Raw genomic sequence first — 144,179 nt, 5'->3', positions numbered from 1 at the left:
TCCTTTTCTATATTGGTATGGTGGCAACTGCATCCCACATGGAAATGCTTACATTGGTTTTCTTCATTTGTTCTACCACACTCAAGGGTGCATTAGGAATTTTAGCAAAAACTTTAGGAGCTGTACCCATGAGAGGCTGAGATGGAGCAACATAGGGATCACTTGCATCCTCCTTTCTTGGACCTTGCCTTTGCTATTGTGAAGTGTTTGTCTACTCATTTTCTTTTTGTGTATGAGGTATAACACTCGAAGTTGAGGCCTGCTCAGGAGAAAGGGGGGCAGTATGTTCCATAGCTCTCTTCTTGCTTCTTGTGTTATGAGCAACAGAATCTTGGTTTACATTACAATGCTCCTCCATCTGGTGATTCATAAATGAGCAATCACCCTACCTTTGAACATATGAGGCCTCCTTGGGATGATCTTCCTTGTGTGATTTCTTTACTGCAGACTCTTGTACAGTTAGGGCCAAATAAGATTCTACTTTCTGACATAGGCAGTAGGTATAAGAATAGTTACATGAAGGACAGAAGTCTTGATCTTGGGATAAGTTGTTTTGAGGAACTAAAGCTCTATTCTGATTTGAGCTTGAAGCAGCAGCATGACTATTTTGCCTATTCTGATCAAAAGAACTATTCCAATGATTAGGAGGCCTACCACCACTTGGAGCCTGATGTTGTAATTGGGGAGGCTTGCCACTTTGGGCTTGCTACCTTTCTAAGGCCACCACCTTGTTACTCATTTTTTGTATTAGAGAAAAACTATCCTCTAATCTCTTCCCTTGGTCCTTCAACTCCTTCCCCTACTCTTGCAATTTTTTATCCAGATTCCTCTCTCTTTTATCTGTATTCAGCACTAGACCTTGGAGCATTTCCTTGAGTTCATCTATTCCGTTTGAGGATGTGGAAGCTTGGGGAACTGGAGTAAGGGCTTGTGATGTAGAAATTGTAGGAAGGGGGGCTATCGTTGGTTGGTGGTTGGGAACATTAGGAAAGAAAGGCATAGGAGGCCTTGGAGCCAACTTTCCTCCTTGTATTAGGATGTTCTCGGCTTTTATAGCTGTCTCATAAGCATTTGGTAATGTATCTCCTCCCATAGTTTGGATTGTAGTGGGAATGTCACTGTTGAAAGCTCTAAGGTAATGCAAGAAGGCATTACCAGGGGTAGGTTTCACTATAGTAGGTATTCTATTCCATGTTTTTTGGAATCTATAATTAAAATCAGTCATACATTCATGGGGGGCTCTTTTTATTGTAGTCAGCTGCTCTAGTAGTGACAAATGGTCACTCTTATCCTTAAAATGTTTGCATAATCCTGCTCCTAGTCCATCCCAATTAGTTATGGAACCATGAGCTAAGCCTCTGTACCACTGTAATGCTTTTCCTTTTAAAGATGAGGCTAGAAGTCTGACAGCAACATCATCTTCTATAATACCATGAATATTGCAGACATTCGCTACCTCTTGGATATGCTCTAAAGGGGAAATAGTAGTTTCACCAGTAAAATCAGGTATACTTTTTAGTGCAGATACTGGTATATCATGTCTTTGGGCTAACAATAGAGGACTTCCACCATTAAAGGTGGCAAAAGCATGAACTCTTGGCTATGCCATATAAGCAAGTGTTCTATTGATGAGTGTTGATGGCAATCTAGGCTGAGTTCGAACAGTAGGGGGAGTAGAGACAGATCTTACAGGTATATCAACTATTATTCTACCCCTAACTAGTGATAATGAAGTTCTAGTCCTTCTTCTCCTAGGATTTAAAAGAGACAGCTCTTGATATTGAAATTTACCTCTAGAAGACGCCCTTGTTTCAGTCCTGGGCATGAATTACTGCAAACTTGGTCTAGAACTAGACTTTTGATGTTCAGAGTCACCAAGTACTTGAAGAATCAGCCTCTTAAAGGCTCGAAAATTGAAGCCAGCACTACTTCTTCAACATTTATCTCTAGAATTCTTTCTTCATGACACCAGTAGACCTGAAATCTTCTGATATGAGTCCCACTAGGCGTGCCAAAAATTGTTGTCACCTAGGTTTGTACCCTTTTCCAAGGCCTATGCGCGAGGACAACCTAGTGAAACATGGAAACAACCTCCAAGCTGTGGGACTTGAACTGCAAGGTTGAGTCTCCGGAGAAGGCCGGCTTCCTCTTACTGGCAGGGCACACCTATCTATTCTCAGAAGGGAAAGAGAGAAAGAGAGCATTAAAGCAAGTCTACCTAGTCTAATCTAAGGCGGTGATGCACCAAAACAGAGTGTTCAGACTCATTACTACCCATATATGCACTATGAAACTAGGGTAACATTCGAGGTCATACATTCATTTAGGCTTATATCGACCAACAGCCACATATAGATCCGGGGACCAATTGAATAGCACTAAGATCAGAAGATTTCACTTGTATATTATTCAATAGGCCAAAGATGGATACAGTATGCAGATCACTGATCTCAACAATACATCAATGAGAGGAAAAATGCTACACATACACGTTGATGGCTGAAAGAGATGATACAGGATGTTTTATCTAGCTCTGAGACAAAGGGATTTTACACTGCAAGTCTGCAAGCAGCAGCCGAGAAAATCAGGAAGAGTCCACCCTTACAAAATGTACAAAATTTTCCTTTATAAGTCTGGCATAACTAAGATCTTTTACTGCTGAAATGACCCTGCAACTACCTTCCATTAAGTCCTGTGGAAGACAATCATGGAAAAAATCTCAAGAAAATCTGATCTCTTTTGCCAATAATGTCCTGAGAAGACTGAAAACGGCACCATAACTGCACTCTAACCTGGTAGATGGATCAACGGATGGATGGAGTGTCATTCTGTGTTTTACATTTACTCTGGTAGGTCGAGATTAATCATGGAGATTAGATCACATGACAAAATTGATTATCTTTGCTTCCTGGTTCATGAATCCATCAAAGTTAAAAAGGTCAACAGGCTCCCTATGCGTCAACTAGGCCACGTGGGCCAATTGCATTTCTTTATTTTGCCACCTGGAGGTCCTCCCGCGGTTGACCACCCTTTCTTGGACTAACTGCGCCACCTTGAATACTATCATGACTGTGACGGTTACACTAACCGCCAACTGCCATCCTCGACTGCGTCGATAGGATACATGTCGACAAGGCGTTGTGTCGCCAACATAACCCTCGCACATCCTCGCCATAGTGCGATGGTTCCTACTGTCGATCGGCCTCGATCCAACGATCATGGAGACTCATCATTCTGCAAAACCTTTCCCTTGTGAAACACTGGGCCCACGACACATCTGGCATTTCCCTATTGGCCCGACAATCGCTTAATCCTTACTGCGCCAGCTGTATGAAACATGGTTCCACCAGGACACGTTGCGCATGGGTGCTAACTCGCTATCATAAAATTCATGCAATTTCTCCATGGCGAGATAGCACTCACCGCTAATCCCTGTAGATCTGATGGTGTAGAACCCACCTCTGCAACATGCTGGTTGCATCAAGAAACTGGTCCCACGACATGTCCGTGCCCTACCTGGCATATGTGGTGATTCCTGATTCACCGTGGACCCTCCAATCTGTGATTGGGCCCATCTTATTTGGCACCACCTCAGTGACGCATCCTGGCACGACTTGACCCCACCGACATGTGGCAAAAGGGCACCAAGTCGCTATGCTAAAAACCCTGCAGCTTCGCCATGGCGAGATGGCGCCTGTCGTCGATCCTTTCCAATCCGATAGTCACAAAACTCTCCCTCCTGCGGCCCTCCTTTTCTCGTGATTCGCCGGGCCCGTTGATATGTGGCATCTCCTTGTTGGTCTGTTGGTCACTTAAATATAACTACACTGGCAGCATGGAATGTGGCCCCGCCAGGACACGTGGTGCATGGGCGCTATGTCGCCGATGTTAGCTCCCGAGCAGTTCTCGACAACGAGACAACACCAGTCATAGATCCCTATGGATTCGACGATCGTGAAGACTCGCCATTCCTTCTAGAACTACTGGGTCCACTATACGTTGTGCACTAACTCATACACATGGCACTTCCCTATTTGGTTCGACGAAACACTAGCTTGCAACCTAAGACCTGATCCATAGAGCGACCACGTGTCAGCTAGGTGCTATGTCGCTATGCGAAAATCGAGACCAAATTCCCATAACGCCATAGCGCCCACTGACAGCATGCCCTGACCTTTACACATGTCCCCATCTGATTCACCATGTCGACTGTGCTTGCAAGGTACCTATTGGGACCCACCGTCCGATCATTCTTTGCCACAGTGGACTTTTCTGTTTGGGCGGTATGTCGCCATCGGAAAATGCATGAACTTTCCATTAGCGCCATAGCACCAGGCCGTCTTTTGGAATTTCTGGCCCATTGTATCCTTTTTCCCGCCACCGCGAATATTTTTGCCGGGTGCTTTGTCGCGATCAAGAATTTTTGGCTAGAATGCAATAGCGACATAGCGGACAAGGCACCGTGGAACTTTTCTGACCCGCCGAATGCTGGACCCACCTCTGCAATGTGTCCTCAGGGCATCATCGCGCTATCATAAATATCATGCATTTTCTTTATAGCGCAATGGTGCCAACCGTCGATACCGCTTAGATCTGTTGGCCAAAAAACTCACAGGTCGTAGCATTAAAATACCAACTTTGAGACTAACCGTTGAATAAGCCGTGCATTTGAATCTAAATCCTTGGTGGTAAAACTAGAGGTAACAGCTTCCAGGATCAAAATAATAAATTTCCACTCAACCTTGTCAGAGGCCTTCTCAAAATCAAGGAGAAGCATGGTAGAATTTTGATGGGAGCATTTAGACCACTACATGGCTTCCCAACTAGTGAGAAGATTCTCAAGAATATATCTACCTTTAATGAAACCTATTTGGGTAGCATTAACAAACTTAGGTAGAACATTAACCAATCTGAGTACCATAATTTTAGGAAAAATCTTATAGGAAACATTAAGAAGCATAATTGGTCTCCAATTTTTGATGAGAGCCTTGTCACCATCCTTAGGAAGGAGCTTAATGATTCCCCTGTTGATGTCATGACCAAAGATGCCATTAGACAAGGCCTTAGAAAATAACTCATGAAGGTCCTTACATATCCAATTAATGTTAGCTTTATAGAATTCAACAAGAAAGCCATTCGGGCCAAGGGCCTTGTCATTATTAAGGACCTTAATAGCTTTCTCAATCTCATCAATAGAGATGTCTTTAGAAAGGTCAGCAATGTCCATTAAGTCCAACTTGTTAGGAATCAGAGTAGAACAATTGTTCCTAAGAATTTCGGCATTAGAGGAGTCCTCAAAAGAAAAAAGATTCTTGTAATAATCAACAAAAGCCTAGACAATAATATCAGGGTCCGAGATATCCTAGTTCTCGATAGAAAGTTTGTCAATGGAATCTTTACTATGTTTATGCTTAAGGAGATTAAAAAAGAATTTGGAGCCCCTATCCCCATATTGGAGCCAATGAGCCCATGATCTAATCTTAGCACATGAATCTTAACCTGCTTGTGTCTCCTAAGAGCATCCTTGGCATCCATAACCCAAGAAAGGAGATCTATGTTAGAAGAATTTTTTTGGATGTTATTTTCGGCAATTTGAAGGTCAGAGGAAAAATGCTTCTCAACAAATCTATAATATTTAGCCTTCTTTTCACCAATGGTTTACATAAATATTCTCCAAGCTAAGAGATTAGTTTTCCATCTTTCCCGATGAGATAGATGTTGAAGGTTGACCTTATTGATACCCCTAATAATTTGGATGGTAGCAAGGACATCCTCATCCAAGAGGAGACTGGAGTTCAAAATGAACTTACTGCCACCGGACTTGGGCTTATAGGGACCAATGCTGAAATTAACTTTAGTGAAAATGGGATGATGATTAGACAATGTGGTAGTAATAGTCTGAACAATATTACTAGAATTGTTAGGAGGAAAAGAAAAAAAGTGTTTGTTCCCATAGAACAGGTCAAGCCTAGAATAAATTTGAGATTTTCCCTACTGGAAATTGCACCGGGTGTGCCATATACCAGGGTTAATATTTGTATTGCCAGCAATAGGATCAAAGATATTTTTAGAGTTTAAAAGTCTATTCCAAAAGAATTTTTCATTATCCTTCCAGTGAAAGGGGTTTCCTCCAAGTTTATCATCTTGAGATTCAACCATGTTGAAATCTCCATCGAAAGGCCACGATATATCAGGAAGATTTATTAACCAGTTCCATAGCTCAATTCTTTCCTTAGGATTGTTAGGAGCACAAATAACACAAATACCAAAGATCTTATTATCATATTGCATAGTAACCCAAATAGCTCTTTGGCAGGGGGAACACCTATTATCACATATGTATTTTTACCATTTATGATTAATGAGGAGGGCTATTCCAACTCTTCCTCTAGTGTGGTTAGTAAAGAATTTAATCGCATATTTCCATATAAAATTTAAATTGGATTCAAGAGTGAAACCAATATGCTTGATTTATTGCATCATAAATGCATTGATAGAATGAACAGAGTTAAGAAAACCTTTGATGATGGACTTCCTATTATGGGATTCTAAGCCCCTCACATTCTAGGATAGGCAGTTCATTGAGATACATTTTGAAGGGTGGAGTATGCATTCCCAGCTTGATTAGCCAGGGGCATAGATTTATTTGGGGTCTCACATGTCTTTAGCCCCGAGGAATTGTTTTTAGAGCCAGGGGGCCTGCCTCTACATTTAATGGTTGAAGGATCAGTATTAGGATTGTCTTCAAACTCAAACTGGGCATCAACATCCATGGAGGGGATGCTTGATGATTTAATAGTATTGGGAATGGCTGGGATGATTTCCAGAGTGTAATCCTCCCCAATCTCTTGGAAAATTTTCAGAGGAAGCTTCTAAATGCCTACCCTAGCATGAGAGTTAGTAATAATATTTCCAATTTGAGGCTTATCAGAGTAATTGTGCTTAACAAGGGCAGCTGAAAAGGAGTTATGATGGTTAGCAGTGATAATGGGAACAAGGGCAACAAATTTCGGTTGGGACAAATTATTACCCTTCTTTTTCTTATTATGAACAACAAAAAAGCTATTGTCTATGTTATTATCAGTAGCCATATCAGGATTAGGGAGCGGTTTGGAGCCAGAGGTGGAAGGTGACTATGATGAGGCAAGAGGCAGTTCACTAGTGGTGCCCTCAAGTGGAGGGCAACTGGCAGCGAGAGGGTTAGAAGTGGTTTTGTTTGAAGCTTGAGAATGGTTAAGGTTTTTCTCAACCTTCTTCTTAATGATAGGACAGTCTTTACAGAGATGTCCCTCCTTTCGGCACAAAAAAAACACATTTAAACCCCCCAGAACTTCAATAGGACAAATGAAAGTTTCTCCTAAGATAATAACAGAGATATCAGTAGGTATATCCTTACCAGGAAGGAGCGATACTAAAACTCTGGCATCCATATGTAAGACAATTCTTACTGTATCATCCATCCTGATAATCTTGCCTACAGGTTCAAGAAGTTGTGGTAGAAAATGCCATAAAAATGGCAAAATATTTTTAACAAGAATCCACCTAGGTGCTGATAGGGAAAGGATCTCTTCATGGACGGCATCTAATGACCACACGAGAGCCCTAAATGAATTATTTCCCACATTCCAATATTGTATTTTAAGAACCTCTTTCTGGGCATCATGATTAAAAAAGAAGATCACATACAAACCCTTATGGATTTATCTATAGAATGATATGTGAAACCCTAACTTTAAATTCCAGTAATTATGGAACTAGTCATCCATAATTTCCTTGGTGGACACTTATCAAGTTGAATAGTGGAAAAAAAAATAGTAGTGCTTCTTAATCTATCTTTTTCCTTCACAATCTCTTCTAGCATTTTAGATTTAGGAACAATTGAATAGGGAGAAAGGGAAACTGAGGAATCCTTACCGCATTTGGGGGCTTCATCAACACCAGAGCATATGCATTCAAACTTGGCTTTAACATTAATGGAGGTGGATCAAGCCACAACCTTAGAAAAGGATTTAGGTTGGTCACAGATGGGAGGATTGGAGGTGACATTGTCATTTAAAATAGTAGATTTGGGGATTGTAGAAGACACCTTACCTGGTATAGGTTCGACAGACTTGTTTACATCAGCCATGTGAATGTCATTAAGAGTAGCAGAGGGAAGTGGATTGCGTAGTTTGAGGGGAAGCATAGAGGCATCTAGCTATCCTCCAACACCCTCATTGACGTCACTGGAAGTAGCCACTAGGACGAAACCCTTGTGCCGCTGATCAATCAAATGGCAAAACACAGGAAAAGATTGCAGCACTTTGCAAAAATGCAGAGGCTTCTTATTTCCCAAAAAAATTTATTCTGAGTTATGTATTAGAGTATAATGTATTATTATATTATATTATTATTAAATATACGAAAATATATTATTAGTATTATAATCTATAAATATATAATATATATTAATTATATATATATATATGAAATTATTATTATTAAATATAATAATGTAATATTTATATGTTATTATTATTCTTATGACCTATGTTAACAATTAATATATATTAATATATATATATATATGATTATTATATTATATTATTATTATTTTAAATATATTATTATTTAATATGATAACGCAATATATTATAAATATGTTATTAATATATAATGAGTTATGAGTTATGTATTAGATTATAATGTATTATTATATTTTATTATTATTAAATATAATAATATATGTTATTACTATTATAATATATAAATATTATATATATATATATATGAAATTATTATAGTTTATAGGTTAATATATATCTAGGGACATAAGTTGTCATTAAATGCATCAAGAGGGGTCATATGTTAACCTATGACCCCTCTTGACGCATTTCATGACAACGTATGTCCCTAGGGGCCCTAGGACCCCTAGGGACGCATGTGGCTAGTTTTAATGACTCGAGAGGGGTTATAGGTTAATGTATCACCCCTGTTGATGCATTTCATGACAACCTATGTCCCTAGGGGCCCTAGCGCCCCTAGGGACGCATGTGGTTGGTTCTAATGCATCAAGTGGCGTCATAGACTAACCTATGACCCCTCTTAATGCGTTTCATGACAACCTATGTCCCTAAGGGCCCTAGGACCCCTAGGGAGGAATTTGGTTAGTTCCAATGCATGTAGAGGGGTCATAGGTTAATCTATGACCCCTCTCAATGCAATTCATGACAACCTATGTCCCTAGGGGCTCTAGGACCCATAGGGAAGCATGTGGTTGGTTCTAATCCATTGAGAGGGGTCATAGGTTGACCTATGACCCCTCTCAATGAATTTCATGAAAACCTATATCCCTAGGGGCCCTAGGACCCCTAGGGACTCATGTGGTTGGTTCCAATGCATTGAGAGGCATCATAGGTTAACCTATCAACTCTTTCGATGCATTTCATGACAACATATGTCCCTAAGTGCCCTAAGACCCCCAGTGATGCATGTGGTTGGTTCTAATATATCGAGATCTATCATAGCTTAACCTATGACCCCTCTTGATGTGTTCCATAATAACCTATGTCCCTATGGGCCCTAGGACCCCTAGGGAAGCATTTAGTTGGTTCCAATGTGTGTAGAGGGGTACCTCTTGATGCATTTCATTACAAATTATGTCCCTAGGGGACCTAGGACCCCTAGGGATGCAAGTTGTTGGTTCTAATGCATCGAGAGGCATTATAGGTTAACCTATTAACGCTCTCAATGCATTTCATGATAAAATATGTCCCTGGAGGCCCTAGGACCCTTAGGGACTCATTTTGTTGGTTCCAATGCATCAATAGGGGTCATAGGTCCTCTCAATGGATTTGATGACAACATATGTCCCTAGGCTCCCTAGAATCCCTAGGGATGCATATGGTTGGTTCTAATCCATCAAGAGGCATTATAGGTTAACTTATGACACCTCTTGATGCATTTCAGGAAAACCTATGTCCCTAGTGGCCCTACGACCGCTAGGGACGCATGTGGCTAGTTTCAATGCATCGAGACATGTCATAGGTTAACCTATGACTCCTCTCGATGCATTTCATGACAACCTATGTCCCTAGGGGGTCCTAGGAAACCAAGGGATGCATTTGGTTGGTTCTAATGCAGCAAGAGGAATCATAAGTTAACTTATGATCCCTCTTGATGCATTTCATGACAACCTATGTCCCTAGGGGTCGTAGGACCCCTAAGGACTCATGTAGTTGCTTCCAATGCATCGAGAGGCATCATAGGTTAACCTATAACCCCTCTCGATGTATTTCATGACAACCTACATCCCTAGGGGTCCTAGGTCCCCTAGGGATGCCTTTGGTTTGTTCCAATTTGTCCATAGGGGTCATAGGTTAACCTATGGTCCTAATCAATGCATTTCATGACAATGTATGTCCCTAGGGGCCCTAGGACCCCTAGGGACAATTTTGGTTGGTTCTATGTGTTGAGAGGACTCTTGATGCATTTCATGACAACCTATGTCCCTCGATGTCCTAGGTACCCTAGGGACACATTTGGTTTGTTCCAAATGCATTAGAGGGGTCATAGGTTAACTTATAACCCCAATCAACACATTTCATTACAATGTATGTCCCTAGGGGCCCTAGGACCCCTAGTGATGCTTTTGGTTTATTATAATGCATCAAGAGGCTTCATCGGTTAACCTATGACCCCTTTCAATGCATTTCATCATAGCCTATGTCACTAGGCATCCTAGGACCCCAAGGGATTAGCATTTGGTTGGCTCCAATGTGTGTAGAGCGGTTGTAGGTTAACCTATGAAACCTCTCAACATATTTCATGACAACCTATGTGCCTAGGGGCCCTAGGACCCCTAGGGACACATATGGTTTGTTCCAATGCATTGAGATGCATTTCATGACAACTTATGTCCCTAGGGGCACTAGGACCCCTATGGACACATTTGGTTAGTTTTAATGCATCGAGTGATGTCATAGGTTAACCTATGACCCCTCTTAATGCATTTTATGACAATGTATGTCCCTAAGGGCCTTAAGACCCCTAGGGATGCATGCGGTTGGTTATAATGCATTGAGAGTCATCAGAGGTTAACCTATGAACCCTCTCAACATGTTTCATGAAAACCTATGTACCTAGGCACCCTAGGACCCTAGGGAGGCATTTGGTTGGTTGGAATGCATGTAGAGGGGTCATAGGTTAACCTATGATGGCTCTTGAAGCATTTCATGACAACCTATGTCCCTAAGGGCCCTAGGATCCCTACGGACACATGTTGTTGGTTCTAATGTATTTAGAGGTCTCATAGTTTGACCTATGACCTCTCTTGATAAATTTAATTATAACATATGTCTCTAGGGGCCCTAGGAACCCTAAGGAATCATGTGATTGGTTCCAATGTGTCAAGAGGGGTCATAGGTTAACCGAAGACCCCTCTCAATGCATTTCATGACAACATATGCCACTACGGGCCCTATGACCTCTAGGGATGCATGTGGTTGGTTCTAATGCATCAAGAGGTGTCATAGGTTAACCTATGACCCCTCTCAATGTCATTCATGACAACCTATGTCCCTAGGGTCCCAAGGACCCCTAGGGAGGCATTTGGTTGGTTCCAATTCATGTAGAGGGTCATGGGTTAACCTATGACCCTTCTCAATGAATTTTATTACAACATAGGTCCCTAGGGGCCCTAGGACCCCTAGGGACACATGTGGTTGTTTATATGTCATGTCCCCTTTTCAAATAATTAAAAATAATAATCTTTGCTAAGGTAGGCAAGCCCAAAAAGGTGAAGATTTGGAAAAAGGGGATAATCTTTGGAAGGTAATGGACTAATAAATGAAGATTATTATTAAAATATGTTTTATTAACCCCTCTTGGATGTGAGTTAGGGTTATTCCCTCTTTTAAGGAGTTTGGAAGCATTTTGGGCTGATTCTAGAACTGGATTTTTGCTCATTCTTTGTTATTTTTTAGAGGCTGCCAAACCTGTGGAGAAGGAGACCCAAGAACGGGAGTTTGTAGGTTTCCAGGGAGACCAAAGAATGAGAGTTTTTAGGTTTTCAATAAGGCTAAGGATGGGAGTTTGAAGCCATTCCATGTGCATGCTCATACAAAGTTTGCCTTTGTGTTGAATAGTGCAGATTTGTGGATTTTCGAGTGTATTTTTTGTAAGAGTTTGGTGTTTCGGGTTGAGTATTTCATATCAGTTTGGGTTGCTTCTGTATATCAGACTTTTAAATATTAAAATAGAGCTTAAATTATGTATTTGGATATGATTATACTTCTGTGATAGATTATTAAGTTTTTGTGGTGATTCCGGGCTATTTTGTGCTATTTTCGGGAGCCCGATGAGCATTGTTTTCGTCCTTCATTTGGGAGCTATTGTGTGCATGTTATACAGATCTAGAAGTGTCATTTTATAGGCTGTTATTCTGCTCAAATTTTTGTAAAAATTTCCACTTTCAGATTTATTAGTAATAGGTGAAGCTGTGAAGCTTTTGACACTATTTCTGGCATACTCGATTTGGGGTTTCTTGAGAAATTTGGTGGATCTTTGTGATATTAGTTGTTTGATCTTGAAAATCTGATTAGAGGAATGAAATATAATTTAAAATCAGTAAAGTTAAATTTTAGTGGTATTAGAGCCATGATCTTTCCAGCCTGAGGGTTTGTAGAAGTTTGCATGTTAGTTTTGACAACTACCCAGATCTTGCATGTCAGTTTTGACAACTACCCAGATCTTGCATGTCATAATTTATGGTTGCATGTTGCTTATAATTAGATGCATGTCAAAATCTATGGCTTCATGCTACTTCTAATCATTTGCATGTTAGTTCTTTGTGAATTTGGTGGTTGCATGTTGCTTCTAATTAGTTGCCTATCAAAATCTATGGTTTCATGCTACTTCTAATCAATTGCATGTTAGTTCTTGGAGTTTGAAGAAGTTATAACCTATTGGGGTTACACTCTACTTTATTTAGAATGGACAGGTATAGTACAGAGTCTCAGAGGACACGATCTTGGACAATTGATATCCAGAGTAAGAACAGTAGAAAGGATGGTTATTTAGACATTCGAGATAAACTCGGGAAAATAAGCCATGACATGTCTAAATAGTTGGTTGAGCACCACCATATAATGAATGGCATGTTGTCTGACCTAGCTAAGGTGGATAAGTTGACTAGATTTCTATTTGGCAGATTTTTTCACAGGGCAAATGACACAATTACCAAGAACTTGCATGAGGAGTTTGAGAAACTAGCTTATAGCCAGGCTGAGGTCTTAGATTCTACTCTGCCATAGGAGGTAGTGAGAAAGGATATTATGCAGATTGATAGTAATGGTCAACTTGATACTCAAATTGAGACAATTATATACAGCTCATCAAAGGGTGATGTCACAAGTATTCAGGATGGTATAGTTACAATAGGTAGTGACTACAACTTAGTGGGTTCAAATGATGATTATGAGGATGTTGTTGTGCATGATGGTGAGATACCTGGTAGAGATGAGAAGACATTAAGCATTCATGACTTTGCTGAGAAAGAGTACCAGGCATAGTTAGATGCTTCGTCACATGAGGTTGAGGCAGGTAGTACTTCACATGATTTGTCTAGCTACCTAAAGATGAACAAAGATAGTATTGTGACTTCATTATCTCATAATGATAGGATGTGAGATATTATAGAGGATCGCATTCAGATGATTTAGTTACAGGGTAGACATAAGGGAGTTTAGGAAAAGTCTTCTTGTGTTGACTTACAAGTGATTAGGGAAGGAATGGGAACGATGAAGTTGAGTTATTTACATCTTCTATCAGATCGTGACCATCTTCTTAGCCTTGTCGGAGACTACTCAGATGCCTTGAGGAGGAATAAGGAGGAAGCTGACAGGCTTTCTCATAGGCTTGAGGACACTCGAGCTTCTTTGGTGAATACTCCATTGGCATTACAAGACTGGGAGAGACATGGGGATAAGCATGGCATGGAGTTGAGTTTAGTTTCATCTTGCACTCCTGATACTTAGATTTCTGCGAATGGTAGATCATATGTGGTCATTGATAATGTTGCTAGTTCATCTTGCATTCACATCCAGGATACAGGGACAATGTCAGACAGGTATGCAAAGTTAGTTGGTATTGGTCATATTACTCAAGTGAGGATTTTGCTTGAGTTACCAGCTGATTCTAGTTTACAGATATGGACCCGAGATTGTTATATTGGCATTTGGGATTCAGTTGACTAGAGATCTTTAACACTTTTTGGTAGTAGTGTTTGTTTGGATGCTATCATGGATTTGATTAGCAGATTGCATGGTGTTGTCTTTTCTTGTGCTAGTAGCTTGTTCGATGTTGCTATTAGTTTTTATACACTGGTGTTGGGCTTTGTTCATATATCTAGTTGACCATACTTGCTAGAATGTGTTGATGATCTTTCATATTTGGCAGTGTGTATAGATGAGTCCCAGGATCATATTGGCATTGATGACATCTAGGAGGATGCAGTGGGCAATTTTGAAGACTTAGTTTCCTTGGGTACAGAGGAGTTGGACAGCAGTGCTACAGTTTTTGATACTCCATATGTTGATATGAGCTTTAGAGTTGATTCACATGATATGGATGGTAATACTCTAGAGACTAGTAACTCTGAGGATACTCCTTTAGATAGTGCATCAGAGGAGGTTTGTAGGAGACAGTCAAGCCAGTGCCATCATGTGTCTAATTAGTTGAGAGTTAGTGAGCGAGACATTGCTATCGCTTGCCAGCATTTTGATGATGCTCGTCAGTTGTTAGTCGTTTATGGATGGGGTTCTCCTACTAGTGATGAGCAGGGAAGCAGTTATCTTTCCTTGATAGAGTTCCACTCTTTATGGGAGGCTATCCGGATTCTGAGACAGGATTATATGCAGTTGGTAGCCGATAGAGATTATCTTATGGAGTGGGGCAGTACAGCATATGATGCATTGTTGGCCAAGGAAGATGAGGTGAGTGAGCTTAGTTAGCAGCTTGACTTCAAAGATTCTTGAGAGTACATAGTTGGCTTTCAAGGAGTCATAGTTTCATTTGGCTAAGGTGACCATGGAGTTAGAGTAACTACAGTCTTTACTAGATTCTGTACAGTCACAAGTTGTGGTGTCTGATGATTCGAGGATGTCCATGGTCGAGATTGTCAAAGATAATGGAGATGGGGATGCATCCATCCTTGATACTAACATTGGCATATCGGGTTCATCCCCACTAGAGTCAGATTTAGTTGAGTTGGGTGCTGCAGTAGATTGTTGTGGTATGCTTGACATGGTGGTGACCTCTAGTACTAATGGCATGAAGACTAGAGATGCTGTATCAAAGACCATGTGTGATGTTGGTGAGCCGATAGTTGGCATGGTTCCTGCTAGTAATACTCTTTGGAGGTAGTAGTCAGTTCCAACTTCGTTAGTGATTGATTGCAATTAGTTACATCTGGATTGTAGTCTAAGCCACTGACTGAGATTGGAACATTCTATCAGCATTACATTGTAAGGTATGCTCATCAATTTACCTTTGATGACCATGTTGATGAGATGATGATACAAAGATGTACTTTGGTTCCTAGTGCTTATCATCAGTTCTGGGATATTTTAACACCTCAGGATGAGAGTTGTGATGGGCATGACATGGTGATAGGTTCTACAGTTGATAGCTTGATAATACATTACTTAGAGCAGGAGTTTCAGAGTGATGCTTCAACGGGTGTTGTTATTGATTCTACTCCTTTGGCTATGACATCTCCTGACTTAGCTAGTGATTAGTCACAATGGGTTGTATCACTTGTTCATGGTGAGCTGTTGACTAAGGTTGGTTTTTTTTTATCAACATTATATTGCAAGGTATGTACATCAATTAGCATTTGATCCTTGTGTTGAGGAGTTGATGGCAGGAAAATTTGGCTTGAGTTCCAATTCTTGCTATTTATCTTGTGATGGCTTTTCACCATCAGGGGAGCATGGTAGTTATGGTTATGAGATAGTGTTCGGTGATCTATAGAGTTTTGTTGACTACAGGCATTGTATAGTGTGTGGATTCTCCATACTTGGTATAGTTTCATTCGGGAGCATTCACCATTTTCGTAGAGTTGGATTGTACATTTCTTATAGGCCAGTGGAATGCATTGATGGTATTTACTGTATTGGTAGTCCAATCTACTTGGGTTTTGATGTTCTAAGAGTTTGTGTCTTGTGGGTTTCTAACTATGGAAGTTGTGATTTTGGAGTTTGGTTGAGCTATAATTAAGTTTTTGTGGTGATTCCGGGCTATTTTGTGCTATTTTCGGGAGCCCGATGAGCATTTTTTTTTGTCCTTCATTTGGGAGCTATTGTGTGCATGTTATACAGATCTGGAAATGTCATTTTATAGGCTATTATGCTGCTCAAATTTCTGTAAAAATGTCCACTTTCAGATTTATTAATAATAGGTGAAGGTGTGAAGCTTTTGGCACTATTTTTGGCATACCCGATTTGGGGTTTCTTGAGAAATTTGGTGGATCTTTGTGATATTAGTTGTTTGATCTTGAAAATATGATTAGAGGCATGAAATATCATTTAAAATCAGTAAAGGGACATTTCATTCTAATGTGTCGAGAGGTATTATAGGCTAACCTATGTCCCTAGGGGCCCTAGGGCCAAGGGTCCCTAGGAACGCATGTGGTTGGTTCTAATGTGTCAAGAGGCATCATAGGTTAACCTATGACCCCTCTTCACATTTTTCATAACAACCTATGTCCCTAGGGGCTCTAGGACCCCTACAAAGGCATTTGGTTGGTTTCAATGCATGTAGAGGGGTCATAGGTTAACCTATGACCCCTCTTGACACATTTCATGACAACATATGTCCCTAGGGGCTCTAGGACCCCTAAAGACTCATAGGTTTCAATGAATCAATAGGGGCCATAGGTTAACCTATAATCCCTCTTGATGCATTTCATGAGAATCTATGTCCCTAGGGGCCCTAGGACTCCTTGGCACTCATGTGGTTTGTTCCAATGCATCGAGATTCATCATAGGTTAACCTATCATAACTTTCGATGCATTTCATGACAATTTATATGTCCGTAGGTGCCCTAGGTCCTCTAGGGATGCATGTGATTGGTTTTAATATGTTGAGGTGCCCCATAGGTTAACCTATGACACCTCTCAATATATTTCATGACAACCTATGGCCCTAGGGGCTCTAGGACTCTTAGGGAGGCATTTGGTTGGTTCCAATGTGTTCAGAGAGGTCATAGGTTAACCTATGATCCCACTCAATGCATTTCATGACAACCTATGTCCCTAAGGGACCTAGGACCCCTTGGGATGCATGTGGTTGGTTCTAATCCATCGAGAGGCATTATAGGTTATCCTATGACCCCTCTCAATGCATTTCATGGTAACATATGTCCCTAGGGTCCCTAGGACCTCTAAGGACTCATGTGGTTGGTCCCAATGCATAAAGAGGGGTCATATGTTAACCTATGACCCCTTACGACATATTTCATGAAAACATATGTCCCTAGGGGCCCTAATACCCCTAAGAATGCATGTCGTTGGTTCTAATACGTCGAGGGGCATAATAGGTTAATCTATGACCCCTCTCAGTGCATTTCATGAAAACCTATGTCCCTAGTGGTCCATGGACACCTAAGGATGCATGTGGTTGGTTCCAATGCATCAAGAGGGGTCCTAGGTTAACCTATGACATCTCTCAATGCATTTCATGACAACCTATGTCCCTAGGGGTCCTAGAACCTTTAGGGATGCATGTGGTTGGTTCTAATGCATGAAGAGGCATCATAGGTTAAACTATGACCCGTCTTGATGCATTTCATGACAACCTATGTCCCTAGGGGTGCTAGGACTCCTAGGGACTCATGTGGTTTCCTTTAATACATTGAGAGGGGTCATAGGTTTCGATGCATTTCATGACAACCTACACCCCTAGGGGTCCTAGGGACCCTAGGGACACATTTAGTTGGTTCCAATGTATCCAGAGGGATCATAGGTTAACCTATAAGCCCAATCGACGCATTTCATGACAATGTATGTCCCTAGGGGCCCTAGGACCCCTAGGGACACTTTTGGTTGTTTTTAATGCATTGAGATGGGTCATAGGTTAACCTATGATCCCTCTTGACACATTTCATCACAAACTATGTCCCTAGGTGTCCTAGGGTCCCTAGGGACACATTTGGTTGGTTCCAATCCATCTAGAGGGGTCATAGCTTAACCTATGACCCCGATCAACACATATCAGGAGAATGTATGTTCCTAGGGGCCCTAGGACCCATAGGAACACTTTTGGTTGATTATAATGGATCAAGAAGAATCATAGGTTAACCTATGATCTCTCATGATGAATTTCATGATAGCCTTTGTTGCTAGGGGTCGTAGGACTCCAAAGAAGGCATTTGGTTTCTTGACACATTTCATGACAACCTATGTCACTAGGGTACCTAAGAACCCTAAGGACGTATGTGGTTTTTGCCAATGCATCTGAAGGGGTCATAGGTTAACCTATGACACCTATGAATGCATTTGATGACAACCTATGTCCCTAGGGGCCCTAAGACCCCTAGTGAAGCATGTGGTTGGTTCTAATGCATTGAGAGGCATCATAGGTTAACCTATGACCCCTCTTGATGCATTTCATGACAACATATTTCACCAGGGGTCGTAGGACTCGTAGGGATGCATGTGGTTCGTTCTAATGCATTAAGAGGTATCATAGGTTAACCTATGACCTCTCTGGATGTGTTTCATTACCACCTATTTCCCTAAGGGCCCTTGGACCCCTAGGGAGGCATTTCATTGGTTCCAATGTGTGTAGAGGGGTCATAAGTTAACCTATGACCCCTCTCAATGCATTTCATGAGAACCCATGTCCCTAGGGGCCCTAAGACCCCTAGGGATGCATGTGGTTGGTTCTAATGCATTGAGAGGCACCATAGGTTATTCTATAACCCCTCTTGATGCATTTCATGATAACTTATGTCCCTAGGGGCTCTAGGACCCATAAAGACTCATATGGTTGATTCCAATGCATCAAAATGGGTCATATGTTAACCTATGACCCCACATAACACATTTCATGACAACATATGTTCCTAGGGACACTTTGACCCTAAGGATGCATACTGGTTGGTTCTAATGCATCGAGAGGCATCACAGGTCAACCTATGAGCCCTCTCAAAGTATTTCATGACAACCTATGTCCCTAGGGGCCCTAAGACCCCTAGGGAGGCATTTGATTGGTTATAATACATGTAGAGAGATCATAGGCTAATCTATGACCCCTCTCAATGCAATTCATGACATCCTATCTCCCTAGAGGCCCTACGACCCCTAGGAATGCATTTGGTTGGTTCTAATGCATCGAGAGGCATCATAGGTTAACCTATGACACCTGTTGACAAATCACATGATAACATATGTCCCTAGGGGTCCTAGGGCCCCTAGAGACTCATGTGGTTGGTTCTAATGCATCAAGAATGGTCATAGGCTAACCTTAACCTATGACACCTCTCAACACATTTCATGACAACCTATGTCCTTAAGGGCCCTAGGACCCCTAGGGAGGCATTTGTTTAGTTCCAATGCATTTAGAGGGGACATAGGTCAACCTATGATCCCTTTCAATGCATTTCATAATAACCTATGTCCCTAGAGACCGTAGGACCATTTGGCTAGTTCCAATGCATCGAGAGGGCTCATAGATTAACCTATGATCCCTCTACATGGATTTCATGACAATGTATGTCCCTAGGGGCCCTAGGACCCCTAGGAACCCTAGGGATGTATGTGTTTGATTCTAATGCATTGAGAGGCATCATAGGTTAACCTATGACTGCACTCGAAGAATTCTATGACAACCTATGTCCCTAGGGGCCGTAGGACCCCTAGGGACACATGTGGTTAGTTCTAATGCATGGAGAGGTGTCATAGGTTAACCTATGACCCCTGTCGATGCATTTCATGACAATCTATAAACCTAGGGGGCCTAGGACCCCTAGGGGGACATTTGGTTGGTTCTAATGCGTGTACAGGGGTCATAGGTTAGCTTATGACCCCTCTCAACACATTTCATGATGACCTATGTCCCTAGGGGCCCTTGGACCCCTAGGGACACATGTGGTTGGTTCCAATCATGAAAACCTATTTTCATATGGGCCTAGGTCCCTTAGGGATGCATTTTATTTGTTCCAATGCATCTAGATGGGTCATACATTAACCTATGATCCCAATCGACACATTTCATGATGATATATGTCCCTAGGGGCCCTAGGACCCCTAGGGATGCTTTTGATTGGTTACAATGGATCGAGAGGGGTCATAGGTTAACCTATGACCCTGATCGATGCATTTCATGATATCATATGTCCCTAGGGGCCCTAGGATCCCTAGGGATGCATTTGGTTGGTTATAATGTGTTGAGACAGCTCATAGGTTAAGCTATGACCCCTCTCAATGCATTTCATGATAATGTATGTCCATAGGGGCCCTTGGACCCCTTGGGATGCATGTATTTGGTTCCAATGCATTGAGAGGTGTCATAGGTTAACCTATGACCCCTCTTGATGCATTTCATAAGAGAGTATGTCCCTAGGGGCCCTAAGACCCCTAGGGATGCATGTTGTTGGTTCTAATGCATCAAGAGGCATCATAGGTTAACCTATGATCCCTATCGATGCATTTCATGACAACCTATTTCCCTAGGGGCCCTAAGACCCCTAAGAACACATGTGGTTTGTTCCTATGCATTGAAAGGGGTCATAGCTCTTGAAGCATTTCATGACAACCTATGTCCCTAAGCATCCTAGGGCCCCTAGGGATGCATTTGATTGGTTCTAATGTGTCTAGAGATGTCATAGGTTAACATATGACCCCTCTTGGTGCATTTCTTTACAATGTATGTCCCTAGGAGCCCTAGAACCCCCAAGGCCCCATTTGGAATGCATTGAAAGGGTTCACTAGGGGCCCTACGAACATATGTTGTAATGAAATGCGTCGAAAGGGATCATAGGTTACCTATGATCCCTTTTGACACATTTTATGATAATATTATATTTAATAATAATATAATATTATATATTTTAATATAATAATAATATATTATTAGATTATATAACAATAATAATCATATATGTTACTAGATTATAGATTTAATAATAATAATATTTATCATATATATTACTATATTATATTTAGTTATAATTATTATTGTTATATTTATAACTTTATTGTATTTAATAATAATAATCATACATATTACTATAATATAATAATAATTATAATCATATATAATAATAATAATATCAATATCCACACTTCCCCCAAATAAATTTGCCTTTAAAACACTCTAAAGTTTCCCTCTGAAATTTATTTCCTCTCAAACTTCCCTCCCTCCAAAATTGCAATTGGAAAATCTTTCCTCTCAAATTTCCCTCCAAATTTTTAATTGAAAAATGACATAATTGATCGGATAGCTGATTTCAAATCGGATACCCAATTTGATTTTGGGTACTTGATTAGGCTCGATATTTACCAAGCCTATTTGGTCAACCCAAAAAACATGATTGAGAAGGGTTTCACTGACACTCAAACTTTGGGTACCCATCTGACAATGTCATTTTCATTGAAATTGAATGAAACACAAAGATTTTTTTTTAACACTCTTGAGATTCCATCGATATAATTGCTATCAAATTCTGAGTTTGATAAGTATTTCTTAGTTAATTTGTAGTGAAGATGATTGTAAAGTGTTGATTGAAAAATAGCTATAAGTTTCAAACGGTATAACATTTTTTAAATCCAAAAGTTGTGTTGCATTCTATGCTTTGCCTGGTATAAGAAGAATAAAATAAAATAAAATTTGGTTAAATTTTCTATTAGTTGAGGTGGTCAGACACGAGATTTTTTTTCTAAAAAAGTTTTAGTAGAAAATTCATATTTAATTATTTATTTGAAATAAAAATACCCAAAAATATGTGTCACATCTGGGCATGAGTATAATTTTTATATTTGTAATTATATTAAAAATATTATCATTTAATTTTGATTAAGGTGGTCTGACATACACCTACTTTTCATTTTTGCCTTGAAATTTTTCTAGTACTACATTAAAATCCAAACTTTTGACCAATCAACTTTTTTTTCTCAAGATAAGGCCCAATAGTTTAGAAATTACATTCAATTTCCTATAGAATATTTTCTTACAACTTTTTGATATAAAGTCCAAAACCACTTTAAAATTATGTTTCACGTTGACATAACTCTAATTTGTTGATTTTTCACTACCACTTAAGGCCATAGTTTGGTTGCCCATGATCCCGCACATACCCACCAACTTTCTAATCACTCTTGTCCTCCACCTTGGTAGACATTGGGACCGCACAATGTGATATTGCTTGAGAGTTTGGTCCTTGTTTCTATCTAGGGGAATCCTTTGTACATATTTATTGATCCTAAAAAAATACAAAAAAATCATATATTTCAAAAATTAAGGAAAAAAAGATATATTGTGACTAAAAATTAGGAAATGTCCTAAAAAAAATGATTATCTTAGTGAAAACCTAGCAATAGGAACTTTGATTCATCTCCAAAAAAAAATTATATATTCCAAAAATACAAAAAATACAAAAATTCAAAAAAAATAGGAAAAATGCCTTGGTGAAAACCTAGAAATGGGCGCCTTGGTAGAAAAAATACAAAAAACATGTAAAAAGTCTTGAATTTTTTTTCCAAACAATCCAAGTGGTGAAAACCTTGAAATGGGTGCTACTTGAGGCCTTTGCACCCTTGTTTCTTAGCGCATATCCTCAGCACTTGGCCTTTCTCCATCATGCCTTGTCCTTATTGCCTTGGTTTAGAATTGGTCTTTGTCTAGGGGGCATAACTGTTTTAGCTTCAGTCTCTTGGATGCGTTAGTCTTTAGGACACCTCCAAAATAGTGTTTTTCAACACTGTCCCAATTGTATTTTTCAATAGAACCCTTGACATTGAATGTTTTTCAGCACTTATTGGTTTAGTCTTCCCCAATTTTGTCATGTGATCTTCCTTGTTTGCAAGCATTTGATCTTTATCCTTGGAACTTGATATCAGTTAACACATGCATTTTTTCAATTCAAACACTTAATGTTTGAGCTATGTCATGATCTTTTCTTTGTGCACTGACTATTATTGATTTTCATTGAGTATCATTGTTCCTAACTCTCTCTAAGATGCATAGCTCGAGGGCTTGGGGCATGAGGAATATATTTTATTTGCTACATTAAATTGGGTAAGCTAAAATTGAAGTCATCTTGACCTTTATGTCTTTGATGCTTATGTTAGGATCTTTCCACATTTCAATCTGATATAAATCACATTCATATCTTCATAGTTGCCCTTGTGACTAGTGATGATTGTGTAATTTTTTTATGTCCATTAATAATGGCCCATGATGAAAATAAGTTCTTTTACATTCTCTAATTAATGATGAACACAAAATCCTATGTTACAGTTGCTCTTTTGCAAGTACACATTTGCATTTTCATATAGCTTGCATTATTAGACTTCATGTTAATTTTCATTTTTAGGCTATATTATGAGTTTAAGAGGGTTCTCCCTTCATCTTTATTGTGGACTTTTAATCAACTATGGTCATGTTTTGATCTTCATTTCCTTATCTTCTTTCGTGATCTCAATCAAAGTTTCTATCTTAAACAGTTGATTGATTTTGGGGCATTTTATATTCTTCTTTTTCTTTCTTTCCATATCTTCCAAATTTCTATCTACCATTTGCTTTTACCCCACTTCTTTTCTTCTAAATCACCTTTGGGGCATAATATTTCATGCTTGATGATCCACCTTTGTTCTGTGATTCTTATCTCTTTCATCTTACATCAAGAACTTTATCTTTTGTTTGATTTGATCAAATTTATCAATTTTTCATTTCTCCTCTAACTCATTTTGATTTCGATCATGAGGGGGTAGTACCTATCAACCTCAATCCTTGATTCAATTTGATCAATTTTATACTTATTTTTTAAGTCAAAATTTATTTGTATTCTTTGTCTTGATGTTTTCTCAAATTGACCACCCATTTGGATTGTTTTGTGATCCCAAATTGATCTCACACTTCAATTTCTTTCTTTGACTACATGTATTCCCAAATCAATCACACATTAGTCAAAGAGGGGAAAATGTATGCACCCTAAAATGGTGGCCTAGACAATGGGCCCCCATTATTCAATTTATCAATTTCCTAAATCAATTGTTTACAATATTTTATTAAATCAATTGAAATCAATTTCCTTGATCTAATTAAATTATTTCATTTCTAAGGTTGATCATTTTATCCTATGTCTTATTTAATTAAAAGAAAATCCCCATTTTAATTAAATAAAATAAGTCCCTATTTAAATAAATAAAAACCTCTCTTTTAATTTAAAAATTCATCCACATTTAATTAATTAAGAAAAAAAAATTTAGAAAAAAATAAAATAAAATCTTTTATTTATTTATTTTGTCTGCACTTAAATGCACATATCTCTAAGTGGGAGTCATCTTTATCCCTCTTTCCACTTTCTTCTCAAACACTCCTCTTTCTTCATTGGAGAAATTTTGTCTCACATAGATCAAACTCTATCATCCCATATTGGTTGTGAGAAGCCTCTCACCTCTACATTTTCCTTTATAAGGAGCCCTCTCCTTCTCATTTAGAGATAGAGCAACATAGAGAAATATATAGAGCAATATAGAGCTATAGAGAAATAGAGAGAGATATAGAGAAAATAGCTCTTTGCTATAGTATTGTTATGTTACAAGTTTGGAGAGAAATTTTTGGAGGAGTTTGAGTATTAAAGCTTTTTGTGGAGAACTTCTATTGTCTTGTCTTATTCTCTCTTACATCCATGGCTTCCATCATGACGTTCCATCCTTGAATTTTCATATTATCTTAGAGTCATATTTGTTTTCAGAGATTAATATTGCATCATTATTTCCTTTCATAGATTAAATTTTCTTTCTTGCATTGCTTTGCATTGTTATCATTTAGATTATTTTGCATCTTCATTTGCATCCATATTTTATTTTTGAATCTCTTGTTTCATGGTGTATTTTCATTGGCACAAACTAGGTCAAACTGAGGGCTTCCATTACAAACCCTTGCACTCCATGAATAGAGAGCTATGAGAAGCCATTTGAGACCTCATCTTTTAGCAATCTTTGATATTATGACTCATAGAAATGTGCCCATATTTTAGGCATACAATGTTAAATTTGAAAATTAAAGGTGTAAAACTTAGAATAAAGATTACACTTTACAATAATTGCAACATTTAAGTATGATACATTGACATTAATAGTATGCAATAACTCTTAGCATTATTTTGAATACAATCATATCAATAGTTTTATCTACTTATAGAATTCAAATAACAAAAGAATTTGTTTTCTAGTTCATAATATCATAAGATATAGTGTATATGTCCTATGGTCAAAATCTCTTCAAATATATTTAATCCCCTTTAAGTGATAAGAAAAGAAATATATAATGATGATATACACAAACTAGAATAAAATGAATCTCATTCCAAATATGGATGATTGAAACCTAAATAATATAGTCCAGTTACATACATTGAGTAACTTTAATCTAACATAAAAAGATCCAACATTTACTTAGACTATGAAAAACATAAAATATCATAAGGATTGCAACTAAAAGTCCACACAAAAAATAGAAGTATTTTTTGATATCAAATACAAGAATATTTTGTGAACAAATGCAAGAAAAAATACAATGACAATAGTCCATCAAAACTCTTATGTAACTCAAGTCATATACAAAAGTTGGCAAAGATATAAAACTAAGCCCACATCAAGGATAGATGAAATACTTGAAGAGATTCATCAAGAATCTTATGCATTTATCAAGCATATTATTTAGTGGAATAAATACATAGGTCATTTTAGGAAATCCTGAAGCTAAAATGAGAGAATATCATAAATAGACTTCTAGTATATAATCAATCTCACAGGAAACTTGGCATAAACCATAGGCATGAATCATTAAATACCAATTCAATACATGATTGAGTATAAAATACATCAATTTTTTATTACATAATTCACATCTTGGGCATTAATGACTCAAAACAACGAGAATAAAATAGACTAATAAAATTAGGTATAAATAGTTTTAGTTTACTAATAATGTTCTTTACTATTCATCAATGTTATCCATTCTACTTGTAAAATATTTTAGGTTTCCTTTTAAAACCTTATGGTTTTTTATGGATCGAAACACTCTTTGATTTCTTTTTTTGCAATTATAAGTGTTCTTGAGATTTTTTGGTTACTAAATGCCTTCAAAAGTCAGTTTCTTGTAAGGTATTTATGATCTATTTCCTTGTTTTTTATAGGTAGTCCTCCTAGTAAAAGGTTGTGGGAAACTTTTCAAAATCCACTATTAGTTTTTAGTTTCCTTGGTTGTGTTAAGTCTAGCATAAAGGTTTTTGTATAGAAAATGATTTGGTAGGGTTTCTTCCTTTATTTTTATTATGTAAAGGTTTTTGTAGGTCCTTTGATCTTGGTGATTGGATCCTCTCAAAAGCCTCACTTTCTAAATAGAGGTCTTCTTTCTTTTGTGTTTGGTGGTTTCACTACTTGTGAGTTACTTCCCCTCATATGTTTGTTTTAAATTTTGTGAGGGTAATTTATCTAATAATAACACTAGAAATTTCACTTCAATTCAATTTAGGAAATAACATAATCACTCAAGCTACAATTACAATTCATTCATTACGACATGTTAATCATCATTCACATCAAAATTTGAATGGTCATATAATGAAAATAAATCAAGATATCATCCCCCCAATAATCATATACGTTTTATATAAATTCAAGAAATGACACTCAAGGGTTATAGAAATAAATGACCAATGACACATGATTAAAATAGTGATGGCTCCACCAATATCATTAAATACTATGGTGACCTAGAACTTTCATACTACAACCACATAAACATGTTAGGTATGATTACCTAGTACAAATGAAATAACCAAGTTACCCAAATAGTAACAAACATAGGATTCAAAAGAATTAGAAATAACCATATCCATATTAACACATGCTTCTTTCTAAGTACAGCTATCCAACTAGAATTGTTGGGTAATCCCACAATACTCAGTTACACATTTTAACCAACTTTGACATTGAAATCAATCAATTTCGCAAAATTTTCACTTTCAAACAAGTAAAGAAACTAAACCATTACAGTTGTGAAGAACTCAACTTATTATTTATGTTAATTTTTATATATACTCTAAATATTCTTTAAACTAAATAAGAAAAAACTATGGAAATTTTTAAATAAATTTTAATAACTTAATTTCTATAGTAATTAACATTTTTATGAAGTGAAATTCAATATAATTTATTGTACAATAATTATTTATAGAAAGAATAACATTAACATTTTAAAGCATAGATATCTCACATCAATATCTAAGGTATGGAATTTTAATAATTTTCCATTGAAATTTTTTTTTGGTCAATTTTTTTGGATATAGTAACTATAGCCTAGACGTAGGTGCAATTCATCATGCATAACTTTGCTCATTGTATTTCAATTAACTTCATCTTTTTGTATTAAACTGAGAATATGAATACCTATAGAAAAAAATAGTTTTAAGAATACAAAATTCAATTTTTTATGTGTTAAACAACGACTTAAATGTTCGATAAAAAACCTATTTTCATATGAACTAAAATAAATAAATTAATGGAGTTAAATATACTAAAATTTATACTTTTTGGAAAGCTAACAATAAAGACCAAATACTTACAAATAACAACTTGTAAATGAATTCATTACATCCCCATGAAGATAATGTTAAAGTGACTTTTGGTCAGTAGTTTGATAGGTATTTGTTGCAAGTATACTTTAAGTGTATACTGGTTTTATTAAAGAGGGTTTAACATAATGTGATTTTTTGTAACCCTCTTCAATTAATTATTTCAAATGAGACCTATTATGACTTAAATTATTTTTTTTTTTGCAAAATGTCTAATTGTAAGAAAAACAAGAATGCATAAAAAAGTGTAACCTAGTACTGTGGGATCACTCTAATATCAACACTTAGATATTTGGGTGAAGAGGGTGTAAAAATCTCTTTAACAACCCTTGATAACGAAATGTTAAGAAATGATAGGATACCAAAATATAGTTAGACAATATTACATCATTAGGGACAACATCACTAATATTAGATATGGTAGAAAAATCTTTGATCTCACAGTGAACCTTAAATTCAACTATTGTTTTTCCTAAAGTGGAATGAGTTTTTAAAACAATAGCTATAGAAACATCTACAGAAAACTTAATCCTATCATCCACCATATTATTGTCAAAATTACTTTAGACTAAAAAGTAAATTTTTGGTAGAATGAAGAGGGTATAAATAACCAAAAGATAAGGTGGTCCCAAATACATTCACCATGGGTAAGAGAAAAATCAAGAATCAACATTTCAAAATCCTGAAAAGTAGAATCTAAATTACCATCATAAATAGAATTAGTATAAACATTAAGGGGTTATTTCAAGGGGAAAATGAAATCTCCTAAACTATCCTAAAGAAATATTAGAAGATGGTGAGCTAGAAAAGAAATAGTTAAGGGGAAAAATAATTAGGGGTAACATCATTAACAAAAGAATTAGTAGACAATTCCTTAATCTCACTATGATTCTTATAAATCATAATTATTTTTCTAAATAAAATTTAGTTTTACAAACATTAGTTATAGAAACAATTGAAGAAATCATAATACCTAAATTAACCATATTTTGTTAGAAGCAATTTAGACTAGAAAAGAGAAAAAGAAAAATTGTAATAAAATTAAGAGGAATACAAATAACTGGATCATAAGTAAGTCCTAAATCCTTTGAAACTTTAGTTGGTTCATCAAGATAAACTTTAAGAATTGGCCATTTGAGATCCTTAAAAAAACATTGAAATCATCCTTATAAAGAGAATTATGAAAAATAGAAAAGTAGCCATAAATAATTTTCTCCATTGAGCTAGGGGAGATTATCTACAGGCACCGCAAAAGAAAATAGAAAACAAAATTCTCTGTCATAAAACTATACAAACAATGAAAAGGGATCCTCTCACAGGCCACCAACTAATAACAAGGTATGTTGTTACATTGTAGAATGACTTCATTACGAAGAGCCTTTAAAAGAATGACTTCAACTAAAATGCAAGAAAATGAAGTATGCCCAAAGTATTTGGTCATAGATTTCACCCTCAAAAATATTCCTAAACTATTAGAAATAGTGTTGTAAGATTTATTACACTAATAATGAAGGACAAGGCAATATTACCTACACAAGAAAAATATCAATAGAATCTTTCAATAGGATTACCTAGGGGAACATTGAGATGAGATGCAAATCTCACCTTAAAGTAACACCACCAATAATAACCTTTTAATCATGCTTACAATTTAAGCCCACTATAAAAAACCTCTTACAAAAGGATGAATTTATACTTTATAACTGACTACAAAAAACAAACCCTCATGAACTTACTCGTCCAACCTTTACATGTATATTAGATATGAATGTTCTTATAAATTTCTAAGAATAGACCACATTAATGTTAGAAATGCTTTAGAATAACTCGGGGGGGTGGGGGTCGAATTAGTTATTCAAGGTCCAAATGTCCTATTCTTACTTTTCACTAAGTTTAGTAAACCCATTCAACCATTAATTCATCCAAGCTTTAACTTATCTAATCAGCAAGTTACTATAAATCAACATGCAAGCATTAATACATATGAAATCAACACATGACATAGTGATTTACATGGAAACCCAATTTGAGAAAAACCACCAATAACATGCTACTCATTCTCACTCTTCTAAAGTGATGCCCTATTAAAGGCTTACAAAACACTATTAAATGTGACCTTGCTAGAGGATTTAACCACCCTGTTAGAAATGAGCCTGGTTAAAGAACTTTAGAACATTTGCTAGGAATGCCACCCTGTTAAAGGATTTACAAATGGTTGTTAGGCCAACCTAAGTCCATAGGATTTTTAGATCTAATAAAATTGCTAGAGAGTATTAGAAAATCTTGACCTGACTACAACATATGACTTATCTTACAGATCTCAAATCACTTCTCAGCTCATACCCTTGCCTGGCCTTCAATATCTACAACTCTTGATAGTTTGTCCTCCTTTAAAGCTTAGTCTTCTTGAGTCTCCATGCTCAATGTACCAGTGCAATCATCTCTTAATGACCACTCATAGAAGCAGAGCCTTTGTGCTCTTCCTTCTCCTAGATGTCTCCTCCTTGACACCCTTCTAACTACTTCACAGATTTGACTCTTGAATAGCAATAGTATTAGCAGCTTTTTGATTCTTGGTCTATGAATTCTTAAATAGAAGTCTTGGAGTACCTTTTCCCACTCGATTTTTCAATTCTTTAGTTTTAATTTGCATGGATTGGGTAGGATTCATTACATCTAACCCATATTCGATTTCCCCTAGAAATTTCTTAATAATCCTTTAGAATTCACCCAAAAATGGTTTACATAGGATTCTATGCCACCAACTCGTCATCCTTATCTTCCAACTCATTCACAAAATTCAATGTAATTACTATGTCGGCTTAGATTTGGAAAATCTTCATCTTTTGAAATAATGCAGTAGCTCGGCATTATTGAAATACTGGTGCTCAACACATACTATGCTATTTGACACCAACTATGTTTTTCCTGATGCTCAATACCTGATCTTCACTCGATACACACTAGAAATTTCTATTACTCAGCTTCTATTGAGAATTTTCTCGACTTCAACTAACTTGCTTGGCACCCACTAATGATCTTAGTTCAAGCTTTGCAATCAACCTTGTTACAACTTCTTCCTTCAATGTTTCTAAGTGTGACCAACCTTTGTATCCTTGAGTATGTCATCAATACATTACTTAACCATTGTCTTAACTAATCCTTTCCCTTTATTACAACATCATAACTCAACCTTTCCCTTAGGTGCTCTTGTTACATCTTGTTGATCAAATCCTCTTCATTAATCAACTAAGTGATAGTACTTGGATCTTATAAGAAAATATCATCCCTACAAATAGAAAGTTTGACATCAATGACAAAAAAATGATTGAAAACATTCTTTTACAAGAATCTTTCTTCTTTGTAACAATCTCCCTCTTACATCTTCAACAATGAGCCTTTTTAATAAGATTTCCAATAATCTCCCTCTTTGGCATTGATGGCAAACAAAACTGATCAACCATCAAACTAAAGTATTCAACCATAAGCTTACTAGGTTAGAACAATAAATCAAATGCCAGAAAGTAAATTGTAACATCACATCTCCTTCTCCTATTTTGATTGCTTCATTTCAACTTCTCCCTCTTTGCTGTTGTATCCTTGTTCTTTGTCTTTCTCCCTTAGTATTGCTCAACTTTTTCTATTCTGATCAACATTTTACAACTTCTCCTTCTATCTTCTTTGATTACTTTTAAATATATTCTCCTTCTTTTCTAATTCTTTATCTTCAATAGTTGTTGATTAGTTGTCTACTTCTCCCTCTTTGACAACAATGCCAAAGACATATTAGCATCTTTAATATGCAAGTGTAGCTTTTATAGGTTTATTCAATGACTCCCTCTGTCACCTTTCTTGTGACTGATTTGAAATTTCAGCACTTCTACTACTTTAGGCATAGATCCCAAAGTAAATATCCTATGCATTAATGTATAAAATCTTCAACATTTAGCTTATTTGATGCAAGGCATACTTTCTTTTTGGTTCAAGTAGCCTTAGCTAGGGGTATCACCCCTAACTTACCTCTAAGATAGTCAAAAGCATCTTTAGGTAGTGATTTTGTAAAGATATCAACAAACTATTCCTTTGAGCTAACATATTCTATATTCACTTGTTTTTCTTCCACCAACTCTCTTACATAGTGATACTTGATTGCAATATGCTTAATTTTAGCATGCATTACTAGATTTTTTGATATATTGATAACACTTGTATTATCACTGTAAAAATTTTCCTAAGGGAAAAATTCACCCAGGAACTAAGAACTCAAACACAAGCACAACTGTAGACCAAAAATGGATATGATCAATTAATCAAAGTATGTCTAAATACATTGCTCTATTCAAAATGCGATGTTCAACACACTAGGAGTGCCTATATATAAAGGCCTCTCAAGAAGCACCTAGAGTGTCTCTAGAAACAACCAAAAGATAAGACAACTAAGCACCTTATCCAACATTCTAGATGAATGGATATGAATGACAAAGTGTCACATGTGTGTAGAAGATTTTTGTGTTGTAGACACCATGTGCTTAAAAGAGATGCAGACCCCTATGATGTCATCATGACATCTCACAAGAGTGCACAAACTCCTAAGTGTCTCACAAATAAAAATAATAAAATAATGCAAAATAATTAAATAATGCATTAAGCTAAGTAAACTTAAGTAAGTGTAATAAGTAAATACTTATTTACAACATCACCCCGCCTTAAGTGCAACTTAGGGGAATGCCCTTAAGCTTACAAACTAGGATGAAGATGCATAATGGGTCCCAGCTACTAGGCCATGTTAGCCACCCATGTACATAATGATATGCAATCTCCCATAAAGCGAGAAAAGAGGGAAAACCTCATGGGAAAAACCTCCTCCAAAAAGAGAGATAAATATGGATAAATGGATGGATGGAGTAATCAAGACCCCCCCCATTATGACATACATCCATGTATATACAAGAAAGAATGAAGAAGGACAAAACCTCCGATGAGGAAAAAGTCCCCCCCAAAAAAGAGAAGGAGACAAGGTAGTCTCCCCCCCCCCCCCTTAAAAGTAGTGTGCTGATCAGTGAGAAATGCTCCAATGTAGAAGTTGATCTAGGACCTCTATATGATGTTCCTCCCCTTTGGAAGAAACAAAGGCTAGGGTACCTGTGAGATGCATCCCCTAGATGGAGAAGGAATCTCTATGATGACTAGTATCTCAAAACCCTATTCAAAAATCCCTATGTCGATACTTATGATGGCTTCCTCCAAAACTATTGAAGAGAAGAGCAGATCGAGCAAGGAAGGAGGTAGAACCTGTCTTGGGAAACCAACAGTCTTCTCAAATGTGAAAGAGATCTCCTGTAGATGTTGTACATAAGAATCCACAAGCATGCCAACCTAAAAGCATTGATCATGTAGAGAATGTGCAATAACTGTAGAAGACTCCTCAGCAAAAAGAAGCGAGAAATCATCATAAAAGTCTCCCATATCTACTATGTGTGACTCCAAGAATAGAGCTGAAATGTCTGGCAAGAAATCATCACTTGGAAGACCATGAGTACCTTGCAGTGCTGAAGTACATGAATTTTTCACTATGGAAAAGGATGGAATATCCACCTCAAAAAGAAGATGAATGTCATCAATAATATCTCCCACATCTTCAATGTGAGACTTCACAAACAACTATGCAATGTCTGAAAGGAAGTCTTCGCATGAAGGTAGAGTAGGAAGACATAAGTATCTTGCTACACTGATTCTAACGCATTTGTGGCTGAAATAGGATTAATAGGAGCAACAGGAGCTGGAGGTGTGATCACATCTGAGGTTGAAGAAACCATAGCTGGAGTGACTGGATATAGAAAGTCCACTGGAGATGGAGGATCACATGGATCTCCATATGCTTTCCAAATAGACCACCAAATATCACAAGAAAAATGTGCCAATCTAAGAGGACCAAAAGATTCCCTACTCATACTTTTGCCTAGAAATTGATTAAGCTTGATAATATATGTCCAATCAAAATGTGGTGGCATTGAATAGAGATAAGGAAGCAATCCTAGATGTTCTCTTAGATGGTCAATTATCAAGGTCTTCCATTTGTAATGGTTCCTTGTTGTCAATTGTGGTCTAATACCAAACTAACAAATCTGACAAAACTCCATGAGATCAATCAATGAACCCCCAAAGAATCAAAGAACCCCCCCTAATACATGATTTGAGCACTTGGTAGCCACTTGCCAATTTAGGGCCTACTTCTCAAAGTAGTATTTTTGTCTAAAAAATACCTATAATGTGATTATAGATCTGTAAAGTAGACAAAATAATATGCACTTTAAAAAAAAATGGAACCTGATTTGGAGTTCAAATGAGCCCGTACCAAGCATTTCAAGTGGCAAAATTTGAGATTTTGGAGTTGCAACAAAATTTAGAAATAGAGATCTCAAACCACCTACACCAATGTGTAGATCATGAAATCCTACCCCAAAACAAAAAAAATTGCTCGCAAAAAGGAGTTCGTATGAGGAAGATATCGCTGTTTGAAAATCATTGCTACTGTTATTTTTCCTAAATCGCCGTCGTGCCTCCAAAAAACAAATGGCTCTAGGTTTTGCCTCAAATGTCCAATTTAGATGAAACAAAATCCAATCTGGGGGTTTTCTGACCTTCTAAATGTGATGCAAATATCAGATTTGCACCAGCAAGCTTCAATCTTCACCTGCAAAAAATCTCTCCTATGGCCCTATGGCCAAAACATTTTCAAAAAATAATGCAGATCCAAAAAAAATAGTAGAGATGCAGTTGAAAGAAATCTAGATTTGAAAATTAAATATGTAGATCTGAAATCATCATACCAATTCTGCAAATCGATCCTTCAGGTGCCAGTTTGCAAAAAAAATTTGCCTCACAATCGACTTTGGCCTAGGGTAGGCAGCTTTGTAGCTGATTTTCACCGAATCAACATTTTGGATGCAATGGTGAGGTTAAATCTGATGCTGAACACTCCCAATTTTTGCGATACTCTAGAGTCGAGCTGCGGTGATGAATCAAGATGATGGTCTCGAACGGCTATGTGATGAGAAAATCTCCATGTTGCTCTGATACCATGTAAGAATTTGCCTAAGAGAAAAATTCACCCAGGAACTAAGAACACAAACACAAGCACAACTGTAGACCAAAAATGGATATGATTAATTAATTAGAGTATGTTTGAATATATTGCTTTGTTCAGAATGTGATGTTCAACACACTAGGAGTGCCTGTATATAAAGGCCTCTCAGGAAGCACCTAGAGTGTCTCTAGAAACAACCAAAAGATGAATGGATAAGAATGAAAAAGTGTCACATGTGTGTAGAAGATTCTTGTGTTGTAGACACCATGTGCTTAAAAGAGGTGCAGACCCCTATGATGTCATCATGACATCTCACAAGAGTGCACAAACTCCTAAGTGTCTCACAAATAAAAATAATAAAATAATGCATTAACCTAAGTAAACTTAAGTAAGTGTAATAAGTAAATACTTATTTACACCAACAATGACAATAAAGTATCACAGGCTCAATTACCTCATCTTTCATACCTTGCAGTAAATGTTTGATCCATACAATATTGGTGCAATTTATAGCAGCTACCACATATTCAGCTCCAACAGTGGACTGTGAGGTGTAGCTTTGCTTTTTTCTTGTCCATGTAATCAACCTATTTCCTAGAAAGGTGCTCCTCCACTAGTTCTTTTTCTATCATCAATGTTACTTCCCCAATCTGCATCAGTGGAGGCTTTCAGTTCCTTTCAGGTATCTTAATATTCTCTTTACTACCATTAAATGATTTTCTCTAGGATTGGCAAAAAATCTTGTTACTATTCCAATAGCTAATGCAATGTTTTTTCTACTATGTACAACATATTGTAGCTTTCCAATCATTGACCTATACAATGTCTGATTTACTTCAGTAGATTTGTCATTCTTGGATAGTTTATGGTCTATTGTGATTGGTGTGCTGACTGATTTTGAGTCTTCTAGCCCAAATTTTTTGAGTACTTCCTTAATGTATTTGGATTGAGTTATAAATATGCCATACTTCAACTGATGTACTTTTAATCCAACAAAGAATTTAATTTCTCCAAACATTGACATCTCAAATTCATGCTTCATTTGATCAATAAAATCTTTGCATAAAACATCTTTTCCTCCAAATATTATATCATCAAGAAAGATTTTTAATATCAAAATGTCTTTACCTTCCTCAGCTTTGATGTACAAGTGGTTGTTGTCATCTATTCTTTCAAATCCTATCTTCACAAGATATTTGTGCAACCTCTTATACCATGCTCTAGGTGCTTGTTTTAATCCATAAAGTGCTTTGTGTAGCTTGCAGACCATGTCCTTGTTCTTCTCGTCAACAAGTTCCTCTAGTTGTTCTATGTAAAATTCCTCTTCCAGTATACCATTCAGAAAAATAGACTTCACATCTATCTAGTAGACTTTGAGACCTTTATGTGCAGCATATGCAATTAATGTTCTTACTCCTATTCTTGCAATAGGGGCAAATGTCTCTCCATAATCTAGTCCTTCTTCTTGTGCATAGCCTTTGAAAACTAGTCTGGCTTTGTTTCTTGTTATCTCACCATTCTCATCAAGTTTGTTTCTAAACACCCATTTTGTACCAATCACATTCTTATTAGCTGGTCTAGGAACTAGAGACCATGTTTTGTTTTTCTCAATCTGATCTATCTCTTCTTCCATGGCTTTATACCAATCATCATCTTGTAGTGCATTTTTCACCATTTTGAGTTCAACCTTGCTCAACAGACATGATTCACTTCTGAGCCTATTCCTTGTCATTGGTCTGGCATCCTTGTCACCAATGATTTGATCTGTAGGGTGATGTTTTCTCACATACTTGGCTAATCTGGGTTCAGTCCTTCTTTCCATGTTTCATCCTTCAGCTCCAAAGTCATTTCATTCTTCTTCATCTAGGATTTCATCATTCCTTTCTTGCATGCATTTTTGAATGTGCATTTTTTGCATTCTGCAACTCAACTTCTGAATGCAGCTCGACATTCATAGGTTGTGACTAGACAAATACTGAAGTTTGTTGTTGTTTCCCAACTTGACTTGCAGCATCGTCTTCAACTTTCATTCCCTCATAGAAGTATACAAAGGATCTATAATCCTCTATTTTCTTTGACTCATCAACCTGAACTTCTGCATGCTCATCAAAATTTACATTTGCACTCATCACAACTTTGTTAGTGTTAACATTCAAACACTTATATTCCTTACTTCTATTGGAGTATCCAAGAAATATGCCTTCATCACTTTTTGCATTAAACTTGCCATTTCTAGTAGCTTTTAGAATATATCATTTACAACCAAATACCTTGAAATGTTTAACATTAGGTGAATGACCATACCAAAATTCAAAAGATGTTGCATTTGTACCTTTCTTAACTTGAACTCTATTTAGTGTGTAGACTGTGGTACTTACAGCTTCTCTCCAGTACTTTAGTGCAACATTTTTCTCCATCATCAAGGTTCTACTATAGTCAATCACTGACCTATTCCTCCTTTTAGCAATACCATTCTATGGTGGAGTTCTTGATTCTGATGTTTTCCTTTTAATACCTTTGTCATTGTAGAATATTTCAAAATCTCTTGATGTGAACTCACCTCCTTTGTCTGACCTTAGGTATTTCAAGTTCTTTCATGTTTCCTTCTCAACTCTAGCCAAATACCACTTGAACACTTGGAATGTATTAGATTTCTTCTTTAAGAATATAGCAGTCATCATCCTAGAGTAGTCATCTACAAATAGCATTATGTATCTATATCTAGGTAGCTTTGCACTTCTATTGGGCTACATATTTCTGTATGGACTAACTTTAGTACTTCTTTGGAAGTGTATGTTTTTCTTTTGAAACTAGACTTGTTCATCTTTCCTAGTTGACATTGTTTACACATTGTGTTTTTAGATTTCTTCAACTTTGGAAACCCTCTAACCTTATTTTTCTTGCTGATGCTAATCAAATTATCAAAATTCACAAGACATAGCCTTTTGTGCCACAACCACACATCATCAAGTCTAACAACAAGACATGTTGCATCTTCCATATCTAGATAAAATAGATTACTCCTAGTTTGTTCACCTTTTCCTATCAAATTTCTATCAGTATCATAGATCTTGGTAGTTTTGTTCCCAAATTCAACTTTGCAACCTACATTTCCTTATTGTGATACACTCAACAAGTTGTAGTTTAATCTTTCAACATAGTATGCATTATCACATGAAATTTTCTCTATAAGTTTTATAGAGCCTTTTTCTTTGATTTGACATGGGGCATCATTACCAAAACTAATACCATTTCTATCATATTGAGTAAAGGTAATGAATTTACTTTTATCTCCTATCATGTGATGTAAGCATGCACTATCTCTAATCAACTTGTCATTCTTGTTCACATAGGTAACCAATGTTGTTGCTTCATCTTCATATTTTTGTAATTCATCCTTCATGGCTATATAGACTACTTCATTACCATTCTCATCAAAGTCTTCTTCAAAAATGTAGCATCTCTTGTCCTTCTCCTTGTAATCTTTCCTATCACCTTCTCTTTTGTTCCTCTACTTGTTTCCTTCTTTGTAGTTCTTCTTCTATGGACATCTTGTAGCTATATGACCTACTTCATTACAATTGAAACGTATGATAGGGAGCTTACTTTTTAATTTTCCTTTACCTCTATGTAATCTCCTAGCCAGTAGTGCTTCTATCATTAGATGCATGATTTCATTTCCTTCTTTTCTTGCTTGATGTGTTCTCCTTAGTATCTTTTATTATAATCTTGGCCTTGAAAGCAGATTCAAGGTTCTCAGGTCTATAGTTGTCAAAATTGGATAGCTCAAATGCAATAAGTCTTCCAACTATTCCTTCAAAGGTTAGTGTGTTCCCTTGTACACACCTCTGCTCTTGGATGGCTGAAACTCTTATACCATAGATAGGGAGCAAAGTTCTTAACTATTTTCTGATAGATGTTTTTTCTTCTAATTGTCCACCTATCATCAAACATTCCTCTTAGACTTTCTCTCTTTGCTCTCTGAACATTCTGATCTCCTCCATAGATTTTTGATAAGGTTTTTCACATCTTGAATGCAGTGTCACAATTTTTGATGTCATCATATTCTACATAGCTAAGTGCAGAGTCAATCTCCAACATTTCTTGGTTATGCTCATTTTTATTCAAATCATTTGTAGTAAGAGGACCTACTAGAGTTACATGTTCTATTCCAATCAATATTTGTGCATAGCCACCTATTGATCCAAGGTACAATTTCATCAGACTCTGCCATGCAATAAAGTTGTCTTTGTTGAACTTGGGAACTTCTCTCTTAGACATCTTGATCTTTTTGCTTCTAGTACCTTGAAACTAAATTAGCAGATGACTCTGATACCAATTGTTAGAAATGCTTTAGAATAACTAAGACGGGGGGGGAGGGAGTGAATCAATTATTCAAGGTACAAATGTCCTATTCAAACTTTTCACTAAGTGTACTGAACCTATTCAACCATTCATTCATCCAACCTTTAACTTATCTAATTAGCAAGTTACTGTAGATTAACATGCAAGCATTAACACATAAGAAATCAATACATGACACAATGATTTACGTGGAAACCCAATTTGACATAAACCACTAGTAACATGCTACTCAATTCTCACTCTTCTAAAGTGATGCCTTGTGAAAGTCCTACCCCATTAAAGGCATACAACACACTATTAAATGTGACCTTGTTAGAGGATTTAACCACCCTATTAGAAGTCGGACTAGTTAAAGGACTTTAGAACATTCACTAGGAATGCCACCTTGTTAAAGGATTTACAAATGGCTATTAGGCCAACCTAAGTCCATAGGATTTTTAGATCTAATACAATTGCTAGAGAGTATTAGAAAATCTTGACCTGACTACAATGTACAATTTATCTTACAAATCTCAAATCACTTCCCAGCTCATACACTTGCTTGGCCTTCAATCTCTGTAACTCTTGATAGCTTGTCCTCCTTTCAAGCTTAGTCCTCTTCAGTCTCCATGCTTAATTTACTAGTGCAATCATCTCTTCATGACCACTCATAGAACCAGAGCCTCTATGCTCTTCCTTCTCTTAGATGTCTCCTCCTTGACACCCTTCTAACTACTTCACAGATTTCACTCTTTAGTAGCAATAGTATCAGTAGCTCTTTGCTTCTTGGTCTATGACTTCTTAAATAGACGTCTTGGAGTACCTTTTCCCTCTCGATTCTTCAATTATTTAGTTTTAATCTACATGGATTAGGTAGGATTCATTACATCTAACCCATATTCTATTTCCCCTAGAAATTTCTTAATAATCCTTTAGAATTCACCCAAAAATGCTTTACATAGGATTTTGTGCCACCAATTCATCATCCTTATCTTCCAAATCATTCACAAAATTCAATGTAACCAAATATGTTGGCTTAGATTTGGCAAATTTTCATCTTTTGTAATAATGCAATAGCTTGGCATTATTGAAATATTGGTGCTTAGAACATACTTTGTTACTTGGCATCAACTGTGTTTTTCCTGATGCTCGGCACTTAAAGATCACTCAGCACCAATTGAAAATTTTCTAATGCTTGGCACCTAATCTTCACTTAGCACATGAATATCACTCGGCACACACTATAAATTTCTATTACTTGACTTCTACTAAGAATTTTCTTGGCTTCAACAAACTTGCTTGGCACCCACTAATGATCTTAGTTCAAGCTTCGCAATCAACCTTCTTACAACTTCTTCCTCCAATGTTTCTAAGTGTGACCAACCTTTATATCCTTGAGTATGCCATCAATACATTACTTAACCATTGTCTTCACTAATCCTTGCATTTCATTATAACATCATAACTCCACCTTTCCCTTAGGTGCTCTTGTTACATCTTGTTGATCAAATCCTCTTTATCAATCAACTAAGTGATAGTACTTGGATGTTATAAGAGAATATCATCCCTACAAATAGCAGGTTTGACATCAATGATAGAACGATGATTGAAAACATTCTTTACAACAATCTTTCTTCCTTGCAACAATCTCCCTCTTTGACCTTCAACAATGAGCTTTTTCAATCAGATTTCCAACAATTTATTTAATTACCTTTGATAAACCACTAAACCAAAAGAAATAAAAAAAATTAATGTCAACTTAAATGTTCCTATATGGTTATTTTTTCCTTTGTAACACAAACATTTATCATTATTACAACAATGCATCTCTAGAATACAATTGCAAACCTTGTAGAATTTTTTTTGAGCCAAGCTTTCTCACACCTTGAAATTATCATAGCTTTGAAAATACTAGAATTGTTACACATCAATTTTCATGCTCCATGAAACATCTTTCTAAAAATATATTAAAATTACTTATTAGTATTGGTGATCATAGTCTCTATTCCCATTCCATCTTGACATGATTGAGAAATAATCATTCATTTTAAAAAATAAATACTACATGTTTTCTAATTTGAAACAAAAAAGAAATATATAGGAAAATTTACTTCTTTTTTTCTAGGTCGACCAATTTACACCCCTTTTCTATGCTTTCGCATGTTTCTCACATATCTACCAAGGTAATGATAATAACAACATTTGACAAAATTTTGTAATGAATCCAAAATTATGTTTAGAAGTTACAATTTTAAAGCACAGATAAATATGTTGGCAAGAAATTTTTTTAAGTTTTTCTTTGTTCCCACCTATCATATTCAAGTTTAATGTTCTTGAAAAAAATTTAAAAAATCTCTTTTGCATATATCTAAAATTTGTGACATTACATTAGATCATATTTCTTTGAGATATTTGGTTAAGAAATTCATGTTCCTAGTCTATGGTTATACATTTCTCTCCATGTCTATAAGATAATTTTCCTTCTACCCATCGCAATAATAAGTAAGTTATTTCTTTAGATTGATTCAAACTTCCATAGAATGAAAATGGTGATTTAAATTCAATTCCACATAATTGGCTAGTTTACATTTGAGTATTACACTTTATGAGACTAATTAGGAGAACAAAAGATGAAAAATTTTAGTCACGTTGATGGTTAAGGCATAGAGTGTGCTAGCTAAGCCTACCTAAGAAAAATATATAGACCAATGAATTATATTTTCTCAAAAAAATAATTTTAGAAGTTCTAAAAAGTGACTATACTTTTTATTTCATTGTTTGAATCCCTTTGTTTAAATTTATTCCTATAGAGAATGACCATGTCTATATATATAGACACGTTCATTTTCTATTAGAATTAAATTTGGACCAAGGCTAAGGCTTGGATTTTGCTAGGTCATCAATTTTCAAATTTAATGCAGGAGCATCCCAAGTATAAGAGAAATCGTGTGTAGCTCAAAAATATTATATGTTTTATCAATAAGGGTTATCTTAGTGTAGACTGTCTATTTATGGAAACTTACTATATTTGGTAAGGTCATTGTTGAAGCTTAGAATGCTTTAATTTCTTCCCTAGATGTTCAATTTTGATACATGAACATGCTTATAGTAAAGTTTCATTACAAGATCAGGTCTAGTTTTGAAGAAGTATTTTTTTAAATGATAATGGCAATAGGGTAGAGAAACATTGAACTTAGTTTTGAAATATTTAGAGGCTCTAAAAGGGGGTCAACCGAGGTTGATTGGATATTACATGAGTCTATAATTGTAGTTAACTTCACTCCATTTTCTAAAATGGGTTCATAATAGCCAATCGGGTCAACTAGTGATGAGTTATGGTCTCTGAAAGTTGCACTACCTAAAATAGAAAATAGAAAAATCTTTAAAATTCTCATTTGAGTTCCAAATTTTGTGTGTGGCCTATTACAATGTAATCACATATGAACAATAATATATTAAGGATGGTTAGACTCAAATATTATGATTAAAAATTTTACGACCTTCTTGGATGGTTAAAAATAATCCATTAATGAAGGCTCGTAGGGTTATCCAAGATAGTTTTGTAGATTCATATGTTTGCTCAGATTTGAAAAATATTATAATGAAAATGTTCATATTACTTTGTATACATCATATTTCTAAATATTGTAATTATATTTCACTAGAGACAATACTAACCAAGTTTCTTGTTCTTGTAATTTATTGTTACTTCTTTATTTTTCTATGCATGCTTGTGCTAGAGGGGAGTGTCTTTCATCAAAGGATTATGGAACATTGAATCATGCAAAAATGCATATTCATTTAAAAAAGAATAAATATATACAATATAAATAGGAATGTGTCCTCATTCTATATGAGTAATGGTTTAGACTCAAGTGTCTGATCCTAGATAAATACCTTTCTATACAATGTATACTTATCTATAACAAGATTTAATTCAACACATGACCTCCACTATATTGAAATCAATTTTCTATGATTACCTTACAAAATATCCACTTTCTTATTTCATGGGAGTTTCATATTCTATTGAACAAAAAATACAAAAAAACAAATAATGGATTACAAGTATTCAACCTTGTATATATGTGTTCTAATTAGATAAAGGAGGATAGAGACTAAATCCTTATACAAAAATTAATGTCACTTCCATATGGGAAAAAAGATAGGGGTTCATAAGGTGTGAGAACCAAAAAAATAGAGCAAAAGGCTAAACTACTAAACCAGCAACCAAAAAGAACTAGCAAGGATAGAACTAGTAAATAGAATGAACACTAATACCCACAACCATACACCAACATTAACACCTAGGCTGAAAACCATATCCTAGGACCACTACATACTCAATTCACTAACCTCATCCAAGAAGGAGGGTTTCTTGGATGGCCTAGATAAAGGGTTTCTTATATAATTTTCATAGAGTTACTGGATTCCATACATATACTTGTGTGGAATTTAAGCATAAAATTATAGGACCTCATCCTTAATAATGTGAATGATAGAGGAATTTTTTTAAATTTCTTCACTAAATAAAATTGGAAAATTTATGCCAATATTATGTAATCTAGCAATATTGAACATCAATTGCTATTCAAGCACACTACTAATTCTATGTTTTAGTTACATATGAACAGTGAAAATATAGTTATGAAGAAATGACAATGTCAAAGGTTATAATAAAAAAAAAATGGTTCCAAGGATCCATAATCTTGATTGGTGTCCAAGGATTTTATCTTCATTGATTGAAGTAATGAGCTCTCATGAGTTCTCATTATGGAGGCCCTAGTTCAAATTCCAAGAGGAGCATCTCTATGAAATTCTAAATTATAACTCTTGGTATTTTATTTTTCATATTTGTTTTATTGTAAGAGGTATACTCTAATTTAAGGGGATTGAATACACATGTAAGTCTCATGTTGTTTCACAAATGGTGCAAGGTGAAATGTATGAGAAAGGATGAAAAGGAAATTATTGTTGTCCAAGTTCTTGAAGAGAGTTTGGAAAAGGATTTACACAAATATAGGGAAGGGTATTTCGTCTAGACCTAGAAACAAAAAGACAAATTTACTTAGTCAATCTTATATAGTTCTATGGTGTACCCATTGTATACTAAGGTGAGATTGCTAGATATTATATATTAGGGTTGGTTGGTTAGTTTGGTTGCAACTACTTTCTATAGATGTCATTTTTGTGATTGCAGTTAGCTCTTAAATCCAAATTTATGTCTTTCTAAATCCAAGTGCTGACCAAACCAAACATTAGTTATGGTTTCTAGGCTAAACTAACAAGATTGAGATGCAAAAAAATAGGGGTTCATCTACATAAAAAAATTATGTATATTAAATATTTTTCTTGCTATGTGATGATAAATTTAAAATATAAAGGTGTAAAACTTAGACTAAATATTACACTTACAATACTTGCAACATTTAAGTATGATACATTAACATTAATATTATGCAAAAAGTCTTAGAATTATTTTGAATAAAATCATATCAATTATTTTAGCTACTTATAGAATTCAAATAATAAAAGAGCTTGTTTTCTAGTTCATAATATCATAAGATATTGTTTATATGTCCTATGATCAAGATTTCTTCAAATGTATTTAATCTCATCTAACTGATAAGAAAAGAAATATATAATGGTGATGTACAAAAACTAGAATAAAATGAATCTTATAAATATGGATGATTCAAACCTAAATAAAATAGTCCAAATACATTTATTGAATAACTTTAATCTAACATAACAAGATCCCACATTCACTTGTACTATGAAAAGCACAAAATATCATAAGGATTATAACCAAAAGTTTACATTAAAAATAGAATTACTTTTTGATATCATATACAAGATTTTTTTGTGTCAAATGCAATAAAAAATACAATGACAATAGTCCATCAAAACTCTCATGTAACTCAAGTCATAAATAGAAGTTGGTAAACATATAAAAATAAGCCTACATTAAGCATGCATGAAATACTTGAAGAGATTCATTAGGAATCTTATCCATTTATCAAGCATATTATTGAGTGGAATAAATACTTAGGCCACTTTAGGAAACCTTGAAGCTAAAATGAGAGAATGTCATAAATAGACTTCTAGTATAATCAATCTCACACACAACTTGGGTCTCAAGAAAGACACTACTAATCCACATAAGGTTTGTACATTTTTCTAACCTATCAAAAATGCATAAATCATAGGCATGAATAATTCTACACTAATTCAATACATGATTGAGTATAAAATACATCAATTCTTTATTGCATAATTCACATTTTGGGCATTAATGACTCAAAAAAAGGAGAATAAAATAGATTGATAAAATCAAGTATCAATAATTTTAATCTACTAATAATGTTCTTTACTATTCATCAACATTATCCATTCTTCATGCAAAAGGATTTAGGTTTTCTTTTAAAACCTTATGGTTATTTATGGATTAAAACACTCTTTGATTGTTCTTTTAGCAATTATAAGAATTCTTTAGATTTTTGGGTTACTAGATGCCTTCAAAAGTTAGTTTTTTTTAAGGTCTTTATGATCTCTTTCCTTGTTTGTTATAGTTAGTCCTCCTAGTAAAAGGTTGTGGGAAATGTTTCAAAATCCACTATTAGTTTTTACTTTCCTTGGTTGTGTTAAGTCTAGCATAAAGGTTTTTGTCTGAAAGATGATTTCACAACATTTCTTCCTAAACCCCTCTAATTTTTATTTTGTAAAGGTTTTTATAGGTTTATGGTTCTCAGTGATTGGGTCCTCTCAAAAGCCTCACTTTCTAAATAGAGGTTTTCTCTTTTTTGTGTTTGATGGTTTTAGTACTTGTGAGTTACTTCCCCTTGTATGCTTGTTTTAATTTTTGTAAGGTAATTTATTTAATAATAACACTACTCATTTCACTTCAATTCAATTTAGGAAAGAAGGTAACTACTCAACCTACAATTATAATTCATCCATTACAATATGTTTAATCATCATTCACATCAAAATTTGAATGGTCATAGAATGAAAATAAATCAAGATATCATCCCACTATAATCATCTACATTTCACATAAATTTAGGAAATCACCCTCAGGGGTTATAGAAATCAATGACCAATGACACATGATAAAAATAGTGACAACCACCAATACCATTAAATGCTATGGTGACTTAGAACTTTCATACTACAACCACATAAACATGTTTGGTATGAGGACCTAGTACAAATGAAATAACCAAGTTACCCAAACAGTAATAAACTTAGGATTCAAAAGAAATAGAAATAAGCATATCCATATTCACACATTCTTCCTTCAAAGTACTACTATCCAACAAGAGTTTTTGGGTAACACTAGTACATTTGACCCCATTTTTAGACCAAAAATTTTGACCATCTATTAAAATGGGGTAAAATTGGTCAGAATAGGCAAGGAAAAATGTATTTTTAAAAAAATTCATGCTCATGTTGGTCAAAATTTCAACCAACACGGGCTTGTTATGTTAAAATCAAAAAAGTTTTATTTCGTACAGGTTGATTTGTGCAGGTTGCAAGTGGAATTGTAGTTGGTCCATTTGGAGGACAGGCTTGTGGGCTGCAAAGGGTGAGAAGTCCTTCAGTTGGAGTGGTCAAAGGAGGGCAACATTCATTTCCTAGCCATACATTGCAGAGAAACATGGACATGGATGGGCTGGGAAGAAAACTGGACCTTGCAAAAGACAACAATGTTATCGGGAAGGCCAAGGAGCTAAGATGTATTGTGCACTTTAATTCTTCCACTTTTGGTGTGGTATGTTTATCTAAACAATGCATCAAATTTAGTGCAATTTTTTTCATCTGGAATGCAATTTATTGGGAATATTCATCATTGAGTCCTTTTTTAACCCCTTTTCATCCACAGGGCAAGGTTTGCAAATTGGTTCTCTACTTTGAACTCACTAATACAAAGTATTTTTCTTGAACCTTATTCAAATGGGTTCATTTGATTTTACATTGAAAAGGATTGGGTCATTTCTCAAATTTATAGCATAATCCTTACAACAAAGATCATGCCACATGCCGACAGTGAGATAATATAACACTAGGTCGAATCTTATTAATGTCATCTATCCTTGCCATTACATTGCATTCCTCAGGACTGGATCTATGTTGCCCAGGAAGAAATAATTTAACAAGAGGAGAAATTATTCCTTGAACATTAGAGGATTCCCATTGCTTACCCTTCATGAATTTCCAGTTCTCATTCTTTATGATTTTATTAGAAAAATTGCAACAATGACATTTAATTTGCAATGATTGAATGCATTGTTTGTATAGATTACAAGTTCCCTTTGACAGACAGAAGGCCATTAGGCTAAGTGGCATGTTTGAGAAGGCATATACCAGATCCTTGAATGCAATGCAAAATGCACTAGGAGTTAGGTAGGTTAATTATCTAAATTGAATCAGTTGCAATTCTTTGTTTGTTTGCTCTTTTGACATTAATGGATTATATTAAAAAATGATGACAAGTCTACACTTTTAATTTTCCTTGTAGGCCAAAGCTGGACATCTGAGAACTTGGAATCTAGTTTGGATGTCTTAGATTGATTGGGTCTGCCCAAAGAGTCTTGTCTTTGTAAGTTCTATTTTCCTTGACTCAGTTTTCAGCTCTCAAATGGTGTGTTTACTTAAAATTTGGACCTTTTGCAACTTACTGGTCAAATATTTATATAGTGATCTATGGAACTTGAGAAACTAGGTTTCCTTAGTTCAAACTTCAGGACCCAAATGGTTTGTTTTCTTGGATTTCTAATCTTTTGAAATTTATGGCTCAAAGGCTTATAGTATGCTTTGTGCTTGGGGAAATTATTAGGGTGGGTATAATGATTTCATTGGAGTAAGGCCTAAGGGCATACCAAATGAAATCCTATACTCTTATACTTTGACCTTGAGCTCTTTGATAAGTGTGGGGTTAGCATATGATCCCCAAGTCTTTTCAGCCCAAAATCATGATCGAATATGCAATTCTAATATTAACCTTATACAGATACAAAGAAAGATTTATAGCTTCTCTACCAGAGTCCCAGAGATCAAGTGCTGATTTTGGTCATCCAGTGTTCACTGCAGTAGCTTTTTACCTATGTGCAAGAAGAAATAAGGTTTTTTTGTACTTGCATATTTCAAGCTTGTTATTAGGCCAATAATAATCCTTTGATTCTATAGTCAATATGAATGAAGGATATAACCTAGGAGCAATTTTTTTCTCTTTCTTATTTTTCTTTTGGGTGAATAACTTAAACAAAATGAAAACCCTTACTCTTGTGTTGCTTTTTATCATCACACATATGAAAATTCTATAGTAATGGCCTCAAGTTAGTCTTCTCTAAACTTTGGTTTCTTGTTTATCCATATACCCACCCTAAGTTCTGGAACTTGTTGTACAAAAACCTAACTTATTTATCTAGATGCAGTTAAAAGTTGATAGGATAAAATTGATCGAGATATGTGGTACATCGAAATTTGAGTTTTCAAACGTGAGTGTTCTTTTTGGGTGCATAGAAATCTTGAAGATTTTGTAATATTATTCACATTGTCAATTTGCAAATGTTAACTAAATCAAACAAGGAAACCCTCTTGAAGATTTATGTTTGTTCTTAACTATATATATATATATATATATATATATATATATATTTCTAATTGTTTGGGCTAGGTTGCAACATCTATGAATGATTGCTATTTTGATGTTGTGGGAATTGCCAAAGAAAAGAATGATCCAAAATCTATGAAAAATAATAGAGGTGTGTTTTCTTTAGAGACTATTTTGTTTATGTGATGACATTGATTTTTTAATCTTTGCATATTTTTTATATGGCAAGTTCTTTTCATTAATTATGGTCAAGTTTATACTAGGTTCATTCTTGTTACTTAATATATACATTCTTATATTTTTGTGCTTGCTTGGTGCTGAAAAGTTTGAAAGATTATTTTAGGCTTGTTTACATTGTAGTGATTGTGACCTTTACAAATTTCTCCTATATAAAATTCATATGGGCTGGCATATCTCAGATCCTTATTGTTGAAGATTTCAAAGTGCATTGTACTCTTATGTCTTAAATTGGTGTGACAGACCAGCTAAATAATCATTTTTCTATTCTTTACATGGTTGAATTTATTTTCACACCATCTTTAACTATTTCTTAGGTTCACATTGATTTAGTATGGAAAATTGGAACAAAAGCTTGGTCTAAATTTTGGTTATTATGATTGTTGTAAGCAACTAAGCGTATTGGGTGTGTATGGACAAAACTTTTGGATGCATTGCTAAGCAAGAGAATAGGTGAAGACAAGGCAGAATCTAACAATAGCGGCGAATCAATTGATGATGAATATGAACTTGAGGTAACTCGGTTCATATATTATACCTAAAAGTTTACGAAGTTATTTTTATATATTTGATGTTATTCCAATGTGGATAGACATGTAATGCATTTCTCATATAAGAATTAATAACTAAGGATGTAAAATCAACTTAGCTACATTGTTTTATGTGAAAGAATGTGTTTCTTAGTTAAGCATTGGTACTTGAGTGTTTCTTTTATTCATGATTGGAAGCACAAGCTTATATTTCTGCATGGTTGAAGGATGTTGTAGTTAAACATAATAATATTTTATTGTAACTATAGTAACATTCCATTTGCATGGTAGTGAAACGGTGTAGGAAAAGTGTAAGTGGAATAAAAATATTCACATCCAATTAAAACACAAGGAAAAAAATTGGGGGTTAACTAAACAAAACACTAGCTCTTATAAAAAAGCTACATTATGTTCTAAGAGCTTGAGAGAGCTGATCTGACTGCAATGTCTGTATCCCTTTCCTAGTTTCCTAGTTTAAATTGCAATTTGGATTACTATGAGATTTTCATATGTTGCCTTTATTGTGAAAACCTTGCTCTTGGATGGTTTAGCCTTTTCGAAGATGACACCAAAATAGTTTGGTTCAATAGTTGATGCTAAAATAGTTAAACTTAGAGCTCTATACAATGACATTACTACAAAAAACCAAGGAAGTTTGTTTCAAATGTCCTTTGTAAGCTAAAATTTCTAAGCCTCCCTTGGATGTTAACCTTACTCTTGATTTTGATTATCTGAATACAAGAAAAAGAGATGGCTGAATTGTCGAGAATAGGATTGGCTGGATTGGTTGTGATGGGGCAAAATCTAGCTCTCAATATTGTAGAAAAAGGCTTCCCCATATCAATCTACAATCAGAGCCTAGAAAAGGTAGATGAGACGATAGATAGAGCCAAGCTGGAAGGCAATCTAAGAGTAAAAGGGTTCCATGATGCCAAGGAATTTGTGCTCTCAATCTAGAAGCCTAGAGTCATAATCCTTCTAATCAAAGTAGGGTCCCCCATGGCCAAATCAATTGAGACTCTGGCTGCCCACATTGAAGAAGAGGATTGTATTGTGGACAGTGGGAATGAATGGTATGAAAACACGAATAGAAGGCAGGAGGAGGCAAAGAAGAGGGGGCTTTTGTATTTAGGCATGGGGGTTTCAAGGGGTGAAGAGGGTGCCAAGAATGGCCTTCTCTTATTTCTGGAGGCTCATATGAGGCTTACAAGTATATTGAGGATAAAATTGTTAAGATCGATGCACAAGTGGATAGTGGCCCTTTTGTTACCTATATTGGAAAGGGTGGATCTAGAAATTTCATCAAGATGGTGCACAATGGGATCAAGTATGGTGACATACAGCTTATTGCAGAGGCTTATGATGTACTGAAGTCTATAGGTAAGGAAATTCAAGATTCAATTATTTATCGCTTTCTATGAGTGCCTTTTTTTGGTGGGTGATATGATCTGTTGAAGTCTGTAGGTAAAGAAAATTAAGAGTCAATTTGGTTTCAATTTTGAAATCCTCTCATCTGTGGTCATTATTTCTGACAATTTGGAGTTGTAACTTTCCAACCCATCATCCTAGGGTAGAAGATGATTAGGATCATCCTTCATATTTAGATGAATTTATAAAATGTAAATCCCAATTATCAAGGAAATCCTATCTAAACTTTTGTCGAATTGAATTCATGCACGCAATTCCTTACAAACAATAAAAAATAGTTACAAAAGCACCCAAGAATCTAAGTATATCTGGATCAAACTTTGATATAGTTAAATTCAATATTTTTCCTTAACATTCACCACTTTCTTCCCTTATTATAAGATCCAAAAAGGCATCCTTTGTATGGTTGCAAATTTTTTTCATACAAGACAAGTGGAACCTGCTTTATGATAGCAGCTATACAATCTCTATGAAATAAAAATTGTATTGCAATCTTATCAAAATGAAAATATTATTCCAATCTCAATTATCTAGAAGCAGTTTTTACAACTCGAACCCAATTTCTAACTAAATCCATCTTCAAAAACACCATATTAGGATCTTCAAAACTCTGCATTGGATAACTGTTGCCAACCTCAATTATGACAAAAAGGAGATCAATTCTTCTATATCGAATCCTCAAAATCTTGAAGTATTGAACTACTTGGTTTAAGATAAAATTATTTTTTGTTTAAGATGTGCCAACTTGGCAACTTACTATTTCTTGAATCCATGCCAAGATAGCCAAACTTAGACTCTTTTATATTCTAGTATTTTTTCACTTTCTTCATTTTGAATTTTTTTGGACATTTGGGTGGTCCAACTTGAAGGTTGATTAGCTGCCTTGCTACATGATTGTATCATTCTTTTGTCCTCTTTTTATTCATACATATAAATAGTTTTAAGATGTAGAAGATCTTTTGGAAAATCCAGAGGAAATAAGTATCACTGATCGATTTCTATGAAATCTTGTATTGACAAGAATTCTTCATTGTAATTTGTTACATTGGCCTTTTTCAAATCAATGCTTTTGTACATACACTATAGTAGATCACCAACTATGTTCTGCCTTTTTTAGCATCCTCCTATGAGCCTTCTCTTCACAATTTTCAGTATTTGGTCACTTCTAAATATCCTTTTTCATGGTTTCAAAGAAATTCTTCATCCCTTAAAAAATATTTTTGTTGTGTGAACTCTTTACAAGAGTGGGTATACACCATTTCCAAAGGGACATAATTAGTGAAGCAATTAATTTAATTGTTAAAGAAAATTATGCATACAACCATTGCCACAATCTTCATTTGTATCTGAGGAAACAATGCAACAACTTTCCTAACATTCAATGAATTAGTTTTTATTGCTGTTAAGCTTGAGGATAACATCCACAACTGCACTGTGGTCATGCTCATGGCTTCTTCCATAAATTATACCAAGCATGACTCAAAATTTCATTTCTCCTTATAAGATACATCTTTGTGGTATTCACAAGCTACAGTATGAGCAATCTTGGAAAATTGATCCATGGCAATGACCAAAATATACCATCAAAACTTCTATGTATGACTCAATATAAAATCCATGCTAATACATTGCTTATGTTTTTAAATTTTCCAAGATACTAAGTATCAATATTTTGCCTATTTTTAGTTGCCTAAGCTTGGCAAGTTTTCAAATGTAACATCTGTTCACTTAGATCACAATATCTCAAGTCTTAGAAGACAAATATTTACACTCTTCTAGTTTTTGTAGGATTTTATTTCTCCCATATTATTCTGATAGGTAACTAGCATGTGCCTCACATAATATGGTCTTCCTCGTGGAAGCTTGAGGACAGCATAATTTCTTTTCTCTGGAATAAAATTGATCATGCATCATGAAGTCCAAATGGGAACTCATAATGCCTATATTTGATTCTTTACAAGGATTATTAGTGGCTCGAAGGGCTGGATTTTATTGTAATACATCCTTGAGATGCTTCAAATCTGCCACCTCATTAGTCATAGCTGTACATGAAATCCTTTGAGAACCAGAGTACTAGTAACCACATTTATCTTCCCTACCTTGTACTTGATTATAAATGTGAAAGTCCACAAATAACTAGACCATTTAATATGGGGAGCATGTAGTTGTTCTTGAGTTTGCAAGAATTGTAAAGCTTGATTATCCATATTTAATGTGGATATAAATTTATATTGATGCCTGAAAGCTGGATTTGTTGGCCTTGCCTGTAAATGATTGATATAGCTTATGTTCATTGGGTTTTTTGTTAGGAGGACATCACTTGGAAATGTTCAATATTTGGATCTATATTGTGTGGTCCTCTCATGGGATTTAAGTTTAAATGTATTTTTTAGAACATAACAAAAGCTTTATCTTGATCACTTCATAATAGTCAATCGTAGATGTTCTTAGTTATGACCCTTATTATGTCCACAATTTTTTTATTGCTTGGACAAAGGATTTTCTGGTCTCTAATCTGTAAGCATGAAATGCCAATTTTGACTTGAATTTTTACACCAACCACTAGTATATAGGCCATTCCTATCTACAATTCCACCTCTTTTGGTTGTGTGGTGTAGGTCAAAGTAGATAAATTTTAATTAACTTGTTCTTATTGCCAAGTTTGCATGGAGCTTTATATTTCATATGATCTCAAAGGTTTCAGTAATATGTAAATTGATGGTAGATACCATATTAGAGGGCTTTGGATATCCATATTATGTGGAAATGAACTCAAAGCTTAATTGTATATTTTCTCAACTTAAAGTAGTCTCCTTCCACAAGGTTTCACAACTCTCAATGCAAGTTTTTGATCTTTATGTTGCTAAAGAGCTCAAGTCAAAGCCAAACATAATCAGTTGAAGATGGTGGTATAACCTCTGATGAAGTTTTTGAAGCCATGCAAACTTGATGTTTTGTGCAACATCAAGGCAATTTAGGAGTCAAATTTTGAGCATATAGAACTTCTTAGTGTTATGCGTGCTTTTGTGCAACAACATGAAAAAAATGTTTTCAAAATTTAGGGAACCCTATTAGGCTTAGATGTTTCAACGTAAACTAGTATAAGTAATGCATGTCTTAAATTTTCTAAATTGCCAATTCTTAGGTTCCAACATCTCCATGTATTTCTATTCATCTTATTTCACTCATTATTAAATAGATAAAACATGAATTTTTTTGCATCTGTACATGAAAGATTTTTTCATTTGTTGAAAGTCCAATAGTGTGATGGTCCAATGTGCTAGAAAAACAAAATATTGTGAATTTCTATTTTAGGATTCATTGGTTTGTAAATGATAAATTCATAGATTAGCAAAGATTGCTTTGGAGCAAGTGTAAATATAGCCTCAAAATGTTTTCACCAATTTTAGTCAACCAACATGATTTTACATGTGCCCAGTGATTGTAAGTGAAGTCTTTTGAACATTACAATATCAAAATTTTATTGCATATATAAATAAAATATTGAGGCTATAATGTATGTTTGACAAAATGCTTGTTAGTTGGATAGATAGTGGCCTTGGAACCCTTCATGAAGGTTGTAAATAGAAGGAACCTCTATGGATTGTTTTTAAAGTGTCAGGAATGATTAATCTTTTGTCTTATTTGAGAGTTTCCTCATAGAAGACAATTGATGGACGTGTGCATCGAATAAAGTTGGTGGGCAAGGGCTTACAGTTAAAAGAGTGTGAACATATCATTATAAACAATTTAGAATTTGAAGCTGGCCGAGGGCCTGATGTTGATGGAATTCAAATAAAGCCAAATTCATGGCATAGATGGATAGATCGCTACAGCCTTAGTGATTATGATGATGGAATTATTGATATCACACGCCAAAGTACTGATATAACTATCTCAAGGTAAAGTAACATTTTTTTAGTTTAGTTTGATTCAAGTAGTGTTTTAAAGAGCTATCATCTACCATAGGACCTTGAAAATAACATATATATTAATAGTCTTAATTATGTAACAAGCATATATAACTACATTTCTACTATGCCTCTAGTTGATTCATAGATGCTTGTCTTGGACTAGACAAACCTATAACTGGATCTTTAATTGAGAAAATATTTGCTCTTATCATGATCTAGCTTGCTTCCAAAATACCCTAGGATATAATTATCATTCAGTCTTCTTACAATCATAATTGATTCCTACTTTTAGTAGCCTATATGCTATATGTTGATATTATTAGTATAGAAAAAAAAAGGCCTTAGAAAAAAATATTTGCCTACTTGGCTTAGTTGTGGCTTGTGGCTATACACTTATGATACTATTCAATTAAGTTTCATAACTTTCATGGAATCATGTCTTTATAATTGTATTGTTAAAGGAATAGTGGCAGTGGATTTGTGGGGTTGTGATGTAGGTTGGTCAATTACTGAGATTTTTCTTTTAGATTTGAGTGCTACATTATTTTATAGTCAACTCAAAGCTTAACATGCAATTTAATTGATCCCATTTGACATGAATTGTCATGGGAAGGATATATTTTATTGTTATAGCCTACCATATGTTCTATATTTAATCATTACAACCTACAAAATTTCTTGACCTGTTGATACTAGTCATCTACACAGGTATGCTATCAGATAGCAAAGAAACTGAAACATATAAATGCAAGTCTCTGAAATTCATCCCATGCAATGCATTTGAAAGTAGGAAGAATCAAAATAGAGGAATATTGTAACTGTAATATCCCCTTGTAAGGTGTCTTAGAAATTTGAGTCAATAAATACAAATTCTCTACCCTTACTAGTTTATACCCACTTACCTTTATATTCTACTAAATATATATATATCAAATTGGAAATCTGAATTTATATATATAAATATATATATCTCTGTGTGTGTGTGTGTGTGTGTGTGTGTGTGTGTGTGTGTATGTATATATATATATGTATGTATATGTATATATATATATACATACATATATATGTATATATATATGTATATGTATGTATGTATATATGTATGTATATGTATATATATATATATATATACATATACATACATATATACATACATTCATATACATATATATATACATATATATGTATGTATATACACACACATATACATACATATATATGTATGTATATATATATACATATACATATATATGTATATATATGTATATACATATACATATATATGTATATATATGTATATACATATACATATATATGTATATATATGTATATACATATACATATACATATACATATATATATGTATATATATGTATATACATATACATATACATATACATATATATATGTATATATGTATACACACACACACACACACACACATAAACATATATATACATACATATATACATACATATATATATATATATATACATATATATATATATATATATATATATATATATATATATATATATATATATATATATATATTCCTTTATTGCACTCTTACTATTGCAATTGTTGAGCACTAGGCTAAAAAGGAACATTTATACTATATGGCCATTTTATTCAATGGCCTGCTATCTATGTCACATGGGCATAGATATAAGAAGGCCATTGAACATAGATAGAAAAATCTTTTATAAAACCCCAGATACAATACAGTTGACATACAAAATATGCCAAAAAGAAGATGAGTGTAGACCATTTGATGAATTCAAATATAACCACTTCCTCTCCACCCCCCAACACACAAAATACACAAACAAGCATATCAGATATGGATTCATATATAATTTAGCACAGCTATCTACTTACCTGACAATGAGCTCTCATCTGGGCCATATCACAATATCCTGATACAAGAACAAGCTATCCATGTGTCAAAAAAATAAAACATTAAAAAAAATAAAACATTAAAAGAAAGCAATGATGTTGCAAAAAAAATACATATAAAGCTAAAAAACCAAAAAAATAAACAATAAATTATTATATAATATAAGTCTCACTGACAACAAGCCTCACTAGCAATACAAGAGTCTTACTAACTACAATCAGGCCACCAACCCCTGTCCACTACTCAAAGAAGAATGACTAAAACATAGAGGTATACTCTATTTCATTTCAAAACAATAAATTTACTATCTCATATTTGTAACAGTCTATATAATCTTCTTATATGTATTCAAAGATTGCAAAGAATGAAACTCTGTAATTCACCCTGTAATTCACCAGTCTTACACAAAAGCCAACAAAGTCTCTCGATGAAAAATTTACTGTAACCTTCACAAACTTCTTTTTCCTCTAACATCAAACTCATTGCATCATATCTGCAGAGATAAACATTTTAACAAATGCATATACCTTTTTATTCTATCCATAAATTATTATTATTTTATTTGATGCATTCTCTCTCACAGACACACTCAGACCTTCATCATTTTCCATGCATTTCAAAAAATAGTAGGAATAAATTGTTATAGCAATAAATTTAACCAACAACTGAGTTTTCAAATTCTTCTAACAATAGTTGACCATTGGAATCTGAAAAGAATGAACACAATATCCATTCAACTTCTGTCAATAAAAATTAATAGAGCTTTTGTTGAAACCCTACATGACCATGAGACCCTTCAACTACTAATTGTTGGAATTTGAAAATAATCAATGGCTGTCCATTCATCTGTTGTTGAGAACTATTGGTTTTGATTGAAGGAACACTAATTATGAAAGACAAACTGTGCAAGCTGAACATTGTACTTGTTATGATTGAAGGAACACTAATTATGAGGTTTGGTTACAACAGTGAACAATCTGCCTGAACAAAATTATTTTTTTATGATTGGGATGAGTTTATTATGTTAATCTAATGCTGAAACATCTTTCATTTATTTGAAACTTCATTGGAGAGTCATATAATGAGCAATCCCTAGTTAGATGAGGGTTTGTAAGAGCAATTTGGGGCTTTCATAGTTATAGGGTATATGAGACCAAATTGATTGTAATTTGTTTTTATTGGGGTTAAACAACAACATTTTTGAAAGCTTGAGGGTCGGAAGACACATATGTCACACACTTTTTCTATAAAAGTGGGGTCAAATAGGCCAAAAACTAGTGACAGTCACCTATTGGGGATAGTAAATCCAAAACATCATTATCTAATTTTGAGATATGTTGAAATATAGCCAACTGGGTATCAAAATATGTGATTATGAGAATCTTTTGGGACATCTAGGAGGGAAAAAAATTCTCACTGGAGACTTAATTGCAAATTATACCTAGTAGGACAGCAAGTTGGGTTTACCAATGAAATGAACACCTAGAACTTTGAAAATAGAACTTCACTTGAACCACAATGAGTGACAATTCCACTTCCACTAGCCATGTGTTGTACAACTATCTCATGTAAAGAGATTTCTAGCAAATTGTGAAACAATAACATCTATGTCAATACACTCAAAGGTCAGATCCCAATTCCTTGTCACCTCTTCATTATAATCAAGTTTCATACATGATAGGAGATCCTGAAAGTAATGGGGGTCTAATGGGGTTGAGGGGCAGTGCCCTACTGGGTTCTGTGTGTGTGTGTGTGTGTGTGCACGTGCGTGCAGGGGGGGGGGGGGGGGGGGGGGGGGGGGTTCATGATGCAAGATAGGGTTGAGGGCCAAATGCCCTACCATAGAGTCCATATTAAGACTTCTGGAGCAATATTTGATTTTATTGTTGATCTATTATTGTTGTTTATATGTGGAAAGTAGGAGAGAAGGAGAATGGAGTGAGGTAAAGTGGGGATGAGGGAGATGAAGTGAAGACAAGAAATGGAGTTGAGGAGAAGGGAGGGATGGTGAGAGAGGGAGGGAGGGTGTCATAGGGGAAGAAAGGAAGTGGGGAGGGTGAGAGATGAGAGGGGGAGAGGAAGAGTAGGGAAGTGGGGATGAGGGAGCGATGAGGAGATATGCAGAGGGGAGAAGGGTAAGTTACCATGATCTTTACTTTCCATTGCATCAAGCATGGTTTGTTATATGCTCTAATCATTTTATACATTGTTAACTTTCCACTACAAATTTTTAGTTAAGGAATTAAGAGAGATTTGCAATGTGGTAACATAATAATTAGGATTTCAATGTGTAATATGGAAGGTATTGGTGAGAATTATCAATTAGTTATAATTTACATCTTTGGAGGTTCTAACCTTTTGTTAAAAACTAGAGTAGCTAAATTTTGCAGAAAAATCTTGTGCATTCAAATGTAGATTTGGGAGCTCACAAAGATCAAACATGCAAATTATTACCTAGAAAGAAATTAATGAACAAAATTCAAGTTGCATTAAGGTTATAAACTATTAAATAGAGATATTAAATGTACAATCTTCAACTTGCATAGATATCAACCATGAAATGAAGATATTTGCTGCATTAAATTTATTATTGAAGATTTTTCGAATTATAGTTTTATTTCAAATTTCATATTTTGAAGAACTTGTTTGATCTTGAATATTTAGTTGAATTTATGCTGCCTCTAAATACAGATGTATCAATTATCAGTGTTGGATGATAGATTTTGAGTTTTTGATCACTTCATTTATAAATCTTTCAGGTTCGAAAGAAATTTCTGGATGGAGATGCCATATTAACGTTAGATCCAAAAATAAATAGAAACCTTGCTACAAACTTGGTCATAGAGAAAGTGCTATTAAGGAGTGGGTAAAAGGCTTGGTAGTGATTTGGTTTTGATCAATCAGGTACACTTCATGTGTCTAGACTTTGTCTACTTAGAATTTAGCTCTTGTTTATGGCCTATTATTATTATGAACTTTATAAGTTTATATAGTTCATTTCTCTGTTAAAAATTGCTATTACATTTTGGTTTTCTTTGTGTTGTACATAATCAAAATTAAACCCATTTATTTCTTATTATAGGGCCGCATCAGCCTTATGCTCGAGAAAAGAAGAGAAAGCCTCATGTTATAAGATTAGAGCCACAAGATCCATAGGAGAATGTCAAAGATAGTCATGATGTGCCTATTAGCATCATGACTATCTTCGGCATTCTCCTATGGCTCGCAAGGGAGCTCAGCTAGAAAACATGCTCTGTTAGCTTCTAATATGCTTCATAGATGAGATTGCATTATATGAGATGCATTACTACACTTGGGAATGGGCTTATCTTCAATCTTTAGATTGAAGATGAACCCATCCTCGAGTGTAGTAATGAATCTAAAAGCTCCTTCAGCCCGAGCATATCATGTCCTTCGGATGACCTTTCTAAAGCTACATCAACATTGTATCCTTCAAGTGTTTGATTCTTCATCTTTCTTCTTTATTATTCTACAAAACAATTCTTATGGTTTAAGTTTTTCAGCATCAATTTGTAATTTTAGTCGAAAATCTCTATATATCTTTTCTTACCAAATAGGGTTGCTTAGTTTTTATGTAAATGTCTTTGCTTTTGCAGCTTGGACTTGAATTCACCACCAATGCTCTTCATACTACAGTGGGGGTGGCTATATTGGCCTTGTTTGTTCAACTTTTGGGCTCTTCTATTTAGAAGGGGATCTTTGGTGGAGGTTTTTGAATAGTATTGTTGACTCTAGTTGGTCGCAAGGTAATTAATATTACTTTATTCTGCTAGTTTCTTCAAGTGTTTGATGTTTTAATGTGTGCTTTAAGTTTTAGACCTTAGTTTATACCTACCAACAACAAGACTACTTTGCTTCATTAGAATCATGAATAAGCAATGCAGAGGTAAGCTTTTTTGGGTTTTTGCTAAGAAAATGTTGATATTAAAGCAATGGGGTTGCTTGGCATTTTATGCAAATTTGTTTGGTGTAATTTAAGATTTGAAGAAAACTATTGAAATTTTTCCTGTCCTTCCTATTTTATGCAAATTAAATATGAGATTCATTGTTACTTGACTAGTCTATAGTTTTCAATAACCACTAGGATACTAAGAGCATATCTTCTTGGAATGCTGGTATCATGATGCAAACTTTCTATTATGGGTAATGTGCTTTACATGTTTTCATCAAATAAAATATCATGACGCAAACTAGTCTATAGTTTTCAATAACCACTGGGATACTAAGAGAATATCTTCTTGGAATGCTGGTATCATGACGCAAACTTGCTATTATGGGTAATGTGCTTTACATGTTTTCATCAAATAAAATATCACAATAAAAAGTAAATGGTCTCCATCTAGGTTGATGTCTGGTAAAAATCACAGCATTGAGATTGTTATTTTGCATTTGAGGAAACTCAACATTGGTCCACTTATATGTGTCATGAATGATATTTGCAGGAAGGTCTCTTCTTTATTCTAGAGTCCCCCAGGTGGTTATTGAATAGCCTTTTTTCCTAATAATTTCCTCATGGTCAGTGATTTATGTGAATTGTTAGTACTTCTAGGATCAGATTTTTTTTTATATAGCTTATGCTTAGTGCAAGAAACCTGATTTTGGATATGTTACATGCTTATTAGCTGGAAAAACCATACTAAATTTATGTAGGTAGTTAACAAAGTGAGTGAAGCTATGAGAAACTCAATCCATGATTCCAAAACACAATTGTACTTAGTGGTTTTAGTTTAGAGAATCCATTTTATGATATGGATACATATTAGATAACATACCCACACGAGCCCAACAAACCTTAATTTTTAAACTGTGCAGGATACTATGTGAAAATTTGACACAAACCTTCCTAAACTTATTTAACAAAATTGGAACCAAATGAGGATGACAAATGAAATGTTTTTTCTATTTTGGGGACCCATTTTTTGGGTTATCTTCTGATGCAACTCTACAAATTTTTTTGCATAGTGAATTTTTTAATGTAAACTTATAAATATGTATGGAGTAATTATTTGTCTATATTGCTTTAGAAGTAATGCAAATAGGGTGAGATTACATTTGGGTTTACTTTTGGTGATGTCATTAACTGAAGTTCAAGAGACTCATTTTGTATCATTGAGTTCATCATGTAGGAATGACAATGATGCTAAATGAAAATTTTCTAACTTGTAAGTGTTCGTAGAGCCTATGGAAGCATTAATTATGTAGAGAATCTTGAGTTGGATGTTACCTAGGGTGCATTTAGACAGTCGTCATTAGTTGAGAAGCAAGAGACTCATCTTGGACAATTGAGTCCATCACGTGGGATTGACAATCATACTACTGAGCAAAATTGATCTAGCTCTGATGTTCTTGGAGAGCGTAATGCAGAACATAATATTAGAGCTTTAGTTTGGGTGTTTTTTGGATGAGGAGTTCTTGCTGTGAAGTTTTATCTTCTACTCAATGATTATGCTATATGTCTTCAACTACTAAGCTCATGTTTTTGAAGTTTAAACTTTAAAAGTAATTTAGACATTTTATCTCACAACTTCAAATTTTATCATGTTCTGATCTTCTTTGGGTAATAATTTGCACTTTTGGACAATTTCATATTATCTTTTAATATATTTATATTTATTTTTGGACAAATGTATAGACACCACAATGTATATGGGAGGTCCTTTGCTTATGAAAATGCATGCATCCACTATACGTAGATGCTTTTTTAATGTAAAATTGCAAGTGGATCTACATGATAGTGGTTATTGCTTAAACATTTTTAGGTAGAAGGAAATATAGTGCATATAATGAAGGCATTGGCTAGTCACCCCGGAGCAGCACAAAATCTGATTGAAGATGATTCACTTCAACTTTTATTTCAAATGGTTACAAAAGGGGAAAATATTGGTACACTTCCTTTGCACATAATTCAACTTCACTGACATGCTGTGCAGGTTAGATTTAGCCATAATTTACACCAATTCTAGGAATAATATGAGGGTTTCCTTTGAAATTTTGAGCTCTCTTAATTATAAGATTTTAACTGCCATTTCAGTTGTAATGCAGATACTTAGTCTCCTTTTGGTAAATGATAATGGAAGCCTAGCCAAGTACATTCACACTCGACATTTGGTGTGTTTTCTGATGACTAATTAGGCTTATTAATTCAATGTATTGAGCACTCAAATAATCATTCACTGGATGAATGGCCTTGAACTTATTATGGTTTTATAACTTGTTAAATATTTGATTTATATGGATTTAATTTTCTAAACTAAAGTGCATGTTGATCTTTGTTACTATTAGAGTTATTTCTTTATCTAGGGGCAAAGATAAAATGATTTTTTTTATTTCAAGTTTCAAAATTATTTTTATTAGTTGTTTGTTTCCTAGCTAGATTTTTCTTTGTTGTTTCTTGGTAATTATTGTCTTGGAACCATTCCATTAATACTCAAAATACATCTAATCAAATGGCTAATGCAGATAGTGAACGAAGAGGAAGGTCTCTATATTGTTGCAAATATTATAAATTTGAGGTATACTTTGATTGTTATTTAGGAATTTGATGCTAAAGTTGGCTCATTCATAATATTTCTCCATCAGAACTATTCCACTTTTTGCTATGTCATATTTTAGATTCATAAAGATGGATACAGTTTCTAGCTCAAGTGATTTATCTTTAATACACATGTTATTCTTATTCATTACTGGCAGAGTGACATGGATCAAGCATCTAATAGGATGGGGATAGGCCAAGTTAAAAATATTGGTATTGTTGAAAATAAAGGTACAGTCAAAATAAGCTTGCCAGAGAACAAGTCCACCTACAGCAGGGGATACAGATGACTTGGAGAGTTGACCTAGGGGGTAGACTTGGTTAGCAAACTTAAAGAGGTAACTTGGTGAGCGTACTTGAATTTTTAGCTTGGCGAGTTCACTTTGGGAGCTAGCCTAGTGATCTAACATGGTGAGTGGGCTTAAAGTGACGACTTGGTGGGGAAAATTAGCAAGGCGACTTAGCAAGGCCACTTGGAGAGGCAACTTGGTGAGCTAACTTGGTGAGCAGACTCAAAGACTGACCTTGATGAGGCACTTTGGTGGGGTGACTTGATGAGCAAACTCAAAGTCAACTTGGCGAGTGTACTTGAATAGTCGACTTGGTGACATGACTTGGTGGGGTGACTTGGTGAGCCCACCTAGTGAGCATACTTGAACAATCGACTTGGTGAGCCGACCAAGTGAGCTGACATGGTGAGTGGGCTTAGAGAATAAACTTAGTGGGGCAACTTGGCAAGCACACATAATGAGCGAACTTTCCAAGGAAAGGTGGTAAAACCACTGGGTGAGTTGACTTGGTGAGCTAACTTAAAGAGTTGACTCATTGAGGTGACTGGGTGGGGGTGACTTGGTGAGCTGACCTAGGGGGCAGACTTGGTAAGCGAACATAAAGAGTTGACTTGGTGAGTGTACTTGAATTATCAGCTTGGCAAGCTAACTAGGGGAGTCAGCTTGGTGAGCTGACATGGCGAGTCAACTTAAAGTGGCAAGTTGGTGGGGCAAGTGGGGGTGACTTGGTGAGCTGACCTAGAGAGTTGGCCTAGGGGATGAACTTGGCAAGAAAACTTAGAGAGACAACTTGGTGAGCGTACTTCAATTGTTAGCTTGGCGAGCTAACTAGGGGAGCTGACCTGACAATCTAATATGGTGAGTGGGCTTAAAGTGGGAACTTGGTGGGGCAAGTTGGTGAGCTGACTTAGTGAGGCCACTTAGAGACGTGACATGGCGAGCTGACTTGGTGAGAAATCTCGATGAGCGGACCTAAAGATTGACCTTGATGAGGCACTTTGGTGGGGTGACTTGATGACTAAACTCAAAGAGTCAACTTGGCGAGCATACTTGAATAGTCAACTTGGTGGGGCAAGTTGGCAAGCTGACTTAGCAAGTCCACTTAGTGAGGCGAGATGGTGAGTTGACTTGGTGTGGCAACTTGGCAAGATGACTTGGTGACTGGACTTAAAGACTGACCTTGATGAGGTGCTTTGGTGGTGACTTGATGAGAAAACTTAAAGAGTCAACTTTGTGAGTGTACTCAAATAGTCGACTTGGTGAAATGACTTGGTGGGCTGGCTTGGCGATCTGACCTGGCGTGCATACTTGAATAGTAGACTGGGTGAGCTAATTGAAAGAGTCAACTCATTGAGGTGACTAGGTGGGAGTGACTTGGTGAGCTGACCTGGAGAGTTGACCTAGGGGATGGGCTTGGTGAGAAAACTTAAAGAGTCGACTTGGTGAGCACACTTGAATTGTCGACTTGGCAAGTGGACTTGGGGACTTGGTGGGACATGTGGGTGAGCCAACTTGGTGAGGCAACTTGGCAAGCTGACTTGGTGAGCAAATTTAAGGACTGACCTTGATGAGGCACTTTGGTGGGGTGACTTGATGAATGAACTCTGAGTTAACTTGGTGAGCGCACTTGAACAATCGACTTAGTGAGCATACTTCAATTGTCAGCTTGGCAAGCTAACTTGGGGAGTTGACCTGGCGATCTAACATGGTGAGTGGGCTTAAAGTGGAAACTGGGTGGGGAAAGTTGGTGAGCTGACTTAGCGAGGCCACTTAGAGATGTGACATGGCGAGCTGACTTGGTGAGCAAGCTCGATGAGCAGACCTAAAGACTGACCTTGATGAGGCACTTTAGTGGGGTGACTTGATGACCGAACTCAAAGAGTCAACTTGGTGAGCATACTTGCACTAGTACATTTGGGTTCATTTTTTGACCTTTATTGGTCAAATTTTTGACCCAAATTTTGACTAAATTTTGACCAAATTTGACCAACCCATTGGTCAAAATTTTTTTGCTCAAAATTTTGACCAACTCACTGGTACTTGATTTTTTTCAATCATATAACTAATTATATATTCTTCATATTAGTTACTGTCGATGTTTTTCAAGAATTCTATAAAACAGTTCACATGCCTGGCGTATGATATGATATTTTGCATGCATCATGCACTCTCTCTCATCCGAGTAATGATGGATTACGCAGAGTGATCTAAAACCATGATACTAAAAAACACACAATCAAGTCCAAAATGAACTTGCACTAAAAATGGATTATGGAAATACGATATTGGTAAAATTGCATGCATGTCTACTAGGACAATCACAACTTAAACATATATTTGTCCTGGTAGACATGTGTGCAAAATTAACAATATCAGATTTCCAAAATCCATTTGTAGTGCAAGTTCATTTTGAATTTGATTGTGTGTGTTTTTCAGAATCATGGTTTCAGATCACTCTGCGTAATCCATCATCAGCCAGATGAGAGAGTGCAGGATGCATGTAAAATGTCATATCATAGGCAAGACATGTGAACTATTTTATAGAATGCCTAAAAAAAATTTACACCTACCTATTTGTGGAAATTTCCACCTTCATTGGTCAAAATTTCCACCAATGCCTAGGTTTTTTCTACCTTTGTTGGGGGAAATTTCCACCAATGCCTAAATTTTTTTCTACCTTCGTTGGTCAAAATTTCCACCTTCATTGGTCAAAATTTCCACAAACATGGTCAAAATTTCCACCAACACCTAAATCTTTTTCTACCTTTGTTGGTCAAAATTTCCACCTTCATTGGTCGAAATTTCCACCAATGCCTAAATTTATTTTCTACCTTTGTTGGTCGAAATTTCCACCAATGCGTAATTCTTTTTCTACGTTTGTTGGTCAAAATTTCCACCTTCATTGGTCAAAATTTCCACCAACTCCTAATTTTTTTCTACCTTTGCTGGTCAAAATTTCCACCAACGCGTAATTTTTTTCTACCTTTCTTGGTCAAAATTTTGATCAATTCTTGTATGAACCTAGACAATGGCTTTGGTGGGTTGTTGACCAATAGATTGGTCAAAATTTTGACCAATGAGTGAGTTGGTCAAAATTTTGACTAGAAAAATATCGACCAATGGGTTGGTCAAATTTGTTCAAAATTTGGTCAAAAATTGGGTCAAAAATTTGACCAATAAAGGTCAAAAAATGAACCCAAATGTACTAGTGTAATCCCACAATACTCAGTTACACATTATGACCAATTTTGACATTGAAATCAATTAATTTCAATAAAGTTTCACTTTCTAACACATATAGAAACTAAACTATTATAAATTTGAAGAACTAAACTTATAAGTTGTGTCATTTTTTGTATATATTCTAATATTCTTTAAAGTTAAATAAGAAAAAACTATGGAAATTTTTACATAACTTTTAATAACTTAATTTCTATAGTAATTACCATTTTTATGAAGTGACATTCACTATAATTTATTGCACAATAATTCTTTGTAGAAAGAATAAAATTCTTATTTTAAATCATAGATATCTCACATCAATATCTAAGGTGTGCAATTTTTAATAGTTTTTGATTGATTTTTTTTGGGTTAATTTTTAGGCTAGAGTAACTATAACCTAGACATAGGTGCATTTCATCATCCATAACATTGTTCATTGCATTTCAATTAGCTTCATCTTTTTGTATTAAATTGAGAATATGAATTCTTGTAGGAAAAGAAAAATTAAGAATACAAAATTGTATTTTTCATTTGTGTCAAACAAAGACTTAAATGTTTGATGAAAATCCTATATTCATATGAAATAAAAATAATAAATTAATGAAATTAAATATACTAAAAATTATACTTTTTGGAAAGCTGACATTAAAGACCAAATACTTACAAATAGAAACTTGTAAATGAGTTCATTACATCCCCATGAAGGTAATGTCAAAGTGATTTTTGGTCAATATTTTGATAGGTTCTTGTTGCAAGTATACTTTAAGAGTAGAGTGGTTTTATTAAAGGGGATTTAACATAATATGATTTTTTGTAACCCTCTTCAATTAATTATTTCAAATGAGACCTATCATGACTTAATTTATTATATTATCTACAAAATGTCTTATTCAAGAACAAAAATTAAGATACACAAAAAGTGTCACATATTATTGTGTGATCACCCTCATCAACACTTAGATATTTGGGTGAAGAGGGTGGAAAAATCTCTTTAACAACCCTTGATAAGGAAATGTTAAGAGATGATAGGATACCAAAATATAGTTATATAAGATGACATCATTAGGAACAACATCACTACTATTACATATAGTATAAAAAGCTTAGATCTCACAGTGAACCTTAAATTAAACTATTATTTGGTCTAAAGAGAAATGATTTTTTAAAACATTAGCTATAGAAACATCTAAAAGAAAAATCCTATCATCCACCATATTATTTTCAAATGTACTTTTGACTAGAAAAGAGCACTAAAAAGTAAATTTGTGTTAGAATAAAGAGGAGTATAAATAACCACAATATAAGGTGGTCCCAAATACATTCACATGGTAAGAGAAAAATCAAGAATCAACATTTCAAAATCCTCAAAAGTGGAATCTAAATCACCATCATAAATAGAATTAGTAAAAATAGTAAGGGTTTATTAGAAGGAGAAAATGAAATCTCCTTAACTATCCTAAAGAAGGAAATATTAGAAGATGACTAGCTAGAAAAGAAATAGTTAACGGGCAAAATAATTAGTGACAACATCACTAACAAAAGAATTAGCCAAAAATTCCTTAATCTCACTATGAATCTTAGAAATTATTATTATTTTTCTAAAGAAAATTTAGTTTTGAAAGCATTAATTATAGAAATATTTGAAGAAATCATAATTCCTAAATTGACCATATTATGTTAGAGGCAATTCAAACTAGAAAGGAGAAAAAAAAAATTGTAATAAAATTAAGAGGATTCAAATAACTACATCATAAGTAAGTCCTAAATCCTTTGAAATTTTAGTTGGTCCAAGTGGAAAATTTTTAAGAATTAGCCATTTGAAATCCATACAAAAACATCCAAATTATCCTTGTAACTAGAATTAGGAAAAATAGTGAGGTGGCTAGAAAGAATTTTTCTCCATTGAGTTGGAGGAGATTGTCTACAAGAAGTACAAAAAAAGAATAGAAAACAAAATGCTTAGTCATAAAACTATAAAGACAATGAAAAGGGATCCTCTCATAGCCCACCAACTAATAACAAGGTATGTTGTTCAATTGTAGAATGACTTCATTAGGAAGAGCCTTTGAAAGATCAGCTTCAACTAAAATGCAAGAAAATGAAATATGCCCAAAGTATTGGGTCATAGGTTTAACCCTCAAGAATATTCCTAAAGTATTAGATATAGTGTCATAAGATTTATTGCACTAAACATGAAGGTTAAGGCAATATTACCTACATAAGAAAAATATGAATAGAATCTTTCAATACAATTACCTAGAGGAACATTGAGATGGGATGCAAATCTGACCTCAAAGTAACACAACCAATAATAACCTTTTAATCATCTTTACAATTTAGGCCCACCTTAAAAAACCTCTTGCAGAAGGTTGAACTTATGCTTTACAACTGACTACAAAAGACAAAACCTCATGAACTTTGTGGTCCAACCTTTACATATATATTACATATGAATGTTCTTATAAATTTCTAATAATAGACCACATTTGTTTAATTACTTTCTATAAACCACTAAACCAAAAGAAATAAAATTTGTTAATGTCAACTTAAATGTTCCCACATGGTTATTGTTCCTTTGTAACACAAACATTCATCATTATTAGAACAATGCATGTTTGGAATAAAATTGCAAATCTTGTATAGTTTTTTCTAAGCCAAGCTTTATCACACCTTGAAATTATCACAACTTTGAAAATACTAGAATCGGTACACATCAATTTTCATTCTCTATGAAACACTTCTTTCTGAAAATTTATAAAAATTTCTTATCAATATTGGTGATTGTCTAAAGCTGATTTTTATTTTTGATTGTTCTAGATATATATGTTTTCTACAACATAATCTAAGCTCAAAGGAAAATAAGTTTATTTCCATATAGTTTTGAGGTGGGAACTAGACCCTTAATTTTCAATGTTTTATAGTAGCTAAAAAATTATCTATAAAAATTAGGAAAATATATCTATTCTTATTCCAAATAATTATTAAAAAATTTATTCCTAAGCTTCATCCATTTCTACACATTTCATTAGTTAACTTCATTTTCAAATCCAAAAAAATAATACTAATTTTATGTCATTGAAGGTGAATAGTTATACTTTTGTTAGTCTTTTCCTTTTACAAAAGGGTGAGATAGGCTTGTGCTTTTACCCATTCCATCTTGACATGATGGAGAAATAATCATTCATTTTTTTTAAAGAAATACTACATGTTTTCTAATTTGAAACCAAAAAGAAATAAATAGGAAAAATTACTTTTCTTTATTAGGTCAACCAATTTACACCCCTTGTCTACGCTTCCACATGTTTCTCACTTATCGACCAAGGTATTGACAACAAAAATATTTGACAAACTTTCATAATGAATCCAACATTATGTTTAAATATTCCCATTTTAAAGCACAGGTAAAGATGTTGGAGAAAAAAATTTAAAGTTTTCCTTTGTTCCCACCCATCATATTCAAGTTTAAAGTTCTTTAAAAAAAATTCAAAAAATCGATTTTGCATATATCTGAAATTCGTGACATTACATTAGAGTATATTTATTTGAGATATTTGTTAGAAATTTAATGTTCCTAGTCTATAGCTATGTCCATTTCTCACACATGTCTATAATATAATTTCCCTTCTACTTGTCACAATAATAAGATAGTTATTTCTTCTAATCGATTCAAACTTCCATAGAATGAAAATGGCAATTTAAATTTGATTCCACATAATTGGCCAGTTTACAGTTGACTATTACAGATTATGAGACTAATGAGAAAAAAAAATGAGAATTTCTAGCCACCTTAATGGTCAAGGCTTAGAGTGTGCTAGCTAAGCCTAGCTAAGAAAGGTATCTAGACCAACGAATTATTTTGTGTCAAAAAATGACCTTAGAAGTTCTAACAAAGTAATTATGCTTTTTATTTTATTATAGAATTTTTTTATTTGTTTGTTTGTTTGTTTGTTTGTGTGTGTGTGTGTGTGTCTATATATATATATATATATATGGTCATTTTCTATGGGAATAAATTTAGACCAAGGCTAAGGGTTGTATTTTATTAGGTCATCAATTTTCAAATTTAATGCAGAAGCGTCCTAAATGTAAGTGAAATATTACAAAGCCAAGAAATATTATATATTTTGTCAATAAGGGTTATCTTAGTGTAGAGTGTCTATTTCTGAAAAACTTACTATATTTGGTAAGGTCATTGTTGAAGCTTAGAATGCTTTAATTTCTTCCTTAGATGTTCAATTTTGATATATGAGCATGCTTATAGTAAAGTTTCATTACAATATCAAGTCTAGTTTTGAAGATTTTTTTTTAAAATGATATTGGCAATAGTGTAGAGAAACATTGTACTTAGCTTTGAAGGCTTTAGAGGCTTTGAAAGGGGGTCAAACCTAGGTTGATTGGAGCTTACATGAGTTTGGAATGGTAGATAACTTCATGCCATTTTCTAAAATAGGTTCATAGTAGCCAATCATGTCAATTGGCAATAGCTATGCTCTTCGAATGTTGCAATACCTAAAATAGAAAACAAAAAAATCTTTAAAACTTTCATTTGAGTTTCAAATGTTGTGTGGGGCCTACTACAATGTAATAACATATGAATAATAATATATTAGGGATAGTTGGCCTCAAATATTATGATTACAAATTTTAATGACCTTCTTGAATGGGTAAAAATTGTCCATTAATGAAGGCTCATAGGGTTATCTAGGATAGTTTTGGAGATTCATATATTGACTCAGATTTGCAAAATATTATAAGCAATATGTCCATGTCACTTTTTATGTCAAATTTCTAAATATTATAATTATATTTCATTAGAGATAATAGAAAGAAAATTAATTGTTCTTATAATTTATTGTTATTTCTTTTTCATTTTTTTGGGTGCTTGTGCTAAAGGGTAGTGTCCTTCATCAAAGTATTATGAAAGATTGACTTGTGAAAAAATGCATATTCATTTTAAAAAGAATAAATATATACATTATAAACAAGAATGTGTTCTCATTCTATATGAGTAATGGTTTAGAATCAAGTATTCAATCCTAAATAAATACCTTTTTTATGCAATGTATACTTATTCATACCAAGATTTGTTTCAACACATGACTTCCACTATATTGAAATCATTTTTTTGTACTTACCCTACAAACAGTCCACTTGCTCATTTGACGAGAGTCTCATTTTCCGTTTAACAAAAAACACAAAAAAGAATAATGGATTACAAGTCTTCAATCTTGTGTATATGTGTTTTGATTAGATAAAGCAAAGTAAAGACTAAAGCCTTATACAAAAGTAAACATCAATTACAATGAGTAAAAAGATAAGGGTTCACAAGGAGTGAGACCCAACAAAAAAAAAAACTAAACTACTAAACCAGCAACCAAAAAGAACTAGCAAGGATAGAACCAATAAATAGGATGAACACTAATGCCCACAACCACATACTAGGATGAATACCTAGCCCAAAAACCATATCCTAGGACCATTACTTGCTCAATTTGTTGACCATATCCAAGAAAGAGACTTTCTTGCAAGGCCTAGACAAAGCTACATCCCTTGGAACAACCTCTTGCTTAGGCTCCAACTAAAGACCCTCATCTTTACCATGGATTCCCTTGCACAATTTCCTTTCTTCTATTTCCTTTCCTTTGATTCTACATGAATCCCACTAATAACCTTCTCTTCTTTAACCCAAGATCTTTCCTCTATTACTTAGTCAAGTCATCAATTTGATCACCTTGTTTAATATGAGACATTTTCATAGCAAGTGAAATCACAATCTCGTTCTTCGTTCTTTTCTTCCTTTGTCAAAGGAACCTGAGCTATTAGCTCCTAAATTTGTTGCTCTACCATTTTTTAATTATGCAGCTTCTCCTAAAAGTCTGTACCCACCTCCATTGGGCATCATCTCTCTTCCCTTTGGGCCAATCCTCTACCTTATGTTGAACCTCTATTGGACATTCCAATTCATTTACTTTCTCCTCAAAATTGGAAGCTAGTAGAGGAGCCACTTAGTAACGTCTTTAAGTATATTATTATAGATACATAATTCATAAGCTTTGGAGCCAAAGTTTATATGTCAATATTGTCATCTATAGCCTTAGGGAGTAGGGTAGGCAAAGTAGGTTGTGGAATATGTGGATCATTGGGGTAATTGAGTTGAGTTTTAGGGGAGGGAAGGAAAAAAGTGGTAGAAGATGTGTTGGGGATAGAATAAGAGGTGTAATGTTTAGGGATCCAAGTCAATGTCATAGACCAAAAAGAATTATAAGAGAAATCATCCAAAGCCTGCACAATTTCCTCTTTTTTCTTCTGTTGTGAGGCATTTTTTAACTTATCTTTGCAAGAGTATTAACCCTATTGCCATAAATAGTGGGAATACTTTGGGTATCACACAATGTTTTGGTCAAGGAAGAAATAGGGGTATATACCAATTTTTTTAACTCAATGGAAAGGGTAGGGGTATGCTCGATTTGGGGGATCAAAATATGGTGTAAATCATATAGACAAAAATTAAACTCTAATGAAAGGAGCTCTACCTTTGACCTTAGCTTTGTCAAATAAAAGCAACAAAAAGATAAAAATCTAGAAAAGAAAAGATAATTTTACATTCCTTCTAAAATGACTAAGCATAGGTAAGAGATGAGAATGAAAGTGTTTGTACCTTCCCTCAATGGTTATGAATCTGATGAGAATCTCTACCACCGCCTTCTAATGTCCTGTGAGCTTCTCACAATTGAAACTAGGTAAGATCTATTGCACTCCAACACAAAGTGGCATCAGATCAAATTCTTCCAAACAACAAAGACCAATTTGGTGAATATCCGACCGTATCAATTCATCCTGATGACTCCAATCTTGAGAGAAGTATACGTTAATTGAAAGAATGTGAAGGAAGATAAAAATTGCTTCTATTTATGAAGCCTCAATTAGTGTTTTTTTCAAACATATCTTTGTCTTGGTGAGTTCAAAATGAGAAATTTAACAGTATTAGCGATAGTATTAGCCATTTTTGTTCATCCTTCTCATCAGTTAAGCAGCCATCAAGTTTTGTAAAAATTCTTACAAAAGAGGTGGTTTGGTGTAAGGAGTGAAGCAAAGGAATGGGCAGCTCCTTCCATTGGTAGTGAATATTCATGGAAGCTCAATCAATAAGCTCAAGATGGATTGCAGTAGAATGACAAAATAATTGCTCTGCCTGACCAACTAGAAGGAATAACGTTTGCATAGTATGCAGGATATGTGACCGTTGATAAACAAGCGAGGAGAGAACTTTTCTACTATTTTGCAGAGGCCACTAAAGACCCATCTACAAAGCCTCTTCTCCTCTGGCTCAATGGAGGTATTTTCTAATTGTTCACATATTTTTCTTATTTTTCAATGAAGATACACCTATAGAACATAGGATTGGTGTAGATTTTGTCATCATATCAAAAGTACATACTGATAGTGGAGAGGGATCTTATTGGAAATATAATCATATGTATTGATGGTGGAGGAGGGATCTCATCAGAAATATAATCACTACATTAACAATTACAACAATTACAACTTACTAACTACTATAAGTTGTATATCAGAGCCAGGATGCTTATCTTTTGGTATAGGAGCTGTTGATGTGTGTTTTATGACTCACCAAACAGTAGAACAAAATATCAAAATATCTTATTCTCTCTTGAATAAAGTCTTGTGTATGCTAAGATTGCTAGAAGATCATACAATGACTTCAAGGTTCCTCTAATGCCAGGTCTTGATTGTGGATAAGATCGGTGGTTGATGTGATTTGCTGATGATCACAAGGGGCCTTACATGTTTATTTAGATTCATTTCAAGCCATACTAGATGTGGGAGCTATCTTAAGGTTTTACAATAAAGTACTTTTTGGAATTTTCACAAAATATACAGAAAGTAAATAAGATGGGGTTCAGGAATTCTATTCTAATCCTAAGGGTAGTGATAACAACAAATAGTATTCTAGTGGACAAATTCCTCAATTTACCAAACTTTTTTTTGCCAAGTTATACTACAACTATGCGTGAATCGGTGCAATCTTCAAGGGTTATGCTAGTGATTATCATATCACCATATACACCATCATAAAGAACAATGTATACGAATGATAGAAGTTGAGCATATGCATGAAAGGGGTTAAGGCTAACTTTACACAATGAGTTATAATCACTAAAATATCAAAAGTATGAACCAAAGGAACTCATCAATACACCATCATATTCTTTATTGTAATCTCCACAGATTGACTATGCTAAATGTAATCTAATTGAAGAAATTTAGGAGAATAAGTAGGCACTAAGACACGTCAAGTATTCACCAAACTCGAATGAAAACTTTATTATCTCAGCAGCTCATAGCAACAATCTCATAAAAATCTCTCCTTACAAATGAGAAATGAGGCCTTTATATAGATCCTTAATTACAATAGGTGGCTTGGATGATCACAATAATTGATGGCCAAGATCATGCCACATCAGCCCTAATTAGGATTAGGGCAAAGGAAAGGAATCTATATTAATGCAAAAAGGAATCCATGACTATAGTGTGTAATAAATGCCCACTATGCATGCTCATTTAGGAAGGAGTGGGGTGTAATAAATGATTCCTAAGAACACCCACTATGCATTTAAAGCATCTATCCTTGATTTTTTTGGCTAAAGGGTCAAAATCAATCTAACACTATTTCCAACTCCTCTGTCCTGATGCTTGGTGCAGATTCTTGCTTGAATTCTAGAACTCCAATTGCTCTTTCTTCTTTTCCCAAGCTTTCATCCCAATTTGGTAGTAAGTCCTTTGTAGTGTGCATTCTATTTGAGAAGATGGAGAAGTTCTCAAAATCATCTCTTCCATATACATTTAGTTGAAAGAATTCCTCTAACTTCACTTTCAGATTATCAGTTGTCATTTCTTCTTCCACCAATCTCTATGATAACAAGGATGCAACTGCATTTGATATTCCTTGCTTGATATTATCAACAATTTTCTTCCATTGACTAGATTCTTTGGTAAATATCTCAAACATTTCATTAGCCATGATCACTACATTGTATCATCGAATAAAATCATAGACACCCCCCTTGCTGATAACTCGACCATCAATCAATTCCTGCTTTGGGGTCTCCATCAAATTCTGAATGTTGGCAATCACCTCTTCTTGGTAAATATGCTCATCCACCCATGATTCCTCCATGCACTGGATCCTAGAGATTGCACCCAATGCCCTATTATGCACTTCCACTAATTTTTATGCATGTTTGAAGGCTATCTTCTAAATTCATTCGATCCAAATCTTTGCACCCTGAGCAATATGCTTGATTCTGTCAATATCACCTACCACTTCACTGCAAACACCTATTGGAGGGACAAATGATGGACCTTCCTCTCTTACTAGATGAGGCAAGTTATTGATGTACTAACATAAGGCCCAAATTTCTATTTTCTGCTTTTCATACCCTTCTTCTACTTTCTTCAACCTATCCTTCAAAGCCTATGTGAAGTCATCAAATTCTTCCAATCTTTTCTCTTGGGAGGCCTGACCAAGATTTACTTTCGTAACATGATATTCATATGGAGCAATCCGATTTTTTCCTTTGTCAACTATGGGAGCCGCAATTTGCAAGATTCAGGATCCTGATTCTCGTCTGATGAATTTAGTATATCTTCTTCCTTTCTCTTGTTTTTCTGATCGGTTTGATTGGTGCAAAATTTCCTATAATTTAATTGCTGGATCAACCTCCCTTTATTGATGCAATTGAATTTTTTGCCTCAACCATTCCAGAATGGGTATACTTTGGTCCCCCAGAATTACCAATTGTTCTTTCACTGCTTGAATTTCAATCTCCTCTTGATCTCTTAGACTATCCATTGTAACCTCAGGAACTCTGGACTCAGTGCTTGCAAGATGTATTGCTACTCCTGGAGTTTCTTCCTGTAGTGGCTCTCCATCATTAATCATTTCTCACTCTAAGATCGTAGGGAGACTTTCTTCTATAGAAATATCTTGATGTCTCCCTCTTTCTTGCATGGACTTTTCATAGGCATTTATACTTAGCCTATCATGAATTGGCCTATCCAAATTCTCTTCTTGCTCAAATCTCCTTATACTTGTCCCTACATCCTATCTTGCAAATTTTTCTATCTCTTCGACACTTGGAGTTCGAATCGGAGAAAAGAGAGTATCTCCATGTTTCTACTTCTTATTTTGAGATTCTTGGATGACTTCCTCAATCCTAGGACACTTTTCTCGAGGTACCTCTTTCCCTTTCTTGGTTCCTACATCTTTAGATGGAGTTCCTCTTTCGTCAACAATCCCTTTAGATATTTTTCCTGATCTTTCATCCCTAAGTGGTCTGTGGCCAAACAACCTATATGTGAATTCATTAGCTAGTGCAACTAAATTTTCAAGCTTACTCTTGATCCACCACTTTGTAAAATCTAAGACTAGTTTTGAAAGAGCTTCGAGATCTGTAATTTCTTTCTTCTTCAAATCATATGGTTGAGCTATCATTTCTAGATTGAATCCCTTTCACATCATGTTTGGGTCCTCCTCCATTTGATTAGGAACCTTGAATATGTTGCATGTTCTAATAATGTTCAATGGTAGTCTTGAATGTAACCTATTTCTAATCTCATTCTCATCTACTGCATTTTCCTGAAAGTCTTCAAGGTGAACCTTGTGTTGGTACTTTGTTCCTCCTACTGATGAGATCTTGTTGTAAGGATCAAAATCATTCCTTTTTGGATAAAGCGAAAGACAGAAGAAATGGAGCATATCTGATGATCATTCTATAGCTTTTAGACATGGGCATACCTCAGTTTTCCCTTCTATGGAAATTTGAAACTACAATACCAACTCCTTCTTCCCTTTTTTAATCTTGTCATAGGTTGTATGTTTTTGAGTAAGCTCTAACAAGACCATCTTGTCTGTTGGGTACCTGGGAAGTTTGCATGGCTCCATGGAGAATCCTTGAACTTGGATGTATGAAATGGTGGCAAAGTAAATGAACTAGGCGCCATATTCCTCAGCCAAATTCATCGCACCATTGACATTCTTATATGTGGCCTCTTTTGTAATGTTCTTACTATGCGCATGGCAAAAATATCATTAACCCTCATGTAATCATCCTTTGAAGACAAATGCAACTATGGGTAACATTCATGGAATTTGAGGTGTTGGTTTTCGCTTCCAATTGATCCTTTGCATTGTAGTCCATTATAACTTGTCCTCCATTCTAGCATGTAGATGACATAGGAGCTCATGTAAAATTTCCTTGTATGCTCTAGATTCATCAACTATTCATTTAGATTATCACTTATGAGCCCAACCCAATCTATTCTGTCACCTTCCTCTATCACCTAATCAACAAATTACCACATCTAAGATTCAAACCTATAAGAATAAGGCATGGAAAATATGACACTCAACATCATGACCATGTCACTATATTCTGTCTACAAGGCAAGCCATACTATTTCCTTAGGAATCTTGGAATGATGTGATCTATTCTTTTTCAACCATCTTTTGTTGATTATTTCTTTATAGAAATTGATTCCAGACGTGTAGATTCTCAGTGTTTGTTCCTATCTCTTTGTGACCATCCTTGGGTGAGAAGGAATTCCAAACACTTCAAAAATGCATGCCGGAGAAAAATCTACTAGAACATTTCATTCAGAATCCTTGATGGTTCTATCTCTAGGACTATAGTGTTTGGTACATTCCACAATCAACTCTAGATGTTGAAAAGAAGGAGGGAAACCAATTGCAACAAAAATTCCACTTCTCATAATTCTTGCAGCTAGGTGTGTCAGGTGATAGTCACTGTATCCGAGCATTCTTCGGTTAAAACCTTTCAAATCAAGGCTGCCAAGGCTTGTATCTCTGATTTTTGCCCACTTTGACACAATTTTGATTTTAGGATAGAATCCTCTCCTTTCATTCTTTATCAGTTGTCCTCGTGTTTCTCTTATTCCCTTGGGCTCTGCCATTCTCCTTTTCTACAAAATAAAAAATGTACACACATAAGACTATGCAAGGAAAGTATTAAAAATAAACAGATACAACTTGTCCATAAGACAAAAATTTTTGATTTTTGCCAAAATTTCCATACAACTTTCAAGATTCACTTTTCAATACTTCTACAAGAAATATGCAATTTTCACAACTCACTGCAAAAAAATTCCTTTCTTATAGGATTCAAAATACCCTGTCGCGAATTCCCAGAAAAATCCTCAACAATTTCAGAAAATTTCCCAAAAATCTGCTTCCTTGAACTCCTTGAATCTCACTCCTATTCTCAATTTTCTCTTCAAATTTCTATGTGAACCTAAATGAATGAGTGCGTTTTTTATATAAATCATCCTTCAAAAAAGGATGCCTTTAAAGTTGTAGACTAAAATTAGACAGTTGCTTTACTTAACCATCAAAGTGTCCATCTTTTGTGCCACTTGTCACTTTTTTGCTATTTGATTCAAAAAGGTGCTATTTTGATGTACTTAGCTTCATGATGAAGCCAAGTATTTCTTTATCCCATTTTTATTTTTATTTTATTTTTATTAATTAAATATCAATTAAAATCAATATTTAATCAATTTCCACGTTTTAATGAAAAATCAAACATTTTTTGCAACTTCTCTCCAATTTTTTTTTTGATTTATTATTTAAGCAACCAAATTAAATATTAGTAAAACTAATATTAAATTTTGTAAATCCAAAAAAAAAAAATCATTTTGAAAGAAAATCATTTTTTTCTTTTCTCTGAATCCAATTTTCATTTCATAAGGAATTTTCGTTCTTTTGCTTTAAATTTCACATTTTTCTTAAAATTTTCCAATATTCCCACTTTTCATGATTTTTAACACTTTTGGGATTTTCACAAAATTTTGGATTTTTGGCCTCAAGAGTTTTGAATTTTCGCGAGATTTTAGATTTTCAAACTTCTTTTCCTATCCTTTGGAATTTTCACATTTTACATGTTTAACAATTTTCACATTTTCAATTTTTCAGATTTTTTAGAAACTTGGGTGATTTTTTTGATATGGTTGTCCGACACAACTAAAAGAACTTTATAGTTTTTGAATTGGGTTTCCTCAATGAATACTTGTCCATATTACTCAAACCCACAAAATCCTTTTTCCAAGCCCACACCAACCTCACAATCAATCTTTTCAATTCATTTCTTTCAGCTCTGGTTTGCAATTAGCAAACAAGTTGCCATTAAATCCTCAAACAAAAGTCCAACACTTATTGTCCTTGAATCTATTAGTGGCACAAATTCATTGTAGTCAAGGAATTTGATGTAGAACAATCCAGACCAAGTTTATCCATTGAATTTCCCTTCTCTTCTTCCATATCTATTGATGACCAAAAGTCACCTCTTTTTATCCTAAATCAAGATCCCTCTTTTGAAGCATCTCAGTAGTAAAGATTGGATTTTGAGTGACTGTTTGGAGGAATGACATCATTTTCCATGGTTTGCTTTTCATCTGTAACGACAAATTGTCTCTGCATTTGTTCAAGCTCTCTATCAATAATTTCTTGATCCTTCTTCAGCTAGATATCCTTTGTAAGAATGGCGTCCTTTTCCTCATTGGAGTCCCCTTAGATCATATTTTGGGCCCAACTGGCTGCTAGATGCTTGAGACTAGTTTTAATAACTTGATCTTCTTTGGGAAATGGAGTTGAAAATACTAACATATGTGTGGAGAGGGAGTAGATGAAATGGTGAGAATCTTTAACCAAAAAACTATTATTTGTTGCACACAGTACCATCTGTTGATAGGTCATTGAAAATGGAGTATTTCTTTTTGGTAAAGGATTTGCAATACGGAAAATACAAATGGATGAGATTGCATAATCCTTTTATTGGTTAAATGATAGGTGTTTTTCGTAGTTTTAAAGCAGTCATGGATTGAATTTTAATGGTAAACTTTCCACCGCCAACTAAACTATGTGCTCCACAAAATATGAGAGTGGGGTTTTCTTAGAATGAAAGATTTTGACCTTCGCAAAACATTCCATGACTAGCATAAATCTGTGCTCCATCATTTAGGGAGCGAGATTTTTTCAAATCAAAGGATTTTATCCTTCATAAAATTTTCCACATCCACCCCAAATCTGCACCTCTGCATGCAAGAGCGGGGTTTTCTCAAAATGAAGGATTTTGCCCTTTGTGAGATATTTCCCACCGACACCAAATCCCACTCTAAGATTATGGAAGGCACACTTTTAATGCAATCAGGGATTTGAGTCCTACTGACTTGCGCTCCATGGCATTCGAGAACAATTGGCATATTACTTAAAATAAGGGGTACCAAGCTTGGGTGATGGTGACCACCGATCACAACATCTGGCGACTCCACGGGTGAAATGTTACAAATATTTCAAGGATAAAATTCAATTCAAACTTAGAATCTCTAGTTTCTCAATCCTATGTCATTAGTAAGGGAGAAAACAAGCTCAAAAGGGGAGAATAATTATATATTGGATCAAAACACATTTCCTTTGCGACAACCTAAGTGTGTACAAATGTATTAATTCCAGCTCGACAAGACCACTCAAAAATCCTAGGTTTGATCATGAAAAATTATTGGTTCCTCTTGACTTCAAAAGCATCCTAGAAATTTCCCCACTGCTAGTCAGGCGTCCATAGCCCCGACAAAGTTGTCACTCTAAAACCAATGGAGATTGCTCCACTTCCGACAAATTATTCTTTAGAACACCTATGGAGATTTCTGTGTACCCTTAAAGCCAATCTTATTATTTCATCATTTTTTTAAATTCCTTTTGAATTGGTATTTCAATTCTTTCTTTTCTCTTGGTTTGTAAGCAACGAAGCTTACCATGGGTTTAGGAGTTACAGTGGTGTTGAAGCAAGATTTAAAAATTTTCACAAGTCATGACCTTTTCAAAAGACACATAAATGGACTTAGAGCAATAGTTAAGAGTGTCAAATATGTGCCAACCTCAGAGTTTATGTGTCAAGACACAATGTAGGATTAACCTTCCAAGTCAAGTGTGTTTTCTGACCCACTAAAAATATATGAAAGATGGCCAAGATCGTAATGCTCTTCATAACGATTATCCAAGAAATGAAATAAATAAAACTCAGTGAAATCTTCAAATAAAGTAACCAAATCACTACACCACTCCACTTGCAAAAAGAGATTCTTACAGCTATGAGGCACCTAGAGAAATTCAAAACCTAAGACAAAACCAAAAGAAGAAAGAAAACCAAACCACCTGAGGAAGACAACTCAGGAAAGAAGAAAACATAGCAAACAAGCGAAAGAAAACCTAAACTATGCAAAGCCAAAACTCTTGACTAGGAAAGGGGAGACAAACCAAAACCCCCACCTAACTAAAAGAAAAGAAAAAACCAAAAAAAAAAACACACCACAAAGAAAAACCTAAACTAACTATGTACAATTTAGGCTTCACAAAGAAAACCTAAGGACAGAAATAATGCTTGAGGAATTGCCCATTGACAGGCAATTGGACTTCCTTTCCTATTACAGTCTTAAGCTTGAATGCATTATCTCCCAAAATTTCAAAAATTTGATAAGGACCTTTCCATACATTATCAAACTTTTCATTTCCACCTTTCTTTTCATGTGCCTTCTCCCAATGAAGTACCAGATTTGAAATTCAAAATTCTTTAACCTTTGTCATTTTGTCAAACCATCTCTTAACAACTCCTTGATGTTTAGCAAAATTTTCCAATTCTTCGTCCCTCTTTTCTTCCAAGTGCAATAATTGAGTCAAATGTGTCTCCACTCTATCTTCTCTTTCCATAAAATCTTGCATGAATCATAGTGTTGGAATCCTCAATTGGATAGGAAAAACTAGATCTTGTCCATAGACCAAATGATATGGAGATGTCCCCAAAGAACTCTTTATTCTGATCCTATCTGCCCAAAGTGTGAATCTCAGCTACGTATGCCAATCTCTTGGATTATTTTCTAATAACTTCTTCATTGTACTCAATAGATTTTTATTTGTTGATTCTACCAATCCATTCCCTTGCAGATAGCGATTTGATGAAAAGTTTAGTGTGATCCCATAGTCAAATGCCCAGTTTGAGAACTTCAAGGATGTAAATGCTAGCCCATTATCACATACAAATGCATGGGGACATCCAAACCTAGTAATGATATTTTCTTCAAGAAATTTGATAACAACCTCTGTTGTGCAATTTTTTAGCGATTGAGCCTCAATCCATCTAGTACAATAGTCTATAGCAGTCAAGATATATTGGTGGTGTCCTGAAGATGGCAGATTAATGGGACCAATGAAATCCAATCCCCATTTTGCAAATGGTTTTACTACAATAACAGGTTGTAATGGCATAGTAGGATTTCTTTCACATGTTGCAGCTATCTGACATGTGTGACAAGTCTTCCCATGTTCATAAGTGTCTTTAAACAAGGTTGGCCAATAATACCCTACTCTTGATATTTGATGAGCCATAGCCAAACCACTTCCATGACTGGTTCCATATTTACTATGAAAATACTCTATGATGTGTCTAGCCTCTTCCTTTCCAACACATCTTAAATAAACCTCATCATGATTCTTTCTATATAGCACAGATCCTTAAAGCATAAAATTTTGACTTTTCATTCTCAATGAACACTTTTGAACATAACTCAAGTGTGATGGAGACTTATGGTTCAGCAAATAATGAACAATATCATCATACCATTCATCTAGGGATACTTCTTCTAACACATATACTTGTTGTACTAACCCAGGACTAGTTGTAGACAAGGTTTGAGCTAGAGCTTGTCCTCGCACCAACTTTATTGGTTGTATCTCCATGCCATATTCTTGAATAACTACCATCCACTTTCCTCTTCTTTCTCCCAACTCATTCTGCATTAGCAAAGTCTTTACTATGGCATCAGGAACTATTGCATAAACCTTGCTTCTTAAGATGTAATGTGAAAATTTCTTTATTGCTTTTACTAAAGCATAAGATTGTTTTCAACATTCAGATATCTCAATTCTACATCTTTCAAGGGTGAACTCATGAATGCAATAGGATGTTCATCCTGATCATCTACCTTCTGGGTGAGGATAGCTGCACAAGTGTGTTTTGAGGTAAAAGAATATATATAAAAAGGCTTGGTGTAGTTTGGACTCAACAAAATAGGAGCATCCACGATTGCTTGCTTGATTTCTTTGAATTCATTTCTTGTCGTAGGTGTCCAATCTATCCTTGCTCCTTTCTTTAACATGTCATTTAATGGCCTTGCTATCTCCACAAATATAGTTATGGACTTCCTTATGAAGTTAATTTTCCCAAAGAATGAATTTAATTCTTTCTTACTAGCTAGCAATCCTATCTTTGATATTTCCTCGATGTGCTTAGGATCAATTGAGATTCCTTGTTCTGATATTACATGTCCTAACAATTTCCCTTCAGTGACAACAAACATGCATTTCTTTGGATTCAAGAAAATCCCATATCTTCTACATCTTTGGAAGATTCTCCTCAAATCACTGATGTGATCTTCCTTGTGTCGAGAGAATACTCTAAGATCATCCATGTAAATAATGATGCACTTCTTTACCAAGTCTCTGAAAGCATAATCCATGGCCCTTTGAAAAGTGGCTCTTGCATTGATCAAACCAAAAAGCATTCTTCTATAAGAAAATTTACCCCACTTAGTTGTGAATGTCGTCTTTAGTCTATCTTCTTCTTCTGCCATCACTTGGTTATATCCAAAATAACCATCTAAAAATGACATCATTTAAGAACCATTAACAACTTGTATCACTTCATCTAATGATGGTACTATATAATTATCCTTCTCTGAAGCTCTGTTGAGATTTCTAAAATCCAAGCACAACCTTATCTCTCCATTCTTCTTTCTAACAGGGACAAGGTTGGTGACGCACATTGAGTGTTGAACTAGGAATATAATTCTTGCTGACAATAACTTCTTCACTTCTTGATGTATTAGTGGTTCTAACAATGGATTTATTGGTCCCTGCCTTTGTCTAAATAGCTTACTGTTTGGCTTTAATGGAATAGTATGTGTAATGAGAGACATATCATATGTTTTCAGATCTTCATATCTCCAAGAAATCACATCAAGGAATTCCTTCATAAGCTTCAATATTTCTTCCTTTTCTGTGGGAGTACAAACCTTCCCAATAAATAGATTCTTGACATTTTCTCTCATTCCCTAGTTCACCTTTTCACATTCCCCTCCTTTAGAACTTTGGTACTTGAGGGAACTTAGTCTGTATGCATCAAAAATTCTCTCTAGTTCAATCATTCCTTTTGGAATGGTATTTGGCCTTAAATTCATAATCTCATCAATTTCAAATTGAGCTTGTTGTTGTTCTCCGTCATCTATGACTTGTGCTTCAAATACCCTCGAGCTTGTTAGAAAATCAAGAATATGCTTATAATCTTCAAACACTTGAAAATTTATGATGTTATCAGGAGCTGATGGTACTAAAGTCAGCTCAACCATGAATTTCTTCACACAATCCATGGCTAATTTGGTTCCAATGAACTTGCAGATTGAGCCAAAGAATTTTCTACTGGATTGCTTGTTCGACTTATCCTTTTAATATTCAAAGCATCAAAGCTTTCGATTAGGTCCCAAACTCTATTGTGATAACGACCCAATCTTTTATCATAGCATGTATATTTCTTGCGTACCTTTCCAATGAGTATGTTTGAATCTCCACGTACATGTAGAATTTTGGCACCCTTTTATATGACCAATGATTCATACTCAACCACATTATTAGTACAAGCGAATTACAACCTATGTGTTGCCAAATATGTTTCTCCAAATTAGGCTAATGAGTTCAACACCAGCTCCACTACCTTTCATTGATTTGGATCCATAAAAGGATAGAGTCCACACTTGATCATTTTCATATTCCATGGGTGATTTTACATTTGAATCCTTGGATTCTTTTTTATGTTCTTCTTGTCCTATTTCACCTTCTCGAATTCTTTCCTACTATGGGTCCAAAATTTTCATACAGGATGAGTTCACTTTGACCACATTTTCTGGTATCCATGCTTGTGGAACCATTTTGGAAACTTGTGTAATTGCTTGTTTGCACATGGTGCATGATATCTCAGAATAAAAAGCATTATGTATTTGTTGCCCGACTATAGAATTTGTTCCAATTCTATGAGTCATTGTTCATATTTAAAACTTGCCTAGTTTTAAGCTTTAAATTGATCATTTTATCTGTGAAATTTGCAAGTCCTTAAGTCTCCATGTCCCCGGCTTGTTAGCAGTTCCGGATAGTACTTGAGATCATTGAAATCCAGCTTCTAAGCCTCAAGATATAAAAGGTTAATGATTGCCGCCAAAAACACGTATTTATTAACCTTTAACTTCTTAAAAGGTTAATGTTAACCACCCAAAACATGTTTTTCTTAACCTCCAAGTAAAAGGTTAATGTTAACCACTAAAAATACGTTTTTCTTAACCTCTCCTATAGGTTAATGATAGCATTCGAAAACACATTTTTCCTAACCTAAACTCTCAAAAGGTTAATGAGAGCTACCAAGAATACATTTTAATTAACCTCTATAAGGCAGTTATTAACTTGTTTAAAACTCTTCCACAAGAAGCAAGATATGTACATGAGAGAAATTGGCAATAAAAATGGAGAAGAATCAGATGGAGTCCGAATTAATTTAGCATTTGCAATGAAACGTGATTTAAATTGTAAACAATGGGAAGTTTCTTAACTACATATTTGGGTTTTGAATGAATTATAAAGGTGATTGGCACCAACCAAATAAAAACCAAGACATCAAATCAGTAAATTAAGCTCAAAGGAAGTAAGAGTCCTCTAAATTACAGGGCAGACTGTGCAAATAGCATAGACCATTACAAACTGAAATACTCCTGCAATGTGCAATATAAAGCCTTCTTGGGTTGGAGAAGGGCTATTTTTCACATTATTTAAATGTCAAGCCATTGTTCAATTACATAGCCTCACACCTTAGATGTGAACAATCCACATGAGTAAGAGATTCTCTGATTGCTTCGTTGCCAACCTACGATAATACCTGCTGTTTGAAAATTTGAACGTCTCTACTTTCAACCCGTGGTATTTGGAATAATGAAACTACACCCACAAGTCATAGACTATTTGATGTAATGCCTCAATAGGAAGGTGGTGAGTATGAACCAGGCATGTAAATTGTTTAACGAAATGCTTGACAGATAAAATGGTCATGTCTTCCTCCTAGCTCTGACTTTTCCTATTCCGACGCTTGCCTGTTACCAGGTTCAAGAGAAGAGTAAGTTGACTGCCCGCATAACCTCAGAGGTGTTGAGGATTTTGGTCAAGGCTTTAAATAAAAATGATTATGAAGAGGTGAACTCATTACACTTCCAAGCTAAATCATTGTCCTCTACAGGAGTTTCTATGCTGGAGAATCTCCAAGATAGCTATGAAGTTTGTTTATCTTTCTTGTGCTGCTAGAGTTGCCGCTTTCCTTCGGGTGTATTGTTGGATGTTCATAGAGGAAGTGACATATTATCTTCAGGCAAAGTTGGATGAAGAAAGCTCTATTTTTTTGATAGCTCGAAGTGTAAATTTTCTATGAGAGAAATTTAATATTAACGCTAAGTCATTCATGGGCGTCCCAAGCCTTATAGAGGAAGAGGCCACAGTCATCCTGTTAGAAAGAGCATCTCTAGAGAAGTCTACTTTATCACTAATCCAACTGCACCAAGTAGATAAACCTGATGGTCATCACCTCAACCCGCGATAGACATCTTTGTGCTTGTGTCGTGCCTCAGCAAGCAACTCCTGATTCCACTAATGCAAATTTTAATACTAATTTTAGGGAGGAAGAGAGTACTAGAAATTCTTGTGAATTCCAATGAAGAAGAGGAGGCTCGCTACATGTTTGACACAATGCCAGAACGAGACGTGGTCTCAGGAATGGGATGCATAATATGAGCCTAGCAAATTGCACCTATCTCTCATACATGCCCACCTACTTTCTATGGTAAAGACGCTATGCATCGTGTTAAATTTCTGACAATCTAGTGGGAATATATCGAGTTTATATGTTTTTGAGAGTCGGCTTTAAAGCCTTATCAACATCCACACTCAAAAGAGAAGAGTTTGTCATGGCATGCAAGGCAGTAGACTGCCATCAAAACGGAAAAGGCAATATCATATACACATTTCCAAGTTTTCCCATCAAGATGTAAGACCATCTAATATATTGTTAGATGACACAGATTCTGATATTTCTCATTCAAGACCTTTGGGAGAAGAGCTGCATCTGAATACCAGAGCTCGATTGGTGGAAGGTGGCTTTCCAGTTTGTAATTCAAAATGGGAGGAAAGCATGACAGGACTGCGGCTTTAAGGTTTGGAAGATCCACTCATTAAGTCACCCAAGTTCGAATCAGAATTCTCATTTTCTTTGTAACTTGGCATATTTGAGAAAAGGATTGGAAATTAAACCATGACGTATAAGTATCAGAGGCCGGATTATGCTCCTGTTTTAAGAAGTACGCTTCCAGATATCGGTGATACCATTTTAGGAAATGTTTGCCTTCAAGACTTCTGGTCATCTCTTGTGAATGAAGAAAAGACTTCATTAGCTGGAAAAATATTGGAAAGTGGCTTGGCTCAAGCAGGCAGACATCCCATTTCCGTACAATGCCCAGAATTAGTGTTGGAATGCATGAAGGCTTATCATCCAAGCCCTAGAGAAGTTCTTTCATCAAACAATGAAACAATTGCCCGCCTGGACCCTGCCTCTATTGCTATCATTTTTCGATTGCCCGCTAGGATGCAATATGCCAGCAATAATCTAAGAGCTACCAAGGAATATTTTACTGCCAATCAAACCCAATGTTTAAATACTGTGGCAAGATCGTGGTTCTTCCAACCAAGAAGAGGCAAATCTCAATTAGGAAAATCCATTCACAGATCATCACTGAAAGAAGATGTGGTGAACATGGTAACCTTGTTGAGCAGGATTGTTGGTCTTCGGGATTCACACGAGTTCGAAGGTTGGATGTTTCTATTCATTAATATGGTCTGCGAAGGAAAACAATACCTTGATTGGGCTGAAATTATCAGTGACTCATTGCATAGACAGTTCATGGGACTTAGGGAAAATGACTACTTTTATATGACTTCATACCTTTTTTATGCCATTGTAAGTACCAAAAGTTGGCCAGGACTTAACCGGCAAGGCATTTATGATGACACAACCATCATTTATAATCATCTTCCTCAAATTCAGTATGATAATAGCCTACACCATTTCAGAAGAGTGAATGATGCATTCACCATGCTAACTGTAAGGGAAATTCAGGGGAAGATTGGGCTCAGGATTTCACCAGAGGCAGCGATGAAAGGACAAAAATACGGAAGTGTTTTTATACAATTTCCAAAGTTTACTTATATCCGGCTAGTTGCCTATGATGGATGTCCGCTGATGTTACCAAGATTCGCTGATGATAAATTAGTCTTAATTGAAATGTGCAGGCAAATCAACCAAATCAATAAACTTTGCAGGAACAGGAGGACAGATGAAATAATTTTTCCTATTGGCATCAGATATTATAGTTGTGACACTGCATCAAATGCCAGGAACATTGAAATATCTATTGCCACGATAAAATTGCATCCTTACACGATGTGTTTCCCTTATGATAGTAAGGGCTATGCTGTGAATGAGTTGAAGTTAAATCCCAGTCTCGGTCACTTCCTGGCTCTAGAAGATTTTTGGGAGGATTGTGAAAATGACTTCGAAGTCAGGAAGAGGGATTGGATGCAGCTTACAGTACGATAGGTAATAGACTTCAAGTTAGACATTGATGTAACAGGCATTGATGATGATGAGATTTCTTTGGTTGATCCTTATTATTATGAGAAAATTGAATTGCTAGAGCTCCCTACTATGGATTGGTCAATTCCCAAATTGAAAATCTTGAAAGAGAGGTCTTCCTATGTTCTTAAAAGAACAAGAGACTGGATCAATAAAGTCAGAACCGAAAAAGCAACTAGTGAATCTCAAAATAAAGAGGGGAGAAATAATATAGGGGAATCGTCTCAGATGGCGATAGAGGCCACTTCTAGTGAGCAGATGCAACAACTGGATATAGATGCTCAAGATCAAGATGAAGGTTTGAATCAGCCAGATAAGTTTACAGTCCAAAGGAAAAGGACAAGAATGAAAGGTAGAAGGAATGAAAGAGACCAAAAAAGCAATCAAATTGATGAATCACATGTTCTAGTTACATCCCCTCGTGATGTAGCCATTCCTCACTTGAGTCTTCATCCTCCTGACATGCCCATAATAGACATTACACAGTTAGATGACCCGTTATCTAATCCGGAAGACTTAATGATGGTTGCTGAAAATGTAACAGGTGCCGAACAAGTTTCAAAGGTTACACATTCATGGTTCCAGGAGAGTCTTCAGAAGAGGAAGAAAGTTGTTCAAGTGGTTCCACCTCCATTTGATATGGTCTCTAGCATTCTTTAGAAGACTCCTAAGGCGAGAAAGACCAAAGTGATGTCCAGGTTAGCTATTGATAAAACTTTAGGCAATTTGTGTGTGGAATTAGCCAAGCCTATAGTTAAAAAGAATGTTGATGAAGCATCTGAATCAGATTTCATTCTAGAAAACGTTGACCTTGGTCCTTCTAATGCGGAAAGAGAGTTTCAAAATTTTGAATTGATTGCCGCTCAGATGTTGCAAAGGGCAAAGAAAGAAAGAAGAGCCAAAGAGCAACTCAAAGAACAACTTCAGATGATGGTAGCTTATGTTAATTCAATCAACAATCCTTCTAATACCCAAGTTGTGGCCACCTCGCCAGTTCTAATAGGTCTTGATGGTATTTTAGATCATACTATTGTTCAAAAAATTGACCAACAAAAGTCATATAGTATGATGATCAAGGCTTGGATAAACAGGATGATAGAAGATGCTTCAAAACTTATAACTAGAGTAAAAGAGATATGTGGGAAAGCCATCACGCAGATACAGGAAATTTCTAAGGAGCTGGAAAATAGCAAGGAACATAAATCCAACTGGCAAAAAGTAGCTGATGAATTAAAAGAAATGGCCAAGTTGGATACGAGCACCCTACTCCTTGAGAAAATTATTGCTGATCCAAGTAACAACCAAATACGTATCTGGAGTAAAAGTGTTGGTTGGAAGATGATAAACATCAATAAAGGGATCACTAAGTTCGAGAAGTTAATAACTTCTTTGGAGCAACTGAAAACAAAAAGTACAAATGAATTAATCTCTACTATCACAGGTGGGGTGCCAGTAAGTGATCTTCAGCATGTTGATTGTCAGTTTCTCCTTGATTCCTTCAGTGTTTAGATTCATTCAGAAATAGAGAACTGGGTGTCAAATGCTGAAACTATGATGAAGCTTAGCCTGGTTGCAGTCACGCTGGGAGATTGTAACATTTCAGCCTATTGGCAAGAGTCAGAACAAATCCAAGATAGATACCTCACAGCCAAACTCAGGATGGAAAACGTGTTCATTCCGAACTACGAATCAATGATGCTCATCCAAGATTTACACGGCTTTCTGAGATAGATCAATTATGTCCAGATAGATAGGGCTAATAGCTAGAAGAATTAGTGATTGTATATGCAAACATTTTTAGAAACTCTAGCTAAAGTTTTGTTTTTACGAGTTTACTTGTATAGGTTAATTTTCTTGAGGTTAATTAACCTTCCAAAATTTCGTATTTCGGAGGTTGTTATTAACCTCTGAGAGGTAGTTATTAACCTCTATGTCTATATAAGGACACCTTTTGGCTTTGTAAAGGGACTTTTTGGTTGGAAAAATAAGGGAACACTATGCTGAAATTTTGATCTAGGGATAAATTTTGGAAAGTATGTACACTTTTTATCTCTGAATTGAAAAATCTCTATTACTTTTCTTGGTGCAAGGAAATGAAATGAGATTTTCTTTGGGTTTCTTATTTTAAAATCCAATTTGTTATACGTTGTAGTGGACATTCTCATGGTACTATGTGAATGTTTATGGATGATAATGAATGTGCTTAATAATACAGGTTGCTTTCAAGCGTAGTTCTTGAGCACCTCTGTTATCGATCTTGTTAACCACCGAAGGTTGTGAGGGCGTATGGTGCATTCGTCTTCCATGACTTTCTCTTGAACTTTGAAGTCTTCGATTCTTTAATCGAAAAACCTTTTTAAAATTATATCATACGAGGGAGCTGCCCCTCAAAACGCAAAGGAAGGTCGCATACCAAGGGCCTATCCAACTGTTGTGAACGGTTTGCCACACATTCCGTTGGGAAATTCTACTGTGACAAATCTATTTACCAACAAATTTTTGGCGACTCTACTGGGGAGGACTGAACAGAAAGATTGACAGTCGCCTACGATGAAGTACAATGGTGCTTCCACATGAGAACGTTTTTCCTGTTCTCCAACCGAACCTTGGCTTTCAAGACACCCAGGAAGATATCATCTCAGACTTGAACACTCTTGCCTGGAGGTGTAGATGAAGTGTACAAGAATATCATCAAGTTAATCGAGTTCTTGAAGAAGAAGAAGAGTTCAGAGAAATCTTGCGAAGAGCCCCTATTGGTCAGGACGTTGTAGTTATTGAAAGAATAGTGGTCATTCCAAGAAGAAACAGACAGAATTTTGGTCATATTCAAGGGAAAATAAATAATAACAACTAAGCTGGCTGATAAACCATACACTCGAGTTGATAGACAAAAGGGTTTGGTAGACGAAGATTTTGAAGCCCTTCAAAGGTTAGATTTTAAGCCAATTACTCCTAAGAAGAAGAAAAAGGTCAAGTCTGTTAGTAGGTCTTCTTCTCCAACTAAGGCTACTATTTCCCCTATGGCCTTTCAAGCTTTGCTTTTGCCAGGTACTATTGTACCTTTGGCTATAAATTTATAGCCCTTGAATATCATTCTTCCGACCATGGCACATCAAGCACCGTAGCCACCAGTCCCATGGGGAGCTGCTATTGGCCCTCTAAATTTAGGAAACCAACTACATGACATGCCCGTTGGTTCTCAAAAAATTCTTCCCAAGTTTTTTGGTGATGGAAAAGTCACTACTAATCAGCATACAAGTGCATTCTTTACAGCAAGTGGTGTTCTTGCAATCCAACATGAAGATGTTTCTGTCTGTCTTTTTGTTGAAACACTCACTGAAGCCACAGTTGAATGGTTTGGACAGCTACCAGCTGGATCAATTACCTCTTGGGTAACTCTGATTCAGGCTTTTGAGAGGAGATTTAAGATTGCTGAAGATGAACATTTGCTCCTTTCCCAGTTGACTTCAATGAAGAAGGAAATTCATGAACCCATGCAAGAATTCATTGCTTGTTTTAATCAGACGGTGAATCAAATTCCTATTAAAAAAAGACCCACTGAAGAAAATCAAATGACTTTCTTCATCAGTGCTCAACCTTCTGATGTAAGTTTTCAAATATGAAGGACAAGACCCGTTAATCTAGCGGCTGCGCAAACCTTGGCTATCGAGGTGGAAGATGACTTGCTTAGTTCAGGAAAATGGAGTCGTGATCTACAAAAGGGAAAAGGTCAACAAGCCCCTGTCACTACCACTGATCCTTTATATCAAAAATTGGCTAATGATCTATTACAACTCAAAAAGTAGTTGCCCTCTAATCCTCCACCTTTGTATCAAGATATTCCAAGGAGGAATTATCTGCCATATCAACAAAATAGAAAAACTAAGTGGCTACCCCAATCGACACCAAGATTAGCCATCGAACATCCCTCATCATCTAGTAAACAAGCTGCTATGTGTGATTTTCACCTAACAACAAATCATGATGGCGCAAAGTGTCTTGAGATGGCTAGATTCATGCAAATGCATTTGACTGCGGAGAAGATAGAAGAATATGTGGCTCCTGAAGACGTGACAGAACTCGTTGTTGGAACCTCTTCCATAAATTTCCTAGAGTATGAATCTAATGATGACCAAACTGAAGATATCAACAATCATTCTTGCAATGCGACTACACCAAGTTGTAGATAGAGATTGGAAGAAAAATGGAGTAAACAAGCAAAAGAAAAAGCTTCTGACGAGACTACTAAGAGGATTTTGTCTCGTAAGCATACTCCACAAGAGCCTTCTCAAGCCAAGGAGACAGATAAGGGTAAAACACCTCCCACCATGGAAGACTCTTTTGATTTTATTGATCATTGCAAGAAGACCAAAGTACAAATTTCTCAATTGGATTACCTAAAAGCCAACCCTCATCAATTAGAAAGGTTGATCCAATGTGTTGGCAAAGAGAAACGTTCACCTGAAATCACTATCAACCATGAATCAGGAGTTTCTCTAGAAGTGGAGGATAATTTGGAAGGGCCCATGACTGAGAAAGAATCTTTTTTTGTGGCATCTTTGTCAGACAAACCTGAGCCTTTCTATGTTTCTCTTTATATAGCTGGATGCAAGTTAAGTAATTGTATCATTGATTCTGGTGCATCTGATAATGTCATGCCTTCAAAGGTAGCACATGCCTTGGGTCTCTCTCTGAATAAACCTTCTAGAAAAGTGTATTCTATGGAGGCAAAACAAGTCCCGCTAGTTGCCCAGTTGAAAGATGCTCAAGTAGCACTTGCAGCACATCCTGAGAAGAAGTTAAAACTGAACATCCTGGTTGCTGATATTCCTGCTAGTTATGGGATGCTTTTGAGAAAAAGTTTTTGCAAAGATCTTGGTGGTGAAATCAAAATGGACATGTCTCATGCCCTTATCCCTATTGGAAATAAGAAGGTTAAGCTTGGTCCTGAACCCAAAGCTAAATATACAGTGTTGAAATCAGATGATCCCAGAGCTGAAATATTATATGTTGATATTGGGCATGGAACGTACATGATGACGTCCAATGAAGGAAATGTAACTGAACCTCTCATGCCTGATATAACCAATGAATTATGGTCGATGGAGTTTGACGGAAGTTCTTCTTCTTCCGGTTCAGGTGCTGGGATAGTGTTGATGTCACCACAAGGAGAGAAATTTCCAAAAGCTTACAAGTTGGCTTTTGAGACCACCAATAATACCATGGAATACGAAGCTCTCCTAGTTGGTCTCGAGTATGCAAGATAAAAAGGAATCAAACAACTCAAGGTATCAGGAGATGCAGAATTAGTTGTCAACCAAGTACGTAGGCAATATCAAGCAAAGAATCCAAAATTGAAGGCATATAGGAATAGAGTGTGGGATGAGATCGAGCATTTCGATGCTTTTTCCTTATTTGCTATTCCTTGTGAACAAAATTCTAAGGTAGATTGTCTTGCAGTCTCTGCGTCTCTACTTATCCCTCATCCTGAGTTCAACAGAGATGTTTATACAGTAGAGATGATTCATAGACCCAGTGTGCCTAACAATGATCGACACTGGCAAGTTTTTGATGATGATGGGCAAATAATTGCATTTCTCGAAGGGAGGCCTTCATTTTCAGACCTAAAATTTAAAGGATCATGCAATCATAATAGAAAAAAAGAAGATGATCCTGAGGTTATTCAATTGGAAGGTAATGTCATCCCGAGAGGATTAGTCACCCTAGAGAGACTTTTTAATAAAGAAGACAAAAGGAAAGAGAAAGTTGAGGACACTAAACCTTCTAATTGTTCGGGTTATGAGAAAGTAAATATTGGTTCTCAGGAAAATCCAAGGATGGTTCTAATAGGGAAAGATTTGACATCTCAAGAGAGAGAAGAGTTTACAAGGTTATTGAATGCTTACCAAGATGTTTTTGCTTGGGGTTATGAAGATATAAAGGAATTAATGGATGGGAAATTTAAACATCAGATTCCCTTGAAACCTTGTTCAACTCCCTTTCGGCAAAAGGAAAGACAATTCAATCCCAAGGTGGTAGATGCTATTTTCAATGAGGTTGATAAGATGCTTAAAGCAAAGATTATCTATCCCATTCACCACTCAACATGGGTAGCTAATATTGTTCCTGTTAGGAAGAAGAATGGTGAGATAAGAATATGTGTTGACTTCCCCAATTTGAATCAGGCGTCACTCAAGGATAATTATGGACTCCCTGTCATGGATCATATTCTGCAGTTGGTATCTGGCTCTGAACTCATCTCAATGTTAGATGGCTTCTTCGGTTATAACTAGATAAGTGTCGCACCTGAAGATCAACATAAAACATCTTTTACCACTCCATGGGGTATGTTTGCCTACAATCGTATGCCTTTTGGTTTGATAAATGTTGGGGCCACCTTCCAAAGGGCCACGGATCATTCATTCAAGGATTTCAAGAATAAGATCATTGTTATGTATCTTGATGATCTTACAGTGTTTTCAAAATAGAGAAGAGATCATGTGCATCATCTAGAAGCAATATTACATCGATGTTGAACTCAAGGCATCTCACTGAATCCTAAGAAGTCTATATTTGGGGTGATAGAAGGCATACTACTGGGGCATATTGTCTCCAAAGAGGGCATTCGGATAGATCCTAAGCGGGTGAAGGCTATCCAACAATTGTCACTTCCCATGAGTAAACCAGGAATTAGGTCTTTTTTTGGGCAGATAAACTTTATAAGGAGGTTCATACCAGACTTCTCTGAGATAACAAAGTCAATTGTGGATATGATGAAAGGGAATACTAATTTTAAGTGGAAAAAAGAAGGTAAGGCTTCTTTTGAACAAATCAAGACTGAAATTGCTCATGCGCCTACCCTTTCTTATCCAAATTTTTCTAAGGATTTTCATTTGTATTGTTATGCCTCTGAAAACACTTTATCTGCTATACTTACCCAACCTGACAAAGACAATACCGAGGCCCCAATAGCATTCATGAGTATCCCTCTTAAGAAACATGAATTGAAATACTCTTTGATCGAGAAAAATGCTTATGCTCTAGTTAGAGCAATGAAACAATTTAGGTTTTACATCCTAAACTCTCACTCCAAGGTGTTCATTCCTAACTCTGCAGTGAAGACTATTCTGACACAACAAGAAATTGGCATGAACAAAAGGGCCTCCTGGATAGCTAAAGTACAAGAATATGATCTTGATATCAAACCTACAAAGCTTGTCAGGGGAAAAGGTTTGTGTAAGGAAATTGCGGAAGGATCTTCTAAAGAAGGGACGAAGGAAGAAATGCCTTTAGTTTTATTCATTAGTAATGTTGATGATTGGTTTTCAAATATTGCCTATTTTCTGACATATGGGGAATGTCCTACTCATTTATCACCTAAAGAGAAGAGCACCTTAAAATTGAAATATGCAAAATACATTCTTTGGAATGACGCCTTATACAAGAAAGGGATAGATGGTACTTTTCTGAGATGTGTTGATTCTGAACAAAGAAAGGAGTTGCTTCAGTTATTTCATAATGAAGCATGTGGAGGTCATTACTCCGCATCAGTAACAGCTTACAAAATTTTGAGAAATTGTTTTTACTGGCCCGAGATATTCAAAGATGCAGAAGAATGGGTGAAGAAGTGCGATTCTTGTCAGTACTTCAAAGGAAAAGTTCAATTGGTTGCACTGCCCTTGAAATCAGTGGTGATCGAAGAACCCTTTCAACAATGGGGTTTGGATTTCATAGGTTTTATTCATCCTTCATCCTCTGCTGGACACACTCATATTTTGATGGCAACTGACTATTTTACCAAGTGGGTGGAAGCAACCCCAGTAAAACAAACAACTTCAGAAGCGGTGTGCAATTTTATCAAACAAAACATTCTGGTTAGGTTTGGTGTGCCGAATAAAATTGTTACTGACAATGCTACCAACTTCTCTTCTCAAGAGATATCATCATTTTGCTATCAATACAAGATTATTCTCTCTCATTCCTCTGATTATTTTGCACAAGAAAATGGTTAGGTGGAATCAAGCAATAAAAATATTATGACCATTGTGCGAAAACTGATAGATGTTAATCAAAGATCCTAGCACAAGCACCTGTACGATGCATTGTGGGCAGATCGTATTACTAAAAAGAGAGCAACGACATTTTCTCGCTTTGAGATCCTGTATGGAACTAAGCCAACTCTTCCTCTTCCTTTAGAGCTATCCACCTTGAAATTACAGAGTGCCATTGAGAATCTTGAATTCAAAGATGCTCTTGAGAAACAAATGTTGTATTTGACAAAGTTGGAAGAAGAAAGAGAGATGGTTGTTGATAGAATTCAGGAACATCAATCCTGTGTCAAGAGGTTATTTGATAAAAAGGCTAAGCAGAGGATGTTTCAAGAAGGCAATCTTGTCTTGCTTTGGGATAAGTGTAGAGAGCCAAAAGGATTACATCAAAAATTTGACTCCTTATGGAGAGGCCCGTTCCAGATCAAAGAGATATGTGGAAAGAACACTTTTATTTTGTCATACCTGAGTGGTACCCCATTGCCCTTACCTTATAATGGGCAACACCTAAAACATTATCATCAGTAGAAGGTGTCCGTACACCTTTTTGTATATAGGTCATCCCATTTTTGGTGTGCTCTTGTTAGTTGGTGTTGTTTTAGCCTTTCTTTCTATTGTCCTATTTTTGGTTTTGTTCCCTCTTTCATAAATTGGTTCCTCAAATGACTCTATTTTACAGCCCAATGGATAAGGCGCTACTTTATTCATTCTAGATTCAAGCTTCGTCCCTTGTCAGTCCTTGTCCCCAGTTAGAGCCAGCTGTTGCCCGACTATAGAATTTGTTCCAATTCTACGAGTCATTGTTCGTATTTAAAACTTGCCTGGTTTTAAGCCTTAACTTGATCATTTTATCTGTGAAATTTTCAAGTCCTTAAGTCTCCATGTCCCCGGCTTGTTAGCAATTCTGCACAGCACTTGAGATCATTGAAATCCAGCTTCTGAGCCTCAAGATATAAAAGGTTAATGATTGCCGCCAAAAACACGTATTTATTAACCTTTAACTTCTTAAAAGGTTAATGTTAACCACCAAAAACGTGTTTTTCTTAACCTCCAAGTAAACGCTTAATGTTAATCACTAAAAATACATTTTTCTTAACCTCTCCTATAGGTTAATGATAGCATTCGAAAACACGTTTTTCCTAACCTAAACTCTCAAAAGGTTAATGAGAGCTACAAAGAATACGTTTTCATTAACCTCTATAAGGCAGTTATTAACTTGTTTAAAAATCTTCCACAAGAAGCAAGATATGTACATGAGAGCAATTGGCAATAAAAATGGAGAAGAATCAGATGGAGTCCCTAATAATTCACCATTTGCAATGAAACGTGATTTAAATTGTAAACAATGGGAAGTTTCTTAACTACATATTTGGGTTTTGAATGAATTATAAAGGTGATTGGCACCAACCAAATAAAAACCAAGACATCAAATCAGTACATTAAGCTCAAAGGAAGTAAGAGTCCTCTAAATTATAGGGCAGACTGTGCAAATAGCATAGACCATTACAAACTGAAATACTCCCACAATGTGCAATATAAAGCCTTCTTGGGATGGATAAGGGCTATTTTTCACATTATTTAAATGTCAAGCCACTATTCAATTACACAGCCTCACGCCTTATATGTAAACAATCCACATGAGTAAGAGATTCTCTAATTGCTTTGTTGCCAACCTACGATAATACCTGCTGTTTGAAAATTTGAACGTCTCTACTTTCAACCCATGGTATTTGGAATAATGAAACTACACCCACAAGTCATAGACTATTTGATGTAATGCCTCAATAGGAAGGTGGTGAGTATGAACCAGGCATGTAAATTGTTTAATGAAATGCTTGACAAATAAAATGGTCATGTCTTTCTCCTGGCTCTGACTTTTCCTATTTCGAGGCTTGCCTATTACTAGGTTCAAGAGAAGAGTAAGTTGACTACCCACATAACCTCAGAGGTGTTGAGGATTTTGGTCAAGGCTTTAAATACAAATGATTATGAAGAGGTGAACACATTACACTTCCAGGCTAAATCATTGTCCTCTGCAGGAGTTTCTATGCTGGAGAAACTCCAAGAGAGCTTTGAAGTTTGTTTATCTTTCTTGTGGTGCTAGAGTTGCCACTTTCCTTCGGGTGTATTGTTGGATGTTCATAGAGGAAGTGACATATTATCTTCAGGAAAATTTGAATGAAGGAAGCTCTATCGTTTTGATAGCTCGAAGTGTAAATTTTCTATGAGAGAAATTTAATATTAACGCTAAGTCATTCATGGGCGTCCCAAGCCTTATAGAGGAAGAGGCCACAGTCATCCTGTTAGAAAGAGCATCTCTAGAGAAGTCTACTCTATCACTAATCCAACCGCACCAAGAATATAAACCTGATGGTCATCACCTCAACCTGTGATAGACATCTTTGTGCTTGTGTCGTGCCTCAGCAAGCAACTCCCGATTCCACTAATGCAAATTTCAATACTGATTTTAGGGAGGAAGAGAGTACTAGAAATTCCTGTGAATTCCAATGAAGAAGAGGAGGCTCACTACATGTTTGACACAATGCCAGAACGAGACGTGGTCTTAGGAACATGATGCATAATATGAGCCTAGCAGATTGCACCTATCTCTCATACATGCCCACCTACTTTCTATGGTAAACATGCTATGCATCGTGTTAGATTTCTGAAAATCTAGTGGGAATATATCGAGTTTATATGTTTTTGAGAGTCGTCTTTAAAGCCTTATCAACATCCACACTCAAAAGAGAAGAGTTTGTCATGGCATGCAAGGCGGTAGACTGCCATCAAAATCGAAAAGGCAATATCATATACGCATTTCCATGTTTTCCCATCAAGATGTACGACCATCTAATATATTGTTAGATGACACGGATTCTGATATTTCTCATTCAAGACCTTTGGGAGAAGAGCTGCATCTGAATACCAAAGCTCAATTGGTTTAAGGTGGCTTTCTAGTTCATAATTCAAAACAGGAGGAAAGCATGACAGGACTGCGGCTTTGAGGTTTGGAAGCTGCACTCATTAAGTCACCCGAGTTTGAATCAGCATTCTCATTTTCTTTGTAACTTGGCATATTTGAGAAAAGGATTGGAAATCAAACCATGAAGTACAAGTATCAGAGGCCGGATTATGCTCCTGTTTTAAGAAGTACGCTTCTAGATATCGGTGATACCATTTTAGGAAATGTTTTCCTTTGAGACTTCTGGTCATCTCTTGTGAATGAAGAAAAGACTTCATTAGCCGGAAAAATATTGGAAAGTGGCTTGGCTCAAGCAGGCGGACATCCCATTTTCCGTACAATGCCCAGAATTAGTGTTGGAATGCATGAAGGCTTATCATCCCAGCACTAGAGAAGTTCTTTCACCGAACAATGAAACAATTGCCCGCCTGGACCCTGCCTCTATTGCTATCATTTTTTGAGTGCCCGCTAGGATGCAATATGCTAGCATTAATATAAGAGCTTCCAAGGAATATTTTACTGCCAATCAAACCCAATGTTTAAATACTGTGGCAAGATCATGGTTCTTCCAACCAAGAAGAGGCAAATCTCAATTAGGCAAATCCATTCACAGATCATCACTGAAAGAAGATGTGGCAAACATGGTAACCTTGTTGAGCAGGATTCTTGGTCTTCGAGATTCACACGAGTTCGAAGGTTTGATATTTCTATTCATTAATATGGTCTGTGAAGGAACACAATACATTGATTGGGCTGAAATTATCAGTGACTCATTGCACAGACAACTCATGGGACTTAGGGAAAATGACTACTTTTATATGACTTCATACCTTTTCTGTGCCATTGCAAGTACCAAAAGTTGGCCAGGACTTAACCAGCAAGGCATTTATGATAACACAACCATCATTTATAATCATCTTCCTCAAATTCAGTATGATAATAGCTTTTCAGAAGAGTGAATGACGCATTCACCATGCTAACTGTAAGGGAAATTTAGGGGAACATTGGGCTCAGGATTTCACCAGAGGCAGCGATGAAAGTACAAAAATATGGAAGTGTTTTTATACAATTTCCAAAGTTTACTTATATCCAGCTAGCTGCCTATGATGGATGTCAGCTGATGTTACCAAGATTCGCTAATGATAAATTAGTCTTAATTGAAATGTGCAGGCAAATCAACCAAATCAATAAACTTTGCAGGAACAGGAGGAGAGATGAAATAACTTTTCCTATCGGCATCGGATATTATAGTTGTGACACTGCATCAGATGCCAGGAACATTGAAAGATCTATTGCCATGATAAATTTGCATCCTTACACGATGCGTTTCCCTTATGATAGTAAGGGCTATGCTGTGAATGAGTTGAAGTTAAATCCCAGTCTCGGTCACTTCCCGGCTCTAGAAGATTTTTGGAAGGATTGTGAAAATGACTTTGAAGTCAGGAAGAGGGATTGGATGCGGCTTATAGTACAAAAGGTAATAGACTTCAAGTTAGACATTGATGTAACAGGCATTGCTGATGATGAGATTTCTTTGGTTGATCCTTATTATTATGAGAAAATTGAATTGCTCGAGCTCCCTACTATTGATTGGTCAATTCTCAAATTGAAAAGCTTGAAAGAGAGGTATTCCTATGTTCTTAAAAGAACAAGAGACTGGATCAGTAAAGTCAGAACTGAAAAAGCAACTAGTGAATCTCAAAATAAAGAGGGGAGAAATAATATAGGGGAATCATCTCAGATGGCGATAGAGGCCACTTCTAGTGAGCAGATGCAACAACTGGATATAGATGCTCAAGATCAAGATGAAGGTTTGAATCAGCCAGATAAGTTTACAGTCCAAAGGAAAAGGACAAGAATGAAAAAGACCAAAAAAGTACTCAAATTGCTGAATCACATGTTCCAGTTACATCCCCTCGTGATGTAGCGATTCCTCACTTGAGTCTTCATCCTCCTGATATGCCCATAATAGACATTACACAGTTAGATGACTCGTTATCTAATCCGGAAGACTTAATGATGGTTGCTGAAAATGTAACAGGTGCTGAACAAGTTTCAAAGGTTACACATTCATGGTTCCAGGATAGTCTTCAGAAGAGGAAGAAAGTTGTTCAAATGGTTCCACCTCCATTTGATATGGTCTCTAGCATTCTTCAGAATCCTCCTAAGGTGAAAAAGACCAAAGTGATGTCCAAGTTAGCTATTGATAAAACTTCAGGCAATTTGTGTGTGGAATTAGCCAAGCCTATAGTTGAAAAGAATGTTGATGAAGCATCTGAATTAGATTTAATTCTAGAAAATTTTGACCTTGGTCCTTCTAATGCGGAAAGAGAGTTTCAAAATTTTGAATTGATTGCCGCTTAGATGTTGCAAAGGGTGAAGAAAGAAAGAAGAGCCAAAGAGCAACTCAAATAACAACTTCAGATGATGGTAGCTTATGTTAATTCAATCAGAAATCCTTCTAATATCCAAGTTGTGTCCACCCCGCTGGTTCTAACAGGTCTTGATGGTATTTTAGATCATACTGTTGTTCAAAAAATTGACCAACAAAAGTCATATAGTATGATGATCGAGGCTTGGATAAACAGGATGATAGAAGATGCTTCAAAACTTATAACTGGAGTAAAAGAGATATGTGGGAAAGCCATCACGCAGATACAGGAAATTTCTAAGGAGCTGGAAAATAGCAAGGAACATAAATCCAACTGGCAAAAAGTAGCTGATGAATTAAAAGAAATGGCCAAGTTGGATACAAGCACCCTTCTCCTTGAGAAAATTATTGCTGATCCAAGTAACAACCAAATACATATCTGGAGTAAAAGTGTTGGTTAGAAGATGATAAACATCAACAAAGGGATCACTGAGTTCGAGAAGTTAATACCTTCTTTGGAGCAACTGAAAACATAAAGTACAGATGAATTAATCTCTACTATCACAGGTGGGGTGCCAGTAAGTGATCTTCAGCATGTTGATTGTCAGTTTCTCTTTGATTCCTTCAGTGTTCAGATTCATTCAGAAATAGAGAACCGGGTGTCAGATGCTGAAACTATGATGAAGCTTAGCCTGGTTTCAGTCACGCTAGGAGATTGTAACATTTCAGCCTATTGGCAGGAGTCAGAAGAAATCCAAGATAGATACCTCCCAGCCAAACTCAGGATGGAAAACGTGTTCATTCCGAACTATGAATCAATGATGCTCATCCGAGATGCTTACAGGGCTTTCTGAGATAGATCAATTATGTCCAGATAGATAGGGCTAATAGCTAGAAGAATTAGTGATTGTATATGCAAACGTTTTTAGGAACTCTAGCTAAAGTTTTGTTTTTACAATTTTCCTTGTATAGGTTAATTTTCTTGAGGTTAATTAACCTTCCAAAATTTCGTATTTCGAAGGTGGTTATTAACCTCAGAGAGGTAGTTATTAACCTCTATGTCTATATAAGGACACCTTTTGGCTTTGTAAAGGGACTTTTTGGTTGGAAAAATAAGGGAACACTATGCTGAAATTTTGATCTAGGGATAAATTTTGGAAAGTATGTACACTTTTTATCTCTGAATTGAAAAATCTCTATTACTTTTCTTGGTGCAAGGAAATGAAATGAGATTTGCTTTGGGTTTCTTATTTTAAAATTCAAATTGTTATACATTTTAGTGGACATTCTCATGGTACTATGCGAATGTTTACGGATGATAATGAATGAGCTTAATAATATAGGTTGCTTTCAAGCATAGTTCTTGAGCACCTCTATTATCGATCTTGTTAACCACCGAAGGTTGTGAGGGCGTATGGTGCATTCGTCTTCCACGAATTTCTCTTGAACTTTGAAGTGATAGATTCTTTAATCGAAAAACCTTTTAAAGATTATATCATAAGATGGAGCTGCCCCTCAAAACGCAGAGGAAGGTCGCATACCGAGGGCCTATCCAACTGTTGTAAACGGTTTGCCACACATTTCGTTGAGAAATTCTACTGTGACAAATCTGTTTACCAACAGTATTCTACACCAATTGGGTAACAACAAATTTTAAATGGATGCATCTTTTCCTAATTCAACTTCCTGCTTAATGCTTTTTAGGACAAAATTCCTAAAATTCTCAAACATTCCTTCATTTAGTCATGGTTCTGAATCATCCATAACTGGTACCTTATTGAAAGTTGGAGTCACATCAGGACATCCTCCTTGATTGTAACCTTGCAACATTAAAACCTCTTCAGTTTTGGGAATATATGATCCCAAAGTGGTTTCCATAAATAGGATCTCATTATGTTTGCCATACTCAGTGATCAACAATCGAAGCCTTAGAGTGCTCTCTATCCTTATCTGATTGGGAATTCCCTTCCATGGGAGCCACATGTGTGAAAATTCCATTTCGATAGAACCATTCAATTTCCTTGCCCAATCTCTACTAAGAAGCATGCCATACCCTTCAGGAATATCCACAACAAATATGTCAATACATCTTTGAACAAGTGGATCAGAGGCTAATTGCATGTGAATATTTTTTAACTCTCCCACAACTGGGACTTTAGTTTTATCCAATTGTGTAACCTTCTTATTAGTCTGAAGTGGAATCAATCCCAACTTTTTACATATGTCTAATGGTATTACATTACTTGATGCACCAGAGTCAATTAAACAATTATGTAACATTTTCCCAAAAATTCTAACAGATACTAGGAAAGGTGCAGGTTCCTCCTTCCCTTGATAAAAAACCACTAGCTTCTTCCCTTTTGAGTCAAATCTCTCATTATTATGTATAGAATTTCTCCCATTTTGTGTTGTCACAGAATTTTCTACTATAGGAGAGTTATCTCTGATCATTTTCGGTGGAGGATTTTCTGAGAATATTTATCCATTTGACGTAGGCTTCTGATCATCTTGAGAGTTTTGCACCATTCCAATGAAACTTGAAGGATTTTGAGCAAGCTTAGATGCATATGGTGGTACATCACCTGTAACATTGGTTTTTTGTGCAAAATTGTATTGTTGGACATTGGATACCCCTCTTGGAGGATGTGATACATTTTGAGAAATAATCTTCACGGGGGTGTCATTGAAGCTTTCCAATAATGTATCTCTGATTTTTGAAATTTTTATCAATTCATATAGTGGAAGACTCACTTTAATTTTCTTGAATTCCTCTAATACATAAGAACTTAATCTCTTCAATTCCTCTCTAGGAGAACTTCCTTTCTATTTTTGTCCTAGATTTTCACATTGCCTTTGTTCTCCTTGAGAGCCCATCAGTTGTCAATATTCAGGGGAGTCTCTGAGAGGCTCAGAATTATTGTTCGCATTGGGATGCAGAGGAGTTGAAAAGTTATTTGGAGGAACTGATGATGTTAATGGCTCATGGTTCCTATAATTCCTTTGATATGTCTTTATTGGAGTATTACCAGATGTTTGTTGAAAGGCTTGCACTTCACTTGTCCCTTCCAGCAAGACACTATTATATAGAGGAGGGAATAAAAATCCATCCTTATGTAATGATTCATTCGGGGATACTGGTGGAGGTTGATTTTCTAGTGGAACTTGATAATGTGGCATCTCTATAGGACCATTTGCTGAAGCTGGTGGGAATTTTTGATTAGCTTGTATTGGCATGTAGTCCTGAGAATTAGGAGGAGGAAACTTAAAATCATCAAAAACCAATGCTTGGTCATATCTTGGTGTGGATACCATCTCATATCCCATAGGAGAATTCTTAGATGTGGCAGTGTTCCTCACCTCTCCCTTGAAAATATCTGCTGCTCTTTGAAATTTGTGACACTGTAATTTGGAATGTTGACTACTCTCATGTAATCTACACCATCCAAAATGTGCAGCTTCTGCTAAGAAGACTTTATCGGCTGGGCGATTCTCGGATGGGGTGTTGTGCAATGGTGACGGTACGCCCCCATTATTTGGATTAGTGTTCCATGATCTTCTTTGATGATCTTGGTTATTACTATGATATCCTTGATTACCTTCATTGAATCCTTGATTGTTTCCTTGATTACTATTGTGATGTGGAGGGGAATTCCATTGATAACCTCATTTGCTACCTTGATATGACTGATAATTCCTCTGTGCATTTTGCAACTGATTATTTTGATTTCTAAGGTAAGTGACCTCAGTGGTCAAATTTTTCACTTGTTCAATCAAATCTCTCATCTCATCCTTTTTGTCTTGGGTCCTTGTAGAATTTGTCATGTTCTAGAGATAAATAGGTTGTATGGGCATTGCCTATGACATAGGTGTTCCAGGAAGCAACACCAACTGGTTCGGAGGGGCAGGAACTAGATTGATAGTTGGAGCATAATTCAAAGCTCCTTGATTCAATGTATTTGCATTTCCAAAATAGTTGGGTGCTCCATTCGTAGTTGTCAGAGATCGTAAACTAACTTTCTCCACCTCAACATATGCTTGGATCAAACTTGTAGGAGCCGGATGATTTTTTTGAACAAACATAGACATGAAATAGTCTAGGGCTGCATAGAAGATAGGTCGTGATGCATCATCTTCTATGTGATATGGATCACACAATCTTGAATAAGCCCTTTGAAATTGGTTATTGAAAGCACCAATTGATTCACATTCTTGTCTCCTTATCTCAATAAATTGCCTATACAATTCTGTAGCAGTGATAGGCAATCTGACCGTCCCAAGGAATGCATCCTTCAATTTTTGCCAAGTCTATATTGAATTTGAAGGTAGGTTGATATACTATTAAAATGCTTCCTCACCCAATGAATAAGGGAATAGTCTACATGCAACATCCTCATCTTGCATGTTTCTATTCTGGAGGACATCCTCAAAAATTTTAATGTGTTCATCAGCAATGTGGTTCACATCATTCACAAAGAATTTAGAACCAGAAGTGTTTAGGATTCTTTGGCATATTGTTGTATGTAGCAAACGTTGCAAGGCGTGATGCATTCTGTGGATGCCATTGTTGGAACTTGTTGTTGGATAGTTGCAAGTGAAACAACTTGTATAGGTATTTGCACAAATAACTATTGAATTTGTGTAGCTCCTGGTGGAACTCCTCCTTGGATTGATCCTTGTGCTTGATGTTGAGGTGGTGGAGTTTGGAATATCCTTGTGAGATCAGCTACACTTGGTGAATTGTGGCTCGTAGATGCTTATTTATTTCCTCGCCTAGGCTTTGGAACAAAACTCAACTCTTGTAATTCATGCACTCCCGAGGTGAATCTCAAGGATCTTTGATGTACCTTGGGTGAGAATGAATTAATGTTCTCCAATATGTGAAACTGCTATAAAATCTTTTAGTCAACGCCCTCCTTCTAGTGCCAGTTTTTATTGATGTGTGTTTTATGACTCACCAAACAGTAGAACAAAATATCAAAATATCTTATCCTCTCTTGAATAAAGTCTTGTGTATGCTAAGATTGCTAGAAGATCATGCAATGACTTCAAGGTTCCTCTAATGCTAGGTCTTGATTGTGGATAAGATCGGTGATAGATGTGATTTGCTGATGATCACAAGGGGCCTTACATGTTTATTTAGATTCATTTCCAGCCATACTAGATGCGGGAGCTATCTTAAGGTTTTGCAATGAAGTACTTTTTGGAATTTTCACAAAATATGCAAAAATTAAATAAGATGGGGTTCAGGAATTCTATTCTAATCCTAAGGGTAGTGATAATAAAAAATAGTATTCTAGTGGACAAATTCCTCAATTTATCAAATTTTGCTTCATCAAGTTATACTACAACTATGCATGAATCGGTGCAATCTTCAAGGGTTGTGCCAGTGATTTTCATATCACCACATACACCATCATAAAGAACAATGTATACGAATGATAGAAGTTGAGCATATGCATGAAAGGGGTTCAGGCTAACTTTACACAACAAATTAGAATCACTAAAACATTGAAAGTATGAACCAAAGGAACTCATCAATACACCATCATATTCTTTATTGTAATCACCACACATTGACTATGCTAAACTTAATCTAATTGAAGAAATTTAGCAGAACAAGCAAGCACTAAGACATGTCAAGTATTCACCAAACTCCAATGAAAACTTTATTATCTTAGTAGCTCAAAAAACAATCTCATAAAAATCTCTCCTTACAAATGAGAAATGAGGCCTTTATATAGGTCCTCAATTACAATAGGTGGCTCGGATGATCACAATAACTGATGGCCAAGATCATGCCACATTAGTCCTCATTAGGGTTAGTGTAAAGGAAAGGAATCTACATTAATGAAACAAGGAATTCACTACTGTAGTGGGTAATAAATGCCCACTATGCATGCTCATTTAGGAAGGAGTGGGGTGTAATAAATGATCCCTAAGAACACCCACTATGCATTTAATGCATCTATCCTTGATTTTTTCTCCTAACAGGTCAAAATCGATCTAACACTATTTTCAACTCCTCTGTATTGATGCTTGGTGTAGATTCTTACTTGAATTCTAGAACTGCAATTGCTCTTTTTGCTTTTCCCAAGCTTTCATCCCAATTTGGTAGTAAGTCTTTAGTAGTGTGCATTGTATTTGAGAAGATGGAAAGTTCTCAAAATCATTTCTTCCATATACGTTTAGTTGAAAGAATTCCTCTAACTTCACTTTTAGATTATCAGTTGTCATTTCTTCTTCCACCAATCTCAGTGATAACAAGGATGCAACTGCATTTGATATTCCTTGCTTGATGTTATCAACAATCTTGTTCCATCGACTGGATTCCCTAGTAAAGTTCTCAAACATTTCCTTAGACATGATCATTGCACTGTACCATTGAATAAAATCACAGACATCCCCCTTGCTGATAACTTGACCATCAATCAATTCCTGCTTTAGGGTCTCCATTAGATTCTAAATGTCGGCAATCACCTCTTCTTGGTAAATATGCTCATCCACCCATGATTCCTCCATGCACTAGATCCTAGAGATTGTACCCAATACCCTATTGTGCACTTGCACTAATTCTTCTACATGTTTGAAGGCTACCTCCTAAATTCCTTCAATCCAAATCTTTGCACTCTAAGCAATCCGCTTGATTCTGTCAATATCACCTACCACTTCACTGGAAACACCTATTCGAGGGACAAATGATGGACCTTCCTCTCTTACTAGATGAGGCAAGCTATTGATGTACTAACATAAGGCTTGAATTTCTCCTTTCTTCTTTCAATACCCTTCTTCTACTTTCTTCAGCCTATCCTTCAAAGCCTGTGTAGAGTCATCAAATTCTTCCAATATTTTCTCTCGAGAGGCCCGACCAAGATTTACCTCTGTAACATGATATTCATCCAGAGCAATCTAATTTTTTTCTTTGTCAACTATGGGAGTTGCAATCTAGAAGATTCTGGATCCTAATTCTCCTCTGATGAATTTAGTATATCTTCTTGCTTTCTCTTGTTCTTCTGATCGGTTTGATTGGTCCAAAATTTCTTGTAATTCAATTGCTAGAACAACCTCCCTTTGTTGATACAATTGAATTCATTGCCTCAAACATTTCAAAATGGGTATACTTTGGTCCCCCAGAATTACCAATTGTTCTTTCCTTTGGACTACTCGAATGTCAATCTCCTCTTCATCTCTTGGACTATCCATTGTAACCTCAAGAACTATGGCCTCAGTGCTTGGAAGATGTATTGCTACTCTTGGAGTTTCTTCCTCTACCGGACCATATCCATCGTTAATCATTTCTCGCTCTAAGATCCTTGCGGGACTTTCTTCTGTAGCAATATCTTGATCTCTCCCTCTTTCTTGCATGGACTTTTCATAGGCATTTATACTCAGCCTATCATGAATTGGCCTATCCAAATTCTCTTCTCGCTCAAATCTCCTTCTACTTGTCCCTACATCCTGTCTTTCAAATGTTTCTATCTCTTGGACACTTGGAGTTTGACTCAGAGAAGAGGGAGTATCTCCATGTTTTTGCTTTTTATTTTGAGGTTCCTGGATGACTTCCTCAATCCTAGGAAGCTTTTTTCAAGGTACCTCTTTCCCTTTCTTGGTTCCTACATCTTTGGATGGAGTTCCTCTTTCCTCAATAGTCCCTTCAGATATATTTCCTGATCTTTCATCCCTAAGTGGTCTATGGCCAAGCAACCTATATGTGAATCCATTAGCTAGTGCAACTAATTTTTCAAGCTTATGCTCGATCCACCACTTTGTAAAATCTAAGAATGGTTTTGAAAGATCTTCCAGATCTGTAATTTCTTTCTTCTTCCAATCATATGGTTGAGCTGTCATTTCTAGATTGAATCATTTTCACATCACATTTGGGTCCTCCTCCATTTGATCAGGAACCTTGAATATGTTGCATGTTCTAATAATGTTCAATGGTAGTCTTGAATGTAACCTTTTTCTAATCTCGTTCTCGTCTACTGCATTTTCCCAAAAGTCTTCAAGGTGAACCTTGTGTTGGTACTTTAATCCTCCTACTGATGAGATCTTGTTGTAAGGATCAAAATCATTCCTTTTTGGATAAAGTGAAAGACCAAAGAAGTGGAGCTTATTTGATGATTTTTCTAGAGCTTTTCGACATGGGCATACCTCAGTTTTCCCTTCTCGAATGGAAATTGGAAACTACAATCCCAACTTCTTCTTCCCTTTTTGAATCTTTTCATAGGCTATAAGTTGTCGAGTAAGCTCTAACAAGACCATCTTGTCTGTTGGGTACCTGGGAAGTTTGTATGGCTCCGTGGAGAATCCTTGAACTCAGATGTATGAAAAGGTGGGAAACTGAATGAACCAGACACCATATTCCTCAACCAAATTCATCACACCCATTGACATTCTTATATGTGGCCTCTTTTTTAATGTTCTTACTATGCACATGGAAAACATATCATTAACCCTCATGTAATCATCCTTTGAATACAAATGCAACTGTGGGTAACATTCATGGACTTTGAGGTGTTGGGTTCCACTTCCAATTGGTCCTTTGCATCGTAGTCCATCATAATTTATCCTCCATGCTAGCATGTAAATGACATAGGAGGTCACGTAAAATTTCCTTGTATGCTTTAGATTCATCAACTATTCATTTAGATTATCACTTATGAGCCCAGCCCAATCTATTCTGTCGCCTTCCTCCATCACCTGCTCAACAAAATACCACATCCAAGATTCAAACCTACAAGAATAAGGCATGCCAAATATGCGACTCAACATCATGACCATGTCACTATATTCCCTCTGCAAGTCAAGCCATACTATTTCCTTAGGAATCTTGGAATGATGTGATCTATTCTTTTTCAACCATCTTGTGTTGATTATTTCTTCATAGTAATTGATTCCAAATGTGTAGATTCTCAGTGCTTGTTCCTGTGTCTTTGTGACCATCTTTGGGCAAGAAGGAATTCCAAACACTTTAGAAATGGATGCCAGAGAAAAATCTGCCAGAACATTTCATTCAGAATCCCTAATGGTTCTATCTATAGCACTGTAGTGTTTGGTACATTCCACAATCAACTCTAGATGTTAAAAAGAAGGAGGGAAACTAGCTGCAGTAAAAATTTCACTTCTCACAATTCTTGCGACTAGGTGTGTCAGGTGATAGTCATTTTATTCAAGCATTCTTCAGTTAAGATCTTTCAAATCAAAGCCACCAAGATTTTTATCTCTGATTTCTGTCCACTTCAACACAATTTTGGATTCAGGATAGAATCCTCTCCTTTCATTCTTTATCAGTTGTCCTCCTATTTCTCCTATTCCCTTGGGCTCTGCCATTCTCCTTTCTTGAAAAATAGAAAATGTACACACATAAGACTATGCAAGGAAAGTATTAAAAACAAATAGATACAACTTGTCCATAAGACAAAAATTTTGAATTTTTGCCAAAATTTCCATACTCTTTTCAAGATTCACTTTTCAATACTTCCGCGAGAAATATGCAATTTTCACAACTCACTGCAAAAAAATTCTTTTTTGATAGGATTCAAAATCCTCTGTCATGAATTTCCAGAAAAATTCTCAACAATTTCAAAAAATGTCCCAAAAATTCACTTCCTTGAACTCCTTGAATCTCACTCCTATTCTCAATTTGCTCTTCAAATTGCTATGTAAACCTGAATGAATGAGCGGGTTTCTTATATAAATCGTCCTTCAAGAAAAGATGTCTTTAAAGTTTTAGACTAAAATTAGGCAGTTGCTTTACTTAACCATCAAGGTTTCCATCTTTTGTGCCACTTGTCGCTTTTTTGTTTTTTGATTCATAAAGTTGCTATTTTGATGCTCTTAGCTTCATGATGAAGCTAAGTATTTCTTTATCCCATTTTGATTTTGATTTTATTTTTATTAATTAAATATCAATTAAAATCAATATTTAATCAATTTCCACATTTTAATGAAAAATCAAACTTTTTTTTGCAACTTCTCTCCAATATTTATTTTTGGATTTATTATTTAAACAACCAAATTAAATATTAGTAAAACTAATATTTAATTTTGTAAATCCAAAAAAAACAAAAAAATCCTTTTGAAAGCAAAATCTTTTTTTGCTTTTCTTTGAATCCAACTTTTCATTTCATAAGGAATTTTCGTTCTTTTGCTTTAAATTTCAAATTTTTCTCAAAATTTTCCAATATTCCCGCTTTTCATGATTTTTAATACTTTTGAGATTTTCACAAAATTTCATATTTTCATCTTCAAGAGTTTTGAATTTTCATGAGATTTTAGATTTTCAAACTTCTTTTCCTGTCCTTTAGAATTTTCACATTTTACACGTTTAACAATTTTCACATTTTCAATTTATTGGATTTTTTAAAAACTTGGGTGATTTTTTTGATATGGGTGTCCGACACTTCTGAAAGGACTTTGTAGCTTTTGAATTGGGTTTCCTCGACGAATAGCTGATCCATGTTACTCAAACCCACAAAATCCTTTTTCCAAGCCCACACTAGCCTCACAATCAGTCTTGTCAATTCATTTCTTTGAGCTCTGGTTTGCAATTAGCAAACAAGTTGCCATTAAATCCTCAAACAAAAGTTTAACACTTATTGTCCCTGAATCTATCAGTGGCACAGATTCTTCAAACCCATCTAGAATGCATGAACGGCTACTCATAAACATACTCGTTGTAGTCAAGGCATTTGATGTAGAACAATCCAGACCAAGTTTATCCCTTGAATTTCTCTTTTCTTCCTCGATATATATTGATCACTAAAGTCTGCTCTTTTTATCCTAAATCAAGATCCCTCTTTTGAAGCGTCTTAGCGGTAAAGATTGGATTTTGAGTGACTGTTTGGAGGAATGACATCATTTGCCATGGTTTTTTTTGTTCTGTAAGGGCAAATTGTCTCTGCATTTCTTCAAGCTCTCTGTCAATAATTTCTTGCTCCTTCTTCAGCTAGATATCCTGTGTAAGAATGGTGTCCTTTTCCTCGTTGGAGTCCCCTTAGATCATTTTTTTGGGCCCAATTGGCTGCTAGATCCTTGAGACTGGTTTTAATAACTTATCTTCTTTGGCGAATGGAGTTGAAAATACTGACATATGTGTGGAGAGGGAGCGGATGAAATGGTGAGAATCTTTGACCAGAAAACTGTTATTTGCTGCACACAATACCATCTGTTGACAGGTCATTGACAATGGCGTATGTCTTTTTGGAAAAGGCATTGCAATACGGAAACTACAAATGGACAAGATTGCATAATCCTTTTATTGGTCAATTGACAGGTGTTTGTCACAGTTTTAAAGCAGTCATGGATTGAATTTCCATGGGAAACTTTCCACCGCCAACTAAACTATGCGCTCCACAAAATACGAGAGCGGGGTTTTCTCGAAATGAAGGATTTTGTTCTTCGCAAAACATTTCATGACTAGCATAAATCTGCGCTCCATGATTTAGGGAGCGAGCTTTTTTCAAACCGGAAGATTTTATCCTTCATAAAATTTTCCGCATCCACTCCAAATCTGCGCCTCTGCATGCAAGAGCAGGGTTTTCTCAGAATGAAGGATTTTGTCCTTTGTAAGATATTTCCCACCGATGCCAAATCCCACTCTAAGATTGTGGAAGGCGCACTTTTAATCCAGTCAGGGATTTGACCATTCCTTGAGTCCTGCTGACTTGCGCTCCATGGCATTCGGGAACAGCTGGCATATTACTTAAAATAAGGGGTACCAGGCCTGAGCAATGACAGGAGCAATGACAGAATTGGGTCCATTCCACGTACAACCAGATGGCAAAACTCTTTCTAACAATTCATATGCATGGAACCAAGGTTTGTAAAAATAAATTATCCCACTCTTGATTATATTTTTCCACTACTCATATGCATGGAATATTTGCAGAAGTATTGATATCTTCGGTAGATTATAATCATTATCGTAACTCGTTGAACATCATTTAACTTTTGTATATTGCAGTGGCAAACACCCTCTTTTTGGAATCGCCTGCTGGGGTTGGATTTTCATGCTCCAATACCACCTCCGATTATCAAAATGGCAATGATAATAATACTGGTATTTCAATTACTAAATTATGATAGAGATTTTGGGGTCTGCTTACACTAGTGAAGATTTCGTTATACTAGAAGTATTGTTTTCAATATATATCTACTAATGAAAACAAATGTTTTTAATGGGTAAATAGCTCGAGACGCGTACACTTTTCTTCCGAATTGGTTTGAAAGATTTCCACGTTACAAGAATCGAGGTTTCTATATAACAGGAGAGAGCTACGCTGGTATGCCAAAGAATTCCATTGATATATGTGTACATACAAAGCTTGTCTTCATGTTATAAATAAACTCTCTTATGGAGCCTTATTTGTGTGGGCGTGTAGGCTTCTATGTACCTGAATTAGCAGACACAATTCTTAAGAATAAGAACTCTTATGGACAATATAATTATTAAAATGAATTTTTCCTATTTTAATTCTTAGTTTTTATTTGCTAAGAGGCTTTTTGCTATGGTCTTTTATAAGTAGGAGAAATTATCATAAATTTTGGACATAAGCTTTGATGTGTCCACTGCATATACAAGAAACACCAAAATGAGGACAAATGTCTACAAGAAGCACCAAAAGAGGACAAATGTCTGCATTGAGGACAAATGTCTAGACTACGTTTTCATTGCTTACATGGTGGCATTATTATCTACATAGGTGGCATCCATTTCTCTTGGCATCCATTTCCCTTTGCAAAGTCTTTTCTATTTTTCACATATTGATTTTCAACTCCTAAAGTTGTATCTACTGCAAATTCATGTAGAGTGTGATTTGATAAGGTCTCAATTTTCTCTATCTTTATTGTTGAACTGGTTTATTTTTAATTAAATTCAAGTTGTGTGCATAATAACAAATGGAAGCTCTTTAGATAAGGAAGTTTTTAGAGGAATGATTATTTTCTAGCTTCTGAATACTCACCCTCCCTACTACCACAACATTTTGGTAGATATGTATTTTTGTTCCATTTTTTTCTTTTGATTGTTTTTATGTGCACTCTCCACCCTCATCATATGGATCTATGTTTTTAGACATTCAAAGTTCATCTCTCTTTATTAATGTTAATTAAAACTGAAATTCTTCCATTAATGATTCTATGTCAATTTACTAAAAATATGGAACCTCTAGTTGTATTATACTCTATATGGATTTTGATGGCTTTGATTAGAGAAAGTGAGGGTTCCCTCCCTCTAATAGGCTAGCTTTTGTGGTTTTTAATATTCTTATGTAGGTTATAGCTTTATGGAAGAAACCTTTTATTTTACTAGGATTTTTTTCCTTTCACCGTCATGTTGTAGCTTACCATGTTTGATTATGAAAATTTTTATGCCTTTGAAGACTTGTTTTGTGGAGTTTTTTTGGTCAAAACATACATATTTCAATAGGTAGGCTTATCAATACCATATATTCTTCCTTATTGCTTAAAATACATGAAAAACAAACCATTATTTAGCATTCTTCAATCATTCCATCACAACGTCATACATATTTTCTCTTATATGTACCATTGATAAGGATTTATTTTGTATTTTCATTCCTCGCACTATCTTTGTACATAATTGTGGAGTTTCTATTTTTCAGAAACACAAAATTGAAACCCTATTTTGGAACTGTATATATTGACATGGCATATAGCTTCATGTTTACTGTTTATCGATATGTGGAAAAAATAATGCAATAGAAATCTTTGGACTTCCAAAAATACTCATGCACTCCACATTTCTAGAAGATTTCTTCTCAACTCAAGTTTAGAGGATTTAGTTTCCATATTTTGCTTCAATTTTACAACACTTCTAGAATTTCATATTGTTCTAGTGTAGGTGTTTGATTTACTTGAAATTTTCTTATTTTGAAGCTTAATATTCTTTCTAGAAATATCTACAATTTTTTACTTTTATTTTGTTTTTCTTAGCACTTTCAAACTATCACAGCCTTTCATCCTACAAACTTAGTTTTTTTTGCAAATAATTTATTTTTTAATCTCACTATATAGAAATTAGTTCAAAAGAGAATCTATGCAAGATAACATGCAAAAGTGTTCCAACTCTTTATATCATACATTGTAAAGTAAGGGCTTTTGGATCTAGTACACTTGTTCATGCATCTAACAGATTAGCTTCAGTGTCCTATTCAAATCTCTTATTAATATTTGCTACTTCTATTAGATGTTATGCATTTGAAGAATCCGTTTCCTTAAGCTCTTTTAATTATTTTTAAATGTTTGTAGATCATGCCCATAGTGACAAGAAATCTCACAATAAACAACCATAATTCTAGAAGATTTTACTATGATTCTGATTGAATCATACAATTTTGGAGGACACAAGAGAGGGCTATAAGAAAATGACCAAACTCAGATTCTATTCTAAACCCTTGCAATTCATAGGTTCTATTACAAATCATTGCAAATCATACCATCATATGTGAACAAAAGTTCACCAAAAGGAAAGTGATAATAGTAAAGGGAAGGCACTAAAATCACTCGTAATTTTAATTTTTTCCCAGATCTAGTGTGCTACGAGTTACCAAGAATATGTAGCATTAAACTATAACTCAAAAAATTCTTCCTCACACCAATTGACCACTCAAGATAGATGATGGGTAGATGAAAAAGAACATAGCAGTTGTTTGCACACTTAAGGAGAAAAAATCTTAGGTTCTCTAGCTTCAATGATTTTTTCCGTCTAGTGTCTTTAGTAGTGGCTTATGAATCAAAACCATGTTGAATTATATTTGTATTTATTTGATTTTTTGGTCCAAAAATTTTACTTTAGACAACCATAAGGATTCAAAGGATAGAAATAAAATAGTAATTTCCATTTCACTTAGTATTCTTAGTAGTATTCTAAGCTAAGAAGTTCATGTTCAATTATGTTATTAGTTATTTTCTTATATAACATATAGGCAGGACATTGCTAGAGATTACTTGAGAGATAAAACAAAATTTGTTTATCTTGCAACCATTGTAGTCCTCAAAACCACATTTCCCATATAGTCTTGTCAACTACCTTGTTTATTCTTTCACATTTTTCATACATGTCTATATATTTATCAGTAGCATATAAATGTTTTTAAAATATAAGTGCAAAGTACAAACATCTTACTCCTCTACAGATAAAGCATATGTGACATAGTCCTACATGAAAACTAACATGCATATATATATATATATATATATATATATATATATATATATATATATATATATATATATATATATATATATATATATATATATATTACAGTTCATTATCCCATATTACATCTTGGATATTCCATTCACTTATCATTAAATTTTACAATTCTTGGCTAGTCACAAACTGTTTGTACCAATCCCCACTCACTTGAAAAAACAAATTTTCTTGTATCCTCTTTCAATTCTATTTACCCCTCCCTCTTTGCTTACTCCTCCCTCCCCCATATAGGGACTAGCTTTGCAAAGCCCTTGTTTTTTATATGATCCATTGCACTTTAAATTATACCTCATGAATATATGCATGGGCCTATTGATAAAGAGTACTCCCCTTATTCAAATAGATTCACAAAACACACTAAGGAAATAAATAGAAAATTAAAAGAGAAAAACAATCACAAGAACAAGAAAACTTGCTTTCAATTATATTCTATGAAATGACATTATAATATCAAAAAAGTGACATGCTACAACCAATGGTCATTTTCATTACAATAATCTACAAGAAAAAGTCAAAATCTACCATTCTAAGACTAAGTCCTAAAAACCCCCTCATCCTTATATATGAAACACAATTAACCAACTTAGAATAGTTTACAAAGTGAGATTTTCTCATTTTAATATGTAATGGTTCAAGTTAACACCTCAAGTTTGACCCACTTTTAGAGCCTATAAGGCCTTCAAATTTGAGTCCAAAGTTTTTGTGTCACCTCACCAAATTATAAAAATTAATATCTTCAAAAAAAGACTTGATTTGTCATGCCCAAAATACGAGGGCAAAAACACACAATTTTTTTAATTTTTTTTTAATAAATAAACTCACTAAGTTCAATTAATTAAAAGACCTATCACTAGATAATTTATAATTACTCTTAAAATGGTAAATAGAACTTTTATTGTTTAATCAATTAATTAATTCAAACAACCCAATTAACATTAATTAATAAAATATTTATTATGAACAAAATCAAATTTACAATATAACAAATTGATTTGAGTGACCTATTAGATAGTATAATTTTACTTAATTGGAAACATTTAGAAGGAAAGGAACATAAAACTAATTAATTCAATTTTAACATTTTGTCCCTAATTAAACTTTACTTTAAATACAAATTTTAGTTTAGAACTCAAATCTACTTTCAATAGAACATTCAAATCATAGCATTATAATTAAGTAGAATACAACTTTAAATAATAAAATAAATAGCACATATTATGATTATCCAAGATTCTGAACATTCACATCAAGCGATTCCTAACTTTCAACTCTTCATTAAACGACCTACTTAAATCAACAACAAAAACACTAACTATAATTATCAAACTTAATATAATAAAAAATAATAATTTAATCCAAATTGACCTAACCCATAACTATAGAACTATCTAATTTTAAGCTTTTAATAACAAATAAATAAATTAAACCAATAACATTAATCATACTTACATTAGTTAATGTTAAAACTGAACATATGATTAATATGTTTAAATTTTAACGACTAACCTTTAATAAAACAAAATAGCAACTAATAGAAAAAAACTAAATTTAATATACCAACTCAGATTCCAAACTAACTTAATTTTAAAACTAACTTATAATTATTCTAAAACTAAATTTGTAAACTTGACTACCACTACCAACCTACTCCCAAAATCTACCCCACACCTATGAATTTTATTTGTAGCCCACCCTACTGCCTACTTGCCAGCCACCCCTCAGCGCACAAATCAAGTGCTACCCAAGTTGGGGGGGGGGGGGGGGGGGGGGGGGGGGGGGGGGGGGTGTGTTTGGGTCATCTCCATACCGCACAATTTCTAGAGAGAAAAATGCTCCTGTAGGTGTACATTTTTTTTTAGCCATTGTTTTTTTTTTTTTAAATGCTTTGTAATAATTTTGAAACAAGAGCGTATGTTTCCTTACCAATTTAGATTTAACATTTGCATAATTTAACAAGGTGGTTGAACAATTCATTTTATCAACAATGAGGGGTTCATTGTATATGCTAATACATATGAAATTTGGATTGAAAATTCAAAATAACCAATTCCTTCGACAACGTAATTAAAACTTGAAAATTGCATTATTGAAAGCATCACCATGTTAACCATTCCTCATTTCACATATCCAAAAACTAAAATAACATAAGATACAATGCAAGGAAGTTTCTCAAACTTTTCTCTTCTATTAATCAACCTGGTTCAAGGCTCTGTCAGGAAAAAACCAGTAAGAAAACCTAACATCCTTGCCACTACATCAATATTTAAATACATTTTTACATAATGTTACAATACAATTTGAATTCTCTTCTAGGTTTGTAACAAGGGACCCTTTTCAATATCTTCAATGCATCATGGGAATCATGGAGAAGATGAGAACTAACCTGGAGGTAAAACAAACATAATATGAAGAACAAATCAAGCATGCATTCCCATCCCAGTTTTGCACAATAGGTTCAACATTGACCCAAACTAGGGAGAAAGTGGATTTTCCAATAGGAGACGTCGATCACCATACTATAACATAGCCCTTTCAAGGCTAAAAACTCAAGAATGTTCTTCCACAAATGCCCTTTCGAGGCAATAGAAAAAGGATTCTCATTCCTTTTCTTCTTCAAGATTTCAAATTTTCAAAACATAGTATGTGATCACAAGTAGGGGCCCATAACACCCTACCCTATTTTTCTCTCTTCATCATGAGAAGAGACTCTACACTATAGGAGTCCAACTAAATCCCTTCCCCCATACATAGCCACTTCTTCCCTATCCAAGGGTGAGTAATGCCAAAACAAACCCATACAATCCCCTCAAAATTCATAGAAAAACACAAAAAGATATCCAAGAAACATGTTTCAATCCCTCCCAAGAAACTTCAACACACATACGAGCATACAATGAACAACACAATGACTTATGCATGAAAAAAAGCATGAAAAATTTGAACAACATGAACAAAAGAGGTGAAGAACTCCTACCTTCACAATAAGGTTATGGTAAAATGAACAATTTTTTAGATGAGCTTTTCCTTCCTTCCCTCCAATCTTGAAAACCTCTCCCTAAAACTAGAGATTGGGTAACAACCAAAACCTCTCCAAAAATGCCTCTAAAATGATCCTAACTCAACTAGATGTTAGGTAAACCTTAAGGTGGAGTTTAAGTCACCAACTCATGAAGGAGACAAATCAATTTTCGCAATCAACCAAAAGTAGGGTTTTTGAGTGACCATAAAAGTCAACCAAAGAGGCTAGGGGAGTGAAAAATACTCCCAACCCATACCCTTACCCCTAGGGTACTTAAATTTAATATTTTTAGGCCTTAAAGACTTAATAGGGACCTACCAAAAGCTAGGAGAATTGTAAGACCATTTAACAACTTTCAAAGAATTACAATGCAAATTAGCACAAATTAGCAAGGGGTTCAGTTCTTTCTTTCCATTGGGTTTCTCAGCTAAATATCTTGCACACTCATTGCATACATTAGTAGATCAATAAATCACATGCATATATGTAAATTACATATCAGAAAAATCATATAAATTTAAAACATACATTTTTCTAATAATCAGTTATTTATCTCATTCTACTCATATTTTTTTACCATTAAAATTAACAATCAAAGTGTTAGTTCTACATTCATTTACTTCATCATTATACATGTTCATAAAGCATTAAATGACAAAATCTAATATTTGAAAGTAAAGAATCACACAATAAAAAAATAGTATAATAATGTTCAATGCATCAAATAATGTCTCGACATATCGAGTCATGAGTATCAAAATAATAATGTATCAACTAAGCTACAATGGGTTGGGGCGAGGCCTCACATCCTCCCCCACTAGGCATGAACTTCCTCTTGGAGTTCATCAAAAAGATATGGGTACTGAGATCGCATCTGTGTCGCATCCTCCCATGAAGCCATAACCTCATCATAGCAATCCCACTAGACCCTAACCTAGTCTAGCTCTCAACCTCGAAGTGCTAGGGTCCATTAGGCAATAATATGGATAGGCTCCAGTGCTAACTGACCATTTGACTCCACCTAAAAAACATCTCAATCTATAATATGAGACTCATAATAAATGTATCCTCTAAGTACTAAAATGTGAAACACATCATGGATGTGTGACAGGCTAGGTGGCAAGGCTAAATGGTAGGCAACTAGTCCTATCCTCTCTAGAATCTTGAACAATCCAACGAACTGGGGTGCAAACTTAGAGCCCTTTTCGAATCGAATCAGACTCTTGGGCGACTGCACCCTCAAGAAAACTCTATCTCCAACCTGATACTCTAAATCTAACCTCTTCACATCAGCATACTTCTTCTGCCGATCTTGTACCTCCCTTAGGTGTTGTCTAATCAGGGTCACCTACTACTCCATCTCCTTTACTAACTGAGGGCCAATAGATACTCGATCCTTGATCCTATCCCACCTCAAGGGCATCTTGCAATGTCTTCCATATAAGGCCTCATAAGGTAGCATACCTATGGAGGAATGGTGCCCATTATTCTAGGAAAACTCCACAAGGTGTAGGTATTCCTCCCACTTGACCTGATGGTCCATCACGTACATATGTAACATGTCCTCCAAAACCTAATTTACTCGCTTGGTCTAAGGATGGTATGCTATACTGAAATTGAGCCTAGTGCCCAATGTTGCCTGTAACTCTCTCTAAAAAGAAGTGAACAATGAGTTCCTATCAAAGATGATCTTATGGGGAACACCATGAAGTCTGACAATATCTTGCAAAAACACTTAAGCTATGTTTCGTGCTGTGTATGTAGTATGCACAGGAGAGAAATGGGCAACCTTGGTCAACATGTCAACTGTCACCAAAATGGCATCATGGTGATGAGATGACATGGGAAGACCAACAATAAAATCCATAGATATAGCATCCCACTTCCACTTTGCAATCTCATGAGGCTGAAGGAGTCCACCTGGATGACAATTCTCTTCCTTCACCCTCTAACACTCGAAGCATCTCGCAACTATGTTAGCAATCTGCGCTCTCATGCCTGGCCAGTGATACAACTGTCTCAAATTTGCATGTAACTTCTTAACACCAGGGTGCACTGTGTAAGGTGGTCTATGAGCCTCAAGTATAATGAGCTCATGCAAACCCCCATAGGAAGGTACATACATACATCCTCTATGACGCAAGAGCCCATCAAACTCTAAAGAATACTCTGAATACTTCCTTTCCAAGGGTCTTTGAGAATGCACCACCTGACTAACCTCTACATAAAGTTCATCTGCTGGTAAGTGTTGTAAAATCCACTCTCTCAAATCAGTGCTAGTAGTCATAGATGAAAGCTCATGGTGCCTTCTACTTAAGGCATCTGCAACTACATTCTCCTTTCCCTTGATGTAATGAACATCAAAATTGTACTCATAGAGGAACTCCATCCACCTTCTTTGCCTAGCATTAAGGTTTGGCTGTGTAAATATGTACTGTAAGCTCTAGTGGTTAGAATGAAGCTCAAATCTATGACCTAGAAGGAAGTGTGACCACCTCCCTAAAGCATGAACCATTACTGCAAGCTCTAGGTCATGAGTAGGGTAATTGAGTTCATGAGTCTTCAAATTTCTAGACTCAAAGGAAATAGGTCGGTCATCATGCATAAGAACCACCCTTATACCATCCAAAGATGCATCAATGCACACCACAAAATCTACAAAAGGATCTGGTGTACTACAAGAATCATTGCACTCATGATGGCTCTCTTGAGCTCTTGAAAATATCTATCACACTTCTCTGTCCACTCATACTTTTTTCCATTCCTTTGAAGAGATGTGATTGGGTATGCCAATCTAGAGAATCTTGCAATGAAGCATCGATAATATCCTGCTAGTCCCATAAAGCTCCTCACTTCAGTGACACTGGTGGGTGCTAGCCAATCCATGATGGCCCTAATCTTTGACGGGTCTACTAAGACACCATCACCAGATATGACATGACTCAAATAATGTGTCTCAAGCCTATAAAATGCACATTTCAACAAGCTGCCAAACAACTAATTATCTCTCAACTTCTACAATACCTATCTCAGGTGCTCTTCATGTTCCTTCTCATCAAGAGAATATATCAAGATGTCATCAAGGAAAACAGCCACAAACTTATCCAAAAAGGTACAAAATACTCCATTCATGAGGCTCATGAATATAGTTGGAGCATTCATGAGGCCAAATGGTACCACGGTGAACTCGTAGTGACCATACCTAGTACGAAATGTAGTCTTAGGGATATCACTATCCACAATCCTCAACTGATGATAATCTGACTTAAGATCAATCTTTGAAAATACTCGGGCACCGTGCAACTGATAGAAGAGATCATCAATTCTGGGAAGAGGATATCATTTCATGATGGTTACTTTGTTCAACTGTCGATAATCAATACACAACCTCAGTGATATGTCTTTCTTCTTTATGAAGATCACTGGTGCACCCCAAGGTGAGACACTAGGTTGACTATGCCCCTTCTCTAAGAGTTACTCCAACTAAGTCTTCAATTCACTAAGCTCATGAGTAGTTATCCTATACAGTGATCTTGATACTGGCTCACCTCCTGGCACACGATCAATATGAAAATCCACTGCTCTAAGTGGAGGCCTACTAGGGAGCTCTGAAGGAAACACATCTACAAACTCCTGCAAGATTGGGAAATCATTGAGTGATGGCTCCCCTTCTAAATCTTCCTCTTTATCACTAATGGTGATAGTGAACATCTGACATCCCTTTCATATGCACCGCCTAAGCTACATAGCAGAAATCATACGAAGGGATATGGGTCTCTTTACCCCAAGGATCACTCTAGAGATACCATCTTCTTCTACACATTCCACCCTCTTCTGTCGACAATCCATCTTGGCACTATGGGCATCAAGTCAATCCATGCCAAGGACAACATCATAAGAACCTAAAAGGGTAATGCATAGATCAAACATCGTGGATATGTCTCCAATCTAAATTGAGCAATTATGCACCATGAAACTAACTAACACTCTGGCTCTTGAGGCTAACTCTACCTCTCAACTAACATCCTGTCTAATTGCCACTAGCCTGCAATGCTCCACAACATGTCTAGATATAAATGAGTCAATAGCTCCATAATCAAATAAAATAGTAACCATGCTACCTTGTATAATACATGTAGCCTTGATAACAATAGCATGATGCTCAGCCTGGCAGTTATCAACCACTACAAAAACTCTATGGGATCTAACTACATCACTGTCGGCTCTGAAAATGCCCCTCTCTAAACACCAGAGGACTATCCATGCAAACACTCTCTAGCTATATGACCCATGCCACCACAAGTGTAACATGGTCCTCGAGTATAAGATCGTGCACCCTGTGATCCAAACTATTGTGGCCCTCTTGACTTGCTAGATCCACTAAAACCACTCGTGGAAGACTGTTGAGTCTTCACTGACTATGACTATGGGGCCTATACTTTCTGATCCTGCTTGGGACCCTATGTCTGGCACTGCTTGGGCTTGGAGCCTTGAAAACCTTGTGAGGGTTTCTGCTACTACTGTGGTTTCTATGGCTGGGACTGTTGGCCCTTAGAGGACCCTACTAGGTAGTTCTAATCCCCCTTCTAAGGGGGTTTATGATGGGTAGAGTTTTGGTTCTAAGACCAATCCTATGACTCCTGTCTACCTTGAGTATCCTCTACAACTAGTGCTACCTCAATTACCTATCTAAAAGTAGTAGGGAAGGCCAAATGAACTAGACCTTGGAGTGAGAAATTTAGGGCCATGATGAATCGATGCACTCATAGTTTCTTGTCATTCATGTACTCAACATATGGAAGGAGCTCGAGAAATTTGCTCTCATACTTAGCTACTATGAGACCCCTTTGATATAGAGAATGAAACTCCTTAATCTACTTCTATCTAAAGTGCTCAGATAGGTACCTCCCTCTGAATCTCTCCAAGAATGACTCCCATGTGAGGGTATCCATCCTCACTCCTCCTATAATCTCCTCTTGATGCCACTAATTGGAGGCATCACCTCTTAGCTGATGAACTACTAGACGTGCCTTCAGATTATTCCCACAAGGACATAATCCAAAACACCACTAAAGACTTTATAACCAGGCCTCTGCTACTATCCCCTCTATGAGTTGTATCAACTCTTTGATATCATCTCTTATATGTCTAGGAGGTCTATCAAGTGGTGGTCCTCTCTGATGTATCGACTGACTGTCATGCTCACCCTATCCCTCAACCTGCCTCGGTAGTGGACTCCTACTCCTCCCTCTGTCTCCGACCCTGCCTCCTCTGGGATCCCGGGCATCCCTTTTGAGAATCTACTGCCCTGGCTATACTATAGGTGCTATCTTCTGCTAGATTATGCCAATCAATGTCTGGAGGGCATCCAAAACATCCTGATTTGGGTTCGGTGGTGGTGGAGGTGGTGGTCCATCCTCCTGTCCTGCTCTACCACCTCTTGCCCTATGACCTCTACCCCGATGGTTGCTTCATGTAACAGGAGGCATCCTACACAATTAAAGTTTTAGTTAAGTTTAGAAGCATAATGATTTTAGGTTCCTAGTGTTGAAACACGAGCTCTGATACCAAAATATCATGCCCAAAATACGAGGGCAAAAACACACAATTTTTTTTTTTTAAATAATAAATAAATTCACTAAATTCAATTAATTAAAAGACCTATCACTAGATAATTTATAATTACTCTTAAAATGATAAATAGAACTTTTATTGTTTAATTGATTAATTAATTCAAACAACCCAATTAACATTAATTAATAAAATATTCATTATGAACAAAATCAAATTTACAATATAAAAAATTGACTTGAGTGACCTATTAGATAGTATAATTTTACTTAATTGGAAACATTTAGAAGGAAAGGAACATAAAACTAATTAATTCAATTTTAACATTTCGTCCCAAATTAAACTTTACTTTAAATACAAATTTTAGTTTAGAACTCAAATCTATTTTCAATAGAACATTCAAATCATAGCATTATAATTAAGTAGAATACAAATTTAAATAATAAAATAAATAGCACATATTATGATTATCCATGATTACGAACATTCACATCAAGCGATTCCTAACTTTCAACTCTAAATTAAATGACCTACTTAAATCAACAAAAAAACACCAACTACAATTATCAAACTTAATATAATAAAAAATAATAATTTAATCCAAATTGACCTAACCCATAACTATAGAACTATCTAATTTTAAACTTTTAATAGCAAATAAATAAATTAAACCAACAACATTAATAATAATTACATTAGTTAATGTTAAAACTAAAACATATGATTAATATGTTTAAATTTTAAACCTATCCTAAGCTACTCAACTAAAATAGCAACTAAAAAAATAAACTAAATTTAATATACCAACTCAAGTTCCAAACTAACTTAATTTTAAAACTAACTTATAATTATTCTAAAACTAAATTTGTAAACTTGACTACCACTACCAACCTACTCCCAAAATCTACCCCACACCTACGAATTTTATTTTAAGGCCACCCTACTGCCTATGTGAGAGCCACCCCTCAGCACACGAATCAAGCGTTGCCCAAGTTGGGGGGGGGGGGGGGGGGGTGTCAGTCATGTTCGTATCACCAGTGGATGAAGGTAGCGACAGCAGGACAACGCGGGGAAACGTGGGCATAAACTGCCTAAAATGAAGTGGACACGCCACAACACCTTCCCTCCCTTGCGAGAAATGAAGGCGCCTGCATGTGGTATAAAAAATCTGCCAAACCAGGCGCGTACACCTGATAGGGGAGGTACAGAGGGGATGAAGCAGGTTTTTTTGGTTTTTGTTTTTAATAAGGGCATTTGAACTACAAAGAGAATGAAGCTTGCACAATAATGATGCACCCAAACTCTGTCGTGCAACAAGAATCGCGAGTCAAGGTATGCTACTTGCCACACGCTACCAAGTCAGATTGCTTAGAAGGGGATGCATGGAGGGTGTTTGGAGTTGAAATAAAAAAAGTGAGTTTTGATTTGAGGGGAATACAGTTTCATAAATGTTTAGATGACTTTTTCCCATTATCTGCACCCAACGTTGGAGAGGACAGCGAGATAATCACAATTGTTACAGAGTAATAGATTTTCCATAGATCTGCATTAATCCTAATAAGGTGGGCATTCTTCTTTTTTCTTTTGGCAAAGGAGTTATGATTTAAAGTAAGGTGGATAGATGTTTAGGCTATTAGGATATTTAAACTTGAAATGAGTATTTTCTCTTTTTCTTAAAAATATTTTTTTGATTTAAATTTTTATAACAAAGCATCAATAGACTATATTTTTTGTTCTTCCAATGAATGGGAATTTGTCTCCTTATACAATATACAATTTCCAGAGAGCAAAATGCTTCTGTAGGTGTACAAGTTTTTTTTAGCCATTATTTTTTTTATTTTTTTAAATAAATGCTTTGTAATAATTCCGAAACAAGAGTGGATGATTTCTTATCAATTTAGATTTAACATTTGCAAAATTTAACAAGGTGGTTGAACAATTTGTTTAATCAACAATGAGGGGTTTATTGTATCTCCTATAATACATATGAAATTTGGATTAAAAATTCAACATAACCAATTCCTTCCACACCGTAATTAAAACTTGAAAATTGCATTATTGAAAGCGTCACCATGTTAACCATTCCTCATTTCACATATCCTGAAACTGAAATAACATAAGATACAATGCAAGGAAGTTTCTCAATCTTTTCTCTTCTATTAATCAACTTGGTCCAAGGTTCCATCAGAAAAGAACCAGTAAGAAAACCTAACATCTTTGCCACTACATCAAAATTTAAATACATTTTTACATAATGTTACAATACAATTTGAATTCTCTTCTAGGTCCGTAATAAGGGATCATTTTCAATATCTTCAATGCATCATGGGAATCATGGAGAAGATGAGAACTAACTTGGAGGTAAAACAAACATAAGAGAAAGAACAAATCAAGCATGCATCCCCATCCCAATTTTGCACAATAGGTTCAACATTGAACTAGACTAGGGAGAAGGTGGTTTTTTCAATAGGAGACGTCGATCACCATACCATAACATAGCCCTTTCAAGGCTAAAAACTCAACAAACTTTCATTCTTCCACAAATGCCCTTTCGAGGCCAATAGAACAAGGATTTTCATTCCTTCTCTTCTTTAAGAATTGAAGTTTTCAAAACATTGTATGTGATGACAAGTAGGGGCGCATAACACCCTACCCTCTTTTCCTCTCCTCATCATGAGAAGAGACTCTAAACTATAGGAGTCCAACTAAAGCCCTTCCCCATACATGGCCACTTCTTCCCTATCCAAGGGTGAGTAATGCCAAAACAGCCCCATACAATCCCTTCAAAATTCATAGCAAAGCACAAGAAAGACATCCAAGAAACATGTTTCAATCCCTCCCAAGCAACTTCAACACACATACAAGCATACAATGAACAACACAATGACTTATGCATGAAACAAAGCATGAACAATATGAACAACATGAACAACAGAGGTGAAGAACTCCTATCTTCACAATAAGGTTATGGTAAAATGAACAAGTTTTAATATGAGCTTTTCCTTCCTTCCCTTAATCTTAAAAACCTCTCCCTAAAACTAGAGATTGTGTAACAACCAAAACCTCTCCAAAAATGCCTCTAAATATGATCCTAACTCAACTAGACATTAGGTAAACCTCAAGGTGGAGTTTAAATCACCAACTCCTGAAGGAGACAAATCAATTTTCACAATCAACCAAAAGTAAGATTTTTGAGTGACCATAAAAGTCAACCAAAGAGGCTAGGGGAATGAAAAATACTTCCAACCCATACCGTTACCCCTAGGGTACTTAAATTTAATATTTTTAGGCCTTAAAGACTTAATAAGGACTTATCAAAAGCTAGGAGAATTGTAAGACCATTTAACAACTTTCAAAGAAAGACAATGCAAATTAGCATAAATTAGCAAGGGGTTCAATTTCGTCTTTCCATTAGGTTTTTCGGCTAAATATCCTATAAATTATGTATTAGAAAAATCATATAAATTTGAAACATCCATTTTTCTAATAATCAGTTGTTTATCTCATTCTACTCATATTTTTTGACCATTAAAATTGCATAATCAAAGTGTTAGTTCTACATTCATTTACTTCATCGTTATACATGTTCATAAAGAATTAAATGACAAAATCTAATATCTTAAAGTAAAGCATCACACATAGAAAAAATAGCATAATAATATTCAGTGCATCAAATAGTGTCTTAACATATCGAGTCATGAGTATCAAAATACTAATGTATCAACTAAGCTACGATGGGTCGGGGCGAGGCCTCACATGATCGTTCTAGGAAACTCTACTAACAAGCCTATATATCTAAAATACACACTCATATTAATAATTTAGTATAAATAGTAAACTTTTCAAAAATACTAACATTTCCCAAAGATATCCCTAATTGAAAAACTAGACAATATTTTTGGGTGATCCAATATTTCTTTAACATCTAGATGCTCTGGCTTTTAAGATACACTTGGGAATGGAAAAAAATAATTCATTAAGGCTTCATATATAGAAGGTATATATTAATAAAATGCATAGGAAGTGACTAATATTTAGGATAAATAATCATGTTAGATCATCCAATAGTATAAAAGTTTCCTCTTGAGGAAGGCAGTAATATATGTCTTTATCCAATGGTTTACCCCATATGGTAGAATTATCAAGGCTATCAACATTGGTTCTACTATAATATATGTGATTGCAATTAGTCTTCCAAGACTAACACATATCTTGTGATATTTGAGGAAGGGGATCCCAATTTTCTTCTCCTGCATTGTATACCATTGCTTCTCTTCCTTCAGAACCTCCTACAATGTAAATCAATCCATCGCGTGCCATACACCACCCAAGTTTACTATGGATGGGATTTCCAAAGCTATAATTCCATGTGTTAGATAATAAATCATATACTAAATAGTGTGGAATATAATTATGTCCCATGTTGTCTTCATCATAGTTGTCTTTCCTTTGTGGGATTTTGAGGGTCTTTGCCAAAACAAAAGTGTTGCTCTCTTTCTTCTTTGTGGATAGGAAGCTCTATCTTGAAGCATTATCAATAGATTTATGATCATGATTGTTTTTATCCTCCTTTGAAGTCTAGAACTGAGAAAAATTCTTCCCTTCATTATGCTGAGAGTGAAGGATATCATAGCTAACCCTTGATTTTGAAGCACAACACCTCAGTTCTTCCCTTTTCTGAGATGTTGAATTTGAAACATTCAAAAAAAAATTCATGGAGGTTAATTAACCTCTTAATTTTAACCTCTTTCAAATGGGAAAGGAGGTAGGTCAATAACCATCTTTGAAATACATGTTTTGAGGCTTTAGCCTTAACCTTTTAAAAGGTTAATTTGGCAAACTTATCTTAACCTTTTGATGGAGAGGTTAATGGTTAAGCTTTCAAAGTGGAATGTGTGTTTTGAAAATTAATCTTAACCTTTTTAGAGGTTAATGGTTAATGATTGAAAACACGTATTTTTCATTCCTTCATTAACCTGTGACAACTTTTGACTCGGAAACTAGATTTTGGAAATGCGAAGTGCTAGATAGAGTTGGGAATGAGCCATAGTTATTGAAGGGAAAATTTTCTCAAAAAATTTAAGAGGGAATGACCATTTTAATGCTTAAATTGAGGCATATTCTGAGAATAACCATAGCTCAAAAAGGTAGGAATTGAGACAATTTTGATATCTGGGCAACAATCTTTTAGGTATAAGCCCTCTCCTTGAAATCTCAAACCCTAAACCTAAGAGAAAGAAGAGATAAAAAAAAAACCTCCACCAACTCTTTCAAAATTTCCATATGAAGAGGCCCTCATGATAGTACCTTGGATAAAAGTAAAGCCTTGTTCATAAGTAAGCTACCCTTCCAAAATTCAAGAAAGCCAAACTTGGATTTTCATCAATAATTGGGTGGTTTGCATGACTTCAACAATGGGTAGGTCACTATCCAAGTGCCTCACATACACCACCAAAACTATCAATGGTTAATGTGTGAGAATTGATGGATGGGTAGAGGAAAAATAACAAAAACATAGAACAACACAATGTGTTGTTGCATAGTAAAATATATTATATTTCATTCATCATGATCTCAAATGAGTACATAGTTCCTTTTTATAGGAAAGTGTATAATATTCTAGAGAGATCTAGCATTAGCCAAGAAGACAAAATATCTACAAACTTCTGAAAAATATTACAGCCAACTAAAACTTATGAAAAAAACCTAAACCTAATAATTTAGAAGTATAGTTTACAAAATGAGAGGTCTAGAACTCTCCATGAGAAGACAACAATAAATAAAGTGTTGGAGTAGATTTAAAAAGGATAGGTTGGAAGCCTACGTCACCAACACTTCCCCTTAATCTTCACTACCATGTATGTTTGTAACACCAATATTTTCTCAAAGATGTTCAAAAACATTCTTTGCAGGAGGCTTTGTGAAAATGTCTACCAATTGTTCTTTGGACCTATAAAACTTAAGACATATATCACCATTGTTTACTAGTTCATGTATAATGATATCTTAGATCTATATGTTTACTATGTTGATGAAAGACAAGATTTTTTGATAAAGTAATTATAGAATTATTATCACAATATATTCTTGTAGGTTTTTCTTATGGATGCTTCAAGTCTGAAAGTACTCTTCTCATCCACATTGCTTGACAAGCTACTAATGTAGCTACAACATATTCTACTTAAACTAATGATAATGTCACAATTAGTTTCTTCTTTCATGCCCAAGAAATAGCTCTTGATCCTAGGTGAAAGATATGTTCTGAAGTGCTTCTTTTATCATCTAAGCTACCTGTCGAGTCACTATCTGTATAGCCAATCAACTTGTAATGACTTGAATGTGCATATAAGATCCAAAGTTCTTTGTTCCAGCTATATACCTCAAAATCCTCTTTCCAATTTTCTAATATGTTTCTTTTGGTTTTTCCATAAATCTAGAAATGAAACTAACTCCATGCATTATATCTGGTATTGTAACTGTCAAATATAAAAAGCTACCAACTAATCTTTTGAATAAAGTTGTGGGTGCATTAGGACTTTCATCATTCTTGTTAAGTTTTAAACCTAATGAAATTGGTGTAGGGGCTGAATTCACATTTTTCATTTTAAATCATTTCAACAAATCAGTAGCATACTTATTTTGAAAAATGAAAATGCCTTGATCATTTTGATTTACTTGTATCCCATGAAAATATCTCATGAGTCCCAAATCAGTCATATCAAATTCATTTTTCATTGCTACCTTGAAATTGTTAATTGACATATTATTGGTGAATATCAAATCATCTACACATAAGAAAACTATCAATATTTCTCCTTCATTGCTCACTTTGACATAAAAAGTTGGTCCATAGCCACACTTACTAAAACCATTATTCAAAAAATAAGAGTCTATTCTGCTATACCAAGCTCTAGGAGCTTGTTTCAAGCCATATAGTGCTTTCTTCAACTTGTATCCCTTATGTTCTCCCAAATTTTCATATTCCAGTGGTTGTTTTATATACACTTCTTCTTCTAAAATGTCATTCAAGAATGTTGATTTCATGTCCATTTGGTAAACCTTCCAATTATTTTGGGCTGCTATAGATAAAATCATTCTAATAGTGTCTAATCTTGTCACAAGTGCAAATGTCTCATTGTAGTCTATACCCAATTGTTGTGTGAAGCATTTGGCTACTAGTCTTGCCTTGTGTTTCTCAACTTTTTCGTCAGCATTATATTTTGTTTTGTATACCCACTTAACTCCAATCACATCCTTTCCTTTAGAAATATCTACTAAGTCCCAACTATCATTCTTTTCTATTGACTGAATTTCTTCATCCATGGCTGAAATCCATTTGTCATTTTTGATAGCTTTTTCAAAATAAATTGGATCAGTATGTGCTAAGAGTGCAGAATTAATGCATAAATCATCATTTTCAACCTCTTGTAATTCATCATATATTTGTCTAAGACTTCATATCTTCTTTGAAGTATTTATGGACCTTGATTTTAATGATGCAAGTGTTGGATTAGATGATTCATTACTGTTAGTGCTTGCTGAAGTAGTAGTGTTTTGAATGGTAGGTGCTCTTGTAGGTGTTTTAGAAACATTTATTTGTGTTGTAGAATGCACATCTTAAGTTTCATTTTCTTGTGCAACACTAGCTACAACCGTAGTTGACTTATCCAAGCTAGAATCCCATGCTTCTTCTTCTATAAACTCAACATCATGACTTATTATTAACTTCTTTGAGATGGGATTGTATAGCCTATATGTCTTGGATTGGTCACTATATCCCACAAATATGCACTTCTATCCTCTATCATCCAATTTTTGTCTCACTTCTTGAGATACCAATGAGTATGCCATACAACCAAATATTCTCAAATGTTCTATATTGTGTTTTCTTTTGCTCCAAGCTTCTTCTAGTGTTTTATTTATTATTGCTTTCATTGGATATCTATTTAGTATGTATGCTGAACATGCAATTGCTTCAGCCCATTACTCATTTGGTAAGTGTTTCTCCTTTAACATACTCCTTGTCATCTCCATAATTATTCTATTTTTTCTTTCTACTACTACATTTTATTGTGGAGTGCACCTTAATGTAAATTGTTTCTATATGCCATTTTCTTTGCAAAAATTTAAAATATCATTTGATATGTATTCTCCATCTTGATCAATTTTTAATGTTTTAATAGAGTATCCACTTTCTTTTTCCACTTTTGCCTTGAATTTTTTAAAGACAAAAAATACATCTGATGTATACTTCACAAAACAAACCCAATCTTTTCTGCTGAAATCATCAATAAATGTCAAGAAATAAAGTTTTCTGCTTAAGGATGGTGTTTGCATTGGCCCTCAAAGATCTAAATGGACTATCTCAAGTGGATGTTTTGCTTTATAAGACTTTCCAACTAGAAATTTTTCTCTATGTTGCTTTGCCAAAATGCAACTCTCACATGTTGTCTTAAGTGGCTCTATTGATTGCAACCCATAGACCATTTGCTTCTTATATAAGAGTTGTAACTCTTTAAAGTTTAAATGACCAAACCTTAAATGCCATAGCCAAGATTCATTTTTGTGTAAAACATTGAATGTAGATTCAGCTACCTTTTGCAATTTATTTGGCTCTAAGAATAATTCACTTTGGATTTTAAGTGGGAACATTCTATTTTGAGTTATTTCAACTTTTGCAATCAGCCTATTGCTTGGTCTTTTATCTAGAATCACATATTCACCATTTTTAAAATATATTTTATATCCTTTTTGTACTAGTTGCCCAATGCTTATGAGATTGTGTTGCAATCCAAGAACATAATATACATTAAGAATTTAATTTTCTTCACCTTTCTTAGTTCTTATGCTAATTGACCATTTTCCCATGACCCACTCATACGGTTAATACAACCACTATTTAATAACCGTACTTCTTTAGAACTCTCTTGTGCAATATTGCATGTTATCAACAGAGTGTTGGGCTAACTTTCATTTGTAAAATGTGTCTTTTGGTTATTCATGTCATATTATCTTTTTCTGCACTCCGATGTAAAATGCCCAAATTTATTACAATAATTACATTGGATGTTAGATTTGTCATACCTTTCTCCTTAATGATGGTTGTGAGGACTTTCTCTTCCTCCTCTTGGTTTAAAATGTCCTCTTGTTCTTCCAAATGAAAGTTGAGTCTTGAAAGCATTCTCTAATGATGAAGTTCCCGAACAATTCAACCTTTGTTCATGTGATAAGAGAGAACTCATTAACTCATCTATTAATAGCAAGGTGAGATCCTTAGATTCTTCAATGGTTGCAACTCTCGAGTCAAACGTATTTGGTAGACTTCTAAGTATTTTCTCTACAACTTGTTGATCCCCAAGGGTTTCTCCATAAGATCTAATCTGATTTACTATCCCCATTGTTTGAGTGAAGAATCAGTCTATTGAATCTGAATCTTTCATTTATAAATTTTCAAAATCTCTTCTAAGATTTTGTAACTTTGAAGTTTTTACCTGTCCTATGCCTTGGTATGTTGATTGCAAATTTTCCCATGCCTACTTTGAGCTTGTGGCAGGAGCTACCTTTGAAAATATTGCTTTCTCCATTGCCTATTGAATAAAGAACAATGCCTTTGCATCATTTTCCTTATTTTCCTTTAATAAATCATTTTCAGCTTGTGAAAGAGCTTGATATGCCTAGTTTGTTGGTTCAGGAAACCCACTTTTAACTAAATCCCAAATATCCTGAGAATAAAAAAGATTTTTCATTTTGATGTTTCAATAATTATAATTTTTCTCATTAAAAGTTGGAATTTGTGGCTGTGAAATACTTCCACCGGCTCTTTCTATGATTTAATAGTAAAAGTTTCTCTCTTGTAACAACTACAAACCCTTTCTGTTTCTTCCTCACACAACGACTATGATCTCTTCCTTAGATCTTCAGCTTTGATCTCATTTGCCCTTCACCCACAGTGACATCTGGCCATAAAAATAATGCCCAAATTTTCTACAGCTCTAATACCAATCTAATAGATGGGCAAAGGAAAAATAACAAAAACACATAACATCACAATGTGATGCCGTACAATAAAATATATTACATATCATTCATCGTGATCTCAAATGAGTACATAGTGCCTTTTTATATGCAAGCATACAATATTGTAGAGAAATCTAGCATTAGAGAAATCTAGCATTAGCGAAGAAGACAAAATATTTAAAAACTGCCGGAGAATATTACAGCCAACTCAAACTTCTAAAAAATACTTTAACCAACACACCCTAGACCTAAACCTAATAATCTAAAAGTATAGTTGACAAAATGAGAGGTCTAGAACTCTCCATGAGAAGACAAGAAGAAAAAAATTAAGTAGTTAGAGTAAATAAAAGAGCAAAGGAGATTAAAAAAGGATATGCTGGAAGCCTACATCACCAACAAGAACTAAGCCTGCAGCCTGAGATTCTATATTTGGACCATTACCTAAACATCATTGGTCCAAGGATGTGAGAAATATAAGTTAAAAATTTAAATCTCACAACCCTAACTCAAAAACCTTTGCTCAGCACATGAAGGTGCCTACTGCCAGTTTTACTCGGCACTTGATGGTGCCGAGTCACAGATTGCTCAACACTTGATGGTGCCAATGGTAGGTTGCTCGACACTTGAGGGTTCTGAGTGAGAGGCAACAAGTGCCAAGTTGGCTTGGCACAAGAAGAGCTTGGCACACAAAAATGCTTGGCACCAATGGATGCGAAGTGAGCTTGGCTCCAACTGAGAAAGAGGATACTGAGTGATGTGTTTCAAACTGAATAAATATAAATTAAAGAATATTTCAACGTGAATGCTTTCACCATTAAAACCAGAGAGCCAAGCTTTAACCTTTCAACTAATTTTCTCAAATACAATGAATAGAAGAGGAAAAACAATAGATTCAAGTATGCCTGCTGGCTTTCTATTCAATCTTTCATTGAACTATTACAAAATCTGGAAGCATTTAGCTTCACTCAGAAAACCCTAAAATAACTCTAAATTGATAATACTTCAAACTTCAATAAACTTTTAAACTTGCAACTCTAATGGCTACATACAATGGTGCCTGAAGCAATCACTGCTTCAACAGGACGAATCCAACAATGACAAACTTATAGAATGAACAGGGAAAGCACGTGCAACTGTAGGCAAAAACTTCTTTCCTTCTTCCTTCTCTGTTCAGCTCTGCAACTTCTCTCTAATCTGCTTGATCTGCTTGAACTCACTGAATGAATGACTAAACATTCCTTTTTGTCATATCTTTCCCCCTCAACATCCAAATTCAAAATCTCACCTACCAAAAATAAATGCCTGTCGTTCATGGATGCCTGTGGTGACCTTACAGGGTAGATGGCCATGGGGCTCAAGGACAACCTGCTAGCTCTTCAACATTTAAGTTTTTCAACACTCTTCCTTTGTTCCGAGCCAAACAAACAAGGATCACAACTGATCCAAGACTCTCTCTTAAGTGTACAAAAGTTCCAATGCCTAATGGCTTGGTGAAAATATTTGCTAGCTGCTACTCAGACTTGCAAAATTCCATCTTGATATCCCCATTCTCTACCAACTCTCTGATGAAGTGATATCTGATCTCAATATGCTTGCTTCTCCCATGGAAGACTGGATTTTTGGACAATGCAATTGATGAGATGTTGTCATAATAAATTGTGGTTCCATCCTCTTGCCTTTTATTCAAATCTATCAAAATCCTCCTTAGCCAAATTGCTTTACATGTTGCTGCATTTACTACAATGTATTCAGCCTCTGCTATAGATTGAGAAACAATAGGTTGCTTCTTGGATGCCCATGAAATTGCATCTGATCCCATATAAAACATATATCCGGAAGTGCTCATCCTATCATCTATGCATCCAACCCAATTACTAACCATATAACCAACCAAATTGAAATCATCATTTGTAGTATACAAAATCCCAAATCCCTTGGTAGATTTCACATGCCTGAGGATCCTCTTTCTTGCTTGCCAATGGGAATCCTTTGGTGTTTCTATAAATCTGAAAATTAGACTTATTGCATGCATTAGGTCTGGCCGAGTTACAGTCAAATACATTAGAATTCCAACCATACTCTTGTATAATGTTGGATCTACTCTTTTGGTAGAGTCTTCCTTCCTCAACTTCAGACCTACTGCTATTGGTGTGGGGGTTGCCTTACTATTCTGCATTTTAAATCTCTCCAAGATCTATTTGGCATACTTTTTTTGAGAGATGAAGATGCCATCATGCATTTTTTTTAATTCTATGCCTAGAAATTATTTCAAGAGACCTAGGTTTGTCATTTCAAATTCAATTTTTATGGCCTCTTTAAACTCACCAATTAGAGCCTTGTCATTACCAGTAAAAATCAAGTCATCTACATACAAGACAACAATCAATACATTACCATCTGCTACCTTGATGTAAAGTGTGGGCTCACCATTTCTTTTGCTAAAGCCATTGCTCATCAAATATGAGTCAATCCTACTATACCATGCCCTTGGAGCTTTCTTGAGGCTATAAAGAGATCTCTTCAATCTATATACTTTGTTCTCTTCACCTGCAACTTCATAACCAGGTGGTTGCTCCACATACACTTCTTCTTTCAATACACCATTTAGGAAGGCGGATTTCACATCCATTTGAAATACCTTCCACTTGTGCTGGGCTGTAATTGCTATGACAGCATGCACGACTTCCATTCTTGCAACAGGGGCATATGTCTCATCATAGTCTCTTCCATACTGCTATTTGTAGCCCTTGACTACTAGCCTTGCCTTATGCATATCAATCTTGCCTTCAACATTGCATTTGGTCTTATAGACCCATTTCACTCCAATCAGTTACTTCTTGGGAGGCAATTCAGTTAGCTCCCATGTCGCATTTCTTTCTATAGCATCTATTTTCTCATCCATGGCATTACACCATTTCTTCTCCTTAATAGCTTCCTCAAAATATACTAGATCACTATGAGAAAATAATGCAAAATTAACTTTCTCATCATAATCTTCAGACCTTTCATCTTGGTATATCTCCCTAAGACTCTTGGTCTTTCTCGGTAACAGGGAGGAGAGTGTGGGATCATAATCTTCATTGTTGCTACATTGCCGACTAGCTCAATTTTCACTGGTGCTCGGCACTGACACTCGGTCATGCCTAGAGGAGCCCGACACTGTCTAAACTTGCTTGCCTTTTCTTCTATTTTCTCCTTCTTCTTGTTGTTCATCAGCATCTTCTTTACTCATAATTGGCACTTTACTTGATGTGCTCAGTGACTCATCAGTTGAACCATACCAAGACTGATTTTTAAGAAATTCTACATCTCTTGAGAGAGTCATTTTGTTGTTCAATTGCTCATATACTCTGTATGCCTTTGATTCTGAGTTGTACCCTGTGAAGATGCACTTGACACCTTTGTCATCTAATTTCTACCTTTTCTCTTTAGGCACATGTGCATATGCAACACATCTAAACACCCTTAGGTTTTCAACTGTCCATCTTCCTTGTGACCATGCTTCCATTAGAATTTTATCATGAACTGCCTTTGTAGGACACCTATTAATTAGGTAAATTGCTGTTACCACAACCTCTCCCCAAAATTCAGTTGGGAGACCTTTCTCTTTCATCATCCTTCTTGCCATTTCAACAATGGTCCTATTCTTTCTTTCAGCCACTCCATTTTGCTGTGGTGTATAGCTGGCTTTGAGCTTTTTCTTTATGCCATGTTTCCTGCAAAAGTTTACAAAAGAATTGGAGGTATAATCCCCTCCTCCATCTAATATTAGGACCTTGATATAGTGTCCACATTCCTTTTCAGCCTGGGTTTTAAATTCTACAAATTTATCAAATGCTTCAGATTTATTCTTTAAGAAATACATCCATGTCCTATGACTGAAATCATCAATGAATGTCATAAAATAAGTACTCCCCCCAATGGAAGTAACTTGCACAGGATCGACTAGGTCAGTATGCACTAACTCTAATGGATATCTAGCCCTCCTAGAATTTCCAGAATTAAAGGGATGCTTATGTTGCTTACCCAAAATACAAGCCTCACACTTATCACAAGAATTTCTTACACGTGGCAAACCATCTACCATTCTTTTATTTGATAATAAATTTAAACCAGCATAGCTAAGATGACCATACCTGAGATGCTACAACCATGAAGGGTCTTCAATCACGCTCCTTAGAGCTGATTGTGTGGGAGGTGCAGCACCAACTTGAGATGAGAAATATGTCTCAATCCTCAAGGGAAACATTTTTTTCTTGGTCATTTGAACTGCTGCAAGTAAATTCTTGCTCCCATCCTTTTCTTGAATGATACACCTATCATTCTCCATCAGCACTTTGTATCCATTTTGAACGAGCTGACCAATGCTCATCAAATTGTGCTTCAGACCAGGGGCGAAATGCACATTTTGTATTTCTTTCTTCTCACCTTTCTTGGTGCAGACCATAATAGATCCTTTGCCCACAACTGGTAGGGTGCCATTGTTACTCATTTTAATCTCAGATTTAAAACTCTTGTCAATGAATGAAATCAAAGTTTCATTACCACTCATGTGGTTGGTACATCCACTGTCGAGGTACCAAACTTCAAGGCTTCCTTCTTTACCAACATTACACATGATGAAGGTAGTGGCATTGTTTCCACTTCCCATGTTCACATCAGCCACATTTGCTTGTCTTGATTGATCATTTTATTTCTTTCAGCATTCACTTGCATAATGCCCATATTTATGACAGTAGTAGCATTCTACATTACTCTTATTTGAGTTGTAGTTTTTCTTACCTACTCTTGAGGTATTTTGAGAGTTACTTGCTCCATCTGCTCTTCCTGAGCTTTCTGCTGCAACATTCCTTTGTCCTCCATTACCTTGGCCTCTACCTCTGGAGTTCTTGCCTAAGCCATTTCTTCCTCTCCCCCTTCCTCTTGGATTTGACTAAGCCTTGAATGCTTGCTCTTGGGAAGATGAAGAAGTAGATCTATTGATCCTATGCTCATGGGTTTGAAGAGAACCCATGAACTCATCCATTGTCAAAACAATGAGGTCTTTGAACTGAAGTCTGCAACTTGTTCATTTTCCTTCATCTGAAGGTTCTCAAACTCCCTCCTTATATTTTGTAGCTTTATAGTACAGACTTTATAAGTCCCCTTGATGTTCGTCTCAAGGATATCCCATGCTTCCTTTGCATAATTTGCTGCTGCAATCTTTGGGAAAATTGTCTCTGTCATTACTGCTTCAATCATACTTAATGCCTTAGCATCCTTCCTCCTTGACTCTTTGAAATGAGTCTTTTATGCATTTGTGAGAGCAACATACTGAGTTGGGTCTATCACATCATTGAACCCATTTACCACAAACTCCCACAAATCATTTGCAACCATAATGATCTTCATCTTCTTTGCCCATGTTTCATAATTTTTCCCATTGAAGGGTATTGGCTGCTGCCATATCTTTCCTGCATCTCTTGCCATGTCAAATATCCCAAAAAAGCAAATGCCCTAACTCAGTGTGGATGTGGGGCCTCAAAGCTCTGATACCGTGTGAGAAATATAAGTTAAAAATTTAAATCTCACAACCCTAACTCAAAAAACTTTGCTCGGTACATGAAGGTGTTGAGTACCAGTTTTACTTGGCACTTGATAGTGTCGAGTCATAGATTGCTCGGCACTTGATGGTGCTGATGGCAAGTTGCTTGGCACTTGAGGGTGCCGAGTGACAGGCAACATGTGTCGAGTTGGCTCGGCACAAGAAGAGCTCAGCACACAAAAATGCTCGGCACCAATGGATGCTGAGTGAGCTCAGCTCCAACTAAGAAAGAGGAGGCCAAGTGATCTATTTCAAACTAAATAAATATAGCTTAAAGAATATTTCAACGTGAATGCTTTCACCATTAAAACTAGAGAGCCAAGCTTTAACCTTTCAACCAAGTTTCTCAAATACAATGAATAGAAGAGGAAGAACAATAGATTCAAGTATGCCTGTTGCCTTTGTATTCAATCTTTCATTAAACTATTACAAAATTTGAGAGCATTCGGCTTCAACCAAAAAACTTTAAAATAACCCTAAATTGATAATACTTCAAACTTCAATAAACTTTTAAACTTGTAGCTCTAATGGCTGCATACAATAGTGCCTGGAGCAATCACTGCTTCAATAGGATGAATCTAACAATGAAAAACTTATAGAATGAACAGGGGAAGCACATGCAACTACAGGCACAAACATCTTTCCTTCTTCCTTCTTTGCTCAGCTCTGCAACTTCTCTTTGATCTGATTGATCTACTTGAACTCACTGAATGAATAAATAAACATTCCTTTTTGTCATATCTTTCCCCCTCAACATCCAAATTCAAAACCTTACCAACCAAAAATAAATGCTTGTCGTTCATGGATGCCTGTGGTGACGTGATAGGGTAGATGGGCATGGGGCTCGAGGACAACCTGCTGGCTCTTCAACGTTTAAGTTTCCCAACAAAGGAGCAGTCTTGTCCATTAGCTTTTTTATATGGAATTTCATATTGTTACTGCTGCAACTTTCCTATTCATATTCATCATTCAACTAGCGTGTAGAATTTATTTTTATTGTGAGGAGTTGATGTAATGAAGATCAGTGATATAATGTAATGATTAATTAGAGGTTGGCGTGGTGTATGAAAATGTTGAATTCTTACATTTATTAAGGTAAAAATGTATACTCATGATCTTCATTTTTTTTGGTCTTCCTTTTTGGTATTAGGAAGGGCGAGATTGTCGTGAATCATTAAAACTCAGGAGTGGCAAGGTTTATGTGTATTCACTCAACTTTCCAAAGCTTCAAACTCTAGAAAACCTTTCAATAACTAATCTCAATTAGTTGTAGAGTGTAATCTCAGGTCTATGTTTTAAATCTTTATCTTTTAAATCTTGTTATTGAACCTTAAACCATAACTAATGTTTAGTTTGTCAATACTTACAATTTAGAGTGACACGAATTAGGATTTTAAGTTGATTGTGATGAAAACAATAACGTCTATAGGGAGAGACTGCAAGAAAACAAACCCTTGTGAGAAATATATTAAAAATTTAATTTAATACTCACAACCCTAGCTCAAAAAACTTTACTCAGCACTTGAAAAAATGCTCGGCACAAGAAGGTGC

General features: G+C 35.4%; 1 protein-coding gene across 1 annotated transcript; it reads left to right on the top strand.

The window, feature by feature from the left end:
* Positions 1-46,935: 46,935 nt before the first annotated feature.
* LOC149575241 (origin of replication complex subunit 6-like) lies at positions 46,936-87,927 on the top strand. Its single transcript, XM_089816013.1, is given in 10 exon segments — positions 46,936-47,049; positions 47,161-47,207; positions 47,577-47,681; positions 47,797-47,877; positions 48,289-48,400; positions 48,713-48,775; positions 48,955-49,042; positions 49,549-49,643; positions 54,750-54,966; positions 87,812-87,927. Coding segments are annotated over 10 exon segments (1,038 nt in total).
* Positions 87,928-144,179: the final 56,252 nt, after the last annotated feature.

This window comes from Cupressus sempervirens, chromosome 2 (genome assembly GCF_028749045.1).
Source record: "Cupressus sempervirens isolate cs-2001-9-10 chromosome 2, ASM2874904v1, whole genome shotgun sequence".
In the NCBI taxonomy this organism is placed as follows: Eukaryota; Viridiplantae; Streptophyta; class Pinopsida; order Cupressales; family Cupressaceae; genus Cupressus; species Cupressus sempervirens.
The sequence above is the reverse complement of the archived record's forward strand: the minus strand, read 5'-3'. Positions and strand labels throughout refer to the sequence as shown.